The following is a 134,750-nucleotide window of genomic DNA, read 5'->3' as shown; positions in this document are numbered from 1 at the left end:
AGCAGTGGGTCTGGCACAGAAGATTAGGTCATGCTAGTTTGAGAAAGATTTCTCAGATTAACAAACTGGATCTTGTCAGAGGACTCCTTAATCTGAAATTCAAATCAGATGCTCTTTGTGAAGCATGTCAGAAGGGCAAGTTCTCCAAACCTGCATTCAAGTCCAAGAATGTTGTTTCTACCTCAAGGCCATTAGAACTCTTGCACATTGATCTGTTTGGCCCAGTCAAAACAGCATCTGTCAGAGGGAAGAAATATGGATTAGTCATCGTAGATGATTATAGCCGCTGGACGTGGGTAAAATTCTTGAAACACAAGGATGAGTCTCATTCAGTGTTCTTTGATTTCTGCATTCAGATTCAATCTGAAAAAGAGTGTAAAATCATAAAGGTCAGAAGTGATCATGGTGGTGAATTTGAGAACAGATCCTTTGAAGAATTCTTCAAAGAAAATGGTATTGCCCATGATTTCTCTTGTCCTAGAACTCCACAGCAAAATGGGGTTGTAGAACGAAAGAATAGGACTCTGCAAGAAATGGCCAGAACCATGATCAATGAAACCAATATGGCTAAGCATTTCTGGGCAGAAGCAATAAACACTGCATGCTATATTCAAAATAGAATCTCTATCAGACCTATTCTAAATAAGACTCCTTATGAATTGTGGAAGAATAAAAAGCCCAACATTTCATATTTCCATCCTTTTGGATGTGTATGCTTTATTCTGAACACTAAAGATCATCTTGGTAAGTTTGATTCCAAAGCACAAAAATGTTTCCTTCTTGGATATTCTGAACGCTCAAAAGGCTACAGAGTATACAATACTGAAACATTGATTGTGGAAGAATCAATCAATATCAGGTTTGATGATAAGCTTGGTTCTGAAAAACCAAAGCAGTTTGATAATTTTGCAGATTGGGATATTGATATATCAGAAGTTGTTGAGCCAAGAAGCAACGCATCAGAAGCAGAGCTTCTCAGAAGCAAAGAATCTGAAGATCAAGTATCAGCTTCTCTGGAGAATCTAAGCATTTCTGAAGAACCATCTGTCAGAAGATCATCCAGACTCATCTCTGATCATTCAGAAGATGTCATTCTTGGAAAGAAGGATGATCCAATCAGAACAAGAGCATTCCTTAAGAACAATGCAGACTGTCAATTAGGTCTTGTATCTTTGATCGAGCCAACTTCTGTTGATCATGCTCTAGAAGATCCAGACTGGATAATTGCTATGCAAGAAGAACTGAATCAGTTTACAAGGAATGATGTTTGGGATCTTGTTCCTAGACCAGATGGATTCAATATAATCGGTACAAAATGGGTCTTCAGAAACAAGCTCAGTGAGAAAGGTGAAGTGGTAAGGAACAAAGCCAGACTGGTGGCTCAGGGTTATAGTCAGCAAGAAGGGATTGACTATACAGAAACCTTTGCACCAGTGGCCAGGTTAGAATCTATTCGTCTATTAATTTCATTTGCCACTCAACATAACATCACTCTTTATCAGATGGATGTTAAGAGTGCCTTCTTAAATGGTTATATAGATGAAGAAGTTTATGTCCATCAACCTCCTGGTTTTGAAGACTCTATGTCTCCTAATCATGTTTTTAAATTAAAGAAATCGTTGTATGGATTGAAACAAGCTCCCAGAGCTTGGTATGAACGCTTAAGTTCTTTCCTTTTGGATAATGGTTTCACTAGAGGAAAAGTGGACACTACTCTCTTTTGTAAAACCTTTAAAAGGGATATTTTAATTTGTCAAATATATGTAGATGATATTATTTTTGGAACATCTAATGCTACACTTGGAAAGGAGTTTGCTGAGTCCATGCAGGCTGAGTTTGAAATGAGCATGATGGGAGAACTCAAGTATTTCCTTGGAATACAAATAAATCAAACATCAGAAGGAACGTATGTTCACCAAACCAAGTATGTGAAGGAACTTCTGAAGAAGTTTAATCTTCTAGACTGCAAAGAAGCCAAAACTCCTATGCATCCAACATGCATCCTAGGTAAGGATGAGGTAAGTAAGAAGGTAGATCAGAAGTTATACAGAGGTATGATTGGATCTCTTCTATATTTGACTGCTTCTAGACCTGACATTCTGTTCAGTGTTTGTTTGTGTGCTAGATTCCAATCAGATCCTAGAGAATCTCATTTAACTGCTGTTAAGAGAATTCTAAGGTATCTGAAAGGTACTACTAATGTTGGCTTAGTTTACAGAAAATCTAAAGAATACAACTTAGTAGGATTCTGCGATGCTGACTATGCTGGAGACAGAATTGAAAGAAAGAGTACTTCAGGAAGTTGCCAATTTCTTGGAAGTCATTTGATCTCCTGGTATAGCAAGAAGCAAGCAACTATTGCTCTATCAACAACAGAAGCAGAATATGTCGCTGCTGCTGGTTGCAGTACACAGATGCTCTGGATGAAGAGTCAGTTAGAAGATTATCAGATATATGAGAGTAACATTCCTATATTCTGTGATAATACTTCTGCTATATGTTTATCTAAGAATCCTATTCTTCATTCAAAGGCTAAACATATTGAGATTAAACATCATTTCATAAGGGACTATGTTCAGAAGGGTGTTATATCTTTAAACTTTGTGGATACAGACCATCAATGGGCTGATATCTTTACAAAACCCCTGGCTGAAGATAGGTTTAAGTTCATTCTGAAGAACATCAGTATGGATTTATGCCCAGAATGAGAAGATGAGAAGTTCTTACGTATGAGTATCTTCTGAAATGAATGTGATTTTTTTTTAATCAGAAGTTCTGATTGAAATCTTTTAGAAATTATGATTCGGTTATTACTAACGTTTCATTGTCTAAGTTGATTCAGAACCTCTTTTAAAGCAAAACAGCTGTAACGTTTTATCTCGGGATGGTAAACCTGTCGTTACTGTTCATGGATAAGCGCGCGTGCAGTTGAAGGGACGCCGACCATAGGTAACTGTGCTAGTCACCTCATTTGTCTTTATTATCTCTCCTTATGTCACGCAACATTAAATGCATTTCATCATTTGTTTCATTTTATTTTCTTTTAAATACTCTTCAAACGCTTCTCTTTCCCTCTTATATTTTCTCTATTACACTCTGTCTTTGTTTTCCTTCTCTATCTCTTTGCATTCCTCATCAAGTTTTTCTCTCTCTTCCGTTTTCTTCTCTTGCTCAAACAAAGTTTTTTCTTTCTTTTAAAAATCCTAGTTCAAACCTAGCGTTCATCTTGAATCCTTTGTCTGGATCTCTTAATCATGCTCTAAGCCTGTTGAAGATCTATGACTCAAAGGCGGCAGATCTCTGCATATCTCGGGATGGCTCTCCTAATACCTCTCAAGTCAGACCTCTTCTTTGATGTTGTTATCAACTTTCACCCAAAGACAGAAGACTTTCTTGAGTTATGGGAAGAGGTTAAGAATGATATTCTTAACTTCTATGTTAAGGGAAAGCCCCGTTTGCAACAGCAGTTCTCTGTCTGTGAACTGTCCCTCTCTTCCTCTTTGGTCTCTTGAATCTCTCCTACAGTGGAGGTTCTAGTCTGGAAGACAAGAAGACCACGGGGATTCTTGATGGGTTGACACAGAATGTGTCTTGCTAGGGTTTTGTTTTTAATTTTTGTAGTCATTTCCTCTTGGAATGATTTTTTATGTATTTGCTAGGAATGTTTCTCATCTTGTTAAACATAGGAACCTTTTGTAATATCTTTTGATTATCAATGAAAAGTTTCTTTGTTTTTTTTTTACATTCCAGTGATTTTATTTGTCGTTTTATTCATCTGAATCTTTTGAAATATTCTTTTTGATGTTATGACAAAAAGGGGGAGAAGATAAATGATAAATGATTTGATTAATCTATCAGTTGCTGGGTAAAGCTCCCACACATTTTCTAACAAGAACTGCAAGTTCTATATGGTTTAAGTGTTTTGCAGGTATAAAGAAGTGAAGAGAATCTTCAAAGCAAACACAAGAAGCAAAACCATAAGAAGTGTTATTCTCTAAAAAGAATAAACTCATGGAAACTGAAGCAAGCTGAGTGCTGTCAAGCTTCAGAAATCAGAAGCAAGAAAGAAGAATGAATCAGAAGCACTGATAATAGAATTTGATCCATATTTGTCTATTTGCTCTGACAAAATTCTATTTGATCTGATACATTATTTTAGCCTATATGGCTCTGATACATATCATGTGTTCTAATATACATTTTATGTTCTGACTCGTTCATGCTGACTTTTGTCGTTTAGTTTTTGTTCTGTAACATTTCAGGATGTAGAGATGCTCTGATGATGCTCTGGTACATTCAACAATGTTCTGATACAAATCTAGCATGAAGTGATGTTGGTAGAAATTCAAAGCTCTGAAGCTATCCGAGGGAAGCAGAAATCAGAAGCTGTGAATGTTCTAAAGATCCAGAAAACTCAAGTTCTGAAGCTGTCCTAAATGGAAGCAGAAATCAGAAGCTGTGAATGTTCTGAAGATCAAAGAAATTCAAGTTCTGAAGCTGTCCTAAATGGAAGCAGAAATCAGAAGCTGTGAATGTTCTGAAGATCAAAGAAATTCAAGTTCTGAAGCTGTCCTAGATGGAAGCAGGAATCAGAAGCTGTGAGTGTTCTAGGGATCTAAAGAAATTCTAGTTCTGAAGCTGTCCAATGGAAGCAGAAGTCAGAAGCTATGAATTCTCTGAAGACAGAAGCTTATGTGATCGTCTCTACCGAAATAATCAGGGAAGTCTTTTATTAAAGTTCTTCGAGTATTTATTTCAGGGGGAGATTATTTATCTCAGGGGGAGATTGTTAATCTCAGGGGGAGACATATTCATATGCTTATGCTATAGCTGTGTAATTTGTCTTTTGCCGTCTGCTCTTTCTGATCGCAAATTCATATCATTTATATATGTTTTTGTCATCATCAAAAAGGGGGAGATTGTTAGAACAAGATTTGTTCTGATCAATTATCTTAGTTTTGATGATAACAATAATATGAATTTTGCTTAAGATAATATGGTACTCTAATCCAATGCAATTTCCTTTTCAGGAAATATATAAAGAGTATGCATAATTCAGCGCTCAGAAGCTTTGTCTCAAAGGGTTCAGCATGCAACATCAGAACATGGTCTGGCAAGACATCAGAAGATGGTCGAAGCAGAATCAGAACATGGGTCTATGGAAGCATCAGAAGAACATGAGATCAGAAGCACTGAAGTTCTGATGGTATCACGCTCAGAAGCACTTCAAGGTCAGAAGATCAGAAGATGCTTTGCACCAAGCTGTTTGACTCTGATGATATTCAAACGTTGTATTCACAAACATCAGACCAGAAGGAAGTACAAGTGGCAAGCTACGCTGACTGACAAAAGGAACGTTAAAAGCTACTAAAGGCAACGTCAGTAGACACAGCGTGAACAAGGCTCGAGGTAGTTGACAAAAGCGTATAACATTAAATGCGATGCTGTACGGAACACGCAAAGCATTAAATGCACTCAACGGTCATCTTCTCCAACGCCTATAAATATGAAGTTCTGATGAGAAGCAAGGTTAACGATTCTGCACAAAACAACTCATATTAACTTGCTGAAACTCTGTTCTATTCAAAGCTCAGAATCTTCATCTTCATCAAAGCTCACTACATTGCTGTTGTAATATATTAGTGAGATTAAGCTTAAACGTTAAGAGAAATATCACAGTTTGTGATTATAGCTTTTAAGAAGCAATTGTAATACTCTTAGAATTGATTACATTAAGTTGTAAGGAACTAGAGTGATCGTGTGGATCAGAATACTCTAGGAAGTCTTAGAGGTTATCTAAGCAGGTTGTAACTAGAGTGATCGTGTGGATCAGAATACTCTAGAAAGTCTTAGAGGGTATCTAAGCAGTTGTTCCTGGAGTGATCAGTGTGTGATCAGAAGACTCTGGAAGACTTAGTTGCTGACTAAGTGGAGAACCATTGTAATCCGTGCGATTAGTGGATTAAATCCTCAGTTGAGGTAAATCATCTCTGCGGGGGTGGACTGGAGTAGTTTAGTTAACAACGAACCAGGATAAAAATAACTGTGCAATTTATTTTTATCTGTCAAGTTTTTAAAGCTACACTTATTCAAACCCCCCCTTTCTAAGTGTTTTTCTATCCTTCAATTCTCACGTTTGAACGTTTGAAATTTATTGGGCCAACAATTAATCAATGCAAAGCTGCCCCCAAATTCACTTCTTCATCATACTATAAAACCATACCTTCACTTCCTTGAACTCATCTACCATCCTCATAACAAACCTCTACCAAAATCCTCCATCAACTAATCCAAATCCAATTCAAATCCGCTCAACCATTCACCATACCTCTTTTTGTTGCAGGAAACCTCGCCACAACACCGCCAAACCCTCTTTTTGTTGCAGGAAACCTCGCCACAACACCGCCAATCGCATCTGCACAACAACTGTAAAATCACAAAAACACCATCAAGAAGATGGAGAAATTAGAAAGACGTACCTAAAATTTTTCCTTTTTGTTTCCTTAGATTTTCTTGTCTTATTTTAATTTTTGCATCAGCATCAAACCATGTAATTGTAACAGTAAAATTATATAATGGATTGGGGTTAGGGTTTCTGTGCGTTGAGGTAATTTCTTTATGTTTTGATTGTGTATCAGAGGAAATGGGCGCGCAGAGGATTTTTTTATAATGGTTATAAAGGCAAAAAAAAATTAATATTTATTTTATTATGTTCCAATTAATCTAATTTAACAATTATTTTATTGGAAATGGTTATCAACTTAATGGGAAATTTATAAAAATAAAATTGGATGGAAAATTTTAATTATTTGGAGGGAGAATATTTATAATATTTCCCTCTAATTTTTATCACGTAAAACAAACAAACCATTTTCAATGTATCATTTGGCATTCTATGAATTATGACAATATTTAAATATTAATGAATTGTTATTTAAAATAAGTTATAAAAATTAAAAGAATAATAATTAAAATAAGTGTAATATAACAAAAAGAAATTCTCTTTTTCTTTTTATCACATTTTCTTAATAAATTGCCACAAATAATTTAAAACGGATTGAATAATAAATAATTTTAATAGTTAATTTTAATATTGAAGAAGCATAAGATAATTATTTATTTAGTAAAATATTTTTCTATTATTTATTATTTACAATAAAAAATCATAAGATAATTTCATTTCAAATTTATTTAACTTATTAAAAAAAGTTCTTAAAGTGTGATTTGTTTTTAAATTTAAATTCCTGATTTTCAATTTAAATTCCATTAATAAGGAAACATTTAATAGAAAAAATGAATGGGGTTGAAAAATATCTATAATTTTCCACTCTAAGAACAATAATGAACGACAAAATAGAAAAAGTTAGAATTTAGAGAGTCATAAAATAAAATAATATTAGACTATAAGTTGAAATCAAATAATAACGATGAAGTCAATTTTATTTTTTTAATTTTAATAGTAGATAATAGAATGAAAAGCATAAAAATAAATCATTTTAGATTAAAAACAAATAATGCACTTATTTAAGAAAATATATTATTAATTTTAACGCTAATGTTGTATTAAATTTGACAATAGTAATTTTATAATTAGTATTAAACAAAAAATATATACTGATTAATAGAATCAAAAATATATGATACAAAAATATCTCATTTTATTTAATATAAACTAAATAATTTTTTTTACGATTGTTATGATACACACAAAAAAGACTAAAAAGATATTAATAATTATTTTATTAGCCTAATTGAGAAAAAATTTAAACGAAAATTTACCAGTAGATCTGAATTTAATTGTGTTACACTGACAGATTAGCCATAGATTTAATAAAATAAATATGATTTTAATAGTAAATTACTTTATTACCCTTATTACATATTATTATTTATAATAAAATATAGTTAAAAAATCAAACTCAAAGAGAAAAGATTTAAAAAATAACGTGGAGATTCTATGGTGCATGAGTTCTCTAAAATGGTAACATTTATAATAAAAGTTGATATAGTATTTGTTTTAAGATAATATGATGTATAGAAATCACAACCTTCTTATTAAAAAAACAAATGGATAATTATATATTTAATTTATTTAATTATTTTATTATGTATTAAATATTTATAAGAAAGATGAATAAATGTAAATGTATAATATATGAATTTTATTTGTTATTGTAAATTCATACTATATGAATCTTACGTACCTTTGTAAAAAAAATTCTTAATTTTAAAACTTGAGTCAATAAATAAAAATTATTTTTAATATTTGAAAAATTCTATTTCAAAAGTAAATATTTTTGGAAAATAAATGAATTATCAAATATTTTTTATTGAATGTTTGAAATGAGAGAAAATATTTTTATTATGTATACAATTTTTTTGAATCTTTTTATCTCGTGCCTCGCACGGAGACCACCTAAAGTCGTGAGTATACTAATCATTATATGGTTATTTTGAATTTCGTTATAGTCTTACTGACGAAATCAATCATATTAAATTTAAACCCGTGCCTCGCACGGGTATACACACTAGTTTATTTTAATATAAATTTTAGAGACTATTTATATATTATAATTAAATATTTAAAAGTTTATTGTATAATTAACTCATTTATCATCCAATTTTTGTTAGAAGCTCTTATTCGCATTAAAAAAAATTTGTTGTTAGAAACATCCAAAACTTCATATTTTTGAACTTGTCTCTAAAAGTCTTTTTCAATTTAGAGGCGAGTAAAAATCAGTGTCCATTTTTTTGGTTTGCCCTGAACCTTTAGAAAGTCGGGACCGGCCCTGTAAGTATCTAAGAAGATCGAAAAACACTAATCTCATGAGTTGTATGATTCATTATTTTTGAAAGACTATTTTTTCATGATCTCTTATAACAATCATTGAGTTATAATAGTCAAAACTACTTTCTTCCCGTAGTAAATTAGTGTGCTCGAATTAGATTAACAAATTATATACACAATACCATTAATTTTCTTGTAGTTTTGCATATATTGTTTGATATATTAATTTTAAATTGATGTTATTTATATTGTTTTTTAATTCCACAAATCATTTTTTTTTAGAATTTTTGAACTATTTCACTTTCGCAATACTTGAAATATACTCTCTCGGTATTAAAATAAGTACTCCCTCCGTCCCAAAATATAAGAGAAAAAAATGCATTTTTCTTGTCCCAAAATATAAGAGAAAAAATCATCTTTTATTTCTTTCAAGGTAAAATTAAATGCAAATTGCATTTAACTTACATTCTCTCTCATCATTTCTATAACCAACAACCAATTAGAATTTTTTTTACATCTTCCAAAGCCACTTTATTTCAAAAAAACCATAAATTAAATGAATGTGTTTTTACTTTTCTTAATAAACGTGATTTTATTTTTTTCTCTTATAATTTAGGACGGAGGGAGTAGTTTTTTAAGATTAAAAAATTGTCTTTTTCAATGCAACATTAATTAAATTTTACCAATTTTATTCCTAATTAATATTCTGCACATTATTTTAAGTCACTAAATTTTATTGTGCATTTATGACAAAATATATATGTAACCAATAATAATTAAGGACAATGGTTTAAAATTAGGGTAATGCTAACTTGTGCCCCAAGGGCACAAGTTAAGAGCTAGGTTTAGAAAAAGTTACTTGGAAATTGTGTATTTTTTCATTAAAAACTTATAATTAATGTTTTTTATTACTTTTTTCATTACAAACTTTCTATTTATGAGTTTCTTAACTTGTGCCCTTAGGACACACATTAGCATTACCCTATATATAAATATTAAAATCAAAACTTTACCTTAAAAAGACAAGTTTTTTATAAATCGGATACGCATTTATCTAAACAATATTTCTATGTATAGTTATATTTAATAATTTAACATTTCACATTAAAAAAGCACGCGTTTTATGAACAGTGACAGTTTAATTAACTCAATAATAATCACGCATATTACTATTAAAGGATACAGTTTCTTAATTAATCTTAATTTGTCTTTTGCTTAATTGAGACAAAAACACAGTGCACACGCGCGCACTCACGCGCACTCACTCTTACACTCATAAATTTCCATTACATTTTTTTTTCTGCTATATCATTATTTCATCATCTTCTTCTTCTGAAACTTGTGACATCAAATTAATACTTCAAGCTTTGAAATTCACAATGCTTTTACACCTCAAATTGCATTCTCTGAAATTCTCAGATTTGTAACTAAGTCGGTTTGTTCCTTTCATTTCTCTGAAATTGAATCCGAGCATTGCAAAGTTGGATTGTACTGTAATTTGAAAGTTTTAGGGTTTTGGATTTTGTAGAAATGGTTACTACTAGAAGTATTGTGATTCTGTTGCTTTGTATTACTGTTGTTACTCCGATTCTGCTTTACACTGATCGTCTTACAACCTTCAATTACTCCTCCGGTGTGTTTCTTTCTCGTCATTTTCTTGCTCAATTTTAGTTTCATATTTTTGCAATAACCTGAATTCTTTGTTTGTGTGTATTCTGCAGCTCAGCAGGAGTTTGTTGAAGATGTAACTACTTTTGTAAGTTTTTTGTTTGTTTGTATTTTTTTATATATTTTTGTGATTTTTCTTAGATTGAGATCTCTGAATTTGTTGAATTTCTCTTGTTAGGCTGTCGGTGGAGTAGGTTCTGGCCATTTGAATTTGCTACCTCAGGTGAAATTTCTTAGTTTTGTGAAGAAATTTATGTGGATAGTTGCATGTATTGATGAATTAAATTAAATTCTTAATGATTTCTTGTTGAAATTTATATGCATAGTTGCATTTATTGATGAATTAAATTGAATTCTTGATGATTTTTTGTTGAAATTTCTCAAATTATTAATAGGAGACTTCTACCATCGTTAAGGAACCGATTGGTGTTGTATATTCAGAGAACTTTTCAAACAGTAACAATTTGCTTCGAGGTATGTTCTCGGTTCTTCAGTTTGATTATTTTTGTTAGAAAGAGTAAAGAAACGATAAATGCAAACAATGAACAAACAATGAGCCATACTTAACAGTTGTTGCAGTTTATATTGCTGTCTATTCTAATTGTTTGATTGACCTAGATTTGTATTTTGTGAAATCAGGGGAACGTGTAGTATCCAGGGTATTGTCAGCTACGAATGAGGAAGGTCGAGTTAAAGGGGAAAACTCGATCAAACAGGTGACAGATGAGGAAGATGCTATTGATGCTGATGACAATGATGAGAAACTTACTAAATCATCTAATGCTTCTGATCAAGCATCTGAAGTTATAGTAAGTGACATATTTACCTCGTGTTTTGCTTGTGATTGTTACTTTTTGTTCATTAAGGGTATAAAACTTTCCTTAGGTTTCTGATCATGTTAAGGAAAATTATGCATGTCTATTTATAAGATTGGATGTGCATCATTTATCAAGTATAGTATTTAGTATACTTTGCTTTAATTGGTTTTCCTATTATGAGTGTAAAATCTGACAGTTTGTATTGATATCTGAAACACAATTCTTAATTCTGAAAGAACTGAGAACATCTGTTTGTGTTTAATATCCATAGTCAAGCCAAGTTGACGACTTAGTGTAACAGTAATCTAAATGTGAAGGTGTGTGTCGCCATGATGAATGCAGGGCTGAATGCATCTTTGTATGCACTTGTGACACAAAGTTACTTTATATAGGTACTATCATGGCAGAGTAAATACGAACGCAGGCATGTTGATTGGATTCAATCTTTCCTTCCGTCTCTTTCTTGTTTTAACTTTGATAAATATGTATTTTATATTGTCTCAAGTAAGAATTTGAGTTTGAAACAATTAGAAAGAATAGAAGTTATATCTAACTATCGATTAATAAATTTTATAGTTTCTTTTATTGGAACTCTATCTATGGTCATGGTTTTAGGACTGTACGTGTATAACTTCAGTCATTTCCTTCCATACATGGCTAGCTCCGTTAACATGGAAAAATAACAAATGAGTGTTGCCATCAACATTCATTTTTTTTCATACGTCTCTGAAAATTACATTAATGTAATGAAGAAAAACCAACCACAATACTGATGAAAAGTTTTTTCTATAAATTTGGTGCATCTTCTTTCAGCTTAATAAGCAAGGGAAACAGCTTATTGAATCTTCTAGCAAAGTAAACAATATCAAGCATAGTGACGAAACACCGCCTGATGCTCGGGTTCGGAAACTAAAGGATCAGCTCATCCAAGCTAAAGTTTTTCTTTCCCTTCAGGCAGTTAGGAACATTCCCCATCTCACTCGGGAGCTTCGGTTACGGGTAAAGGAAGTTTCACGAACAATTGGAGAGGCAAGCAAAGATTCCGACTTGCCAAGGAAGTAAGTGAGCTTTTATGAATGTATGTTGTTGTACATGTCACCAGGTTTTCCAATTTTGTTAGAGCTATTAAGTTAGTTATTTCATATTTAGCTTTATTCAAAAGTAGCATATAAATACGTTGAATAGTTCGGGTCTGTACTGATCTACATTTTATTCACAGTTTAAACTTATGCTTGTAATTCTACTAATGCAGTGCAAATGAGAGAATGAAGATAATGGAGCAATCATTGATGAAAGGAAGGCAAATTCAAGATGATTGTGGCACATCTGTGAAGAAGCTTAGGGCTATGCTCCACTCATCAGAGGACCAGCTTCGCGTGCACAAGAAACAGACCTTGTTTTTAACACAGTTGACAGCTAAAACACTGCCTAAAGGTCTCCATTGTCTTCCGTTACGCCTTACAACTGAATACTATAACTTGAACTCTTCTCAGCAACAATTCCCCAATCAAGAGAAGTTAGAAGATCCTGGACTATACCATTATGCAATATTCTCAGATAACATATTGGCAACTGCTGTTGTTGTGAATTCTACTGTTGCCCATGCTAAGGTAAGTTGTTTTCACGGGGAAATTTCCTGAGTTGTTTTTATTCGCCAGGATTATGAAACTGAACACCAAATAAAGTAATCTGCTATAGTATATTTTTGCAGTTAAATTACTATTCTTTAATGTTTTAACAAACTAATTTGTCATTTTATTTGTCCCTAGTGATGAATAAAAAATGAAAAGATAAAACTAATCCGTTACAAACAATATAATGGTGGTATTTTTCTTTCTGATGAGCATAAATGATAATGTAGTTTTAATAATTTTCAGGATTCCTCCAAACATGTTTTCCACATTGTAACTGATAGGCTCAATTATGCGGCAATGAGGATGTGGTTTTTGGCAAATCTACCTGGAAAGGCGACAGTTCAAGTTCAAAACATTGAAGATTTTGCATGGTTGAATTCGAGTTACAGTCCAGTTCTTAAGCAGTTAAATTCTCCTTCAATGATAGACTATTACTTTAAGGCTCACCGTGCTTCTTCTGATTCAAACCTCAAGTTTCGGAATCCTAAGTATTTATCTATGTTGAACCACCTCCGCTTCTACTTGCCTGAAATATTTCCGAACCTCAAGAAAGTGCTGTTTTTGGATGACGATGTAATTGTGCAGAAGGATCTTACTGGTCTTTGGTCAATAAACTTGAAGGGAAACGTAAATGGTGCTGTCGAAACTTGTACAGAAAGTTTTCATCGGTTTGATCGTTACCTCAACTTCTCAAATCCTCTTATTGCAAAGAATTTCGACCCTCGTGCTTGTGGATGGGCATATGGTATGAATGTTTTTGATCTAGTCGAATGGAAGAAACAAAACATCACAGAGGTGTACCATAACTGGCAGAAGCTGGTAAGCACACACTTCAGTTTATTTTTCAAAAACATCACAAAATTGAGTGAAATGCATACATATATTGTTAACTTGTCTCATTTCTTTCCAATTTTCATTGCTGTCTTTAATCTTAACGATTCTTCTTCTCTAATTAATCTGACTACAGAATCATAATAGACAACTATGGAAGTTAGGAACCCTGCCACCCGGTCTAATAACATTCTGGAAACGCACTTTCCCGCTGAACCGATCTTGGCACGTCTTGGGCCTTGGCTACAACCCCAATGTCAACCTAAAAGATATTGAAAGGGCTGCTGTGATACACTATAATGGAAACATTAAACCATGGCTTGAGATAAGCATTCCAAAATTTCGTGGTTATTGGTCGAAGTATGTCGATTATAATATTGTGTATTTGCGAGAATGCAACATCAATCAATAATTGGTCTCACAATACCATTAGTCGTCCAAGTTTCTTAGTATTAGCTATGGTCAACGCACCTTATATGTGCATTTCCATCTGTGTAAAGATTCCATTTTGTAGAGATTTATTTATTATTCTTTTAAAATCACTTATTTTTAGTTTTAGTGTTTCATGTATATGTTTTTGTGTATGAGTGCACATTCTCTTTTAAAACCATAATAATGAATGTCCTTTTAGCCTTAAAAACATTTTCATTTTCACACTATGCTTCATGAAGTGTACCCTTTCGTTTATTTAAGTGTAAATCTGTTATCAGATGAAATTTATTTTAATTGTCTCTTAGACCGACAGTATAGTACTGCATCTTAGTTTGTAGCAGGTGGTTGGTTGATATTGGAAGTAAGACAAGTGACTAAGAAACATTACTAGATAGAGAAAGATATTCATGGGGACTGGGAGGACTATCAACCATAGTAAATGTGTAAATCGAACTGGTTGGTTCACTTTTATAATCACGTGGTGGTGGAGCCATGTGTCATTTTCAAAAAACTTTATGTTGCGGGATTTCATTATAAATTTGGAAAATGCTTATCAGTAAGAAAGTGGAAAAATAAGAAATGCAAGAATAGATCACAACTATCTATTATCACCACAACTCCATGATTCCTATTAAAAAGGAAGTTAAATTTAAAATTAATTTAAAATTTACCATTAAAATAGTGACACATACTCATTCTTGCATTTCTTCATCAAATTGCTTCGTACTAAATAGCACTACTCTATAAATTTATAATAACTACGCAAATATTCGTGCGGGTTTGTGGCATATATTGGACCAGTTTGGATTTTTTCTCTATATTTTTGAAAATAGATTTTTCAAAACCATTTTTTAAAATATTACAATTTTTTTAATATTCGTTTTTTCTAAAATGAAACACTTATTTTGACATTCTATAACATAAAAAAACATTATTGAAGACCAAAATTTTGTCAAAATCGCAATTTTTTCAAAAAAGTTGTATTTCAAAAATGATTTTTATGAAAGTCTATTTGAAATAGCTTCAAAATTAAATGATTTTTTTGAAATTTTGATATCCAAATTTTTTTTCTCCATAAATAGCATAAATGATTTTTTTCCCTCAAATATTTTTTCAAAAAACTTATTTTTTTAAATTTTTTTAACGAATATTCAATTTAATTTTTTAATCTCTTATTCAGTGTTTCGGAAAAGCTCGTTAGCATTTTTCTAATTTTTTTTTTAAAATTTGAAGGGGATTTATTTTTTGTGATTCTGTTAGGGTTTTTCTCCTTGAATTGGTAGGACAAGGAAATCCTCCTTAGAATTTTAGAAGGGAAGTGAGATTTTAATTTAATTTTTTTGCTTTCATTTATGATATTGATCCCATTTTATAGCCATAGAGTATAAATCTAATGGCTGGTTACAAAAACGGATTCTACCAAATCTAGTAGTGGAGAATCTATGACAGCTAATAAAATCTAAATGTAAATTCTAACAACTTTTAGAATCTTCGTATTCTTTCTGTGGGAAATATCTTGGTTGTACTTAGACACAATCTTCTAACCTTTTGGGCTTGTGAATTTGTTCTCTTGAGTCTGTTTGTTATTGTTGTTTCGGGGCCTGAGTTGCTGCTAACATCCCCTGATGCATCCAAAATATCTTGTCCTCAAGGTGGTAAACAGAGTAGAGTCCCACAATCCCCAGATGGTGTCTTCTGGTGCTAAGCCAGACCATTTGACTAACGTGACTTTCACCGGGGGGTTTATTGAGTAATCAAGTTTTGTGCAAAGGATGGATAATGGTGTGATAATACGTGGTTATCTATTTAGAGAGGTTGTATATTGGTGGTTGATGGGATGGGACCATGGTGTAGTTTGAGGAGGAAGCAGTGAAAAATTGGATGATTTTGCAGTTGGGTGGGAGGTTAAGGCGGTAGGCAACTTTTCCAATTTTATGTAGGATTTTGAAGGGTCATAGAAATGCTTAGAGAGTTTGGTATATGAGGTATTGTTGGAACATTATGTCAATATTCCAAAATAGGGAGATGAATTGAAAAAGTTCCTAAGTCAAGTCCCACATTGTGTGTTAGTTGAAAAAATTTCTTAGACCCACGTCGCTTAGATTAGAAATCTAGGCTAGTTTACTTTATTATATAAGGAAGTCACTTGTTTCATTCCAAAACACACCAAAAACTTACTTTGAGTTTTTCCTTCCTCACTCTTATAACTCTGCGTCTTTCGAATTGTCAAAGCGCCAACTTCTTCCCCTTTCTTTCTACTCGTTGAATTTTTCGAGTACTTTCTTGAATTCTCCTTAGAGAATAATGTTAATTTCTCCTCATTTGAGTTGAGAAATTATCAAGTATAATTTTTTCTTGGATTCTCTTTAGAGAATTATTGAGATTTCTCTTGGTTTGAGAAATTACTACGACTGGTCGTTATACCAGATACTGAGATGGTATTTATACCATATTTGAATGGTCTTAGTACCATCTGAGGGTGTATTTATAGACCGATTATCTACTGTGCAAGTAGTAATTGTATAGTATAGAACTAGGTTGTTTTATCCTGGAGGCGTCGTGGTTATTAAGAGTTGCTTTGCATAATAACCATTGGGAAGGTTTGAGGTGTACGAAAGAACGAATATATTGTTCTAAAACTCTATTGAAAACCTCGGTTTGGCCATTAATTTCTGGGTGGTAATTCGTGCTCTTACGTAACTTGGTGCCGCCTAAGGAGAACAACTCGCGCCAGAATTTGCTGATAAATAGGGGATCTCTATCTGAGATGAGATTGTGAGGCATTCCATGTAGTTTGCAGTGGGATTCCTACAAGATAACAGATAATTTATGGAGGCTATAAAAGAGGCACATGTTTGGGGTTATGGTATTTTTTACGTAAGTTATTTGTGACTACGTTGCTTTAATCATCCATGAATAGACCATAACATGTTTGGAATAATACTTGGATGTACTTATCTGATGGAATTCTTTATGAACAATGTATGTTGACAAGCAATCCAGGTACTTTGTTTTTCATTGGATTTTTTGTTGTTATTCCTTTATTTAATTAATGTTTGGTTTAACTTTTACTTATTTTTCTAACATCGGTTTGATACTTACTGTTGAAAGTATTTTTGGGTAAATATTTTCGGTAATATATCGTATCCACAGGGATTGGTTAATATCACTGCCGTTCTATAGTTGTTTATTTTGAGTTAGGAAAATTGAGTTTGGTTTGTTTTATACTTCTAATATCAAAAACAAATAATAAAATAAAAGCAAGTAAAGGACTTTGTGTTAACAAGTAAAGAAAGATGTTGAGCCTTTAGGGTTCATCAACCTAATCCTATACAATTATCAATTAATTCACAATAGAACAATCCTTTGAATCATTATCTTCACTTATCCTCAAATAAGATTCCATGTCTGCAAATCAAATTAGATAAACTTTTACCGGTATGAGATTCGATCTCTCCAAATATCAATATCGATAATAGTAATTAAGAACGATAATTATGAAAACCCAATCACAATTCCATCTCTGCAAATTATAATTGAACCAATATAGTAACCTAGGGCAAAAGTAAAAATCCTCTCTTTCGATCGAAGATTCAACAATGATGTAAATTAAAACAAGGTTTCTTATTGATAATAAATTCAAACAATTGTTCACAGGAATTAATCAATGGTAATGTATATTCATAGGTTAACTACTACCTTAGACTCAACAAGAGGGATTTAGCTCTCCATAGACATGAAGAACACACAAGAATTAATAGAGGGATTCATCTTCATCAATGGAATGTCTTCAATTGGTAAAGAATTGGCCTTCAATTGTTGTTCTTGATTGCAAACTCAGAATGCTCTCCTAATTTCGCTCTTCCCAAAAGTTCTCTAACCACCCTTTTTCTCTTGGAAGCTAGGGCTTTTAAACAGAATTTTTGGGCTTTTAACGCCGAGGCCGCGGCGCGGCATCGGACTGGCGCGGCGCGCTTCAAAACAGAGACATTTTCGCGGCGCGCTCTAGGACTCTCGCGGCGCGCTCTTTGCAATTTCCATCCTTTTCTTCTGCCTTTGAGACTTCCAGCTCTCTTTCCTCCTCATGTTCTTCTCAAGCTTCAATTCAGCTCTAAACCTGCAACAATAACACCCACAAGTGATTCGATTTGCTTTACGCACGAACTAAACTTGTTCAGTTCAATTCTTAATAAAAACCTATGGATTTATCACAATTTGCATTAGTTTAGAGAAGAAATCACTTATATTAACACATGAATTTACCATTAATTTACTCCTGACAAACTCTCCCCAACTTAGAGTTTTGTTTGTCCCTAAACAAAATTACTTACCTCCAGCCAAGTTTACCGACAATCGCGCAACAAGTTTTTCAAAAAGTTTTTCTCAAGTGGTTCAATCTAGTAACTAAGTCAAATACTCCTCTTCTACCTGCAAACTCAGAATATACACATGAAACAAATTTTGAAAGCAAATTACCTCCAGAAGTTCAAGACACTACACAATTGTAATTGAATCAGCACTAATCACTCTCATCAAAAAGTATGATGAATAAAAGAGGGGTTAAACACTCATCCAAACAATTAAATCAACAAAGATCCATATCATACGTTCACCAAATTGTTAGCATCAAGTCTTGTGGAATCTGCGAATCAGAAGGTCTTTCTCGGGTTGTAATGTGGTTTAAGATTCAAAGAAAAGAAGATAGTCAAGGGTTGTTCCTAATCTAGGGAAGCATCCAAATCATAACTCATTCCTTCTTCTCTATAACTTTAATTCTCTCATCCGTTCATCTTTTTTCCATTCGTAGCTTGGTTTTTCTTTTTCACTTTTTTTTTTTCAACAATCGTTATATTCAAACGTTGTTACTTCTCTTTTTTTTTTCTTCAAGCTACGACTTTTTTATCTTTCACCGATTGCCATAAGTACTTACTCTTCTTTTGAATGTGACTCTCCCCAACTTGGAGATCAACCTGTATTCAGATTATATGAATGCTCCCCTACTTTCTAAAAAGGTCAAAGAGAAAACACATCACCTTATTTTATGGTTGATGGTCCAGAACAAAACTTTTTATTGAGATCAAAACTCACCAGGTATTTTCCTTGGTGCATATTATGATGCTTATCTTGACCTCAGGCTCAAAGAATGGTTAGCAAAGGATCACACTCTCACAGAAGAAAATAATTTTTACGGTGGAGTCGGCTAAAAGAACTCTCAAATTCAAACAATTGCCTAAATCACTTCCACAGATTTCCACAGACGATGCAACAACCGGTTTAGCATGATACGAACAAGTCAAAATAATTGATGGTCTCCTGCATATAGTAAACAATGGAAAGCTTTCCTCACAATGGTTAAGGCTAAGCTGATCCAATAAACAATGTACCATAAAGAACTTCTGACAGTATTTACTAACACCTTAAGTTTCATTGCACACATTAAGAGTTTGAGTTTGAAAATTCATACCTGCTTTGTTACTTATTGAAAAAGAAAGTGAAACTGAAAAAGTTTGAACATTCACTTCCTACCACTTTCATACATGTTGCTTCCTTGTTGATACTTCGCTTGAGATTCTCGTTTTGTTATGGGACTACTTACTCTAACTGGGAGTATATAATAAAAAAAAACAGAAAATTTGAACAATTCAAAAATAAATAGCTCCACCCCCCAAACTTGAACTAAACATTGACCTCAATGTTTCGTAACAAGTCCGAGAGGGTGACTTACAGAGAGTAACGCAATATTAATTGCTGCCTCCTAGCTTTCACCAGACGGGTTCCCTGATTATTTCCTGAAATAAAAGCTAACCAAAACAAAACATTAGAAGTGTGGGTTACCTCCCACAAAGTGCTTCGTTTAACGTCGCATGGCTCGACGGTTCATGCTTTCACGGAACTAAAAATTGTGCATGTTTTCGGTAAATATTTTTGGGTAAATATTTTCGGTAATATATCGTATCCACAGGGATTGGTTAATATCACTGCCGTTCTATAGTTGTTTATTTTGAGTTAGGAAAATTGAGTTTGGTTTGTTTTATACTTCTAATATCAAAAACAAATAATAAAATAAAAGCAAGTAAAGGACTTTGTGTTAACAAGTAAAGAAAGATGTTGAGCCTTTAGGGTTCATCAACCTAATCCTATACAATTATCAATTAATTCACAATAGAACAATCCTTTGAATCATTATCTTCACTTATCCTCAAATAAGATTCCATGTCTGCAAATCAAATTAGATAAACTTTTACCGGTATGAGATTCGATCTCTCCAAATATCAATATCGATAATAGTAATTAAGAACGATAATTATGAAAACCCAATCACAATTCCATCTCTGCAAATTATAATTGAACCAATATAGTAACCTAGGGCAAAAGTAAAAATCCTCTCTTTCGATCGAAGATTCAACAATGATGTAAATTAAAACAAGGTTTCTTATTGATAATAAATTCAAACAATTGTTCACAGGAATTAATCAATGGTAATGTATATTCATAGGTTAACTACTACCTTAGACTCAACAAGAGGGATTTAGCTCTCCATAGACATGAAGAACACACAAGAATTAATAGAGGGATTCATCTTCATCAATGGAATGTCTTCAATTGGTAAAGAATTGGCCTTCAATTGTTGTTCTTGATTGCAAACTCAGAATGCTCTCCTAATTTCGCTCTTCCCAAAAGTTCTCTAACCACCCTTTTTCTCTTGGAAGCTAGGGCTTTTAAACAGAATTTTTGGGCTTTTAACGCCGAGGCCGCGGCGCGGCATCGGACTGGCGCGGCGCGCTTCAAAACAGAGACATTTTCGCGGCGCGCTCTAGGACTCTCGCGGCGCGCTCTTTGCAATTTCCATCCTTTTCTTCTGCCTTTGAGACTTCCAGCTCTCTTTCCTCCTCATGTTCTTCTCAAGCTTCAATTCAGCTCTAAACCTGCAACAATAACACCCACAAGTGATTCGATTTGCTTTACGCACGAACTAAACTTGTTCAGTTCAATTCTTAATAAAAACCTATGGATTTATCACAATTTGCATTAGTTTAGAGAAGAAATCACTTATATTAACACATGAATTTACCATTAATTTACTCCTGACACTTACTGATAAAGAAAAACAACAACTGACGTTGATGGCTATTGAAACATTGTTAAAAATAATAAGTAAAGTTTGAAGGACTACAAGTCAATGCCATATCCAAAAGATTTTGTTCTTTCCTTTATAGGAAACTGACTTATTTATGAAGAGAGACAATATGATCCTCTTGCTCAAAAAGAGATTTATGTAAATTTATCGTCAACTCTTACAGGTGACATGTACTTTCTTTTATTTATATACTTTTTTAGTTAGAATTATATCATAATAACTCTATTTCACTGATGATATTTGTAGATGAGAAAAGAAACATTTTGATGAAGTCATGGAGGCTGTAGAAAAACAAAAGAGTGGGGTCTTTAAAGATTCCAATACCTACTTTGGAAAACTCCATTTGCAACATTGACAAAAGAGATAAACTTGCTGAGCTTTTAAAGTTGATAGATATGATCATATGGGATGAAGCTCATATGACTAACAAGTTTTGCTTTGAGGCTCTTGACAAGTATTTACAGGATATTATGAGTGGAAATACACATGATTCTAAAATCATTTTCAGAGGAAAGGTTATAATTTTTGGTGGTGCTTTCAAACAAATACTTTCCATTATACCGAGAGGTAGTAAATCATATATTATCCATGCAACAATCAATACTTCTTATATTTGAGATCATTGCAAAGTCCTCAAGCTTACCAAGAACATGCACTTGCAAAGTGGTGTAATTAAATGTACTGATGAAGAGATACACATTTTTTCTAAGTGGATATTAAAATTGGTGAGAAGATAATTCCCAATTATTAATTCTTTTGCAATGACAATTAACAAATCTTAGGGGAAATCTTTAGACCATATCGATTTATATTTGCCAAAAACTGTTTTTAGTCATGGTCAATTGTATAAATGAATTTCTCGAGTTAAGACTAAACAATGTCTTAAGATTCTTATTCATGACAAAGATAAACAAGTTATTAACGCTACCACTAATGTTGTTTTCAAGGGAGTATTCAAAACATTCCATAGGTATTTGTTTAAGTATTATTTTATGTCATATTTTGTTCTATACAATTAACACGTTGAATTGTTATCTAACACACCTCATTTTCATTACATGTCAAATGTTTGAGTTCATTTTTGGAGTTTCATTCCAATTTTGCTTCTTATTTTGGATCTTTAACTTTCTTTGTCAAGTTTAACACTATATTATGTGTAATGACATTGCAAACTTTTGTTATAATATTTTAAAGACTTAAATGCACTTTTGGTCCCTCTATTTTCAAGTTTCTTAAGTATTAGTCCTCCAATTTTAAAATTCAGCTTTTAAGTCCCTAACTTTATGTCACTTGGGATTTTCATGGCTCCTCTCCATCTGGCTGTCTCATTAATGACGTGACATGTGAACAGTTCAACCACATCAGATATTTTGGATTTTTTCTTTCAGAATTTAATTTTAAGTTTTAAAAATCATTTTTTATTATTGAAAAACATTTTTTAATAATCTAAAATTAACTTAAATAGCTTACTTGAAGAGTTAACCCTAATTCCTTTTTACTTTCATTCTCACAGTTACAATCTTACACATCCAACGAAGAATATCTCTCTGAAACCCTACGAAGAACAGCTCCCTGAAACCCAGCACGTTGGAATGACAAAGTCACATTGTGAGAAACGAAGAACATCTGAAGTCCTTAGAACGAGATTAAAAATGAGTAATAGACATCTGAAGTTTTGCCTAAGGTATGTTTTCTTGTCCCCTTTGGAATTTTTTGCTTAATGTGAACGAGAATCACTTATTTTATATTGCACTGTGTTACTTTGTACGTGTGGTCCATCATGTTTATTTGTGTTGTTTAGTTATGTTAAGTTTCTGTTGTGGCCCACCATGTTTATTTGTGTTTGTTTGTGGTCCTAGTGGCTGGTTTAACTTATTTTATTCATATTTCAATATTATTAATTCTCAGGTCAAGTCAAGAGACTAAAGTTAGGTTAAGAATCCATCATAGGGGTAGATTTGTAAGTGAATCTGTTAAGTTGTATGTTAGTGGATAGGTAACTGAGATGGATTGGAAGTGGGATGTTGATTTTATGTCATACATGAATCTGGAGGCATTAATTAAAAGTCAGGGTTATGTAGACATTAAGAATCTATGGTATTGGAATCCTATATTCAGATTCACACATGGTCTTAGGCCATTAAAAAATGATAAGAGAGTGCTTCAATTGCCAAAGATGTTGTAGGCCACAAGGTGATAGATATTTATGTTAAGCACAAAGTTTCTGCACCTCCTAAGATCGTGGATCCAAGTGAATTAGATAATATCATTGATGATGATGTAGAATGCAATGGTGTGAATGTGCCTAATTGTGAAGATGAGTTTGACCAACCTGAAGTGAATGAGCCTAACTATGAAGATGAGCTTGACCGACCTGAATTAAATGTGCCTAACTGTGAAGATGAGTTTGACCAACCTGAAGTGAATGAGCCTAACTATGAAGATGAGCTTGACCGACCTGAATTGAATGTGCCTAACTGTGAAGATGAGTTTGACCAACCTGAAGTGAATGAACCTAATTGTGAAGATGAGCTTGACCACCCTAAAGTGAATGAGCCTAACTGTGAAGATGAGCTAGACCACCTAAAGTGAATGAGCCTAACTGTGAAGATGTGCTTGACCAACCTGAAGTGAACGAGACTAACTATGAAGATGAGCTTAGTGAATATAATGACTGTTGTGAGGATAGTGAAGAATGTGAGGAGATGTATTGGACCAAAGTTTACCTCCTGAGACATTATGTGAGGTTTCTAGTGGAAACAATTTGCAACATGAAGATGTAGATTATGAAGATGAATATCATTTATACACACCCATTGGCAATGATGATGATGAAGATATAGCAAAGTTTCCGACTTATAAGAGTGGTGAGGGATGTGTCTTCAAATTAGCAATGATGTTTACAAACAAGGAAACAATAAGAGATGCAGTCAAAGAATATGGAATGGAAAATCAAATAAATATGTTCATCAAGAAGAAAGATGCAAAGAGGATTGCAGTTAGGTGTATGGGTGGTTTTAAGTTTTACCTAAAGATGAGGAGAGGAATGGGCAACAATTAGGGATGGGAATAGGCCTGGCCGGTCTACAGGGGCCTATAGCCTAGCCTATTTAAAGTCAGGCCAGGCTGAGCCTATTTAATAAAAAGGTCAGGCTTAGGCTATTAAAAAAAGCCTATGAAGCCTTATAGGTCGGTATATATATATATATATATATGCTTAAATAGTCGGTTGGTCCCTGTAAGTTGGCGCATTTTTTATTTTGTGCCTGTATCTTTTTTTTCTTGGGAATGATCCCTCAATGTTAAAATCTTTTTGGTTTTGGTCCCTAAAGTTAAAATCCGCAGGAAACCTGCAGATTTTAGTTTAAGGGACTAAATCCAAAAGAAATTCAATATTTAAGGACTTTATCCAGGAAGAAAAAGATACAGGGACGAAAACAAAAAACAAGCTAACTTACATAGAAAACTGACTATTTAAGCCATATATATATATATATATATATATATATATATATATGTGTGTGTGTGTGTGTGTGTGTGTGTGTGTGTTGTGTGTGTGTGTGTGTGTGTGTGTGTGTTGTGTGTGTGTGTGTGTGTGTGTGTGTTGTGTGTGTGTGTGTGTGTGTGTGTTGTGTGTGTGTGTGTGTGTGTGTGTGTGTGTGTGTGTGTGTGTGTGTTAGAACAAGATTTGTTCTGATCAATATTCTGTGTTTTGATGATAACATTATATATGAATTTTGTATAAGATAATGTGGTACTCTAATCCTTTGCATTTTCCATTTAAGGAAATATATAAACAGTGTGCACAAATCAGCGCTCAGAAGCAACTGACTCTGGAAGTTCTGGATGGCTTCATCAGAACATGCTTTGTCAAGACATCAGAAGATGATCGAGTAGAATCAGAACATGAAATGAAAGCATCAGAAGAACGAAGTCAGAAGCAGAAACACTGAAGTTCTGATTGGTATCACTCTCAAGCTCTTCAAAGTCAGAAGACAAGAAGATGCTCTGCACCAAGCTGTTGACTTTGATATTCAAACGTTGTTATCTACAAAATCTGAGTCCAGAAGAAAGTACAAGATGAAATCCTGAAACGTCCAATCTCTGACTGACAAAAGGAACGTTAGAAGCTACAAAAGGCAAAGTCAGGAAAAGCAGGAAAAGCAAGGCTCGAGGTAGTTGACAAAAGTGTGAAACATTAAATGCAGAGCTGTACTATTCACGCAAAGCATTAAATGCTCCCAACGGTCATTTCCTCTCAACGCCTATAAATAGAAGTTCTGATCAGAAGCAAAGTAGAACACTTGTGCATAATACTGAAACGCTGTCAAAATCAAATCTCACGAACTTCATCTTCAACCTCACAAACTCTTGTAATATTTAGTGAGTGTTAAGCTTAGAACTTAAGAGAAATATCACTGTTGTGATTACAGCTTTATTAGAAGCAATTTAAACTCTTGTAAACATTATTTTACATTGTTTGTATAAGGTTCCTAGAGTGATCAAGTTGCGATCTGTAGACTCTAGAAGACTCAGAAGGTTTCTAAGTGGATAACCATTGTAATCAGTTGGATTAGTGGATTAAATCCTCAGTTGAGGTATATCACTCTAAGGGGGTGGACTGGAGTAGTTTCGTTAACAACGAACCAGGATAAAAATAATTGTGTTCATTGTTTCTATCTTACAAGTTTTTGAAGTCACACTTATTCAAAACCCCCCCTTTCTAAGTGTTTTTCTATCCTTCAATTTGCATCAGAGCGCTGGTTCTAGGTGCAAGCACTTAACCGTGTTAGATAAAAGATTCAGGGAGAAAAACACAAAGTCAATATGGTTGAAACAACTTCATAAACTCCTACTCCTGAACAAAACAACAATGGTAATGGAAGCAATAGCTTTAATGTCTATAATAGACCACCAGTTTTTGATGGTGAAAACTTTGAGTACTGGTAAGATAGACTCGAAAGTTACTTTCTTTGTCAAGATGGTGACTTATGGGATCTAGTGCTGGATGGTTACACACATCCTGTGAATGCTCAAGGTGTCAAAGTGTCTAGACAAGCCATGAGTGATGCTCAAAAGAAAGACTTCAATGATCATCACAAGTCTAGAACTATATTGCTGAATGCTATTTCTCATGCTGAATATGAGAAAATAACAAACAGAGAAATTGCTCATGACATCTTTGAATCATTGAAGATGACTCATGAAGGTAATGCCCAAGTCAAGGAGACAAAGGCTCTTGCTTTAATCCATAAGTATGAAGCTTTCAAGATGGAGGAAGATGAAAACACTAAGGAGCTTCGAAGCACTGAGATAATTCAAAATATGTTGTGGCGTGCAGATACCAATCGAAAGTTAGCTAGACATTGTATGAAAGTATAACTTGATTTGTTTGATTTTCTTAGTTGTCTTGTCCACTTGTCCGTTTGTTGGGTCTGGATCTTTAGATCGGCTTGTGTAATCTTGACTTTTTGGAATGAAATTATTGTTTGCTCAAAAAAAATTCGAATGATGATAAAATATCTTATTATTAGATAAATAATTGTTAAAAATATGGTTAGAATCAAATGATTATTGAGTAAAATTTAAAATAGTTAGAACATTTTGAATAGGTGAATTCTTATTTGCCCAATTTAAAAAGTTGGGTAAGGTTACCCTTAATATAAAATATTCTAAAAATAACTAGTATAAAATATTTTAAAAATAACAAACAAATATATTATTTAATAAATAATTAAATATATAAAAGTTGAGATTATTCCTTTTGAATAATCTCATGACTTAGGGTCAGTTTGTTTCAGCTTTAAAAAAATGGATTTTTTCTTTGTATTTTTGAAAATAGATTTTCTAAAACCGTTTTTCAAAATATTACAAGTTTTTTTATATTCGTTTTTTCTAAAATGAAACACTAATTTTGACATCTTATAACATAAACATACATAATTGAAGACCAAGACTTAGTCAAAATCATAATTTTTTCAAAAAATTGTATTTCAAAAATGATTTTTATGAAAATCTATTTAAAATAGCTTCAAAATTAAGTGATTTTTTGAAATTTTGATATCCAAATTTTTTTCCCGTAAATAGATGAAATATCTAAAATCACATTTTAAGAATAACTATTCAAACAAAATTTTCATTTGAAGCTTTTATTAAAAGTTTCTTTGTAAAATTTTTTTTCCCAAAATTTGATAACACTATAAAAATCATTTTTAAAAAAAGCCAAAACAAACGGGCCCTTATTTGAGAGTTTAGAGAAATGATTTTATGGTTTACTCCTTGAATTTGTGATTACTTGGTTGGTCATATTCAAAGATAACAGTGTGCTATCTGTAATTTGCAACTCTTTCCGCAATGAACACCTTTGTTCTACAAAACAGTCACTCACTCTCACTATTTTCAAACTCACCACTTTCTATAACTCCTTCCTCGTTTCATCATCGCCTTCGATTTTCCATTCTCCCCAATCGCAAACCAATAACCAGAAGCGCCCTCAACTTCACCATGGCTCTCTCTGCAAAAAACCCAGGTGAAGAAATTAAAGCTATAGCTTCTTCAGGTTTTGAGCAAAAGAGAGTGGTAATACCCAATAAGCACGGTGAAAAACTAGTTGGCATATTGCATGATTCTGGAACCAAAGAGATTGTTATCTTATGCCACGGTTTCCGATCCTCTAAGGTTTGTTTCTTTCTTATATTCACCTTCAATTCAATCCCTTTCTGTTTGTTTTCAATTTCGTTGCTTAGGTTTTTTTATGTTCAGGAATCCAATAGCTTAGTTAATCTTGCTGCTGCATTGGAAAAAGCTGGAATCAGTTCTTTCCGCTTTGACTTTTCTGGAAATGGGTAACTTTACTTCACCCATCAATTATTTAGTGCAGTTTTACTTTAAAGTTTTTAAAAACGGTCGCGTCGCGGTACTTTCGTGATTTTGATCGCTACAGGTGTCGTGACACTGATTGTTGTCGTCGTAGTGTGAATTACCGGCAGTTTGTTCTTTATTCATAGGGAAAGTGATGGTTCCTTTCAGTATGGTTACTACCGGAGAGAGGCTGATGATTTACATGCTGTGACTCAACATTTTCGTGGATTAAACCGCCTGGTCACAGCAATTGTTGGGCATAGTAAAGGTATATTAGCTTGTTATCCTTGTCCAGGTATATTAGCGTGTTAGCTTGTTATCCGTCTGGTCACTGCAATATTTGAAGATTTCATTTTTCGGTTTTGGTGGTGATTTTGTAATCATTTATGAAATATGCTCATTTGTATAAGAAACATTGAATGATGATGCGGCGGTGTTGTTAAATAGCAGCAATAGTGCCATTGCATAGAGAAATTAGAACAAAACGATATTGTCTTGTAATATGCTATTTAGTACAAAAAGTACTGTGAATAAATATCGGAATATGTAAGATTGGTTCAATTCCTATGCTCCTACTCTATGTGAATGAGTGACTTGGTGGCCATTTTCTTTTCATTTGTAATTGGTGAAACATGACTTATTAGCGCAGCTTTTGCCTCTCACATTATATTTTTCAAGTCTGAATGCATACTTGTTGAACTATCATAAAGTTTATCTATATCATAATGTAGGAGCTGGAGTGGTGCTTCTCTATGCTTCAAAATATAATGACGTCAAAGCAGTTGTCAATATCTCTGGACGCTATGATCTGAAGACAGGAATTGAAGAACGCCTCGGAAAAGATTATTTGGAGAGAATTAAGGAGGATGGTTTCATTGACGTGAAGAGCCCAGGTAACCTATCTTTTAATCAGACATAAGTTTCAATTCGTGTTAGCAAGGGAGCATGATGTAGTAAATAGTTAACAAATTCAGTCTTTCTTGATCACTTGTTTTTGTACTTTGAACTTATTGTTGAAGCCTAATTGCTTCACGGTAATCGTGGCTTGATACTCTAAAATATGAAATTGGGGATTGTTCTATCCTATAACCAAAAGAGTGTGCTGCAATACTCTAATTTTGTCAAATTTCATTCTCTTAAATGTCCGTGAACAAAAGAAACCTAAAAAGAAGGGGACAGTGGAAATACAAAAATGGGGGAAATGATAAATCTAAGCAGCAGTTAACAACAATTGGGTTCGAAACTTGAAACTGGTGGAAACCATCATATATGATCTGGTACATGAATCATGACATGGCATTCTCTGTTTCTATAAGCGCACTAATTTTATTATTATACGATCATTATCTGTTGCAGGAAGTTCTGATTACCGTGTGACTCTGGAAAGTTTGCTGGATCGCTTAGATACAAATATGCATGAAGCATGCCTTCAGATTGATAAAGAATGCAGGTGAGAGAAAAATATTGTCTCGTCTCTTTTGCCTCTTTTCACAGTTTTTTTTCCTGAGAAAGTATATATACATAATTTGTGGAGGTCTTCTAAAGAACTATTATAAAGTGGATGATATCATTGTAGTATGATCTCAAATCATCCATAACATATATGACAGGGTCCTCACAGTTCATGGTTCTTCAGACACAATTATATCTGTTGAAGATGCATATCAGTTTGCTCAGATTCTACCAAACCACACATTACATATCATAGAAGGAGCTGATCATCCCTACACTAATCACCAAAATGAGCTAGCTTCGATTGTCGTCAACTTCATAAAATAAAAGAAACCTTGCACTGGAATAGGAATACTGGTAAGTGTCTCTACTATCAGCAGTTTATAAACTTATTGTTTGACATCGGTATTCCGAATGATATATCATTGTAATAGGTCTTGCAGTTCCGAGTCATTTGAAGTTGCTATCGGAAACAGATTTTTATCGGGGATATGCCGATGTTCTACATCATTTTTTAATGTTATAATTTTTGCTCATAAAATTAGTGAATTTTGCTTTGTACGAACTTGCGAGTTGTGATATCTCCGTCCATTGCTAAACAAAGCATGTGCTCCTATTGTACACTTATTAATAATACATTGAGTAGTTTACTAACCTTGTCACTAGAGTTCAAGAACCTAGCAAAGCTTTAAACAAAAATAACTTGCAAAGATTTAAGGACATAACTTTCAACTTCAAGCAGTTCTTAACAAATATCATTGCCTCAGCTTCTTGCTCAGGAAACTTGTCTAAGCTATGCTATGGTCCTGCCATGATTGACTTCATGATTCTTAAAAGTTTCAACATTATGGTGCATCCTCCAAGGGCCCTGAAGATCATGGAAATTATTTGGCATCCTCTTCCGTTGAACTGGCTTAAATGCAACATAGATGGTGCTGTCAGGGGTTGTCATGGGCAGCTTCTTGTGCTAGTGATGAGTTCATAGGCATAATGATTGCAATTGAGTGCGCTTATGAAAGCCATTGGCGATTTACTTGGATTGAGACGGATCCACTCTTGCTACCTTAGGCCTATAAGACACAAAGTTGAGTTCTTTTGCAAATTCATAACAGATGGCACAATTGTTTGGCCCTAGCTAATGGCATGATATATGTCAGCACACATTCATAGAGAAGGAAATTATTGTGGTGACAAATTTGCCTTCGGGGATTTGTCAGCCGATGATTTCACTTGTAGGATCACCATTAGACAACACTTAGTTAGAAATAAGTTAGATCTGTCTAACTTTAGATTTTGCTTTCCCTTTTGGTTCTATTGGTTAGGGTTTTAACACATTTACAAACGGCGTCATGAACTTAAGTGTGTGTGTAGGTAACATCATTCTAAAATGATTACATAAATATAATATCAGTTGCATCTTTTCTTATGATCCTTGAAACTCACTCAATATTCACCAGTGAACATCTCTCTAAGCTTGATTTTTTAGTTTCTGCAACATTTGTAGAGTAAGGAAGTGATAGTAAATCTTGTAACTCATTCTCAAACCGATTCAACATTGTCGGTGGTCTTTCTCTTTAGATTCAAAGCAAATGAGTAGTTACAAATGTAGTCACAACCTTAATTCAATTTTGTATGACATTATGAATCCTTAGAATTTTTGTTTTCTAACATAAAGTTTATATAGTATATAACACATAGAGGCTTGGCTTATTTGAAGTTAACTTGATACCATTATCGGTTGGACAATATTTTTTCACAACTTACATAAAAAATAAATAATGTACATAACTAGTCATTTGACTATACTTAAAATTCTTTTAATAATACTTGAACAAAATGTTAATATCAATTACTATTAGAAATCAGTAAACATATAGTTTGAATCTTCTAGAGCACTTTCTTTATATTTGCAGTATGTGATAATAAGAAATGAGAAATGAGAATTAGAAATGAAGAAAAATTCATTTTTATAATTAATTTACAGACTATGTATCATCAAGATATATGCATGAATTATGTTCATTAAATTATTTTAAGATATATGTTGGAATATATTATTTCTATTTGTATTATTTCCCTATTTGTATTATTTTCCTTTATTCTCCATTAAGGAAAGAATTAATATCATTATTGTATTACCATTATATATATCAACCACCATTATATATACCAGCCTAGAGCTGAGGAATAAAATACAACAGCTTTTTTACCATTCCTTTCAATATGGTATCAAGAGCTATGGGTTAGGGTTTATTGTAAAACTTCCACAACAGCTTCCGATTGACATACCCGTTTAATCCCTATGGCGAATCACGGCACGAATTGGCCCGCTCTAGGTTTTGCCTACACCGGATCCAATAATGGCGGTGGCGGTGGCGGTGGCCGCGGTGATGGCGGCGACCGCGGTAACGGTGGTGGCCGCGGAAATGGCAATGGTGGCGGAAACGGCGACGAAACATCGGGTGTCACAAACAATGGCAGTTATTTCAATATAGGCGACAATGACCAAGAGGGTTCCTCATACTCCCTCAAGGTCAATATTCCTAAGATGAATGGGAATAACTATAATGAATGGGCCCAGACAGTTCGCATGGTATTGGATAGCAAAGGGAAGTTGGGTTTTTTAACTGGAGCAGTAGCTGAACCGGCAGTAGGAGACCCTCTTTACCAACAATGGAAATCTGAAAACTCCTTGATTATTGCGTGGTTGGTAAGCTCTATGGAAACTGGAATAGGTAAGCCTTATATGTTTTTCCCTTCTGCAAAGGATGTATGGGAAGCTGTTAAGGAAACATACTCTGATATTCAAAACTCTTCCCAAATTTTTGGTTTAAAATCAAAGTTATGGCATGCGAAACAAGGGGACATGAATGTTACTGCTTATTACAATGAGTTGTTGACCCTTTGGCAAGAGTTGGATCTATGTTATGATGACAATTGGAGGTGTACAGAAGATAGTGTTTTGTTTCTCAAAAGACAAGAAAATGATCGTGTCTTCATGTTTCTCGCTGGGCTCAATAAAGACCTTGATGAGGTAAGAGGTAGAGTTTTAGGAAAAATACCATTGCCAACTCTTCGTGAAACTTTTGCAGAAATAAGAAGGGAGGAGGCACGACAAGGTATTATGATGGGCAAAACACCACGAAGCTCTGAATCTGAAGGCTCAGCTTTGGCTACTAGGAACCTTGACGAGGAAAAAAGGGTAGACAAAGTTCCTTGGTGTGACCACTGTAAGCGTGAATGGCATACGCGTGAAACCTGTTGGAAGCTCAAAGGGAAACCTCCTAACTGGAAGAAGAAAGGTGGTCGTGCATTTCAGGCTAGTAATTCTGATCAAGGGCAGCAAATTTCTTCACCGCAGCTTCCACTCACTACAAAACAACTAGACAGACTGTACAAACTTCTCGAGTCTCCAACTCCTTCTTGCTCTATAGCAACAAAAGGTAATTCTGCATTTATTAGTGTCAGTCCCAGTCATACTTGGATAGTAGATTCAGGTGCCTCTGATCACATGACAGGTGAATCTATTTTTTTCTCTTCATATAGTCCATGTGCAGGTAACCAAAAAATAAAAATTGCAGATGGCTCTTTTTCAGCCATTGCAGGTAAAGGGTCAGTTGTCTTGTCTCCAATGTTAACTCTGAAAAATGTCCTTCATGTTCCAAATTTATCATGTAATTTAATGTCCGTCAGTAAATTAGCCCAAGATATAAATTGTCAAACTAATTTTTTCCGATCTCACTGTGTCTTTCAGGATTTGAACTCGAGGAAGATGATTGGCAGTGCTAAGGAGAGTGGAGGACTCTACTACCTTGACATTGGATCTGCATCACAACTACCTTCAAAAACAATAAGTTCCTGTTTTGAGTCTTTTTCTGTTTTGAATAATATAGATGAAAACATTATGACATGGCATTTAAGATTAGGTCATCCTAGTTTTCGTTACTTAAAACACTTGTTTCCTAAGTTATTTCATAATAAGAACTTTTCTTCGTTTAAATGTGAAGCATGTGAGTTTGCAAAACATCATCGTTCCCAATTTTCAATACAGCCTTATAAACCATCAAAACCTTTTTCTATTATTCACAGTGATGTTTGGGGCCCTAACCGTACAAGTACACTCTCTCTCAAAAAATGGTTTATCACATTTATAGATGACCATACAAGAGTATGTTGGGTGTACTTGTTAAAGGGGAAATCAGATGTTTGTCAGGCTGTAAAGAATTTTTTTACAATGGTGCAGAATCAATTTCAAACAAATATCCAAGTCTTTAGAAGTGATAATGGCAAAGAATATTTTAACACTATCCTGGATGATTTTTTTCAAAAAAATGGGATTGTACATCAAAGTTCATGTCCTAATACTCCTCAACAAAATGGAGTTGCCGAAAGGAAAAATAGACATTTATTGGAGGTTGCTAGAGCTTTACTTTTCACAAATAAAGTACCAAAATATTTGTGGGGCGAAGCCGTTTTAACAGCTGCATATTTAATTAATAGAATGCCCTCCAAAGTTCTTAATTTTCAAACTCCGATTAATACTTTCAAAGAATGTTTTCCTAGTTCTCGTGTTCTAACTGATCTAACATTAAAAATCTTTGGTTGCACAGCTTTTGTTCATGAACATAAGAATGTTGGAAAACTTGAACCACGTGCTATAAAGTGTGTTTTTGTTGGATACTCCCCAACCCAAAAAGGATATAAATGTTTTGATCCAAAAACCAAAAAAATGTTTGTCACTATGGATGTTACATTTTTTGAAAATAAACCTTTTTTTGATGACACTCATCAAGGGGGGGATATAAAGGAAGACTTGTTTCAAATTGAGAACATGAGTTTTTTAAATAATTTATCTTTGCCTGTATCACAAAGTTCTGAGACTTATACTTCTGCACCAACAGAAAATGGCCATGATTCTTTATTTAATCCTACTCCTGTTATGAGTAACGATCCTTGCGAATCTGAGCCTACATTTTCTCATGTAGAAAACAATGAAATTCCTGAAAACGATGATAGTGATGATCTAATTGAAATGCCACAGAATAATGAGTCACTTCAGGAAAACAGATTTGAATTAGGAAACGGGATTTGGAAAGGGAAGGTTTTTGTAAAAAAGAACCACAAAGGAATGGATGAGTCCACATCTCCACACTGTCAGGAATCTGAACCGGGGAATGATCAACCTCCTAAGAATAGGAAAGGTAAGTCCATCTCTGTTTCTGAAAGTCGTATTTTGTATCCTGATATAGATGATCCTGTTGCCATTAGAAAACCTGTTAGATCGTGTACTAAACACCCCATGTCCAATTTTATATCATATTCAAATTTGTCTTCATCTCTGTCTGCCTTCACCTCAAAATTGTCTAGTGTAGAAATTCCAAAAAATGTACAGGTTGCTCTAGAAATTCCAAAGTGGAGGGAAGCTGTACTTGAGGAGATGAAAGCTCTAGAAAAGAACAAAACTTGGAGTGTTATGACACTACCGAATGACAAGAAGACAGTTGGATGCAAATGGGTGTTTACTGTGAAGTATAATTCAGATGGGTCCATTGAAAGGTACAAGGCTCGCTTGGTGGCTAAAGGATTTACTCAGACCTATGGTATAGACTACTCAGAGACATTTGCTCCTGTTGCAAAACTGAACACTGTAAGAATTCTTTTATCTCTTGCTGCTAACCTGGATTGGCCCCTACATCAGTTAGATGTTAAAAATGCCTTTCTTAATGGCGATCTAGAAGAAGAAGTATACATGGACATTCCTCCTGGCTTTGAAGACAAATTTGGATCAAATGTATGCAAATTAAATAATTCTTTGTATGGATTAAAACAGTCTCCTAGAGCTTGGTTTGAAAAATTCACTCAGTCCATGAAGAAACAAGGGTACATTCAAGGACAGGATGATCACACCTTATTCACAAAGTTCTCCCATGATGGGAAATTGGCTGCCCTGATTGTATATGTTGATGATATTGTCCTTACTGGAGACGATACAGTTGAAATGGCAAGAGTAAAAGAGAAATTAGCAGTAGACTTTGAAATCATGGACTTAGGATCCATGCGATATTTTCTTGGTATGGAGGTTGCTCGGTCAAAGAAGGGTATTGTGGTTTCACAGAAGAAATACATTCTAGACTTATTGAAAGAAACAGGAATGAGTGGATGTCGTCCTGCAGATACCCCTATGGATCCTAATGCTAAACTTTGGGGAGAAGGTAGTGTTCCTGTTGACACTGGAAGATATCAGAGGTTGGTTGGAAAACTGATTTATTTGTCACACACCCGACCTGATATTGCTTTCTCAGTTAGTGTAGTAAGTCAATTTATGCATTCTCCTTACGAGGAACATCTTGAGGCAGTCTACCGGATACTGAGATATTTGAAGGGAAAGCCTGGTAAAGGCTTACATTTTAAGAAAACTAGTGAAAGAAATGTGTCTATCTTCACGGATGCTGATTGGGCAGGCTCAGTCACTGATAGAAGATCAACCTCTGGATATTGTACTTATGTTTGGGGTAATCTTGTGACATGGAGGAGCAAGAAACAAGGAGTTGTAGCAAGAAGTAGTGCAGAAGCTGAGTTTAGAGCTATGTCTCAAGGTATTTGTGAAGGGTTATGGATCCTTAGAGTCCTAGAAGAACTTAAGATGAAAATTGAGCTTCCATTAAAATTATACTCTGACAGTAAAGCTGCCATTAGCATAGCTCATAACCCAATTCAGCATGACAGAACCAAACATATTGAGATTGATCGACACTTCATAAAAGAGAAGTTAGATGCTGGAATCATATGTCTCCCTTTTGTGACTTCAAATCAGCAAACTGCAGATATCCTTACCAAAAGTTTGGCAAGACCAACCTTTGAGCATTTGATTGACAAGTTGGGCATGATAGATATCTATGCACCAACTTGAGGGGGGGTGTTGGAATATATTATTTCTATTTGTATTATTTCCCTATTTGTATTATTTCCCTTTATTCTCCATTAAGGAAAGAATTAATATCATTATTGTATTACCATTATATATATATATCAGCCACCATTATATATACCAGTCTAGAGCTGAGGAATAAAATACAACAGCTTTTTTACCATTCCTTTCAATAATATATATATTTTCAAATACTAATGGTGAAATGTATGTTCGTATCTACTTTTGTACTATATTTTCAAGAAAAGTGAAGTAAATTTGTGGATTATGTGTTGGCTTAAAATTTTTTCAATGACTACAGTAGAATTTTACAAGGACAATTCAATAGCAATTTTGGTGATGATAGAATTCAAGATAATCATTGTAATTTAATGGTTAAGTTTTTCTTTATGAGTAGCCAATAAAAATCATTTCTTTTATTAAAGTTGAATTATGTCATTAAATTTCAAATGGAACTGGTTCTTTAATCGAAATTTTTATCTGATTTTATTAATTTATAAATTTAAACTAATTGAAAAATTTAAGTGAATCATTAACACCAAAAAGTTAAAATAAATGTTTTGAATTATATTATTTATTAATTAATTAATACACAATTTTGTTAAACTATTTTGTTAAAGGTACACAATTTAATACACAAAATGAATAACGAATTAGATTACTGTAAAATGTGATATAGTCGGTATGTGCACTTCAAGGCTAACAACAATTAATCATGATTATAATCATATTCTACGAAGTTAGTATACAATGGCGAGCCATCCTCTGCTAGGTGAAGTAAGGAAAAACATTCATCACAAAAATGACAAGGGTTTTCGGGTGCCCATTTGTCATCCACTGTGACCTTAGTAGCTCTGAATATTTTGCAAACTCTACATTTTTTAAAAAGCATCTTCAGTTGAAATGTGACTATTGGATAAACAGCTTGATTATGTACATCATCCGCATGAATGAACCTCATATCTCGTATTACTAAGGTATGGGTACAGTCACCCTGCACGCAGATACAGAATGCGCCTCGTTAAATATCTAATTTCTAACAATTATCAATTGACAATGTAAAGGCAACAACAACGGCAAAACAATAATCCCGGGAAAAATAAAAGAAAGTACCTGATGACAATAAAGGTATCCAGCACCAAGTCGAAAGCTTAAGTCACAAAAACGTGTCATGTGCATCTGAACAGATGCAAAACGAGGCACGTGTGATGCAGATGCTTCGCCAATGACTGCCTTTTGTTTTTGCTGCAATTTTCCATTTATAATACATTCCCATTTCTTTTGTGCCTCCTCCTTGGAATTTCGGAGCCAATCAATTATGGGTCTGGTCAAATCAATAGCAGATGGATCCCTCAAATCAGTGTAAAATACATCCTGCAAAGAACTAGTTTTCATCAAATTCAATGAAGAAATAATCATCTTGTCACAAGAGGAAGTATAGGTGCTTACCTCAATGAGAAAATAACCAGAAGGATCATGTTGTCCAGCTTTTTGCATAATCTGGTCCGTTGAGCAACAGATCTTGTCCTTCAGTACTGCTAAGGTCTGTCCACCAAGAACTAACAACTCTTGGATCTACCCAAAAGAAAAAAGAACAAAAACCCTACATGTTAATTTCGATGATAGTTATCCAAGATTCATTTTCAAAATTAAAACATTACTATAGTCATGTTGGCATGACATTGAATACCTTAACACCTTTTCGAACATTATGGTAAATCTCTACAAAGAGAACAACTTCTGGATTTTGCACAGGTATGTGTTCCTGAAGGCCCGCTGTGTTCACCTGGAAAACATTAAACCAGAACAAAGATAGGAAATATGAACATGAAAAGAAAAAAAAACGAGAGGGGAAATGCATACAACTTCAATACTGGTTTGAAAATATCAAACTATCAACAAGAATATTTATAAAATCCTGGAATTCACATTACCAATTTTGCATAAAACCAACCTAAGTTAGTAATCTGCCACATGGGATTTGCTCATGGATACAAAATGAATAAGTAAAGTGTATCACCAATAGAAGGAACCCTCAAATAATTCCTGATTTGATTTCTATTTCTTTTAGTGGTTTTAGTCTGTTCTAAACTTTTTCATTTTGAGATAAAATTCAAATAAAAAGCTGATCTAACTGAAATAGGTATGTCAACAAGCAATTTAGAAGGCATAGATAAAAAAGGCTGCAACTTTAATAATTGCTTAGCTTATCTAAACATAGGATACAGAAGTTAGAACAGAACAACTAAAAGCAATAATCAGATAGGAATTTCTGGCAACCTTTCGGGCAGAACTTGTGGACCTAAGAGACATCATCCTTTCAGTTCCTACTGACTTGTTGGTGAGTTCATCGATCTTGCAAAGAGGACTAAACCAAAGGACAAGAGACCTGAATTAGAACTTAGTATCTCACATATAAAATGGAATAATCACATTCACATAAATTTTTCAAAATACTAACTCAAATGAATGAAGTCTGACTTCCGCCTTGTCTGCTTCCTGCTTCTGTTTGATTCTTACAACCTCCTCCACCTTTTCTATACGATTACTCTGGACATTGATTAAATATAAGAAACATAACCCCCAAAAATTACAGGGATAGATATAGATATATTTATTAGATGACACAAATTTAATAAAGAACAAGCTTTAAGAATATTTCAATAGCTGAATAAATAGATCAGAGAGCACACATTCATCGTAAAGTCCAATGTGAAGTAACTTCTAAAAGTTAGCATTACATTATATGACTAACTATTGCTAACAGAAAACTTAGTCCAATTATAAGCAACGACAGTTAAAAAATAATTATCGGATGAGGACATACTTGACAAATAGCTTATACTGACTAGATCATATAAGCTGACAAAAGATTTAACATTTTAATTGGAACATATGAATAAAACTGAAACCAAATGGCTTAGTTTGTGCAAGAAAGATTTAGGTCTTTTCATAAACCAGGACAAGCTGTTAAACTTATATTTCAGATATAACAATTTTTAGGTTCTCGTTAATATAATAAATTCATGCCCCAGACGTGAAAGTGACAAGAGGAAGAACATATAAGCACCAAATGTTAACAGAGAAGCATTAACACTTTTAGAGAGTTAACATACATCAAGAATAGGATTATTTGTTCCACTACCCTTTCTCTTGAAGCGCTTCTTCTGACACCTGCAACCAAATCCAACAAGAATTTCTTTACTCAATCTTGATTATATTAATGAAGGTTATATGTTTTTACTCTATCTATTTTAGAGAGAACAATTTTTATATTCTCATTAATATAATAATAAGCATTTACACTAACAAACTAAGAAAAACTATATATAATTCTCTAACACGCCATAAAAGTTCACAGATAAATATAATCATTCATGACTATAATTCTAACTCATTCTCTATCATGTTCCAGAACTGAATTCAGCTAACACTAATACGAAACAAGGGAACAATACAATAATCAGCATATAAGAATAATGAGGAAAATAACTGACTCTGCATTAGGTTTTGTGAGGTATGTATAGCTAATAGCTTCTTTATTGTTTTGCTAAATCTATATTAGAGGACTCCCCTTGATTTCTATGGCTATACTATACCTGATTGTAGTATTTGTTGGGTGTATTGGGTGTTGCTATCTTATTAAGGTGGAGGTTTATAGCTAGTTTGTCAGGCTAGCATGAATGATTATAATTCAATCATATGACAATTAGCTTTCTTTCATCCCATTAAACACATACTTAGGAGCCTGTGGTTTCTTATCAACCAAAATCTTGACGTGGAAAGAAATACAAACTATCCTACAAAACTAGGTGCTTACACAGTCACCAATTAACAGAGGTTTCTGAGATCCATCATGTACCTTGTTAGTCACATATTCCAATGGAGTACATATAGCCAAAGATTCTAACAAACTATCCGCTCATCATAACAGAAGTTTTATTCATGAGGAAGTTATTTATAGAATGATGACGAGTGTTTATTTATTCATATCAATTAGCTTCTATAACTAGTATAATGGGACAATAAGGAATTGAATAACAAAACAAAAAATGCAAAGTCAAATGGCTTTAAGAATTGGTACGGCGGGCTCTGGTCTGTTGTTTGTGTAGGAGGATGTGTAGTAGTTTGCAATGGATTGGGTTTTACTGCAGGCGGGGAATCACATAATCACACATTCAGAAAACCAATAGCCTTTTGATCGGTAGAAATTAAAGTTTGATATTTAAAATTATAATATGAAAAACATGATACATTAGTATATACTATCATACTATTATATTGATTTTTTAAATTTTTTTAAAATATCAAATATATATCAAAATATAATTGTAATCATCCAAAGCCTTCCCCTCCAAAAACCAAATTGCAAACAGATCCCAAGTGTTTTTCAATGGTGTATTTCAAACTCTTTCCAATCAAAATTCATGCTGCAACAGGCATCACAGAAACTGCAATGACGCAATCGCAACACCCGCAACCCCAATTTAAAACCATGAGTACAACTATATATAATTCTCTAACACACAATAAAAATTCACAGATAAATATAACCATTCGTGACTATAATTCTAATTCATTCTCTATCATATTCCAGAATCAAATTCAGCTAACACAACTACCAAGCAAGGGACACATAAGAATAATGAGGAAAATAACTGACTCTGCATTAGGTTGATTCAATGGTGGATGATTTTCATTGTTCTCTTTATCCTGGAATACTTGTTTCAAAGCCATGTCCATCAAATCATCATCTGTATAAACTTTAAGATCATCAACCCTGTGAATAAATCGGTGAGCATAGAATAAAAGTTGCAGCATACAACAAAAGAGAGGAAGAACAAGAGTGCATTACATACGATAAATCATGAGAAGAATCTTGAGGTAACTCAGCTTCTAGACTCTGAAGTTCAGATTGAAGTGAATCCTGAAAAAGAGGAACCCTAGTGACAGAGGCAACCATATTTGAAACATAAATTGGTCCACCTCTTGCAACTGGAATTGAACATTCGAAATCATCTTCCATTGTTAATTATCGATGGATGATGATTCGGACTGAATTGTGGATCAAAACACCGATTCACTCCAATGCACCGACTCTGGTTTTTTTTTGTTGATATCGAGCAGTTCAACTAATGCGGCGGAGATTGTTTTCGAGTATACGGCTGTAGGATCTGATAGTAGCGGCGGATAGGAAGTGGCGGAGAAAACGGAGTTAGGTGGTGGCAGTGGAGTCGGCGGCGGCGGAGGAAGCCGGAGTTAGGTGGTGGTGGTGGTGGCGACTGGCGAAGGAGATTGTTGTTACTGAATTGAATTGTGTTATTTCTTAGACCCTGTTTGTTCCTCGTTAAAAATTCACTAATTTACATAGTTTTTAAAATATTTATAAAAAGAAAAAACATAAGCTACTTACTGTATTTGTTTATTATTTGAATTTTTTTATATATAATTAGAAAAGAAACTACTAAAAATAAAAATAAAAAGAACTTAAAGTATTGCACTCTCACTCTCTCAGTGTAAAATATTTTTGAAGAATAACGAGGATTGTGTTTGGTGTTGCATGGTACATATACACACCATACTAAGCCTGTAGGCTCCGATAACATGATAGCAAACAAGGATCATAACTTCCCTTTTTATCTAAGTTCTTTGATTTGGTGTAATACCCGGTATTATAATTGTCCAATTACCAATTCTAAATTAAATTGATATAAGTAATGGACAAGTATGATACACACTTTTGCTAATAGGTCTATCACATAAATCATGCCAATTAGTAAGAGTGAGGGCAATATTGACATTTCCCACTTAAATGAGATTAAGACTTGTTTGGTTTTTCTTCATGACCCTAACCATTTGAACAAAACCAGAATTTTGGAAAGAATAGAAGGAGAAGAAGGAAACGTGGAAAAGGGAGGAAGAGAGAAAAAGCTCCATTTTTGCATGCAATAGAATTTGTCCAAGCTCTACCTCCATCATCATCTCCATCTTGCTACAGCTTCATCATCATCTCCTTCATCTCTAAAGGTGAGTCCCTAGTTAGTAAACATGGGGTTTTTGCATGTGGGGTTCCAATTGGGGTTTAGGGATTATGAGTGAATCAATAATGCTAATCATGTTAACTCTGCTATAATCTCTGTCTACTGATGTTTCTAAATGTGTTTATGTGTTACAACTTCGTTTAGACTGTTATACAAGCATGGGGGAACATCTATAGGATGTTGGGACTGGTTTAGAACTCTTAAATGCAGAATTTTTGGGTCTGTCAGCGATGTAACCGGTTACATGGTTGATGTAACCGGTTACATGTGTGAAAAAGGGTGAAAAACGCAGTTTTACAGTGATGTAACCGGTTACATGATTCATGTAACCCGTTACATTGCTGTTTGGGCAGATTTTCCATAACTTCGAAAATTCATAACTTTTGCGTCGTAAGTCCGTTTTGCGCAAACTTTATATCGTTGGAAAGCTAGTAATACGTACTATTTGATAAGATAGGTCCCCAAACTAGAATATCAATTTATCATGAGGATTTGTGTCCTTTCGATTGTTATTAATTAATATGTTATGCATTGAATAGAATGCCTATTGCTACTATAAATAGTATATCCATGTGTGAAACTGTTATGCCATTATGTATGATACATGGAACCTGTGAACACCGTCGTTTTGGTTAAACGATTGGTTTGATTGTATTTGTAAGTATAAGAGTGCGCCTAAGAGGGGGGGTGAATTAGGTTTTCAAAAATTTAATCGGTTTTATGAGAATACTTCTAATAATTTTTGGTTAAGTGTTTGAAGGTTTTTTGTAAGGTTCTTTTCTTTTCTTTGGTAATGGTGATGAATGCAATAAAGTGCGGAAAAGTAAAGAACGCAACGATATATACTGGTTCCCCTCACAATCCGAGAGTACTCCAGTCCCCTTTCAAACACGAAAGAGATTTCACTATAGTTAGAATTATTGTACAAGCCTATGCTTACTATCTAACCTATAGGGTGATCAAAGGTTCTTAACACCTTTAAGATCAAATCAATACTAATGTGAGTGAAGAACAATCCTCTTCAAACACAACACTTACTTCCAACAATCCTGGATAGTAAGGAGATAATACTTTTGAATTTATACAAGAGATTTAGATGAAATTTGTATAGCACTATCAATCTTGGATTGATCTTCTTCTTCAAATAAACAATTCTAACAATGAATATAAATGTTCACAATGTATGCATGAGACTTTGAATAGATTTCTCAATGAAAATGTGTATGGAAAGTTTCACTTGAAAATGAGAATTTATGAACACTTGAGAATATTGAAAGATGAAGAATATGGTTTATGAATTGTTAATGAAGAAGGTGATTTTTGAATATGAAAGATGTGTAATATATAGTGTGTAAAACACCTCTTCAAAAGGTTATTATTCCATGAAACAATGCAATGTTTAAAAGATATAAAGACAATTTCGTTTGAGTGTAAAATGCAATGGAAAAACACACTGGTTCAGTAGGAACCGGTTCCTGCATAGGACAACCCGGTTCCTGCTGAACGTTACAGCAGAAATATTCAAATTTTGAACGTGGGAACCGGTTCCTGCATAGGGACAACCCGGTTCCCCATAGTAAACCACAGATTGCTGAAATTTGAGAATGCTGGGAACCGGTTCCCCCATAGGGACAACCCGGTTCCTAAAACCTTTATTTTGAATTTTAACTATGAAAAAGGTTTTAAATGAACTCTTTGATATATGAGACTTGTTCATGATTATGATATGCATGAGAGTATATTTTGTGAACAATTATATGTCAAAGTGAGTATTGTTTATACCTTTGCCATTTATTGCTTGATTCTTGAATCTTTGTTATTTCTTCAAGACTTTGAAATTGTGTGTTCTTTGCTTAAGACTTGAGATTCTTTTTGCACATCCTTTATGAAAGCTTGATGTCCATATTGTCTTCATCAAAACAAACTATGCTTGAGATGCTTTGCAATTACATTCTCCCCCTTTTTGATGATGACAACCAAGACTTGAAAACGTTTTTGAAGAGAGTTGTTTTGTGCTTTTGAAAAAGTGTTTGAATCAATGCAAGGCTCCCCCTATGTTAGAGACTCCCCCTAAATCCATGATTCCTTGATTTATGGTGATGAGTTTCATTTGATAATTTTAACAATGGCCTGCATTTTCTTTGAAACAAAACAACAACAATACAAGCATATCCTTCTCCCCCTTTGTTATTATCAAAAAGGATGGGGAAAAAGCGAGAAAAAAATATGTGAAATATAACACACACAATGTAAAGTACCAAAGGTTAACACACAAATGAAATACTAGAAACAATACGAAACGGAGTTTTTTACGGTTACAACATAAAACAGAAATAGTCCTAAACATCACAAACATGATTGGAACATTGTCTAGAACATAAATAAAAACTTAATAATAAAAAGAAAACATGACATAGAATTTAAAAGAAATAAATTAGTCACTTTCATCCATGTGTTCTTCATCATCATCATCATCTTGTTCATCTTCTTCTTCATCACTTCCTTCCTCTCCCTCATAATGAGCTAAGATACGCCTTTGAGTCCTTTGAATTTCCCGCATTTGTCTTCTTATAAGGTTATGCTCATAGTTATTCTCCCTCTTGTTGTTATCAATGGATGTTTGAATAGAACAAAGCTTGGCAAACATCATATCCATTGTGTATCCACCTTCGGGACGTTGAGGATCTTGTGGCACGGCTGGCTCAAAATCAACTTTGTAAACGAATCTACCTTCACGATCCGTAACTATTCCTGTATTTTTAAGAGCAGTAGCGGTGGTGATGGCACATTCTTGTTCATCCATATTTTTCTTTGGTTCTCGTTGGAGGAGAACACCAGCATTCCGAACAATATGAGAGATGGCCCTTGCATAAGGTAAGCCTCCTTTAAGGGAAGCCATAAGCTGCATGTGGCGCATAATTGAAAGCGCCCAATTGACTTCAATACCCCGCCTTAGAGCAAGCAAAACCATCAACTCGAACTCATTGACCCTGGAATGGTTAGAATTCTTTGGAAATAAAACATAAGCAATGATAAGATGGAGCATCCTATCACTCACCGATAAGCTTGAACCGAACATGTTAAATTTGATAGCAAGCTGTTGGCGAACTGACTCGCGTTGAGTTGGTCGGCACATATCCACAAAAACATCAATCTTACTATACGGTTGCCAATCCTCCGGTATGTTACCTTGAAGGAGCACTAAGCCTTGAGATGGAATTCCTAATACTCTTCCAAATTCCTCAACATCTAAGCATATTTCCTTATTTGAAACTTTTGACAATAATGTGAAATCATCAAATTCATCGGTCACTATCCTAAGATTGTGGTAAAACTCTCTAACCAAATCCGGATAATAATCACCATGGTCAAGCACAAAATTAGCTACCCCTGCATTAGCTAGTCTACCCGGAAAATTGAAGCTGTGATTAGGGAAATCGGGTAGTTTACCGTATTTTGCCGCAAGGAGTTTTCGACTCCGGATGTTGAATGTGAGTCTCCGACTCTTGACCGTTGGTTGAATCTCTTGAGGATCTTCACTTGTCTCTCCCATTTTGTTCTTTCCCTTTGCACTTCTTGAAACTTTGGGTGCCATTGTTGAAAGGAGTTGAAAGTTAGGGTTTGGGATTTTAGGATTTGGTGAGTGGAGAAGGATTTGAGTGAATTTTGTGAAAGAGTGGAGGATTATATAGTGTTTAGAGGTAGTGGGTAATTAAATTTGGAGAGTTATGGAGAGATAATGGAGCTTTGATTGGGGTTTGACTATGGAGGTGGAAGGGTGTTTGGAGAAGATGAAGATGAATGAATGTGAATAATGAAAGTAAAAGTGTGTGAATGAGAGTAAAAGAGAATAAATGTGTGGTGTGAAGTGGTATAATGTGTATTAAATAAAATAAGAAAAGAAAATAAAATAAGGAAGAGAAAGATTAACCACACAAACCTTTCACGTACAGCCAAAAAGGAATAGGTGAAATCTGGAAAAATGTACGTGGGAACCGGTTCGTCCCTACATGGGAACCGGTTCCTGAGACACAAAGAAAACACGCCTCTGGAAATTAGTATGGGGAACCGGTTCGTCCCTACATGGGAACCGGTTCCTGGAGTGAAAATTTCAAAAAACTTTTATTTTATGAAATATAAAGCATATATACCATATAAAATTATCAAGTCATAATAAATGAACATTTATAAAGCATTTTTTATCACATAAAATGTTAGAAACATGTACCTTTGATGTATGAACATATTTTAAACATCACCTTCGTCTAAAATTCCAAGCTCTCGTCGAATTTTGTAAAAAGATTCTTTTGGGAGAGGCTTGGTGAAGATATCCGCAAGTTGATTATGAGTATCTACAAAAGTGACTTCAACATCTCCTTTAAGCACATGATCGCGAAGAAAATGATGTCGAATGTCTATGTGTTTGGTTCTTGAATGCATGACTGGATTCTTTGTAATATTTATAGCACTTGTATTGTCGCATCGAAGAGGAATGCATCCGAGATCAAGTCCGTAGTCACGAAGTTGTTGCTTAAGCCAAAGAATTTGTGCACAACAACTACCCGCTGCTATGTATTCTGCTTCGGCCGTACTAAGAGCAACACATGCTTGCTTTTTACAAGCCCATGATACTAATGCATTTCCAAGAATATGACAAGTACCACTTGTGCTTTTACGATCAGTTTTACATCCTGCATAATCCGCGTCAGAATAACCAATTAAATTGCAAACACTACCTTTAGGATACCATAAGCCAACGTTGGTTGTTCCTTTGAGATACTTCATGATCCTTTTAACCGCCATAAGATGTGATTCCTTTGGATTTGCTTGGAAGCGAGCACAAAGACAAACACTAAACATTATGTCAGGACGGCTTGCCGTCAAATATAATAAAGAACCAATCATACCTCGATACTTAGTAATATCAATTGGAGTACCGGATTCATCTTGATCAACATATGTACCGGAGCCCATTGGAGTATTCATTGCTTTGCAATTATCCATATCAAACTTCTTTAATAGTTCTTTACAGTATTTGGATTGATTAATGAAGATTCCATCCTTGAGTTGCTTAATTTGTAGTCCAAGAAAGTAATTCATCTTTCCCATCATAGACATCTCGAATTCTCCTTGCATCATCAATGAGAATTCCTCACACATTTCTTTGTTAGTTGATCCAAAAATGATATCGTCAACATAGACTTGAACCAATAAAGTGTTACTCTTGATTTTCTTAATGAACAAAGTTTTATCAACCTTACCCTTTTCGAAACCCTTTTCACACAAAAAATTGCTAAGTCTATCATACCATGCTCTAGGTGCTTGCTTTAATCCATAAAGAGCCTTTCTCAACTTAAAGACATGTGAAGGATTCTTGAAGTCTTCAAATCCCGGGGGTTGTTTGACATAGACTTCTTCATTGATGTAGCCATTTAAGAATGCGCTCTTGACGTCCATTTGATAAAGCTGAAAATTTAATGAACATGCATAAGCAAGTAAAAGACGGATAGCTTCTAACCTTGCAACCGGAGCAAATGTTTCTTCAAAGTCGATTCCTTCTTCTTGATTGTAACCTTGGGCCACCAATCTTGCTTTGTTTCGAACAATTATACCATTCTCATCAAGTTTGTTCTTAAACACCCATCGAGTACCTATGATATGTTTATTACTTGGTCTAGGAACAAGTTCCCAAACTTGATTTCTTTCGAATTGATTTAATTCTTCTTGCATTGCATTTATCCATTGATCGTCTCCTAAGGCTTCATCAACTTTTGAAGGTTCAATTTGAGAAACAAAAGCCATGTGTAAGCAAGCATCTTTGAGATTTAATCTTGTTGCAACTCCTTGACTAATATCACCAATAACTTTATCAATAGGATGATCTCTATGAGTTCTCCATTCTTTTGGTAGATCATTGGTGTTTGATTCTTGTTGTACACTTTCTTGTTGAACACTTTCTTGTTGTACTTCCGGTGCCTTCTCAATTATATCATTTGAAAGTTCTTCCGGTGCCTTTACAATTGTATTATTTGAAGGTTCTTCCGGGGGTAAATCTAAAGGATCATCATCATCATCACAAACAACTTCTTCCTCAAGATTGTCTTTGTCATTGTTGAGAACAAAGCACTTGCATCCAAAAATGTGAAAGTGAGCAATGTTTGGCTTTCTTCCTTTGAAGAGTTCATATGGAGTCTTCTTTAAGATAGGTCTAATGATTACTCGATTTCCAACATAACATGCCGTACTAACCGCATCCGCCCAAAAATATTTAGGAAGATTTGCATCACTAAGCATTGTTCTTGCAAGTTCCACTAGAAACCTATTTTTCCTTTCAACTACTCCATTTTGTTGTGGAGTTCTTGGTGCTGAAAAATTATGAGAGATACCATGTTCTTCACAAAATTCTTCAAATGATGCATTTTGAAACTCTCCACCATGATCACTTCTTATGGATACAATCTTTAATGATTTCTCATTTTGGATTTGTTTTGCATACTTCTTAAAGGCTCTAAAAGCATCACTTTTCTGCACAAGAAACAAAGTCCAAGAATATCTAGAATAATCATCAACAATAACTAAAGCGTATACATTACCTCCGAAGCTTCTTGTCCTTGATGGACCAAATAAATCCATATGTAACAATTGAAGTGGTCTTGTTGTAGTCACCACATTCTTTGGTTTGAAAGATGATTTGGTTTGCTTTCCCTTTTGACAAGCATCACATAGTTTATCTTTGACAAACTTTATCTTAGGTAAGCCAATGACAAGATCATGTTTGGTTAACTTATTTAAATGATCCATATGAATATGGGCTGCTCTCTTATGCCATAACCATGATTCATTATTGTTTACCAAAAGACATTTTACTTTCAAAGATAAATCATTTAAAGAAATCATAAAAATGTTATTAATTCTTGTACCTTTGAGTTTTACCTCATTGGTGACTTCATCGATGATCAAACATTCTTCCTTAGTGAATTTGATCTTGAAGCCTTTGTCACAAAGTTGGCTAATGCTTAGAAGATTATGCTTTAGTCCTTCAACATAAAGAACATCTTCAATGGATGTGAAAGGTGGTGCACCAACTTTGCCTTTGCCAAGAATTCTTCCCTTATTGTTGTCTCCATAAGTGACAAAACCCTTGGCCTTTAACTTTAGATCTGAAAATTGGTTTAAGTCACCCGTCATATGCTTTGAACAACCACTATCTAGATACCATAGGTTTGAAGTGGTCTTCAAGCATACCTACAAAACAAATTAAGTTTTGTTAGGTACCCAAATGGCTTTGGGTCCATCATAGTTAGTTCCTTTCTTCACCCATACATAATGTCCACTAGGAACACTAAAGTTCCTTACATAACAAGCATTGGGTGTGTGACCAATAATACCACAATAAAAACAAGTAGGTTCGAAGTTACTTCTATATCTAGGAGGATAAGATTTCTTCTTAACAAAGTTCTTCCTTTTAGGATAATGTTGCATTACTTTAGGCTTGATCACTTTCTCTTGAATTGGTTGGTTACTAGCTTTGACAAAGATAGTCTTGTTGGATGTTGGTTTATCAAATTTAGAGAAACCAAGTCCGCTCTTATCATTGGAGTATCTTTGTGTGCTAAGAACATTTTCCAATCCAATTTGCCCTTTTTCATATCTTTCTAAAACACGTTTTAATTGGACAATTTGGAAAGAAAGTGATTCACAATTCTTGCATGCAACATTATCTTCTTGAACACTAATCATTTTTTCTTTATCATCTTTATGTTCTACTTCAATCATCTTAACCTTCTCTTCTAATGATGATATTATTTTCTTTTGAGATGAGATAGTTTTATAGAGAATTTTGCATTCTTTTAATAATTCTTCTATTGCACCTTGTGCACCATTATCAAAAAGAGAATCATCATAACTAACCTCGCCTTCTTCATCGTCGGAGTGGTGTGATGCCATTAGTGCTAGGTTTGCACTTTCGTCACTATCGGAGTCCGATGAGGAACTTACTTCATTATCTTCCCATGCTATGTAGGCCTTTTTATTTTTGAACTCCCTTTTGCCTTTGAATACATTCTTCTTCGAAAGCTTTGGACATTCCGGCTTTATGTGTCCTTGTTTCCCACATTCATAGCATGTAACTTCTTGTGATGAAGTGGATGCTTCTTTATCTTTATGCTTTGAGAATTTCTTTCTTTTGACATAGTTAGTATTATCAATATTATTTTTATTACCGAAAAATTTGCCTAACCTTTTTACAAGAAGCAAGAAGTTTTCATCTTCATCCGATGCATCTTTCATTTTGCCTTCTATTGAATCCACTTTTAATGCAATGCCTTTGGATTTCTTCTCTAAGTTCTCATGCTTTTCCAATCTTCCAAGTTCTGTCTCATATTCTTGAAGTTTTCCAAATAGTGTTGCGGAAGTAAGTTTTGATAAATTTTTCTTTTCGGATATCGCCGTCACTTTTGGTTGCCACTCCCTTGTCAAAGATCTGAGCACTTTAAGATTAAGTTCTTCGGTAGTAAGAGTCTTACCAAGTGCCTTCAAGTGATTTGTCAAATGTACGAATCGTTTTTGCAAATCGAGAATAGTTTCTCCGGGCTTCATTCTAAACAGTTCGTACTCTTGACTTAAAGTATTCAACCTTGATCTTTTAACTTCAGCGGTACCTTCATGAGTTTCTACAAGAGTATCCCAAATTTCCTTTGATGTTGTACATGTTGATATTCGGAAGAATTCATCCATACTAAGAGCACCATGAAGGAGACTGATCGCCTTTTTGTCAGCAAGAACCCTTTTTCTATCATTATCATCCCACGACGCTTTAGGTTTCTCCGATCCAACACCATTAACGACCGTTGTAGGAACATGAGGACCTTGTAGGACAGCCTCCCAAACTTCTTCTCCTTGTGCTTCTAGATGAGCCTTCATTTGGATTTTCCAAAAGTCAAAATATTCACCACAAAACAATGGAGGCTTGTTGTTAGAACCACCATCTTTGAAAACCGGTCTTTGATTTGCGGAAGCCATTCTGGATCTTTAGGAACAAGTTACCTATAACTTGCTCTGATGCCAAATGTAAGTATAAGAGTGCGCCTAAGAGGGGGGGTGAATTAGGTTTTCAAAAATTTAATCGGTTTTATGAGAATACTTCTAATAATTTTTGGTTAAGTGTTTGAAGGTTTTTTGTAAGGTTCTTTTCTTTTCTTTGGTAATGGTGATGAATGCAATAAAGTGCGGAAAAGTAAAGAACGCAACGATATATACTGGTTCCCCTCACAATCCGAGAGTACTCCAGTCCCCTTTCAAACACGAAAGAGATTTCACTATAGTTAGAATTATTGTACAAGCCTATGCTTACTATCTAACCTATAGGGTGATCAAAGGTTCTTAACACCTTTAAGATCAAATCAATACTAATGTGAGTGAAGAACAATCCTCTTCAAACACAACACTTACTTCCAACAATCCTGGATAGTAAGGAGATAATACTTTTGAATTTATACAAGAGATTTAGATGAAATTTGTATAGCACTATCAATCTTGGATTGATCTTCTTCTTCAAATAAACAATTCTAACAATGAATATAAATGTTCACAATGTATGCATGAGACTTTGAATAGATTTCTCAATGAAAATGTGTATGGAAAGTTTCACTTGAAAATGAGAATTTATGAACACTTGAGAATATTGAAAGATGAAGAATATGGTTTATGAATTGTTAATGAAGAAGGTGATTTTTGAATATGAAAGATGTGTAATATATAGTGTGTAAAACACCTCTTCAAAAGGTTATTATTCCATGAAACAATGCAATGTTTAAAAGATATAAAGACAATTTCGTTTGAGTGTAAAATGCAATGGAAAAACACACTGGTTCAGTAGGAACCGGTTCCTGCATAGGACAACCCGGTTCCTGCTGAACGTTACAGCAGAAATATTCAAATTTTGAACGTGGGAACCGGTTCCTGCATAGGGACAACCCGGTTCCCCATAGTAAACCACAGATTGCTGAAATTTGAGAATGCTGGGAACCGGTTCCCCCATAGGGACAACCCGGTTCCTAAAACCTTTATTTTGAATTTTAACTATGAAAAAGGTTTTAAATGAATTCTTTGATATATGAGACTTGTTCATGATTATGATATGCATGAGAGTATATTTTGTGAACAATTATATGTCAAAGTGAGTATTGTTTATACCTTTGCCATTTATTGCTTGATTCTTGAATCTTTGTTATTTCTTCAAGACTTTGAAATTGTGTGTTCTTTGCTTAAGACTTGAGATTCTTTTTGCACATCCTTTATGAAAGCTTGATGTCCATATTGTCTTCATCAAAACAAACTATGCTTGAGATGCTTTGCAATTACAGTATTGTTTGTGACTTGACATTACGTCGTATTTCGGTATGCTTGAATCGAAGTGGCCGGAAGGCTAGATTGGGACGTTGCTCCGACTATGTAGTCTATGAGCCCTCCCGGACCGTGTAGTCCAATGGAATAACCCGTTCATGTGTATTATTCGATATGGTGTACATCTGAGCTACCGTTGCAGTGTGCTCGTGAGTTTCCGTACGGGGTTTTACTCACTTGTGAAGGATAGAAAAACACTTAGAAAGGGGGGGATTGAATAAGTGTGACTTTAAATCTTGGACGATAAAAATAAATGCACAAATATTTTTATCCTGGTTCGCTGTTAACGAAGCTACTCCAGTCCACCCCCGCAGAGATGATTTACCTCAACTGAGGATTTAATCCACTAATCGCACGGATTACAATGGTTTTCCACTTAGCCGCAACTAAGTCTTCCAGAGTCTTCTGATCACAACTTGATCACTCCAGGAACAACTGCTTAGTTCACTCCTAAGACTTTTCTAGAGTCTACTGATCAACACGATCACTCTAGGCTTAGTTCACTCCTAAGACTTTCTGCTCAGCCAACTGCCAAGACTTCCTGCTCAGCCAACTGCCAAGACTTCCTGCTCAGCCAACTGCTAAGACTTCCTAGAGTATACTGATCAACTGATCACTCTAGTTCCTTACAACTTAATGTAATCTATTCAAGAGTTTACAAATGCTTCTTAAAAGCGATAATCACAACTGTGATATTTCTCTTACAGTTTAAGCTTAATCTCACTAAGATATTACAACAGCAATGTAGTGAGCTTTGATGAAGATGAAGATTCTGAGCTTTTGATTGAACAGCGTTTCAGCAAGTTAATTTGAATTGTATTGGTGCGAAATCGTTAACCTTGCTTCTCATCAGAACTTCATATTTATAGGCGTTGAGAAGATGACCGTTGAATGCATTTAATGCTTTGCGTGTTCCGTACAGCTTTGCATTTAATGTTATACGCTTTTGTCAACTACCTCGAGCCTTGTTCACGCTGTGTCTACTGACGTAGCCTTTAGTAGCTTTAACGTTCCTTTTGTCAGTCAGCGTAGTCTGCCACGTGTACTTCCTTCTGATCTGATGTTTGTGAATACGACGTTTGAATATCATCAGAGTCAAACAGCTTGGTGCAAAGCATCTTCTGATCTTCTGACCTTGAAGTGCTTCTGAGCGTGATACCATCTTCTGATCTTCAGTGCTTCTGATCTCATGTTCTTCTGATGCTTCCATAGACCCATGTTCTGATTCTGCTTCGACCATCTTCTGATGTCTTGCCAGACCATGTTCTGATGTTGCATGCTGAACCATTTGAGACACATCTTCTGAGCGCTGAATTATGCGTACTCTTTATATATTTCCTGAAAGGGAAATTGCATTGGATTAGAGTACCATATTATCTTAAGCAAAATTCATATTATTGTTATCATCAAAACTAAGATAATTGATAAGAACAAATCTTGTTCTAACAATCTCCCCCTTTTTGATGATGACAAAAACATATATAAATGATATGAATTTGCGATCAGAAAGAGTAGACGGCAAAAGACAAATTACACAGCTATAGCATAAGCATATGAATATGTCTCCCCCTGAGATTAACAATCTCCCCCTGAGATAAATAATCTCCCCCTGAAATAAATACTCGAAGAACTTTGATAAAAGACTTCCCTGATTATTTCGGTAGAGACGATCATATGAGCTTCTGTCTTCAGAGAATTCATAGCTTCTGACTTCTGCTTCCATTGGACAGCTTCAGAACTTGAATTTCTTTGATCTTCAGAACATTCACAGCTTCTGACTTCTGCTTCCATTCAGGACAGCTTCAGAACTTGAATTTCTTTGATCTTCAGAACATTCACAGCTTCTGACTTCTGCTTCCATTCAGGACAGCTTCAGAACTTGAATTACTGGATCTTTTAGAACATTCACATCTTCTGATTTCTGCTTCCCTCGGATAGCTTCAGAACTTTGAATGTCTACCAACATCACTTCATGCTAGATTTGTATCAGAACATTGTTGAATGTACCAGAGCATCATCTGAGCATCTCTACATCCTGAAATGTTACAGAACAAAAACTAAACGACAAAAGTCAGCATGAACGAGTTAGAACATAAAATGTATATTCAAATACATGATATGTATCAGAGCCAAATGTATCAGAGCATTTTAGGCTAAAAACGTGTATCAGAGCAAATAATGTATCAGAGCCATAACATTATATGTATCAGGGCAAATAGAATTTTGTCATAACAGGATAGACAATGATATTCAAATTCTATTATCAGTGCTTCTGATTCATTCTTCTTTCTTGCTTCTGATCTCTGAAGCTTGACAGCACTCAGCTTGCTTCAGTTTCCATGGTTTTGCTTCTAGTGTTTGCTTTGAAGATTCTCTTCATTTCTCTGTACCTGCAAAACACTTAAACCATATAGAACTTGCAGTTCTTGTTAGTGAATGTGTGGGAGCCTTTACCCAGCAACTGATAGATTTAATCAAATCATTTATCATTTATCTTTCTCCCCCTTTTTGTCATATCATCAAAAAAATAGAAAAGATTCAGATGAATAAAACAGAAACACATGGAGGAAGAAGATGATTTCATTAAGGTTCAACCAATGGGTACAAAAGTACAGGAAGAAAAGATCAGATGCACAGAAACAAAACAGATGCAAAGAAAAGAAAGAAACAACACAGACTCAATCTAAGATGGCCCTAGTCTTGACAAGATCTTGGCCAGCATCTGTTTAACATCGTTGTTGTGTCCTTCTTGCCTCTCAATGAAAGCATCATACTTCTCATTGAGTGAGCTTTGCTCATCCTGTCTCCTCTGAATCGCTTCTAGAGTCCTTGCAAGACGAGAAGGTTCATCAGAGGAAGCTTCACCGCTTTCAACCACAGGAATGACATGTTGATCTGCAGCTTCCATAGAAGTATCATTTGCTGGGATATCCTCAACAGGGTCTGATTTAGCAACATGATCTTCAGCATCTGCTTCTTGCATAGAAGCATCTCCATACTCTGCAGCAGGAATTTCCGAGTCTCCATTCTCTAGAGCCTGAAGAATGGCAGCTAAATTCCTGGGAGCAGAAGGACCTTCAACTACTGGTGGATCAACAACTTCTGGAATGACCAAGCTAGGGTCTTTCTTAGAAGGGTTTTCCCTCAGAAAGTCAAATAAGGTCTTGAAGTCTCCAAGCAGAACAGGATACTCAGGAATCCAGATAACCATGTCCCTGCATGGGTTTGCTTCCATTGCAGCAGCCAGTCTCAATACTTCCAATTCATCCACAAAGGGCTTCTCCTCAGCAGCAACACAATTTCTGAGAGGATGACAGTATTTACCATTATCTTCCTCCAGAAGGTAACCAGGGTAACCAGGGGCAGCAGCCACTAGTCTTTTCTGAACTCCCATTGCTTCTACTTGGAAATCCTTGCGAAATCTTCTCCAGAGATTTCTTGTAGAAACATCATCCAGACCATTTAGGAATGCATCCTTCAGAAGGTCTAGACTGCTAATCACCTCATGTCTGAAGAGTTCCAGGAATGTAGAAGGTTCAGGTTCAGGCGGATTGAAGGTGAATTTGTAGTCAGGATAGAGAAGACAGTAGGGTTGGGATTTTCTGGTAGGTAATGGATGGGATAAAGAAGGTGGAGGTGCGGTGGTTGAGGAGGAGGGAATATCTGAGAGAATGATTGATGAGGTTGGAGTGTCAGATGGAATGAATTTAGGAGAGGGTGGAGTATTTGTAAAGGGAATTGGTGAGGGGAAAATATCAGAAGGAGTTGGTGGAAGAATGCTCAACGGTGTGGGGTTTAGAATGGGAGAGGAGGAGGATGATGGAGAAGGATTTGGTAGAGTGAAGTTTACTTTTGGTTCAGATGGAGGTGATTGGAAAGATGGTTTAGGGACAGAAGGAGGTGGAGTAAGGACATTTCTGGAGATTTGTACAGAAGAAGAAGAAGAAGATCTGGTTCTGCGAAAGGAATCTCTGATCCTTTTATCTCTTCGTTCTTTAGAGTCCACCTTGTCAGGATCATAGATGACCCTCAACTTCTTGGCTCTTTCAGCCTCATCTTCTTCAGCCTTTCTTTTTAACCTTGCCTGTCGTTCCTTCTTATCCTTCTTCAGAATATCCTCTTTAGACGGAAGTACTCTGCCACGGATCCAAGCAGGATCAACATCTGATTGCTTCCTCACACAATCTTCCAAGTAAAACTTGACAACTTGATCAAGTTCTTTATGATACAAAGATATGAATCCTTTAACAGCAATTCTTCTTGTCAGAATGTCCGGAAAGCTTGTGCACATAACAGGTACATTCTTAATGACTTCCAGTCCAAACAGATCAACACCATTGAAGATGGGACCTTGAGTTACTCCAAGAAAATGCGAGGCATTACGATTTCTGATGGAGTCCACCACTTTGCTTTCAATCAGAATGTCTGAAATCATCCTTCCGAAAGGAATGGTTGTTCTTGGAATATGGGGATACTTCGCCCTTTCATCTTCTCTTGACTCAAAGATAGAGGTTTTCAGATTCTCAAAAAGAATATGGGAGATGTTGATCTCTATCTTTTTGCCAATGCAGGAGAGAGTATACTTGTGAGTCGGACTGATGTAGGAGGAGCAGCGCATCTTTTTTCTATGGTAAAGAGAACCCAGAATAATCTCAGCCCATACTTTGTAAAAAGGCTTTAAGTTGCCCGTGAAATGAGAGTCAGTTCCAATAACCGTAGAGATTTGTTTTTCAACTAAAGTCCAGTCAACTGTATGGGGTTGAAACTCAGACCAACCTTCTTCATCATCAAGATTGTACAGCTTTCTGATGAGTTTCTCAGTGATAGTCACTTCATGCCCTAGCACGAATGAGATGATGGCAGTTGGGGTAACTGTTGCATGTACCCAAAATTCCTTTACAAGTTCAGGATAAATTGGACCAACCAATCTATCAAGATATTTAGACCATCCTTGCTCAAAGATTCTTGCATCACACTGAAAGCCATTTGCTTTAAGGTTGTTGACGTCCACAGCCGATTCACATAGAACTTCCAGTTCTTTCGTGGGTATTAAGCAAGTTTTCAACGGAGCATCGTTTTTGCTTAAACGGTTCTGTGTGGAAGTGATACTATCTTTAGAGATTGATGAACGAGAGGATGGATTCATTATGATAATGCTTTGTGATCAAATCAAGAACTAGGGTTTGAAGAAAGATGCAACAAGGTGAATGCACAACAGAGAGAGAAAGAGAGAAAAAATGGGAATGAAGATGAAGCGGGTTATTTAAAAGATTTAAAAAGAAATCAATATGCATTTAATGAGAATTGACATTAGGAGAGAGAACACAGTAAATGAAATGATTTAATACAGTTACCTAGGTCGGCGTCTTTTCAACTGCACGCTTTGTACTAACCGTACAGATACGTGTTCACCATCAGATAATAGATGACAGCTGTATTAAGAATAGACTTTACGCCTTCAGATTCTGATCACTGCTTCTGAGTTGATCAAGTTTCTCTTCTGGAAATACTCCTTCTGAAGTGTGCTGATATAAGTCTGAATGATCTTCTGATCCATTACTTCTGATGTACACAGCTTCTGGAGATTTACTTCTTTGTTCTGCAGCTTCTGATAAGACAAACTGTATCTGCAGAAATTCTTAAGCTCTTTGTCTCATCAGAGACAAGTTTATCATCAAAACAGATGTTTATTGATTTGTCCACAATCAATGTTTCAATGTTGTATATTCTGTAGCAACAAGAATGAAACATCAATGCTATAGAGACAAACAAAAACAGCTGGTTCCAAGACTAATAAACTTTCTTTTCTGAAATCCTACAAACAAGGTTTCTTCAACAGATTTAAGAACCAGAACTTGAAAGACAATCTTTCTTCCCTTCAAGTGTTGAGACCAACTTGAATCCAGGTGTCATGTCATGTTGAATGTTGTCTTCTTTGTTATCAAGAGAATCTGCAAAAGAAATAAACTTTTTCTTTGGTACCCACATCTTCTTGGGTCCTTTCTTGTTAGATTTTCTCAAGTTCTGATTGAACTTGGGTTTGACATTGTAAGCAATAAGAGGAACAGCATGATAATTTTTAATGTGAGTTTCATGATATTTCCTAGGTTGTGTCACATGCTTCTTAGTGTGTGTAATGTGAAAACTTTGTGCATGTGAAGTGTGCCTAATATCATGAGAGTGGCCATACTTGAACTGATCATACAATGGCTTGTATGTGAGTTTCATTTCATCAACAGGTTCAAGTTTGTATGGGGTTTCACCCTCATAACCAATGCCAACTCTTTTGTTTCCAGATACAGCATATATCATAGAAGCTAGTTGACTTCTGCCAATACTTCTAGATAGGAACTTCCTGAAACTTAAATCATATTCCTTCAGAATATGATTTAGACTGGGAGTGGATTTTTCTGAATCAGAAGGAGATCCAACATTATTGGATAGTTTTAAAAGTTTTTCTTTTAATTCAGAATTCTCCAATTCAAGCCTCTTTGTTTCAAATTCAAATAGCTTTTTCAGCTTTTTGTATTTAATACAAATCTGAGACTTGGATTCCAGAAGTTCAGTTAATCCGGAAACTAACTCATCTCTAGTAAGTTCAGAAAATACCTCTTCAGAATCTGATTCTGATGTAGATTCTGATCCGTCATCTTCTGTCGCCATCAGCGCACAGTTGGCCTGCTCATCTTCTGAATCATCTTCTGACTCATCCCAGGTTGCCATAAGACCTTTCTTCTTATGAAACTTTTTCTTGGGACTTTCCTTCTGAAGATTTGGACATTCATTCTTGTAGTGTCCAGGCTCATTGCATTCATAGCACATGACCTTCTTCTTGTCAAATCTTCTTTCATCAGAAGATTCTCCACGTTCAAATTTCCTTGAACTTCTGAAGCCTCTGAACTTCCTTTGCTTGGTCTTCCAGAGTTGATTTAGCCTTCTGGAAATCATGGACAGTTCATCTTCTTCTTCAGATTCTGATTCTTCAGGATCTTCTTCTCTGGCCTGAAAAGCGTTAGTGCATTTCTTGATATTTGATTTTAATGCAATAGACTTACCTTTCTTTTGAGGCTCATTTGCGTCCAGCTCTATTTCATGACTTCTCAAGGCGCTGATAAGCTCTTCCAGAGAAACTTCATTCAGATTCTTTGCAATCTTGAATGCAGTCACCATAGGACCCCATCTTCTGGGTAAGCTTCTGATGATCTTCTTCACATGATCAGCCTTGGTGTATCCTTTGTCAAGAACTCTCAATCCAGCAGTAAGAGTTTGAAATCTCGAAAACATCTTTTCAATGTCTTCATCATCCTCCATCTTGAAGGCTTCATACTTCTGGATTAAGGCAAGAGCTTTTGTCTCCTTGACTTGAGCATTTCCTTCATGAGTCATTTTCAAGGACTCATATATGTCATAGGCCGTTTCCCTGTTAGATATCTTCTCATACTCAGCATGAGAGATAGCATTCAGCAAAACAGTTCTACATTTATGATGATTCCTGAAAAGCTTCTTTTGATCATCATTCATTTCTTGCCTTGACAGCTTTACGCCTCTGGCATTTACAGGATGTTTGTAACCATCCATCAGAAGATCCCATAGATCACCATCTAGACCCAGAAAGTAACTTTCCAGTTTATCTTTCCAGTATTCAAAGTTTTCACCATCAAATACCGGCGGTCTAGTATAACCATTGTTACCGTTGTATTGCTCAGCAGAGCCAGATGTAGATGCAGGTGTAGGTATAGTCCTTTCACTTTCATCAACCATCTTTTAAATGAAGCGTTTTTCTCTTCCTGAATCTTTTCTAAACACGGTTAAGTGCTTGCACCTTAGAACCGGCGCTCTGATGCCAATTGAAGGATAGAAAAACACTTAGAAAGGGGGGGATTGAATAAGTGTGACTTTAAATCTTGGACGATAAAAATAAATGCACAAATATTTTTATCCTGGTTCGCTGTTAACGAAGCTACTCCAGTCCACCCCCGCAGAGATGATTTACCTCAACTGAGGATTTAATCCACTAATCGCACGGATTACAATGGTTTTCCACTTAGCCGCAACTAAGTCTTCCAGAGTCTTCTGATCACAACTTGATCACTCCAGGAACAACTGCTTAGTTCACTCCTAAGACTTTTCTAGAGTCTACTGATCAACACGATCACTCTAGGCTTAGTTCACTCCTAAGACTTTCTGCTCAGCCAACTGCCAAGACTTCCTGCTCAGCCAACTGCCAAGACTTCCTGCTCAGCCAACTGCTAAGACTTCCTAGAGTATACTGATCAACTGATCACTCTAGTTCCTTACAACTTAATGTAATCTATTCAAGAGTTTACAAATGCTTCTTAAAAGCGATAATCACAACTGTGATATTTCTCTTACAGTTTAAGCTTAATCTCACTAAGATATTACAACAGCAATGTAGTGAGCTTTGATGAAGATGAAGATTCTGAGCTTTTGATTGAACAGCGTTTCAGCAAGTTAATTTGAATTGTATTGGTGCGAAATCGTTAACCTTGCTTCTCATCAGAACTTCATATTTATAGGCGTTGAGAAGATGACCGTTGAATGCATTTAATGCTTTGCGTGTTCCGTACAGCTTTGCATTTAATGTTATACGCTTTTGTCAACTACCTCGAGCCTTGTTCACGCTGTGTCTACTGACGTAGCCTTTAGTAGCTTTAACGTTCCTTTTGTCAGTCAGCGTAGTCTGCCACGTGTACTTCCTTCTGATCTGATGTTTGTGAATACGACGTTTGAATATCATCAGAGTCAAACAGCTTGGTGCAAAGCATCTTCTGATCTTCTGACCTTGAAGTGCTTCTGAGCGTGATACCATCTTCTGATCTTCAGTGCTTCTGATCTCATGTTCTTCTGATGCTTCCATAGACCCATGTTCTGATTCTGCTTCGACCATCTTCTGATGTCTTACCAGACCATGTTCTGATGTTGCATGCTGAACCATTTGAGACACATCTTCTGAGCGCTGAATTATGCGTACTCTTTATATATTTCCTGAAAGGGAAATTGCATTGGATTAGAGTACCATATTATCTTAAGCAAAATTCATATTATTGTTATCATCAAAACTAAGATAATTGATAAGAACAAATCTTGTTCTAACAACTTGGCGTTAACACACTTGCGTGCTCGGTATGGTGGGGTTATGCGGCTATGTAGGCTAATGCATAATGAGGTAACTCACCTCTAGTAAAGTCACATAGACTAATACTAGGCTTTCGCCCGATGGGCTCAGGCGTCAAGGTGGCGGTTTGTACTCGGCGTAACTCACTAGCGTGAAGAAGGTTAACGGAACAATGACGCCATTTAGGCAAAAGTCATCTCGCGGTCATTTAGACTCGTGCGAACCGTTTAACCGTCTTGCAGTGTGCTTGTGCAAGTCCCTTGACATATAGGCAGGAGGTTACTCATCGAGGATGCATTTATTCCATAATCTAGCCGAGGTTGTTACACTTCTGGATTCCCTGTGTATGGATGCAGGTTTGCATACTTGTTTGTTATACAATGTGTATTTGTTTTAGGCAAGTCCAATGGTGGACGAGTCACTTGTTTTCTCCGTACTTGTACCGGATGTGAGGATAACCCCGAATCAATGGTGGATTCGATTGTTGATGCATGTACCCTGTAGAACCGAGTGGACCCATAGGATAGGAGGACTCACTGAGATTTAGTAATCTCACCCCAATCAACTTATTTTTTTTCAGGTTCAGTTTAGTAGCGTTTGACAGATAGCAGGTTCGTATTGACGGCTTAAAGTGGTGATGGCTCGGAGACCTCGTCAGATCTCATTTTCCGCTGTGCAGATCCATTGAAGACACATGTGTTGTAATTCTTAGTAGAATTTCATGTTGTATTTTATATGGATCTCTCTATATCTATAGCTTTTGTACGTACTCAATATCAATTTTAACGTTTCATGCATAATATACTAGTCAGTTATGTATGGGGTGTTACAGTTGGTATCAGAGAATGTCGATTCTCGGCCGAGCCATGAGACATCACTAGCAATCCCTTTCCTCCTCACGTGTGTGCGTTGCTAGCCTGATTTTACTGAAATCTCATTCAGTTGTTGAACTTGATCAACTCATCGACTGGGTGTGAGATAGTAGAATTACGGCAGAGCCGCCACGAGGACTCGTAAACCTGTAAGTGTCGTGAACCCAAGTAGCAAGGATTAGTTGGGTGGTGAATTATATATGGAAGCTGGATTTATTGGACGACGTAAGTAGAAGGGATATTGGAGTCGTCAAGCTTAAGGAGAGCGTTTGACGCGGAGTAGTGATACCCAAACTAGGTGTGGGTCGGAACAGCTAGAACCCCCAGGATTTTGATTGGACGAAGTGAAATTTCTCTAAGTCTTGGTAATAGTAAGGTAAAATCCAGTGGGATTGAATATGAGCCTTGTAAGTGAGATTCTCCGAAGGTGTTGAGCTGGGAATTAGTAGGATTCAGTACTGACGATGCTGCCGGTGATAAATGTGACGGGTGAGCTGATAGGACAGAATGGCCTCTGGAAATGCGGACAGAAGAATTAGACTTTTCTGATGGTACGGACAGTAATTGGAGGGCGGAGTATTAGACCCTGATTCAACTTGACGTACCCTAAGCGAGAGTAGTTTCCTAGTGAAGGTTGGTAGAATGTATGAGTGTGATAGCTTACGATTGGATGAGGCTTGAATACCCGGTCGATAGAAGAGGATATGTATTTCTATTCTTATCATTTTATATTTAAGTTCTAGAACTACGCTAGATGGAATATGAAATGATGTAGAAGCGTGAAATGCAGTAACCTAAGTTCTTGTTAGTTGTTGTTCGTCTGACCTCGAGTGAAGCCATAGAACTACGCTTGGCGTTGGGCGTTCAGGCGAGTAAGAACTAAGATCTATCTGGAACGTCAGTAGGATGATCGCAGTTGAGTTGGTTGTTAGGAACCATAGTATTCCTATCTGGACTGAATTATCCTTGGAATCTCATGCACTGCATGGCAATCCGAAGTTGAACTTCAAATCTTTGTGCTTGGCGTTTTGGCTTTCTGAGTAAGTAAACCTTGGTGTGTAGCACTCTCAGGTTTTAGCATCCTGAGGAGTGTGATTCGAAGGACTTGAGGAACGGTGAGCCTATTGAAAGCCTGTTCAGACGCTTGTCGGTTGTGACTTTAGGATACGCGTGGAGATCATTATACGCCACTGAGGTAGGTTACCTAGATACATGGCCTCGGAGTTGGACCACCATGTTGGTACTACCAGACGGGTATAATGCCACAGTATCGCTATCGTGCACAAGATGCGTGAGTAATCCTTTTTCCGACATGTGTGGGACAAAGGTGATCTGAAGCTCAAGGTGGAATTCTGATTTGGCACTCGTGAGACACAGATCCAAACTCTCATAAGGTGTGTGGGATAAGGATCCATATGTCGTGCTCGATAGTAGAGGAATAACTAGACAGCCGATGGTGAAATGGATCAAGATCCAATACTATACTTATGGAGACCCTGAGTGATCGTGATCGCGTGAGTTAGTATCAGATTGTACCTTGGGGACGTTCTCGTTTCATGAAGTGTTAAGTTGGCAATTTTGCATGAGTGTCTAGAGTGGGACTCATGTGCGGTCATGATGTCCTGGTCAGCACATTAAGCGACTATCCTTTTAATATTGGCGACCAGTGATGGAATCGGTGAAGTGTACCTTGGAGTAGCTTGAGGTGTGATATTCTTGGAAGAGTGTATGTTGATGTTTTGAGTGAAGGGATGTCAATCTTGGTAACAAAGACGCTTTGATTTTGAGAAGTGCAGAGGAGTGTATAAGAGAGATATTCGAAGTGTAAAGTGCAATTTCTTGCATTGTGGCTGCACTCTGACTGTTAGAAGCCCTGCAATGAAGGATACAACCGAGGAAGTCAGTTTAGTGTCTGATTCAGAGGTGGAACAGAAATTAGATGACTGTGTGATTGGAGTGTGGCTATGGGAGGATTGTTATATCAGTAAGTCGCGCGAGTTATCAGAGGTGATACTACGCTAAGAGAATGAAGGTGTATGGTTGGGTAGAGGTTGTGTAAAATTGCTAGAGTTATCATGAGCTGCAGTACGTTTTTGAAGGGTTTATTATACCAGCTAAGCAACCAGGCTTGTTGGAAGGAAAAAAAAACATAGCAGTTGTACGCTGCGGAAATCACTGACAAGGACGAACCCCTAAGTCAGTGGGTATTTGGGTTTCAATGTCCTGAGATCGAAACGTGTGCCTAAATTGTGGTAGATGAACTAATATGGAATGGCAGAGTAAGTAGAAACTTGATTCTGGAGAGTACGCAACATCGAGGAGTAGTTGATGATGGATGTATGTAAAGCTCTAGAACATGTTGTAATTGGACGGTTGTAGATAAGGAACTGCTGTATAGTAATGAAACTAAGTGGATCATGGACGTAACGTGACTCGAAGGGTTTTAAGAAGTGTGTGATTGATCGAGATCAGAGTAGCGCAACGGATAAAGGAAGGACCAGATGGGTCTAGGATAAGAATGGACGGTCTACTCGTAGGATTTTATTTTGGGATAGAAGTATCTTCCTAAGAGAAACTTGACGAAGCAGCGTTTCGTTTATGTCAGTCTCTCTCGGAGATCCACCATAATCTCGAGAGGTGTTGTCAATGGGCCGGATTGGGAAGAGACCTTGTGGATGACATGGGATTCGATGTTCGTAGATCATCAGTTGAGCTTGTGAGCATCAAGGGTTGGATAGAGCATCGTGACCGTTGAAATGCTGAAAGCAAGTGAAGGATTGCAATTAGCGTAAGTTCCTTGTGGCTATGTATTATGCAGGACGAGTGTGCAGGAAGACGTGGGCAGTGTTTGCAGGTTAACTGTTGAATTTCACTTTTCATCAGTGGAATCTTGTGTGAGGTGGTGGAATAACAAGGTTGTAGTTGCAGAGTGTTTCACCTTGTGGATGGTAATGACGGTTGTTACGGATAATACCGAAACGAGAATCGAAGTAAGAAGCCTTAGTTGCATACGCAAAGGGGAACTTGGAACGAGTCGTCGTAAGCATCAGGGAGTTGGAAGTTAAGACCAAGGGAATTGGCAGTCATCTTAACGTCATTGAATCGACTAATTTAGGAGGTAATCCGACGTTTCATTGTGGAGAGCAACATGGTAGCGAGGATTCATGAACAGGAAGCGATTCGAAGAGTTGGGGAAGAATTAGTAATGTGTGTTGAGCAAGGATAAGTTCAGCGAAGATTGAAACTAAGGACGCCCGACAGGAATAGAGTATTACGGCTTTCGAAGGCATGGAAGTCCAGTGTAGGTCAGCGGAAATTAAGGGTATTAGAAGATCTTTCTCAGGGTTATTGAGATGAAGTTCCATAGGGGATGCGTTGGGTGAGTACTAAGGTTTCCGGTCAGGAATGTTAAGACGAAGCATCTGAATAGACGTATTGTGTGAGGATTAGGGTTTCTGACCATAAACAGTTGAATGCAAGTGTCTGCGGAGTAAGGAGATACCTATCGTGAAGGTGATGTGGGATGAGACGCGTCCTGAGGAAGCTACGTGGGAGCTTGAGTCAGAGATGCGAGAATCCTATCCTCACTTGTTTTGGTAAGTTTCTGAATTCGAGGACGAATTCTATTTAAGGGGGGAGAATGTAATACCCGGTATTATAATTGTCCAATTACCAATTCTAAATTAAATTGATATAAGTAATGGACAAGTATGATACACACTTTTGCTAATAGGTCTATCACATAAATCATGCCAATTAGTAAGAGTGAGGGCAATATTGACATTTCCCACTTAAATGAGATTAAGACTTGTTTGGTTTTTCTTCATGACCCTAACCATTTGAACAAAACCAGAATTTTGGAAAGAATAGAAGGAGAAGAAGGAAACGTGGAAAAGGGAGGAAGAGAGAAAAAACTCCATTTTTGCATGCAATAGAATCTGTCCAAGCTCTACCTCCATCATCATCTCCATCTTGCTACAGCTTCATCATCATCTCCTTCATCTCTAAAGGTGAGTCCCTAGTTAGTAAACATGGGGGTTTTGCATGTGGGGTTCCAATTGGGGTTTAGGGATTATGAGTGAATCAATAATGCTAATCATGTTAACTCTGCTATAATCTCTGTCTACTGATGTTTCTAAATGTGTTTATGTGTTACAACTTCGTTTAGACTGTTATACAAGCATGGGGGAACATCTATAGGATGTTGGGACTGGTTTAGAACTCTTAAATGCAGAATTTTTGGGTCTGTCAGCGATGTAACCGGTTACATGGTTGATGTAACCGGTTACATGTGTGAAAAAGGGTGAAAAACGAAGTTTTACAGTGATGTAACCGGTTACATGATTCATGTAACCCGTTACATTGCTGTTTGGGCAGATTTTCCATAACTTCGAAAATTCATAACTTTTGCGTCGTAAGTCCGTTTTGCGCAAACTTTATATCGTTGGAAAGTTAGTAATACGTACTATTTGATAAGATAGGTCCCCAAACTAGAATATCAATTTATCATGAGGATTTGTGTCCTTTCGATTGTTATTAATTAATATGTTATGCATTGAATAGAATGCCTATTGCTACTATAAATAGTATATCCATGTGTGAAACTGTTATGCCATTATGTATGATACATGGAACCTATGAACACCGTCGTTTTGGTTAAACGATTGGTTTGATTGTATTGTTTGTGACTTGACATTACGTCATATTTCAGTATGCTTGAATCGAAGTGGCCGGAAGGCTAGATTGGGACGTTGCTCCGACTATGTAGTCTATGAGCCCTCCCGGACCGTGTAGTCCAATGGAATAACCCGTTCATGTGTATTGTTCGATATGGTGTGCATCTGAGCTACCGTTGCAGTGTGCTCGTGAGTTTCCGTACGGGGTTTTACTCACTTGGCGTTAACACACTTGCGTGCTCGGTATGGTGGGGTTATGCGGCTATGTAGGCTAATGCATAATGAGGTAACTCACCTCTAGTAAAGTCACATAGACTAATACTAGGCTTTCGCCCGATGGGCTCAGGCGTCAAGGTGGCGGTTTGTACTCGGCGTAACTTACTAGCGTGAAGAAGGTTAACGGAACAATGACGCCATTTAGGCAAAAGTCATCTCGCGGTCATTTAGACTCGTGCGAACCGTTTAACTGTCTTGCAGTGTGCTTGTACAAGTCCCTTGACATATAGGCAGGAGGTTACTCATCGAGGATGCATTTATTCCATAATCTAGCCAAGGTTGTTACACTTTTGGATTCCCCGTGTATGGATGCGGGTTTGCATACTTGTTTGTTATACAATGTGTATTTGTTTTAGGCAAGTCCAATGGTGGACGAGTCACTTGTTTTCTCCGTACTTGTACCGGATGTGAGGATAACCTCGAATCAATGGTGGATTCGGTTGTTGATGCATGTACCCCGTAGAACCGAGTGCACCCATAGGATAGGAGGACTCACTGAGATTTAGTAATCTCACCCCAATCAACTTATTTTTTTTCAGGTCCAGTTTAGTAGCGTTTGACAGATAGCAGGTTCGGATTGACGGCTTAAAGTGGTGATGGCTCGGAGACCTCGTCAGATCTCATTTTCCGCTGTGCAGATCCATTGAAGACACATGTGTTGTAATTCTTAGTAGAATTTCATGTTGTATTTTATATGGATCTCTCTATATCTATAGCTTTTGTATGTACTCAATATTAATTTTAACGTTTCATGCATAATATACTAGTCAGTTATGTATGGGGTGTTACATTTGGCATCAAGAATATGTTTGTTGCATAGTGATCCGAACATGTATTTCACTCAGGAACCGAAAAACTTTAGAAACCAAAGTTATTAGTGTACAGAGGTAGCATACAATCCAAGAGAAAAAATGAAATTGATAGAACGAACTATGGATTAAAGTTATGATGTTATTTAAATGATTGAGTAATTAAGTGTATCATCCACACACACCATGCATTAGTAGTAACATCAACACTAAGTCATTTACTGGAGTAACAAGATAACTCATTAACAAAATCAGCTACACTTCAAACTAACTCATTTAACCAACAAGATTCATTACAAAATCAACACAGCAAAACTTAATGTAAAAACATAAACCGGATAATAAGTTAAGGGCCATTGTGAACTCAATACAAGTTCAAATGAGCAAAAACACATAGCAAAACCACAAAGTGGAAGTATCATTAGGTTTGTCAAGAAAAAAATGAGTTGGTACTTGAGGGCCAGGGAAGGCCCATGGATTTGGAACTAGGACAAAGGAATGTGTTTCCTCTTTCTCTCTTAGTACACTTGTCCTCTCATTAATGAAGTCATATATTTAGCAATTCCTAAAATGAGTCAGTCAACAATCATAGCAGTGAAAACAAAGCCAACCAGAAACCAATATTCTTCAATTCCTAAAATAAAATAAAACTAAAATCTACTACTACACTAGTCACAACCTACACACAAATTTGATATTGTTAACAATTAGATCGGCTATTTGAAGATTATGATATGATACAAATGAGGTCAAGATGACTTGTTTCTTCGATGGACGGACCCTTTTAGAAGGCAAAGCCGCAAGCGTCTACTGAGAGCCTCCAGCTTCTCAAATCTGTCACTCCTTGGTTTCTTCGCAACTGTTTCGGCTTTATTCTTCTTCTTTTTATCCTTCTTGTGCGTCTTTTCATCTTCTTTTGGATCAGATAACTTCTCTTTCATGCTTCGCAAAGGTGTTGCAAACACCTTCACCGTATTCTGACACGACAAATAATTTACTGTCACTTTTGAGAATTGTTTTCAATATACATATGCTGCTAGTAAGGAATAAATAAAGCCTAGAGAGAGACCTGAGAGTGTATATCATCAGCACTTAGATCGGCAAAAGATTCTGGATCACTGCCTCCTAAAGAAGAACATCTTCCCCAACTTTCTCTAGTCGAGCTTGTATATGAGCAACAATCATCAATCTGGCCATTTAGCTTACCCTATAAAATCATTCATGGTATAGTTCAAGTAAAGGAATATCCTAAATGGACCATTTATTAATTTCAGAGACGGTTATATAAAGATGACCTGCACATTAGCGGCTTCATCATGGACAATTCCATCAATTTTATTCGTAGTATCTTCTTCAAACAAAGGCTCCTGTGTTACAAGCAATGGATAAACTAAACAGAACAAGGTGTTTTGAAGAAAATAATGGAGACAAAAGGTTAAGGCACCCTACTGCATCAGCCAGTGGAGCTGCTTCTGAAAGAAGTTCGGTAACTGGTTTTGTTGCAGATATTGTTGGAAATGCAGAAGATGAACTTGCAGCATCAGTAGTTGCAGACCGCAAACTAGAGAGAATCTCATATAATACGCTCTAGCATGAAAAGAAAAAAGTAAAAGAGCAAATTAGTTTCTGTAGTATCATTTATATTTCAAGACAATGAAATATAAATGCTAAATACCTCATCCACACCGGAACCGAGTTTCAAATCCCCCAAATCATAATATTTCTCGAGCTTTTCAGCAATAGAAACTTGAGGAGGACGGAGGACATTGTAGAAGAAAATGGAAACTGAATCATAAAAGAATTGTGGTCGGGAGGAGTTGTGATCGCCATCAAATTTTATGATATTTTTATCGCCCTACGAATTCATTAACAGAAGTTAGGTATTTTGGCTATCAAAGAGAGAAAAATGTAAACTGCTTTTAGAAAGTATCAAGCTCAAATATTTTGTAAAATTAATACCGCGTATGACTCGGAGATGAGATCAGAGTGGTGTGGCTGAATGAATTTGTCATCACTTGCATGTCCAAATAAAACGGGAATGAATGTCTTCGGTGCAACCTGTAGGCTTTAAAAGTGTTAATTTAAGATAAAAATGGACTTGAAAAGATATTCGCTTATCTAGAAAAATAAAAGCCTATCATGCTCAATTTTCATCGTAACAACAATAAATGATCAATCAAAGTTTACATAATTGCGTTCATAATTTTTTTTACTTTAAAAAAGATAAACAATTAATACTTACCAGAACACAGTTCAGTTTCATAATATCAAACTTTGCCTTCTTCTCAATAACCCGCCGCATGTATTGTACAGCCATTTTAACCTAATTGGGGAGAAAATGCAGCCAAATATCTGACTCAATAAATGTACTAGACAATGTTATTAAACAATTTCCTAATAAAAAGAAGAACCATAACTATAACAAGAAAACCTAGATCAAAAACAGAATCTTAATCAAAATTAATTCTAGTCTTCAATCCTAGGGTTTCCTGCTACTTTACTTTTCCATCTTAACAAAAAGGAAATTACTAAGTTAAGACTCGCAGATGCACCAAGTCTTAGAAGCTAGAGCCTAGAACAAATTAACCTCTTCCAGGTTCCAGCAACAACTTATGAAAAAAGTTTACAGATTACAAGTACAAATAAACAGCATATTAAGATGCGGTTAAAACAATGAAGCGCCAATTTTTTAAGAAAGGGAGTTAGCATACACATACAAAGAGGGAGAGGGAGAGGGAGGGAGAGATTACGGTGAACTTTGGAAGTCGGATTTTATAAACATCGACGAGCTCCATCATGAGATTATATAAGTTTGAAAAGGCGCTATCCAATACCATTCCAGCAATAGAAGGGTCTTCAGCTCCATAAAGAAGGCTACACCACATCAAAGCAAAGTGAATACTCCATTACATTCAAAATCACCCATTGAGGACCTTTGTGTCAAGTACCAAAACAGCATCAATTGTTTTAAAAAATATAAAAATTCATTGGACGATGTAATACCTAGTAACTGCGCCCATTGATCGTCCCCATAAACCTATACGTGATATTTGCTTGTTGCTTCTCAAATGCGACACCACAATCTTCAGATCATCTTTCTACCACACAAAGGAATGGTCAAAAAAAGTCTAAAAGTTTCTTTCGCAAAAAATAGTATCAGTAACATTCAACTTGACAACATTACAATCTTCAAGCCAACCAAGGCTAACATAGTCCCATCAGACAAGCTTGACCCCGAGAAGACAAGGGTGAAAACAGTAATATTTAGTTTAATTAATTAAACAAATGAACACATTCATAAGGTTGTAACTTACTTCATGCCAACCAAGGCTAACATAGTCTCCATCGGATAAGCCTGACCCTGAGAAGTCAAGGGTAAAAACAGTAATATTTGATGGAAGAAGAATAACAGCAGCTTCATTCGCATCTGCCCTACATCCACTGCATCATTGAACACATATCACATGGGAACAGCTACGTCATTTTGATAAGTTAATGCTAGAAAAGTAATATTTACAATCATAACTAGAATCAATAGCAGTGAACATAAATGTGACATATACCTGTTTCCATGGCAATATACAACACAAGGAAGAGAAGTATCTTCAGGAAATGGAGAAGGGAGATAATGACTACACTTCAATGTATAGCCTCTAGCATTCTTGAGCTGCACAATTAAAGAAAATAGATAATCTAGTAGTATTTACGTAAACAGTTGGAACTGTGATGTAACTTCTACATATAGACGAGACAATAATCGCAATAGCCTATGAAATAAATAGTCCATACTTGCCTCAATATCCTGCCTTTGGTACGTTCTACCAGCGAGGGAGAATTCTTTTTCCCACAGATACTGATCCGGGTTATAGTCCGCCCTGAGAATGTAGCAAAGTAAACACACCATAACTATAACTCAATTTGCCAAAAATAATAACAACATGATCAAGTGTTTTTTTTCCCTTAATGCTCAACCACTAACATGACATGGTCATTAAAATCGAATATGACTTTTCTACATGTAAACATGTATGGGAGCTAAATGCTAGGCATAAATTTGATAGCTTACTTGATTAGTACCTACCAAGCTACCAACCAAGGAAACAAAAACTAATAATACCTCGGCGGCCTAATAACGAAATTGATGAATTGCTCAATCATCTTGTTTCTCTACATGTATCTCATAGCAACTTCGCGTCATGAGATGAGCTTAAAATTACAGTGAACAACTAACTCTCTGAAAACCAAAAACTCAAAATCCTCCAATCTCCACCATCTTCACAACTCAAAGCTTCTTATAAAACCCCAATTCAAATACCAGACAAATATTTAAGAAGCTCAACACAAGTTATGCTATCAATATCCAATTCCTGTGAAAAACAACACTAATTAGTACCCCAAAAAAAAATTTCACAAGAAGCTGGTCCCAAATCCTAATTAAGAATTTAAAAGAAAACCCAAAAGCACTTCCAGATCCAAATACCCATAAAAGTACTTAAAGATAAGGAAAAACAAAAATTGAAAGCATAAAGTAGTGTTTAAACCCTTTCTAGTTGTAGTACTATAACTGCAGCAAGGAAGCAACTTTATCAAATGTCAACAACAAAAATAACAAAAAAATCAAACTTGGGTCATTGGGTATACGTAAATTGTTCAAAATGTAAAAGAAAGAGAATAATCAAGTGAAACAAAAATGTAATAAGATCCCAAATGAAAACTACAACATTGATGCATTTTTTGTATGATTTTGAGAACAATAAAGAATGAAGAAGGTGGGAAAGGGAGAAAAGGAAAGAACTTTACCGAAATGAAAAGGTGGGTCTGGAAGGAAATAATAAAGATAAGCGAAGCTGAGAAGTGTGGTTGGTTAGAGAGAGAAAGAAGAGAGAGAGAGGAATGAAATGAAAAGAAGGTTATTGTTGTTTGTTGTTGTTATGTGATTGTTTTTCAGTAGAGAGAGATTGACAGGTAGAAGAATTGAATTCAACAAATGAAAGAAAGATTATATTGTATCAAGTCAAGTTATGGTGAAAAGCAGAAACAGCTCAGCCAGCTGTATTTTTATTTTCTATTCAGTTTTACTACTTTTCATTAGTTTATTGGCTTAATGTTTTCTTTTTAAAATTATTGATTGGCTTAAAGTATTCTTATGTTAAGTATATTTTAATTTTCTATGTTCAAGTTCAATTTTCTAGGAAAATTTATATTTTAGACTAGTAAGTCAACTAATAGAGTATGTTGTTCATAAATAAAATTGAATTAATTCGATGTCTAGTGGTAATTGATGTTGATGTTAAAATCGGTTGATGTCAAAAGTGATCCTTGAACTAGATTAGATGATTTCGTGGAGATAGGATATTGGTGGTAAATATTAAGGGTAGACAAGTTATTACCATCCGATGATAATCAATTGATCTAATGCATCATTTTTGCTTTCGGTCGGATTTAAACGATTTTTAGGTTCGATTGGATCATTGTTTTAGGTATACTAGGATTGAATCAATTCGGTTAGGATGATTATTTAAGGCCCTTCAGAAATCAAATCTGACCCAACTTAATTATTAAATTAAATATTTATATTACTAATTAACTTAGGGCTACCCTAAAAATCTAAATTTTTTTCGTTGTTCTCTCACTCTAAGTCTCCCTCTTATAGAAAACCTTAATACACTTCTTTCTCGCTTTCTCTCTTGCCCTCGTCACCGCTTCCTCAACCATCATTGTTACCTCTTATTTGTCTCACTTTCATCTTCATCTCTCTTCGTTGCTTCACACAATCCACTCATCTTCATCTCAGTCTCACTTCATATAATTTGCATGTGTTGTTTTGTTCTATGTTTTCCTTTATTCTCATTAAGTTGATATGATGCTACTAAAGGTGATTCTACCGCTTTATATGTGTTTTAAAAAAGTTGATATAGTGTTTGAGTTTTGTGAATGAAAATATTAAATCCTTTAGGTTTATGATTATTAATCTTTTATGTATATTTATTTTTGAAGTTTGATTTTGAGTTTAAGATTAATGAATTGTAAGATTTTTATATCTCTTAAAGTAATTTAGGGTTAGAGTAATTTGTGTCAACTCTATCTTTTGAATACTAAAACGGGTTGATCTTTTATGTATTTGTTCAATATTTTGAGGTTTTTTTTAATAATTTTATGACCTGGGCCATTTATTTTATGAAAGGTTAATGCTGTATGTATTGTTGGGATATTGTTGGAAGTGTTTTGTGATTTTTTTTATATTTTATTGGATTCTATGAATGGTAGAAGTTAAAATAATTCAATTGGAGAAAACATCAACAGATCACAAGCATGCACATTTAATCTCCTAATATCAATGGTTTCAAATTTAGATGTCTCTGGATATACTATAATAATCTTTGCTATAGCTGAATATCTCTAATGTTATTTTTTAAATGAAATATAATAATAGTCTTAAATTAAAAAAAAAAAAAAAAAGTCAATAGCCTAATTTTTTGAATTGAAACTTAGTGAAAAATAATTTAATTTTAAATATTAATATGAGTTAAAGAATAGAAATCAATGATTTAAGTTGGGCCATAATTTTAAACTTACCCAGTAATGGAAATAATCATACCTATAAAAAAAAATTTAAAAAAATTGTTTGCTTTTAAATTTGGGCATGAAATTCGAAATGGCCCAATTAAAGTTGCCTAGCCGAGAAAACCGAATAAGTATACCAAACTGACTTGAATCGGAACTGAGAAAATCGACAACCCAAACGACTGAAATTGGGTTCATTGTTTCTATACTAAAATTGATTCATTCATTGGTTTGGGTCCGAACCCATATCATTGTCCACCCCTAATAAAAAAAAATTGAATTATAAATTTAATATGTTTATATACTTTAATTTGTTAAAATATAGTTAAATATGTTGTGAGTTTTATGTACTTATATTTTGAGTGTGAAGTTTTTTTAAAATATTTTTTGTCAGATGATATGAAATTTTCGTGTCAAATTTATTATTAATTAATCAATATTTATCTTGAATTATGAGAGAGTTAAACATATGTTTTGTTTACAAAATACTAGGGAGGAGGGATCTAAATAGTAGTATAACATAATTTTTTTAATATTTTACATTATTTTTTAATTACGTATAATGTTTTTAATGTCGTATAACGTGTAACTTATATTTTTATTTGGAAAAGAAACAATAGAAAAGAAACAATAACACATGTATTAACTTAATTAATCGTTACAATATTGCTCGTTCCATAAACATGGGTGTCTTGGAAATCAAAAGTGTTAGAGATGCCAACACTTCTCTTATGGAAAGATTGTTTGGAACATGCTTCAAGAATCTGACGTGTATGTTTTTGGTGCCCAGATACTTTCCCACATTGTCATTGCATGCTTTCCCACCTGAAATTTAATAGTCAAATCCAAAAATATTCTCAAAGATGGTTTTGTTTGAAGGAATGGTTTTCGATTTTCATTCTTCAGAGACCTTCTTTGATCATCTTGTTATCATTGTCCCTTTTGTTCATATTTGCGATCGGCCTCTTTGATGTTTACTAAAATAATCCACCTCAACCTATCTCTTGTCCATTGAGTTTTGTCCAAATGTTACTTCTGAAGCTATGAACATTAATTTCTACTTTAACAACAACTTTGAAGACGTTTTTATTTGGTCAGGTCATGTTAATGGTAACTACACAATAAAAAAGTGTTTACACGTGGTTTTTTAGAGAAAATGTATGAGTCGTGTATCGCAACATTTCTTTTGATCATTCTTGGTCTTAGATATGGAAGCTCTGCCTCCTGAAAAAAAACAATTTTTTGTTTTAATAGCCTCGCCCAACTTTCTCCCCCACTCTCTCACTAATGCATCACTATGATTTGAGACTTCGTCTTTATGTATTTGTTATGGTTTGGATGATAAATCCTTTATGCACATTGTACAATATTGTCGAGATTCTAAAAATCGTTGGCAGATATTAGATTTCAATAGGTATGTCAGACATTCACCTCAATCATTTTACAACTAGAGTTTGGTGGACTAGGAGAAATAGAAATTCTAAACATTGTTCAGGAATTATTCCACTATTTTTGTCAAATAGCTTAGTGACTGAATTTTCACTCAAGGAAAAGGTATTCTTGGTGAATTTACAATGTCACCCCTTTTCAAAACAAGTTTCCTCACTAAAACATAAGAACTTTCTCTAAGTAGAAAAACATTTTAGAGAGATTAAGGAGTGTGAGATAGCTTACATGTTTGATGTGAAAAAGTAAAGGCATATACCTCTATTTATAGGCCAAAGGTTGGTACAAGAAAGGAACAATTCAGTAATAAAACAATCAATTGGGTTCTTATCCAAATCATTTAGATGACCTTAATAATCGATTATAAATACCCATTTTGGAAATATTTGATAGAGGACGATTATCCTTCATTAAGACATAGTTAGAATCGACTATGGACAAAGTTTTTTCTTATCAAATCAATTGGAAATATGCTTCAATTGACTGGACAGTTCAAAAGGCATATTCAAATTATTCTAACAGTTCCTAACTCATGTATATAGGCTCCAAATATTTATAGGTTATTTTCTTTGAGAAATATATAATTTTTAAAAAAGTTTTAGTGAGTGTGTGATTTAGCCATAATACTTGAAGATTTTTATGCCCTTGTGCTTTTCTAAAAGACTTATTACTGAAACACGGTGAGACGAGCATTCACACTTTCTCTCTTTCACACTTTGGATTTTTTTTTATTCCATTCACTTGCTCATTTGACTCAAACCATGCATTATCCTTGTGTTTTTTATAAAACCTTTTATCAACACTTTTCATGTAACGAATTTCATAATCATTTTGTGATTTTTTGTAAAATCAATTTTCTCTCGTTTTGAAAAATTCAAAACCCCTGCATTAGAATTTCTTTCATCTTCAACCTTAGTTTTGTCTTTAGATCTTGAAAATGAGAGACATGTGATTGATTGGGGGAGACGCTGACTTGAAACTAATCTTTTTTGAAGATTTGGTAAAGATTTTCAAGTTGTTGCAAGATTGAGGAGTTGCCATTGGTGCTGAAAATCCAGTGTGAAAAGAAGGAGGTTCTTCTCTCCAGATTGCCTTAGTAGTGACAGTGGGAAAGACTACAGATAAGGCAAAGTTCTTCTTAGATCTTCAGAAAATTCACCGCTCAACGAATCAGTAGGATCAAATGGTTGATTGATATAGACAAAGGCTCCGAGAAGAATTGGTGACATTGAAAGATTCTTGAAGTGCTAATCGAGTAAAGATTGCGCAGAAGAGTTTGGCGTGAAACTGTATACAAGTCAACATACATATTGAAGTTTTATTTTCTTCAACATTAATGTGGATTAGTAATTGTATGAACTATTGGCATATTTGTCAAAATAAAAGGAAATATGCAGGTTTTGATGGGAAGCTATTGAAGAATGCATGTAGATTCACGCGAAGATGACAAAGTCAAAGCACTATAAATCCTGGTATCTTCTCTCTCTTGTACTTTTGTATTTAAATTTTGTATTATATTGCATGCATGGGTTTTATTTTCTTAGAGTAGTGTGTCGTTTATTCAATTGATAGCGATTTATTGCTTAAGATTAGGTTTTGTTGGAAATGGCACCTAATCGAGCTTTCGTGGTGATTAAAAATTGAGAAACTTGTTGAGTTTAGAATTCGCACATTGAATCATTACATAATCACTTCTCTTGAAACAATATCTTTTCGAGCATAACTCTCACATTTTCGCTCTAAACATTTATGCGCCCAACTATGAAATCCTCCGATAATTCATTTTTGAAAAATCGTTGAATTTTTTTAAAATTTTATTTAGCCTTCTCTAGAGTGTTTTCTTACTCCATATTCTTACCCCACATCACTTTCGTGAACTAGTTGATATACTCTCAGAGGCTTTCTTTCTTCTTTTGGTGAATTTCATTGAGGACAATAATTGTTTTTTATTATCATTTCCAAATTATGAATTATGATGTGAATTAATCACACAATTTCCTCTAGAAATTGATGGAACCACTCTCTAGGGTCTTGAACTACGTCATAACGGCCCCTTTGAGAGTTATAGGCCCAAGGAAAACTGTGTTTTGGAAATATGGAGTCCCCTCTTACGTTGTGATGCGTCGTAACCAATAATCGCGTTAGGCGTGAAGGTTGTTGTGACTCATGACAAAGATTTTTTGTTGATTTTCTTTTATACGTGAGAGTTTCTCATTTAGAAGGTGTGTTTTAGGTTGTTGTACTATGTTATAAATGCTTGTTATGACTTTGTTCTCTCCTTGTATCGCGCCTATGACTTAGAATTTTTAAAGGTTCTGAGGCGCTTCTAGCTCAAGTGCTTGCGTTCATGGTGGAGGTTGTTTCAATGTTTGACATTGGGGTAGTATCTGAAAAGGCTAGAACGATAATATGATATGGATTTTTCCTTGACCAACTAGTAGAGGAATACGAATATGGGGATATAAGGTGGTCGACAATGTTACTAGAATTGGACCGCCACCAGCGGAAGGAGGATGATCTTTATGAGTGGATACTAGGACTGATACAAAGACGCTAGTTGCATGAACAATGTTGCGATGAGTGGAAAATTGGGTTGATTTGGGAGCTATCATGATTAATTGAGAGAATTCCCAGAGATCAATTGGTTAAGAAGAACGGTTGTGGGGACACAACAGAGGAGATAAAAGGAGTCCAACATAGATTTTCATGAGAATCAATAAACAATTTTCATTGACGGTGCCACTATTTTGGTACAAAACAAGAGGTGAGTGATATGCTGATGAATGTCGCCTTAGACGTTCTCTGGTACGATGATAAGAGTCTCTAGTAGATGAAGAAAGAGGTGTACCTGCTAGGTTAGCACTCCAACGCCTAATTTAGTGAGTTCAAAAAAACTTAACTTGCAAGAAAGAATGATATTGCACCTGATTGTGATGCGTAATTACGCTTATAAAAGGACGGTGGTTAAAACCACTCCTATTGAGCGCGACTGGAACGCGAGAGTTTGTTAGATTGAATCTAACGACGAAGATGAGGTCGTGGCTTGGCTCTAGTGTGCGGACCCACAACGAGGGTTTTTCTTTGTTAATCCTTAAATGAGAGTATTTTAGAGTGAACCCTTCAATGGTTCAAAATGCAATTTTTAAAATTAAGATATGATTTCCCGATTATTTAGAAGACCTTCACTAATATTAACATATAGTACAAGATATATGATGAGACAAGGCTAATGAAAAATGACAAATTAGCAACAGAGGTAGAGATTTGTTAAGTTTGCAAAATTGAATAGATAAAACGTGAATATGTATATATTTGGTCCCATTTGTGTCATGGAATGAACATTATTGCTAATCCTAATGCAAATCTATTTGGTCGCTAGCCTGGAAATTAAAAGAAAAAAAACTATCTATGATTTGTATAAGTTATAGTCGCTGACTAGACTTGTGATGATGGTCTTTCATCTAGACCTAAATAACCAAAACGGACTGGGCATCAAACGTTTGATTGGAACAAAACCATCTACTTCATCATGCTGTGAACTGCACCCATTAATCATCTCATCAATCACCTCTCTTCCTTCACATATGATTTTAACATCACATCTTTCTTCTACACTTTTTAACACCATCTCTGCAGTAGAATTTTGCTTTCTTGACACATGTTTTCTAATCATCCAAATAGTAAAAACATTTAGTAAAAATATAATATTACTAATGATTAACTTTGTGTCACACATGAGTTTCAGGCATAACATAATACCTTAGATTAGATTGTGCAGTTCCAATCACCAATTTTCTTATATTTAGATTCTTAACAAGCTCTACAACCGCTTCACCAACGTTGTCACCCTCAATAAGCAAAATCTCCACCTTAACTTTTGACTCAGTACACAAGTCAATGAACTTCTGAATGAGTTTTTTTCTCTTGCTTTTCACTTGGGTCAAGTAGATGTTAACATGTTCTTGATTCACACGACTCCTCGGAATTTTTCCCACTGTTATTAATCTTTCAATTACTAAACCATATATCATCACAAAAAAAAACAAGTAAAAAATAATTGAAATACTTACATGGAGTTGGAATTCGCTTGACTTGAGGAAAAACATGTATAAGAGAAACAATAGTAGAATTAGGGTTCACTAAGTGCTTTAAGGTCCATGAAAGTGCTTCCATGCTTGAACCATTTTCTCCAATTGCCACATAAACAACATCAGAATCAGATAACTTATGGTTTTGGATATCAAGAGAGAACACAGTACTGCTTTCATAATCTTCTTCTTCTTTTATTGAATCCAATGGTTCTTCCTTCTTCAGATTTATCTCAAACAATTCATCATCATCTTCTTCTATTTCGATATCGAAACTGCAATCAAACACTTGGTTTTTCTTGAACCCAATCAAACCGCAACCACATCTTATGCCGATGTCTTCATCGTAGTAGTGCAAGCAATCATCATCACCATCAATATCACGATTCAGCGGCATCTTATATAATAGTTTGTTAATTCAAAACTTCATCACTATTGTTTATTTGTTTAATTGAGATTTTAGATTAAAAATCGAAGGCTGTAAGGTTGATTTAAGTGTAAATATGTTGCTATGATGTTGTGCAACGTTTTGTTCTAAATATCTTTTCCGGGAAGATTCCGAGTCAACTCAAATATTTAATTTTGTTTGACAATATAACTCAAATATTTAATTGCTACTATATAATTTGATAGGTACTATAAATGCTTGATGTAAAATTAATGTGTGACTCACGCCTTGATTCATACTCCACATTATTTGACTAATTAATGAAATACTTTTCTAATTTGTGTCCTTGTTTGTATTCACCTATATATATATATATATATATATATATATATATATATATATATATATATATATATATATATATATATATATATATATATATATATATATATATATATATATATATAAAAGTTAAGGTGCGTTTTGGACCATCATCCTAGGACACCACATAAGAGCATGGCCTATCTTCCGTTGTGGCTGTTGATATACATCTAAACAATCGTATGCAGACTACGTCAGACAAATGTGGGACAATTTTATTCATCTTCTTTATATAAGAGTACTGAGTCTTTATTTAAGAGTAATTCTCAGTCACACCTAAATACACTTTTAGTCATACAATGCAAGACTGTCGTTACTAGTAGTGATAGATGTGGTAACAAGAAGAAGATAAAGGGAAAATAAAAGAAGAAGAAAAAGATAGAGGAAAATTAAAAGATGAAAAAATGTGCCAGGTAATAATTTACCTTACCCTCATAAGCCAATAAAAAAAAAGGCAATATACGAGCTTACTTGAGATCTTTAAAAAACTATAAATAAACATCCCATTTTTAGAAGCCTAGAACAGATGCCTACATATATAAAATTCATGAAAGAGATATCCAACAAAAAGTTAAAATACAACGATGAAGATACAATTTAGTTGGAAGCTAGTTGTAGTGTTATGATTCAATGTACACTGCCCCCAAAAAAGAAGCTGACCCAAGAAGAGTAACATTATCTGTCAAGATAGAAAATGTTAGTGTGAGAAAATCACTTATTGACTTGGGATATAGCATCAATCTTAAGCCCTTATTAATTGTCAAAAAAATTGGTGACCTTGAACTGAGAAAGACAAAAATGACTTTGCAGATCGCATGCAAGCTCGTAAAACACCCCTCAGGTTTTGTGGAAGATGCACTGTTAAAAATATAAAAGTTCTTATTCCCAGTTGATTTGGTAACCATGGATATTGAAGAAAATGATGAAGTCTATCTAATCTCGGGAAGACCATTCATGAAAACAACACGAATGATGATTGTCGTCAATGGGCAAATGAAGGTCAAAGTGCAAGACAAATAGCTAAGTTTTAATCATTTTGATTCAATGAAACATTCTACAGATAAAGGAATTTGCTTTCAAATAGATGCCATAGAGGAAGCCATAAGAGAGATTGAAAAACAACCTCATAGCCCTTGTTCTTTCAAAGAAGCATTAACAAACACTTACTAAATGCTAGGTGAAAAAGAAGAACAATAGGTTAAAGATAAGTTGAAAGCGCTGGATACTCTAAGTGAAATTCCTCCCAATGAATCCCAAATTTACAAGTTAGGATAAACATTCAAGCCATATGGTAATAAACCAGGAGTAAACATTACCATCATATTAAATAATTAGCCACCCACTTTCCCTTGAATAAGAAATAAATTAGTTCAAATTCTCAAAAGAAATAAATTAACTGATTTAAAGGGAATTAGTCCATCACATTGTATGCATAAAATCATGTTGAAAGAAAACTTCAAACCTATATTTCAATCTCAAAGACGTCTGAACCCCAATATGAAATAAGTGGTTAGGAAAGAAGTAGTCAAGCTAATTGAAGCAGGAATAATATATCCAATTTCAAATAGCACATGAGTAAGTCATCAGGTGGAGAATATGTAGACTACAAAAGGCTTAATCAAGCCACTCGAAAAGATAAATTTCCATGACCTTTTATAGACCAAATGTTGGAAACATTAGTTGAGCAAGCTTTATATTGTTTCCTAGATGGATACTTTGGTCAAATTATGAATCCTAAAATATCTCACATCTTTGCTGGTTCGGTTATTGAGGCTAGGCTCCCCCACATTATTAATCAGTTGGGGTTTAAGATTCAGCGTCTTCTATTTCCTTATTTAGGGATTCCTATCTTTAAGGGTAAACCTAAATCTAGGCACCTTAGACTTATCCTTGATAAAGTTAAGTCTATGTTGGCCAAGTGGAAGGATTCTCTTCATAAATTCATTGATAGAATTCAAATGGTTAAATCCTCAATTGTTTTAATGCTTGTTCACAAACTTCATTATCTATGTTTGGCCTTAGTATTTGATTAAATATTTAGAAAGAAACATTAAGAATTTCATTTGGTCTGAAGATATCAGTAAGACTGAGCTTGTTATTGTGGCTTGAGCTAAGGTGTGCAAACCTCTTGAGCAGAGCAGTTTAGGTCTTAGGTTCCTTTAATCCCTCAATGGAGCTTTCAACATGAAATTATGTCGAGATCTTTTGAATTCTTCTGACAATAGGCTATCTTGTTAAAGGCCACAATGATTAGATATGGAATCCCTATAAAATACCATATTGCTTCTTCTATTTGGAGTAGTATTAAAATTTAGATTGACTGTGTTACTTTTAATACTAGAATTGTTTTGGGGAATGGTTGCAACACTAATTTTTTGTTGGATTCTAGGTTTGGCCCCCTTGTGAATCTCATTCAAGATCAGGATGTTATTAATACTAACACTATAGTTTCTGATTTCTTACATAACGGTTCGTGGAATTTTCCTTTTCATATAACCAACATGATTTCTAATTTGTTTTTGATTGCTGATCAGGTTACTATTCCTCTGGATAACACTGCAGATAGCAAAGTTTGGATTTATTTTGGCTCTGGTGATTTGACTCTGAAAAATGCTTACATCATCAAGGATGATATAACTTCTCCTCTTTTGTGGCCAAAGCAGATTTGAAATATTTATATTCCCTTTCAAAGGCATTATATGGAGGCTTTTTCTTAATCATTTTCCAATTGACGATAATACTTTGTTGCGTGGCTGCCAAATCCCTTTGATGTGCAGCCTTTGTAATTCTCATTAGGAATCAATGGAGCATCTCTTTTTTTCTGTCCTTTTGCTTTGCATTTATGGCACTAGTTTTTCACTATGATGAAAATTCCTCTTATATCTAACATCTTAAGTATTCTGGATATATGCGACAAGAATTGGAGTCCTCAAGCCAAAGTCATTATTCACATTATCAATGGCATTTGGATGGCCCATAATCATGTCAGATTCATCAATGACGTTAGGCATTGGAAGAAAACACTCAATAAAACTCTTATTGAGGTTTTCATCATAAGAAACATTACTACGAAGATAACTAGCTCCTCAATTTATGAGTTCACTATCAACAAGGCCTTCAATGTCAAGTTACATGCGTCGAAGGCTCCGAAAATCTTTAAAGTTATTTGGAAGCACCCTGAGGAGCGTTGGTTGAACTGCAATACAGATGACTCTTTCTCCATTATTTCAGCTTCATGTGGCGGTTTGTTCAAAAACTCTTTGGGTGATTTTGTTTTCGACTTTGCAGAAAATCTTGATTGTACTTAGGATAAGGGAATCAATGTGCGGATTTGTTAGCATCTTTGACTATCAATTCTACTTTGCCTTTGCTTTAGGATAAGCCTCTGGAGACCCTGATTCCTTTAGTTGTTCATAACAAATTGAGGTTTCCTCATTATAGTTTTGTTAATCTCTAAGAGGGTTTTAATCTAATCCGCTTATTTTGTTTCCTTTTCCTTCTTTGAATATATGGTTCTTTTTATATATAAAAAAACAACAATAATATACAATATCTTTAATTAAAACAAAATACTTTATTTTCAAATAATTATTTAATATCAAAATTCTTTTAAAAACTCAAAATACAAGAACTTTGATGGTTCTGAAAAAACTTAAAGTGCTCTTGCTGACTCTACAAGCTGCCATGTCGCCTATTTAACTTTTCAAACCATCTTTTAAAATCTATACATCTCATCTTTTTGTTGCCATCTCCAACCATGTTATGTATATGACTTTATCAATTTTACACTCTTCTTTCTCTCTCTCTCTTCTACTTTCTCTTCTTCTCACTTCTCTCTGAAACCTATCTTCTATGACTTTTTTCTTTTGAATTACTTACTACATCATCTTCTTTATAAGTTCATTCATCATCTGTGAAGAATTTTTTTTACAAACCTTTGTTTATTTTTCTTTTTTACAAAATAACGTCTGATTACACCCTTCTCTCTCTCTCTCTCTCTCTCTCTCTCTCTCTCTCTCTCTCTCTCTCTCTCTCTCTTTCTCTCTCTCTCTCTCTCTCTCTCTCTCTCTCTCTCTCTCCCCTCTCTCTCTTCTTCTCACTTCTCTCTGAAACCTATCTTCTGTGACTTTTTTCTTTTGGATTACTTACTACATCATCTTCTTTATAAGTTCATTCATCATCAGTGAAGAGTTTTTTTTTTACAAACCTTTGTTTATTTTTCTATTTTACAAAATAACGTCTAACATCATAAGCCTTCTTCTTCATGTTTTTTTTTTATATTTGAAGTTCGTGATTTATGCTTAATTATCCTAATATGTAACTTTCAACCAATTTTTTCGATCCGTACTTTTCTCTATCATTTTTTTATCCGTATTCCAGATTTGTAATTTTCTCTATAATTTTTTTATATGTATTTCAGATTTGTAATTTTCTCTATAAATTTATAAACGTGTTTTGAATTTCTATTTTTATTTCTAATCAACACTTTTATCTATTATTTTTTTATATTAAATAATTTGAGATTTAGGGTTCATTTTTTAAAAAAAATTGAGTGAGCAAATTTGGGTATTTGAATCTGAATACGTGATTATGTTTAGTAGGCTCATGAAGATGGATGATAAGATGAGAAAATGGATGATGATGAATATTTTCAGCGTCAAAGAAAGTGACGATGATAATGGAATGGTTTAGATTGAGAGAGAGGAAGACTGAATCTCTATTTCAATATTATATTATATTTTATTTTATTTTATTTTGGTACAAATATAATTTAAGTTTGCTTTTCTCTTTTTTTGTTTTCCCAGTTTTTCAAGTTTGATATCTGATTTTCTAACTTTATTCGTTGTCAACAACAACAAAGGTTTTGTTTATTAACCTTTCCATGTTTGTGTTTAAAGTTGTTGCATTTTTATTCATTTTTTCTCATACAATCTAAAAAGGAAAACTTTTAGATCTTTCATTCATCAACAAACAAAAATTACAGATTACTTCTACCATTTTTTTTCTTCATCCATTCAGTAACTTTACATGTTTTTTTCAAGGTTATTAAAGTCTGAGTTACAATTTTTTTTATTGATTTCTTCCTATCTATATGTCGATTATTATTCGGTGTTATGTTGGTTTGATGAAGTTTGAGTTATAATTTATTTTTATGTATCCACCTATTTCAGATATGTTGAACCTTCAAGTCCGATACCAATCTCCGTCATCTCCAATTTTATGGTAACAACTAGAACCCTAAAAATATGGTCTATTTTATTTTGATTTTTTTTCTTTTTTATTCAAGGTCTGATTTTATCCATCCGTTTCTTTTGTATTATAATGTTTTGACCGGGACTTTTTGTTTGATAATGTTAACAATATTCAATGTTTTTTATCTTTAAAATCACTCAATTTGCTTTTGGTATAATCACATAAATGCTTTATGTTTTCCATTCATTGTTATGTTTCTCATGTTTTGCACTGTTTGAATTATCTCTGAAACTCGGACCTGGATCCTCTCCAGCAATTTCTCTCCTTTTTATGTTCTGCCAAAATCTCCACCATTCATTTATTTGAAGATAAATGTTAATTTTTATTATTTCATTTCAAAATTATTTAGTCCATTGGATCAAGGGCAACATGGATGGCTGAATGGATTTCGCAGGAGAGGATCCATTTCGGTGAAAATATAATACCTGTCCATTCATAAATTGCAGTAATTAATGAACGATTGCAGCTACCAGAGGACATCATTACTCCTGCAATGCATGTCAATTTATAATTTTTTTTTAAAGAAAAATGATTATTATTATAATCAAACACATTTACAAACCAAGCGACCCATAGGGTCCAGCTGAAAATATTCACAAAGACCAAATCCACACCTTACTCTACTATCATTTGAGCTATCCTTTTCATATACTTGGGGTATATCCATATTTTATTAACAATTAGCTCAATAATCTTTTGAGCTGTATTACTATCCTTATACTGTTGTTGAAACACATGACCATTCCGTTTCTTCCAAATTTCACACACTGTCTCCGCAATGGCGACTTTAACGATGTTGCTTCTCCAATTCCTGCTTTTGCACACTTTGGTCAGCCAAACAAGCTCCTGATCCCACCTCTGTGCCTTGTGCTTCATGTTGAGCCAGCTGAGCACCTTCTCCCAAATCTCCTTAGTTTCCCTGCATTCAAATAACAGATGTTGTATAGTTTCAGGACAGTCACAGAACACACATTTGAGGTCAGTTTGCACACCAAACTTCTCAAGTCTTGTTTTGGTTGCTAGTCGTTTATGGCATGCCAGCCACATAGTGAAAATAGCCCTAGGCCTTGCATAGTTTTTTATCATCAAACCTCGCCACTCAACCTTAGGATGTTTTTCCAGAAAATCTAAATACAGTTTTTTCATTTTGAATCCTCCTTGCTCATTCAATTTCTTCCACTGCTCAAGCTGAGCCACCTCAGTTCTCATCTTGAAAATGCTTCTTAGTATCCAGGATCCATTATCTTTGATGTCCACCTGCATCACATCCTCACTTTTTATATAATATTTGTGAATCCACTGCACCCACAGTGAGTCCTCTTTGCTAGCCAGCTTCCACAGTAGCTTCGTGAGACAAGTTTTGTTCCAAGCTTCAAGGTTAATCACATCCAACCCTCCATTGCTTTTTGGTCCACACACTCTGTCCCAGGCAATTGGAGATTTCCTCGTGATTTCTCCCTTTCCTGTCCACAGGAATGACCTACACATGGCTTCCAATTTCTTTGTCACCATTTTTGGTATAGGCAAGCAGCTCATCCAATAACTAGCAAAACCAAACACAACACTTTTCAGTAATTGCACTCTCCCAGCAAAACTCAAAAGCTTTGTACTCCAATGCTTCATCCTATCACCAATTCTCTCAGCTATTACCATACAGTGATTGTTTGAAAGTTTTCTGCTTTGTAGGGGAATCCCCAAGTATCTAAATGGCAGCTGCCCTCTACTGAACCCAGTGATTTGCTCAATAGTCTGTTTATCCTCTTCCTTCATTCCCCCACAGTATATTTTGCACTTAGTTGGGTTAACAGTCAGACCCGTGGATCTTGAGAATTCATTGAATTTGTCCATCATCTGTTGGATAGAAACATCATCTCCCCTGGCAAACATTAATAAGTCATTTGCAAAGCTCAGATCCACCAGATGCATTTTATCACACTTTGTATGGTATCTGAATCCTGCCTGGCTTTTCAAATCCTCCACCTTCCTGTGCAAATTCCATGATAACCACAAAAAGCATAGGAGATATAGGATCTCCCTGCCTCAGCCCTCTAGCAGCTTTGATGCTCTTAGTTATCCTCCCATTTATGTTGAATTGGTATGTCACAGTGGTTACTGCTTGCATCACCCATTTGACAAATCTTCTAGGGAAACCTGTTTCAATCATTATAGTTTGCATTGCTAACCAATCCACAGAGTCATATGCTTTTCTTATGTCCATTTGCACCATACATCTTGGACTGCCTCCCTTTCTACTGTATCCTCTAATCAGTTCATATGCCATAAGTACATGATCCTGGATTTTTTGGCCAGGCACAAAGGCTGCTTGACTCTTACTGATAATGCTTCTTAGAACTCCACTCATCCTGTTTGCCATGATCTTAGATATCAACTTATACACTGTGGTACAACAAGATATAGGTCTGAATTCCTTAATGTTGTTTGCCTTGTCATGCTTGGGTATAAGAGTGACAAGGGTCTTGTTAAATTAGCTATCCATTCTACCTTCTTCAAAGAATAGCCTCACAGCCTCTATTATATCATTCTTTATAACCTGCCAAGACTTCTTGAAAAAACTGGCTCCATATCCATCTATCCCTGGTGCTTTAAGATCACCAATGCTCTTTAGAGCTTTTTCAATCTCACTGACCTGGACAGGACTACTAAGCATGGCTCTTTGCTCCCTATTTAACTGTTTACCTCTCCTCATAGCACCAGTATCTACACCCTCCAAGTTGGTAGCAGCAGTTCCCATGAGACTGGTATAGAACTCTAACACCTCAGTTTCCATAGCCTCTTGGGTTTCACATATCCCTCCATCCTCCTTCACAAGTCTGGTTATCATCTTCTGTTTGTTTTTGCTTCTTATGGAAGAATGAAAGAAAGAGTTGTTTCCATCTCCCATTCTAATCCACTCCACTTTAGCTTTTTGTCTCAACACCTCTTCCTCTAAATCACTAAGCTTTAGGAGATCCTCAGAACATTTTCTTTCCTAATTAATCAACTCCTTATTCATTTTGTCTTGCCTCACCATATTTTGTACCTCATTCAGCTCATCTCTTTTCTTCTCAAGCTGGCTCTTAATGCTTAATAGGGGCCTGTTTAGCTGTTTGATAATTGGCTGAAGTCTCATCAATTTCTTCCAGAGTCTATGCCCTTTATCCCCTCTAACCTGCTATTGCCAGATTCTTGTGACCTCCTCATTATAACCTGCCATGCATGTCACAGCATTTATGAATTTGAATCCTGTTTTTGGTCTTTTCAACATGTCATCTCCTTTTATACAAACCACAACATGGTCAGACACCCCAGGTTCCAACATATGCACAGTCTTATCCAGGTTATTTTGAATCCATTCCATGTTACCAATTACTATATCAATACATGAATAGATAGGGCCCTCAGTATGTTTATTAAACCAGGTGAATCTCTCTCCTTTGCTCTCAATTTAAAACAAACCTTCATTCTCCATCATATCTCTTAGGTCCTTGAATTCCTGATCCTGAACTGCTTTGCCACCCATTCTATCCTGCATGCCCAGAAGATTGTTAAAATCTCCCATTGCAATCCAAGGACCCTGCTGATTCTTGCTTATATTTCCCATATCTTTCCATAACTCTTTCCTTCTATCAAGCTTATTAAAAGCATAAATTGCAGTAATCCAATGCACAAAACCTCCATCAATATTGTACACACCACAATGCATCATCTGATTAGTCATGGATTCCAATTGAACTTTTATTCTGCTCTCATCCCACATAACCCAAATCCTACCATTCTCATGCTTACTATAATTGTCTATAATTTTCCATCTAGTCCCCATGCTTTTCCTGCACCTTTCACCTTTATCTTATTTAACCCTTGTTTCAAGTAAGATTGCAATACTATGCTGCAGCTTCAAGAGACGGGAGTTAATCTCTTTTTGCTTAGCTGTTTTATTTAACCCCCTAACATTCCATGACAATATCATAAGTCCCTTATGGGGTGCACCTTAGGGTCATCCCACTCTCCCAAAGTGCTAAATCCATTATTGCTAAAAATTTGCCTTATTCTATCGACTTGTTTAGGATTCGTACCTTTATCTCTGAGACCTTTTAGTACTTCAATCCATTCTCCTTCATCATCTGGTTTGTCTACTATCCCACCTTGCCTTTGTGGATTTTGCTCAGTTGCAGCTTCTTTGCTCTGCTCAGTTGTAACTGCTTTGCTTGCACTGGTACTCATATGCATAGGCTGCTCAATGCTTTGCTGGCCTGTTTCTGGCTTCTCATACTCTTTCTTTTGCTGCCATACTTTCACATGGGGTTTTCTTTCCCTTTCACACACATGTCCCACCTTTTAACATCGTTCACAAAACTGAGGCCTCCATTCATATTCCACTTTTTTTTTCCTTTTCTTCCCATCATAGTTTACAATTATTTCTTCACACAGCTTTTGAGTTACATCAACTTCCACTAGGATTCTTGCATATGTTACTCTTAGCTTAGCTGCTGTGCATTCATCCGTGAACATAGGGGTTCCTATGATGCTGCCAATCTTTCTCAGACTCCTCTCTCCCCACATGTGTAGAGGAAGCTGGGGGAGCTTCACCCAAATTGGAACCGTTCGTAACATGTCCCTCTCCATAGAGAAATCCGGTCTCCAATCCATGAGCACCATAGGCATATTCCTGATCGTATATGGACCCTTCATCATTACCTCTTCTCTGTCTGCTTCCGTCTTGAACTTCAGGATGAAGTAACCTTCATCATTATAGAACATTTCAGGTAGCTTCACAAAATTCCATTCCTTCTCCATGTAGTTCTTTATTGCGTTCATGCTCAGATTTCCCCCCAATTGCATACATGATGAGTGTTGTGTCCCAAAATCGGATTTCAGTCGCAACATCTTCTTCTTCGATAATCGCCTCCGCCACTCCCTCAACTATCTTGGGTGCTGCATATGTGATTGCTTTCCCATTTGCCGTTTTCCGGTTCCCCTGTATCTCATCCACCCACAATTTGTGCTCCTGACTCACCGGCTCAGCCTTCTTTGCGCCATTTTTAGGGTTTAGGTTAAGCCCTAAAATCTCCTCTTCACTCTCCCAATTCTCTGCCACTCCCGCATTGTCCTTCTTCGCATCACTCGATTCGCCCTCTATCACACAAGCCACATCCTTTTCCGCCTCATTTTCGCCATGATTCACTGTCTCTGGTGACCGAGAGACCTTTTTCGGTCGTCCCCGTTTCCTCGACGTCGTCATGGGAAAAACCTCATGTCAATTTATAAATTGCAGTAACCAATGAACATTGCAGCTACCAAAGGACATTATTACTCTTACAATATTTTATCTTTTAGTACTTAAATAATTTTTTTAATTTTATATGCATTATGTATTAAATTGTATAACTAATAATTGTAAATGTTCTTTTTATTACATTCAAAGAATTATATGGAAACTATAAAAAAAATATAATTTTTATTGCATATTTATAATTAATATTTATATATAGCAAATAAGAAAATTATTTAATAATTAATAATTTTTTTTAATTATCATAAAAATTGTAATCATGCCAAACCAAAAAAAAAAAAGTTAATTATGTCATAATTAAGAACATGAGCATATTTTAAACGGTAATTAAGCTATATTTATGAGAAGAGTAAAGAAAATTAATCATTTTTAATGCATATTTATAAATGAATCATATTCAAAGCATTTACAATATTGAAATTAATCATTTTAAATGCATATTTATGAATGAATCATATATTCAAAGCATTTACAATATTGAAATGACAATTTTTTTATGATCAATATTTAAAATAGTTTTCTAAATTTATATTAATATATAGCAAATAAGAAAATTATTAAATAATTATTAAATATGTTTTTAATGATTATATAAATGGTAAATATGCAAAACCAATAAAAAATATTAAATATGCCATAATTTCTAATTAGGAAAATGGAGATATTTTAAATGGTAATTAAGCTATATTTGTGAGAAGAATAAATAAATTAATCATTTTAAATGCATATTTATAAATGAATGATATTCAAAGCATTTTTCAATTTTTTATAATATAACAACTTAAAAAAACCTCCTAAAAATATACCTTGAATAATTGTATTTTATAACTTCTTTCATCATTCACTTAAAAAAATTAAACATAAAAAATATATTTTCACTATTAATAAACTAAAAAATAGTTTTATACCTCCTAATAAATTAAAAAAAAAAAACAATATGTGTCATTGATCAAAGTACATAAAGAAAATTTTGACATTGACACTAGGAATGACAATTTGACTCATACTTTATGGATACTCACAAATCATAATAAGTAGGATAAAAATCCGCAAAATAGGTACATGGAAAAAACCTCATGTCAATTTATAAATCCGCAAATTGTGCCCATTTCCAACCCTAATTAACACATACATAAAATTATGATTTCAATTGTTTAACATATATTCACAAAAAAAATAATCATCAAATTAATTATATAATTATTACTCTAAATTTTTAGTTTATATCTCAATATTTATTTAATATTCTTTAATAATCTTTAAATATGTTTTAAATAATATAGCCTATAATTTTATATATATATATATATATATATATATATATATATATAATTTAAATATCCAAATACGAAGATTCTGCAATAGGTGGTATAAGGCGAGGGTGTGATATACTCTGAAACCACTCCAAGTAACCATCCTCGCACTGTGAAAGATGTTGTACCAAAAATGCGTTAGCTCTAATCTCACGAGCAGAGCTGATGATGTGGCTCTGAAACCATTTGTCAATCCCACCAGCTAGAGCCTCAGGTAGTGTACGAGGGATGCCCTGGACAAAACCAAACTGTCGCAAACAACTTTTAAAAAAGTGTCTAGTCACACGGTTCTCCCACCTCATATGCCCTAAATACCTGCATCGTCAAATGGGCGATGGGGACAGTGCACCGGGTATGGTGTCCAGACGACATCATCTACTATCAACGCTTCAAGCATCCCCGTGTACTCCATTACACCACCACGAACCACCTGCTTGCCCTTCCATCTCCTCGCCAGTGGAGCACTCGCTAGGAGACATTGTAGTCTCCTATCACAAATGCGGGGGAAACGCTCGTATATCCAACACTGAAGAAATAAAAAATGATTAATATGACATCCAACAAATAGGCTCAAGTAACAAAGTAAAAAAAATTAGTATACTTGTAATAGGCTCAAGTAACCAGCTAGTTGTCTGGTCTCAGGCAGGGGGCAACTACAAGTGTCGTGTATACCATAGTCAACACCGCCACTCCCTAGGCCCAATTTGGAGATTCTAGGCTACTGAACAACCAAAGGTAACGAACATCTATACAAACACCAGACTTGTCTGCAAAGAGAGTACATGCCATTAGATGTAGTATGAACGCTATAACGGCAACCTGATACCTCTCTGCCGCCACAAGCTCATCGTACCTCTTCCTCAGCCAAGACATCTGAAGGTGCAAGCCTCTGTTAAAAACAAACTCCTTAAGCACCACAACCTCGTCAATATCCAGATCCTCTACAACCTGTACCAACGCCGTCCCTGGGTTAATATGAGGACTAGTGAAGAGTGTACCAACGATGGGAATATGAAACAACGATGAGACATCATCTAATATGATAGTCATCTCCCCAAATGGAAGATGAAAAGATGATGTCTTAAGGTGCCACTGCTTAACAAAATATGACAGGAAGGAGGTGTCGGGCATGGTAAGTGAGCACTCAGCAAACTCCAGCGGGTTAAAGTCGATAACAATACGCCTGACCTGCTTAGGCATCTCCCTCTCTTGGAAGTTCTTCAACTTTGAGCCATGGGATGCGACCTTTAGCGTCAGACGCTCCTATAAACAACAAAATTAAAAAAATAATCAATAAACTTTCATATAGTCAATCGAGCCATATTAATAATTTGCAATAAAAAAATAACATATATACCTCGTCCTGCCATATACGGAATGTGACATGGTCAACATATCTTGTGAGCACGGACGTGTAAACTGATGGCTCTGTAGACGTATGTGTCGTGGCATCTGTATCAGCAGGAGACACCTTATCAACCGCCGCATGAGCCTCCTCAATAACCATCTGTACAATGGGTATCTGCTCCTCCATACTAAATACCTCCTCCACCAAAGTGGGCACCACCATAACTACCTCCTCCATAGCTGGTACCTCTGCAGCTGGCTCCTCTACAGCAAGTACACACACAACTGGCTCATCCACAGGTACCTGCTTAGCCACAAACACGAGTACAAATGCCTCCTCTGTATTAGCAACTCTAGTAGTCTGACGTCGATGTGCGCGGGCGGAACTGCGCCTGCTCAGCCAACTGTTTTCGGTGAGAATCGGTCAAAGGAAGTCTTCCAGCCCATTGTCGGGAAGCCTCAGCCTCAGGCTCATCGCTCCGGGCCTGAGCACCCGCTCTATCAACAAGCCTGCCCGCAACAGAATCGTCTCTATCCCTGGTCCTCACTAAAACAAACAAATAAGGCAAAAAAAAATTGTTAAAAAATGAATTATCATAAATTCTGAAATTTTCAGTATTTTTCAAAAAAATATGATCTACCGAAAATTCTAAAATTTTAGTTTTCTTAAAAAAAAAAAACTGAACTACCGAAAATTTCAAAGTTTCTGGTACAAAAATCTCTAAAAAGTACCAGAAATTTTGAATTTTCCGATAAAAAATACCAGAAGTTTTTGAAATTTCTGTGAATTTCTACCCAAAATTTTGCAAAATACTAAAAACTTACTGTTTTCCGAAATTTCCGGTATCGCCTTTGGAATTTAAAATTTTCAATAATTACCTAGAAATTTAGTGAATCGGAGAATTTTTTTAGTTTAAGTATTTTAGTTTTTCCATATGTTTTGGGAGTTGTCAGGTAAAACTTTGAGAGTGACTGATTAATTTCTCGTAAACCTTTTTTTTGTCGATAGCAAAGTTATGTCAATAAAGTTTTTACTATAATTTATCAAGCAGGTACAATGTAATTAAAATTAAATTAAAAAAATGAAATCTACCAATTGACTTCATGATTATTATAGTTTGAATACAACCATAGGTTAAGGGTCCGTTTATTTTGTTTTTATTTTAAATGATTTTTATAGTGTGACATAATTTTGTGATTTTTTTTTACAAATAAACTTTTTATAAAAACTTTAAATAAAAATTTTGTTTGAATAATTATTCTTAAAATGTGATTTTAGGTGTTTCATTTATTTATGGAAAAAAATTTGGATATCAAAATTTCAAAAAATTACTTAATTTTGAAGCTATTTCAAATAGATTTTCATAAAAATTATTTTCGAAATACCATTTTTTAAAAAAATTACGATTTTGACTACGTTTTGATCTTCAATAATGTTTGTTTATGTTATAGGATGTCAAAAGTAATGTTTTAATTTAAAAAAAACGAATATAAAAAAACTTATAAATATTTTAAAAAACGGATTTGTAAAATCTATTTTCAAAAATATAAAAAAAATCTATTTTCTTAAAGTTGAAATAAACTGACCCTAAATCAGCGCATATGTTGAAAGCAAATTTTTTTTTTTTTTTGAGAAATGTTGAAAGCAATTTTATGACTTGGTAAGCAAATTTAAAAAGGATTTAATTGGAATTTTCATGATAAAGAAAACCGAATTGCGAGGGATTTTTTTATTTTTTAAATAGTTCTCTTTTTCGTGTTGAAGAAGAAGAAAAGCGCGCGCTTCAACCGTTTCTTTATTCTTCCATACCAAAGAAAGAAAGTCTTTTCATTCTTGAATCATTTTCTCGTCATCTCTCTCTAGGGTTTCCTATTTCTTTCTTCTCCGATGGAACCTGATCCCAATAGCTCCGGCACCGGCGCCAATGCTAGTGGCACCGCCAAAAGCAACACCATAACGAAGAAGAAAGTCAAAAACGAAGATATGGTACGTCGAAACACATGCATTTCGTATTGTAGTTTGTTCTTTTACTCATTGAACGGTTCAATTTCTGTTATATGCATGGAAAATTAATCGGTTGCTTTTTGAGTCAACATATGCAGTCAGATGAGGATTTGGCTTTGAAGCAGCAATTAGAGTTGTATGTTGAGAGGATTCAGGATTCTGACCCTGAGTTGCAGAAGGTTGCTCTTCAAAGCATGAGGTAAACCTGATTTTATTCTTGATCCGAGTTGGAATTTGATCTGAAACTGAAATGTATGGTTCATTGGTTTGTAATGTAGGCTAGAAATTATAACTTCAACCAGCTCCATGACTTCAGTTCCCATGCCGATAAAATTTCTCCGCCCTCATTATGCCACTCTTAAGGCTTTTTATGAAACAATGGCTGAATCAGTTTCGAAGGTATTGTCGCCACTGTGATTGGTGTTTTTCTTTCATTGTGTGTGGTATTTTATTGTGTTTTTGTTTCATTGCAGAAGTACTTAGCTGACATTTTGTCAGTTTTGGCTCTCACCATGTCTGCTGAAGGAGAACGAGTGAGTTTGCTGTTTTAGGGGATTTTCTTGATTAAAACTTGGTGATGCACCTTCATTCAAAGCCCATTTCTGATCTTCCATATACTTACTTTTCTCATCACATTCACATTATCACTTATTACATATTTTCTCATCTCATTCACATTATTACTCTCTTCACAACACCTACCATACTCCACCCAGTTGAGTGAGATGATTTTTATTTTCCTTTAAATTCTTTCCAACGTATTTTCAACTGTCGAGTTTTTGGTAAATTGATTTTTGCCTACGGCTTTCTCAGGAAAGCCTGAAATACAGATTATTTGGTACAGAGGGTGATATAGGCTCATGGGGCCATGAGTACGTTCGGTGAGTGCACAACCGGGGTAGTTAGAATTTTGGTAATTGGAACATGGCAGAAAAGATGTTAATTATTTCAGCCATCTTATTTATGTTTTATCTCATTGTCAGAAATTTGGCCGGGGAAATTGCACAGGAGTACGTGCAAAGACAGGTTGGCCTTCTGGCTAATTTAAACATTTTTTTCTTCTTTTCCTTACTGATCAGTTTGACGATTGAATTTTTTTGTGGTGCTTCTACAGAGCTACGAGGCCCCAATGGATGAATTAATAGAACTTGTTCGACAAATAGTTGCTTTTCATATGAATGTAGGAAATACAAAACACATTGTTCTCAACTATACAGAAAATGATGAGTTAGATGATGGCTGTTAAGTTTTGATAACTTTTGAGTTGACTAATTTGTAATTGTTGCAGTACAACTCTGAGCCTGAAGCTGTTGACCTTTTAATGGAGGTAACATGTAAGATCCTTTTTTAGTTTGTTACCCAACTACTTCAGATGATGAACTGAATGTTGTTTTCATGTAACTGATGTTCAATATTAGGTTGAGGACCTTGACATGTTGAATGAATATGTAAACAAAACAAATTTTAAGAGGACTTGCCTGTATCTCACCAGTTCAGCTAGGTAAGTGCAAACAGACCTCAATTATGCAGGTTTTAAAAGAAATCAGAGTTCAGAACAATTATAGAGAAAGAGAAAAGAATGGTTATTTTCACTAATAAACATTTTATCTTGTGATTTGAAGATTTTGTATTTGTTTCACAATCCCACATAATTTTTAACATCCAGTTTCTACAGTGTACTTATTATTTATTTCCAAATTGTTGTAAATTGATAGTTTAATAATTTCAAAATTAACTGATGCGGGTTATCCTCTTGGACTTTTCCAAGGTCAAAGTGATAAAATGGTTCGGTTGTTTATGAACAAGAATTTTTGTTGGCCAAGCAAGACCAGAAGTTGGACCTTTTAATACTTTTATGGCTGATGTTTGAGGATGGTAGTGGCAGAGTAGACTGAAATGATAAGTTTGTATTGTCATTGGCATGATTCTGAAGCTTTTAAAATTTTGAAATTTGATTGGATAGAGTTTGTGCGGTAATGGGTTATGAATAGTTTGCACTTTTCTTTAAGAGGAAACTTTTTTAGTTTATAAATCAGGTGTTGCAGTCTTAGGCTTTTAATTTTTGTCTTGTTTGAACTTCGGTAAGTTGACTCCCTCTCTCTTCTCTGACTTACAAGCAGTATCTTATTTTTTATTTATTTTGTATTTATAGATACCTTCCTGAACCGAATGACATGAAAGTTATGGACCTTGCATATTCAATTTATTTGAAGTTTGAAGAATATCCAAATGCTCTTCGAATTGCATTGTTCATGGATAAGCTGCAGGTGTGACACTGGAATTTTATCAGTCTGTCTTTAAAGTATTTCTTTAACTGTGGTATGTGATTCTTTTAAAATCTTGTTTTTTTGTCAATTTACGTGGCCTTAAGAAAATTAATTTCTATATTTTGTTCCGTAAATGCTTGTGGTTTGGAACTGATGAGTTGCAGTATTGTTGATAGTATGCGAGGAAAGTGTTTACTTCTTGCAATGATGTGCATCAAAAGAAGCAATTCTGTTACATTATTGCACGTCATGTAAGTCCTGGATTCTGTGCTAGTGCTCTAAATGTTTCTCTGAGTGATAATAGGTGTATTGTTACTCATCAGTTGTTTAACTGTGGAGTGGAGCTATGTGCTAGTCTCTTTAGCTTTATGTTGGCAAGTGACAAAGCTAGAGGGAATCAAAGGGACTGAGAAGAAGATTTCACTATCAGCTTTATTGAGACTCTCTTTTGATGATTTTTGTGATGTGTGTAGGGAATTGCTTTTATGCTTGAGACAGAAATGGCTGGAAATGAAGTCGACAGAAAAATGTTGCAGGATATCTTATACAATTCTAAGTTAAGTGAAGGATATCTAGCTCTTGCTCGTGATCTTGAAGTCATGGAGGCCAAGTCCCCTAGGGAAATATACAAGGTGTGACAGTGATAATAAATTTAATCCCGCCTCAATGAATCCCGGTAAATGTGTAGTTTTTAGTTTTTACATCTAATGCTCAGAGATTAGAATTGTAAATAATTAAATTATGATCCAATTTGATGAAAGGGCGTGTAAATAAATCATGCTCTTTTTATTTGAGATACAACTATTAGTTTTGCTGCTTGCATATGTTTGCTTTTAATTCTAAGATTTTTTATTAGTAGTTGTATGTGATTGTTGAACAATTGGTTCTGATTTTTTATACATGTGTTGAACTTGGTGCCCATATTTTAAAAGCCAAAAATTAATCTGCAATGCAAGTATGTGTGAAGTTGTTTTCAGAAGCTACTATTTTTAACTGCCCAAACATTGCTTAAGCAGCAATTTTGAGTTTTTATTTTGAAAGACTCGTATAATTATTTTTTTTAAATGCATCTTAAATTATGTCAAATTTTTCTTATTCAGAAAAAGCAGAAACAAACAAATCTTTAATGCCGTGCTACAAATTTGCTTTGTTTCCTATTTTACAAGTGAACTTTTGTTTTTAGTATCCAATTGGAATTATAATTTCTGATGTGCTGGATAACTTAATGTATGTGTTGGTTATAATTGATTTAAAATAGCACTATTTGAATTTTGAAGAAATCAAGTTTTGTTGTTTCGATGTTCATGTTGTTCTTTCCTTGGTGGAACTAGCGTCTTGTTTGGAAAAAATAAATGGAAGAGAAAAAGGAAAGAAACACAAGGAACCCAAAAAGTCTTCATTTGTTTTGTTTTAGTAAACCTTCTCAAACAGGGTGCTTCTTGTAACATTGCTTTATAGTGCCTGCAGTTGTATTACTAATCAGGCAGTTGTATGCAACCTGCTGCAAGAAGTCTGTTTAGGCTGACATTTGAATCTGTGAATGTGTTCATGTTGCAAGTTATCAGGAAATAGTTCTAGCTATGCTATATGCTATTTTCGGTTCAAGGGTCGATTTTTAATTTTTTTGAACCTTATGTTTTAATCTGCTTGATTTCTCCAGCCTCACTTGCTTGATGGACACGCAAATACTAGTGCAGAAGTTGATTTAGCCAGTCAGAATCTTGCTGCTACTTTTGTTACTGCATTTGTAAATGCTGGCTTTCGTCAGGTACAATGAACCATAAATTTCAAGATTGTGTTGTGGGTTGCCAATCTCTTGTATTGCTTCTATAATCTACTTTCCTTCCTTTTCCATTATTGTTGTGCAGGCCAAGTTAATGACTATTACATCAGATGCTCCAGGGAGCTCTTTTGAAGACTGGCTTTTCGTACACGAGGAACACGGGAGGATTAGTGCTGTAGCATGCCTGGTATATATTTTCTCACCGAGTCTTCATTACTAGTTTATGGATCATATGAATTCCATTTGTGATACTTATTATCCATGTGATAGCAGGGTATGATTTCACTCTGGGATGTTGACTCTGGTCAGACACAACTTGACCAGTGCTTTGACAGGAAAGATGTGTATGCCTTTGCTGGTGCATTATTGGGAGTTGGTATTGTCAATTGTAACATAAAAAATGATTGTGACCCGGTTAGTTCTTTTTATACTTTCTTTTGTGTAATATGATATGCATTTTTTAGTTCCTGTATTAGACCGTATTTGATTCCATTTTAGGCTATCACACGCCTAGTAGACTACACAGTTAAAGAAGAACACTCCTTGACCAGGATTGGCGCGATTATGGGATTGGGAATTGCATATGCAGGTTCCAAAAATGAGCAGGTTATCTGGTTATCTACATTTCTTTACAAATCTTGTTTCAGTTATACTGCTTGTTGAGATACATGTGAGTTTTAATTGCAAATTTATAACATTTTGCTTTATTCTTGCTTCTTCAGCTACGACACCTATTGACAAATATTCTCATTGATGATGAAAAGTCAATTTCTGTGACTGCTTTCACTGCAATTTCATTGGGCTTGATTTATGTGGGTTCTTGCAATGAGAAAGTTGCTGAAACACTCATATCTGTACTTATGGCCCGGATTGAAGCAGAGTTGGAACAGCCTCTTACAAGACTTTTACCTCTTGGCCTTGGTCTTCTTTATCTTGGAAAAAAGGTTAATAGATGTTGAGCAGTGTCAGTTGTTTTTTTCTTCCCTCCTCTTGTCTTATCAAATTAGTGTAATGGGCAATGGTTCATCAAAGGTCTCACCACGTTAACGGTCTAGAGAAGGGACAGAGTCTATTGTAGGTAGCTTTATCTTGCATTTGCAAAGGATCCATAATCTATCTTATTTAATTTCTGTAAACATTTGATAGTTAGGAGGGGTTTCGCTATTTAGTTAGGTTTTTTTTATAAGAACTATTAGGTTAGGTTAAAGTCCCTCTGGTGTAGCATTCACTCTTCATATTGTGTTTTGTAACAATAGGAAAGTATGGAGGCAACTGCTAAACTTTCAAAGAATCTTGATGTAAAAATGAGAAAGTATTGGGACACGACACTGCTATCCTGTGCCTATGCTGGAACTGGGAATGTTCTCAAGGTACAATCTTATAGATAATCAGCAGTTTTTTGAGGAGAATTCTAATGCATTGTGCTTATAGTTTCTGGTGCTTCTTTCATGCAGATACAAAAACTTTTGGGTCAATGTTCACAACATCTTGAAGAAGACGAAGTGGACCCAGGTCCTCCTGCAGTGCTCGGAATTGCTATGGTAGCAATGGCTGAAGAAATAGGTCTTGAGATGGCAATTCGATCATTGGAACATCTTCTACAGTACAGAGAGCAGAATATTCGCCAAGCAGTTCCTCTGGCACTTGCTCTACTGTGTATATCAAATCCAAAAGTAAAATGAATTGGCATCACTTTACTTTATCAACTTGGTAGTGCTATTATTTAACTGTGAAACTGCTTATGACCTTGCTCCCATTAGTTGGTCAAAGTAAACATGTGTTATATGCATGGACAGCGTTTCATCTGGTTACTCTTGCTAACCCTTAACTCGATCATCACAGGTCAATGTTATGGATACCTTAAGCAGACTTAGCCATGATACTGATTTAGAAGTAGCAATGGTAAGATGGTATAACCACTTCATTCATTATTGGTCTTTCCCCCGACTCTTATTTTGAAGTATAAAAGCATTTTGTATGCTACAGGCAGCAGTTATCTCCTTAGGTCTAATAGGTGCTGGAACCAACAATGCTCGAATTGCTGGCATTCTTCGCAATCTTTCACAACATTACTGCAACAATACCAACCTTCTATTTTGTGTATGCTTCATCTAGTTGTCTGTATTTTCTAATTTTGGGTATTTGGATAGCCATTGATTTTTAGTCTCTACAGGTGCGGATTGCCCAAGGTCTTGTACATATGGGAAAGGGCTTATTAACGCTTAATCCATATCATTCTGATCGCTTTTTACTATCACCGTAAGTGAATCCTTATTTTCCCATCTCCCTTTGTCTTCGATTGAATGTTGTGTTGGAAGGTTGCCAGCCAACTGAGAAAGTGGTTAGAATGAAATGTACTGCTTTACTGTAATAATTTCTAATGGACGTTATCTTCCTTTCATTTTTACAGGACAGCACTTGCAGGTCTAGTTATCATGTTGTATGCATGCCTCGATGTGAAAACTGCATTGCTTAGAAAATATCACTATGTTCTCTACTTCCTTGTTTTAGCAATGCAGGTTTGTTCAGTGATTCGCTCCTTATCCCTCTCCTACATTTTAAGACAACCTAAACAGTATTTTGTTGCAACAGCCGAGAATGTTGTTGACTGTGGATGAGAACTTGAATCTTCTATCGGTGCCTGTTCGAGTTGGTCAAGCAGTGGGCGTTGAACAGGCTGGTCGTCCCAAGATAATCACTGGTTTTCGGACCCAATCCACCCCTATTCTCCTGGCTGTCGGGGATATGGCAGAGCTAGCTACAGAAAAGTAATACATCAATGCTTTGAAATTTTATAAAAGTCTGTCTTTCTAATACTAACAAATGCTTTTTATGCAGATATATACCTCTATCACCAATTCTTGAAGGTGTGGTAATTTTGAAGAATAATCCGGACTTTGTGGAAGAGTTAAGACCATAAGGATGTTTTTTTTTGTTTTTGTAGAATTGATATTTGAAGTGATGATTAGTTGTAAATTTTTAGGCAAACCGCAAATTGAAAGATTATGTTATCCCCTCTGGCCTGGGCTGGCAATGCAATTCAACTGTCCATATAAGAAATTTGTCCTTTGAAAACATGGTCAACATCATACGATATAGTACTATAGTCAAAATCCTAACTCTAAAAGTTATTAAGCAAATACACCTTGAAACCAAAAAGAAAATCACACTGCAATATGTTTATGAATAATAATGAGTTTAATTATCATGCATCCCTTAAAATTTAGAGTTGTCAAATTAGTCACTCATATGTATGATTTTAAAAATAATTATAATTAGAAAAATGTTAACGAGTGACTAATTTTTATAATGTATGAGTGACTAATTTAACAACCCTATAAATTTTAAGGGATGCACGACAATTCTTTTTTTTTTCAATTCATTAAATACAATTATTTTAAAAAAATATATCTTTTATTTTTTAAATTTTTTAATTATTTTAATTTGTAATATATTATTTAAAAAATAACATACCTTTAAAAAATTTAATTATTTCAATTTGTAGTACATTATTTAAAAAATAACATACCTTTAAAAATATATCTTTAATTCTTTAAAAATTTTAATATTTTAATTTGTAGAACATTATTTAAAAGGTATGTTATTTTTTAAAAAATGTACTACAAATTAAAATAATTAAAATTTTTAAAGAATAAAAGATATAATTTTTTCTAAATACTTGAATTGAAATGTACTTAATGAATTGAAATGTATTTAATGAATTGAAAGTTGAAATAATTTATTTATTTAAAAAAATTAATTTTAAATCTTTAAAGAGTGTCTTTAGAATACTCGTTAGTATGACCTTATAATTAAAGATAAATATTTTTAATAATTATATTTAATTAAGGGTTAAAAATGTTTTTGGTCCCTATAAAATTATTAAATTTTATTTTTGGTTCCTATTAAAAAAATGACAAACTGATATGTATTTTTGAATGATTATTTTACTGACACGTTTATAATGTTATAAAAAGTTCCTCGAAAAAAAAAACTCAATTTGATTTCTAAATCAAGATTTGCATTAATTTTATCATTATCTTTTGAAATTAAAAAAATTTATATTTAATTCTTATTTTAATTTTTTATAATTTAGTAAAGAAACATTTAATAGTATTCTAAACACGTGAGGATCAAATGAGAGTCGTATCCGACTTTGTATTCGTCCCGTAAGTGGGGGAGAGTTGTAACACCTCAATCTAGAATTATGTTGTTTATAATATTTATTTAGGAATATTATATAAATATTGTGTTTATTTGATTATTGATGAAGATGTAAGACTTGAGTTAGAACTTAGAAAATATATTAGAATAATTAAATAGTTGTTTTTTGTTGTTAGTAATTAAAATAATTGAGGAAAATAGAATAAATTAGATGTGTAGAGATTTTAAGGATAATGTGGTCATTTGGAGAGTAAGTGAGGGCATACGAGGAAAAGCTTAATTGAGATAATATTCCTTAATAATAAAAAAGGGAAATAAGGAAAAGAGAGACCATTTTAATCGCACGTGAAATATTGGGAGAACGTGAGAAATAGGCTAAGGCCAGGGGTGGAGCCAGGATCAAAATTCAGGGGATTCCCATAATGTACGAAAAATTAATGACAAGAAATATGATAATATTACTTAATAAAAATGTACTGGTATTTCAATTACAACTCAAAAATAGAAAAAATTCTAGTATAATCGTAAATTCATTCTTCTCTTGTTCATTCCTTGGAAACGCTTGATGATATCCATATCATCGATTGTATTTAACACCTTTTTCTCCACAAATGTCACTAAGCAATCATTTAGCCATGGATTAGCCATTCTACTTCTCAACTCATTCTTAACATATTTCATCCCCGAGAACCGCTTAACACTTGCAATAGCCAACGGTAAGGACAAAGCTAGTTTGACAAGTGTGTACACAAACTTAAATGTCTTATGCTTCTTTGTTTGAAAAAGAGTCCTACAAAGTTCTGAGATGCCAGTCAAATTGGAAAAGTGATCGTCCATCTTGACACTCTCAATATAAGTCTCCAACTCATTAGACAATTCCTTATCTGTAAGATCCTCAAAGTAATTTGGGTAATATCTTTCCAATCTCACAAGTGATTTAACGTCAAATGATTCAAATGAATAACAAGGACTCAAGCAAGCAACACAATTGATCAACTCAGTATTTTCAACTGTAAACCGATCTTTCAACTCTTTCAATACCACATATATGACATGTAAGAAGCAATCATTCTTGAAATAATAAAAATTTGTAACAAAGGAGCAAGTCGTTTGGATTTCTTATCTTTCACATATCGAGACTCCATGTCAGGCACATCAATTTCAAGTAGGAGTGGCAAAACGGGCCCGACCCACGGGGAAAGCCTGTTTGGCCCGCATTTTTTCGCGAGGTGGGGCAAGGTTTTAGGCCTACTCTCTTTAATGTACCCGCCCCATTTATTTGTGGGCATGAACTTTTTCATACAATTTTACTATTTTTAGGCCTAAAAGGTTCAATGCCCGCAGGCTTTCCCGCCCCGCCCTCACTTTTTTGCAGGGCGGGGAAAGTTTTAGAACCGCACTCTCCAATATGCCCGCCCGCCCCGTTTTTTGCAGACTTTTGCGGGGCGGGCCTAAACGGGGCGAGCATGCCCGTTTTCCACCCTTAATTTCAACATTACCACAAAATCCAACTAACTTTACAATTCAAAACATACAAGTTATAATTATAATTACAAACATACAATTATAATTATTGTACATGTAAAAGTTTTACAGTAAAATATAAAACAAACATATAGCATACAAGGTTTGGACTTTGGATTCAATATAAAGAATTTTCATCGTAGATAAAAAGAATCAAGAATGGAAGTTGTTATTTACATAATTTTCTTCACAAATCAATCACAAAATTGCATAAAGTAAAGTTTCAATTGGGTTGAATTTGAAGCTGTAAATGACATCACCATTATCACATAGTTTCAATGGATTAAACTAAGTTGAATTGAAAATTTGATAAATTAAGAATAGAGAAACTTACAGGGAGAGAGATGTTGATGCAGCTGCTACTTAGATTGGGAGTGTTGTTGTTTTGTTAAACCTAAAATAACAAAGTGTAGTAACAAAAAGGGTTAAAAGAGGGGAGGATAAATTAGTAAAAAAAAAATAAAAAATGAAGGGTATTCCAGGGAATACCCAATACCCCTCTGTCTCTGCCCCTGGCTAGGGTAAAGAAGAAAGGAATAGGAAGAGCAAACCACTATTAGAGCTTGAAGAGATCCTTGCTAGAGAAATTAAGGTAAGGATGAGTAATTGCTTTCGATTATGATTGGTATGAGGGAAGGGTAGATGTAAGTTTTGATTCTATTTGATTGATGTTGTATGTTGTGGTATATTTGTTGATGAATGATGGTTTATATACCATAATCCGAATTATAATCGTATATGTTAGTATGTGTTGTTTGAGGTTTGTATCATATTGATTTTGATGCGATTTGGATGACTATGGTAGAAAATTGAGTATTGAGAAGGCATGCACTGTAGCGAATCGCACCTGGGGGTTGTTGGAATCACAAAATTCGTCAGGCGACCTCCTGGAGAGCTCTGGGCAAAAATTTCGCTAGGAAATTCGTCGGACTAATTTAAAAAAATTGTTGGGCGAGGTCGGGGCGAGCGTTCTGGTAGTATGTACTGAAAGTGTCGTAACTTGAGTTCCGTAACTGTGTTTGACGCACCGTTTGAAGCATTGGAAAGCTAACGCATAGAGCTATAACATCAAAGTAATATGACATGTTTGGGTATTATTTCTATGCTTATTTTGTTGATGAAATTGTTGGTTTATGTGTTTGGTCTATGAAATTGATACATTGTTGTAATAATGTTACGTGATATTGATGTTGTCATGTTTGTTGAGGTGTTTAGTTGTTGAATTTAATGTTGCTGTTAGTAATAGTAATATTCATGAATGATGTATGTTAATATTACTATAATGATGTTATTGAAATGAATTGTGTTGATGATGTGATGTTGATATTGATGATGACATTGTGATGATGTCTTAATGATGTTGCATGTCCAAATATATACATGATATGTTAATGATGGTTATGTTGTTAATAGCACACTTGACTAGCCGAGGTCGAACATGTGTATGTTGTTGCATGCTGAGAGTCCATGTATCCATGGTGTCGAAACTTCAGTTCTAATTATGATGTGGCCTTGTTTCCATGGTGGTGGTTCGAGTGCGAGTAGCTAATTTCCTATGATGGGGAATTAGTGAAGTGTTTCCTGCGGTGACAGTAACGATTTTTGTGATGTGCTTCGGTTCAAGAGTGAACCAGACCCTATGGTAGGGATCATGTATCCATGGTGGTGGAACAAGGAGTGAAATGAACCTGTGTGTTCATAAATTTGTACCACATGCATTGAGTCAATGATGTTGTATAGCATTATATATGGCATTGCATAATTTTGACGATGATATGTGATTTGGTGATACATGTGTTTGTTATGTGTGAGCCTTGTGATGGAATTTGTGTATGAGTTACTTGTGACGTTTGGCGTGTGAGTTTATGACGTATTCTATGTTGTTGACTTGTAGCTTATAACTCTTACAAATCTAATCTTTTTTTATATCTTTTATAATTGATTATGATTACTCATCCCTTCTGTTTAAATGTTGCCTCTACGTGGGTAACATGTAGATACTCAAGAGTAGCATCCGTTGAAGTAAGCAGAAGCTAGTAGCGAAGACATTTCCTTTGTTATCGTTTTATTTAGTGGTTTATGCTCTAATCATGTAACATCGGGTTGGGATTGACGTTTGACTTGCCTAAACTATGATGTTGTTTATTTTGGAGACAATTTGTCGAACTATGTTTATTTTCTTTCGAGTTAAATGTTTTAAGAATCAAAGTGGATTTTATTTTATAATGAAGATTACATGAAGATATTCTGTCGCGACGTTGTTTTTAAATGAACGTTGATGTCGTATAATCATGAATGTGTATTGTTTGAGAAGATGAATCTTAAATTGTGTAATTCGTGTTACGGAGCATGAACATTTATGTTGTGTTTATGAACTGTGACACTCTTGTGTGACTTGTTTTAATTAATTTATTCGTAAACTATACGTGGGATTAGAAAGGTGTTACATCCACCACCATTTCCTTGTATAAGGGGGTTCATGAGTTTTACCTACTAAATACTCTCAAGTATTAATGAAAACTCTCAAGACCTGCTAACTACTGGCTCCAAATTTTCCCTTTGCCTAAGAAGATCATTGCTCATGTGGAGAGTCTTTATAGGAGTTTTCTCTGGACAAGTCAAGAGGTAGCGAGTCGTAAAGCTCCTATATCCTGGGAGCATATATGTGACCTTGTGGCTGCAGGTGGGCTAAATGTAATTGCTCTTGGGGTTTAGAATCGGGCAACCCTTGGGAAAATGATATGGAACCTTAGTAATAAGAAGGATCGCTTATGGATCAATTGGATACATCATTATTATATGAAGATAGCATATATCAATAATTACATGCCCAGGCAAACTACATCGTGGACTATCAAAGCTATGTTCAAACACAAGTTTACAATCCTCAACTCTATAGCATGGTAGAATTTTGTAGGAACTGGGATATACAAGACCAACATCATGTATCAGGAATTGAGAGGGGTCAAACCTAGTGTGCCGTGGAAGAATTTGATCAGGGGGGAACTTGGCTAGACCTTGTACCATATTCTTGCTTTGGATGACTTGTCAAAGTCGCTTGCATATAAAAGATAGACTCACAAGATTCAGAACACTGGCTGATGGAAAATGCATTTACTGTGGAGAGCCTGAATCTTGTGCTCACTTGTTTTTTGCTTGCATGATTTCTAGCAGAATTTGGAAGCAAATGTTGGAGTGCCAGCATTTGGACCATGACCCGCAGGATTGGGATGTTGAGATCCATTGGATTATTGATCATACGAAGGGGAATTGCTCTCATGCAAAAATGTTGAAGATTTGTGTTGCTGAGATAGTTTATCATGTTTGGATTATTAGAAATAGGAAAGTCTTCCAAAGTAATGGTGAGGATTTGAACATTCAAGAAGAGATCAAGGACATGATTATAGGGAGAGTTCAAAATGATAGGAAATTATGGGCTTATTGTAATAGTTTATAGTTTCTCTTAAGCTGTTTGTTTTTTATGTCATCTTGAGGCTTGGATCTTAGGATCAGCTTATTTTAAACTGTTTTTTGGAATATATATTTTCATTATTTGCTCCAAAAAAAAAAAAAAACTCTCAGGACCAAGTTTTGGGGAGAGGAGTATGACATTTTATTTTTAATCGAACCTCTATAAACTATTGGTGTTCTTCTTTTTTCCTAAACTCTTTACTTTTTGCACTTTAATTTATTGTTTATATACTTTCCGCTGCTTAGACTTAGAAAATATTTTAAACTCTGATTCATCTGTACAAAAGTTTTTCAACCTTGTTTTTCCAAGTTACACAATTCACCCCTCCTCTTATTATGTATGAAGTCTCAAGTCCAGCATTATACTCTCAACTTCTCATAAGCATTATACTCTCAACTTCTCATAGTTATTTCAATAACATATAATTATCTCACTAATATGAGTCATATTCAACACATTATTATCTCTCATCAAACCACCAAATCGAGCAGCCTCTCGATTTTCGGACCGAGTGTGGAAACTAAACACGTGGGAAAATTAAACACTGAGATTGAATCACCAATATACCCACTTGTGAATGGTAAGAGCCATACTACCCTGACTTAAAATATAAACACTTTGTGGGTGTGGGTGTGGGTGGGGGTGGGGGGAATTGTCTAAATATAAATTTCATTAGGAATCACTAGATATATTTATTATTGTTTCTAGATATACTTCTAATTGATATTAAGTGTTTTGGAAAACAAGAAGTCAAATTTAAACATATCTCTATAGAAAAGAGTATTTTAGGAGCATCAATATACAAAATAGAAAATACACTACATATTTGTCTTATTACATGTGAAAATCACAGGCGAGGCTTAGAGAAAGAAATCGGTGCAGTAAATTGCACATGGCAACATTATGGTTACAGAGTATAGTATATTGTTACAAATTCAACCAAATGCTGAATGAGTTGGTCCTGGTGCAATTTCTTCAACCCAACATCGGGTCGCATTTCTGTTATTCATCAACTGAAAATTACTAATTGTGCCAAAAAAATAACCAAACTAATAAGAACCAGCGTAATGTAGATTATAGACACATGCTTTAGAGGTCACTTACTAGTCCCAAATTATTGACTCAGCTAGCCTACAGCGTCTGGCTGATTCTCTGGCAAAGCCTCCCGGAATGCTGGAATATCATAATATGTCTCATGTAATCTCGAGAGAATAGGGAACTCATTCTGCTTGGACAAATGAGGGAAAAGTGAGTCATCTGATGAATTTGGGCAATGCAGTTTAACACATGACAGAAGATTTCGCTATAGAAAATAACAAGTTCCACAATGACTGGTTTTTTCATATTTAATTCCCTCTTATTAATGCATCCTCTTTCTGATTGAGGGGTCAGTTTTATCTTTGAAATGTTGATTGCATGTTCACTAACAGCCAACAAGTGGTAAAAACAAGAAAGTTATGCATTTTTGCTAAATTTTGTAATCAAACAGATCAAAACTAAGACTAAGATTAACTCATCTTACATATTCAAACTACAAGTTTATTTGAAGAACCCAATGAAAATAGACTTTGTTGGGTAAAACAAGGAAATAGCCTATAAGCTATCTTATAGCAAAAGTTAATAGTTGATAGCAGATAAACTAGTTGAGAGAGAATAAGGATAAAATTAAGGTAATAAGCATAAAACTAAGAGGAAAAATGACAAATTATAAAATATAAACTATTTGAAGTAACTTACCAAAAAAACACTATAAGCCGGTAAAAAAAAACTATAAGATCCGGGAATGAAATTATTGTCAAACAAGTCTATTTTTGTCATATGAGCTTATAAGCTAGAAGCTCAAAATGTAGTATTGTCAATCAAGTCCAAAATCAATGAGCCTAAATCAACTAAAAGCTCAAGCAAATAGGCAATGACCAAAAACCTTTGCACAACAGCCAATATTTGTTGGGAGTGTGGACAAAAGACAACGCTAATAGGGAAGACGGTGAGTGGAGATATATCCTTGATCAAAGAAGCTATAGTAATGGCCCCAGAGAGCAATGCAAACCATATGTTTCATTATAACCTCTTATTCCCTCACAACATATAAACAAGATCATAGAATATTACCATGTCAATGTTGAATTTATTAGTTGCAGCATGTATCTGAGGTGCTAAAAATACATCCGCCTGCAAATGATAATGAACATGTTAGGTTTTACACAATTAAGCTGAAAATACATTCCAAAAAAGATGCATATCTAGTGCTTGTTCCTACAGCTAACCCTATTAATTTTCCAAAATTTGTGATCATTAATGTTGGAGTTGAATTGCATTATATTCTAAAATATCAGAGGATAAAAGCATTTATTGAATTATACATCAGAAATCAGACATTCAAATAGTTGATATTGCTAGCCAAGATTTTTGGGCTACTGGACCCTTTTGAAAGGATTTATTTACTCATTTTATTAGTTTCAAACAAATAAACTCCGCTGATTTCCAACATACCATAGAAACTTGGTCACCAGTAGCATACCTCCCAGTGTGTTCTTTCAATAGCTTTTCAAGTGCTGAAACACATTGTAGATTATAGATTAGATTAAGCCAACAACACGCTGAAATTAGCATCTAGTAAGGAAATCTATATCTAGTAATGAGGGACATAACATAAGCAGAATATTTCTTATCAAAGTGAATATTTTCTTCAACGATTAACACTAGCTATGCCTTTGACCAATCAAATGAGCCACACTATTTTGTTAGGTTCAAATCAGTTGATTTTCAAAACAGTTGAGGTCTTTATGGAGATTGATATCAACTATCAGCAATACAACGGGTTGATATAATCTCACGAACTAACGACTTAGGGATGACTTAGAAGATTGAATGCCATCATATGTTCCTTATTTTGGTTTCTCTTCTTATTTTCAAGTAGTCCAAATGTCAAAATAATGTAGTGCTCTCATCCCATCAACAACTATTTCCAAGTTCATACTTCCACTGTAATAGCAAAATTTTGTATGCGTTCTATTATGAATAAAACAAAATCTCCATTGTAGAAACATGAATAAGGATAAAGGGTAGTATGATTCAAAGTATTGGGACAAAATTAATGACGACCACCCCATTTCTATGCCATTTTAGATGAAAAATCTCTGTTTTTGGACGAAAAGGATCTCTGAAGTTAAAATTGAGAAAGTAAATATTCTTAATGATCCGTTATCATAGACAACAAGCTACTAGTATATTATTCAGAGTAAACTATTTAACTTTGAATAAATACATGACATTAACTACTATGAAATTATATCTTTTGCTACAATTATTATAAATCCCTCTCTAGAGCAATTGGTGAGCAAATTAGCGTAATTTCACCTGTGAAGCCTTTTCTAATTACACTCTGGACCCATGGAAGTGTTTCATCCGGGCCAACATTTGTCTCGATGTACTTCTGCAATAAATAGGAAAGCAAAACAGCAATGAACTTATCATGAGCACTCTAAATCCACAAAACGGTTACTTGATCCATTTTCCCCTTTCAAAAAACAACAAACAGCCTAAAATGTGAAGAAAAATGAGGTGAAAAACATACTACCAGAAGGTTTAAGTTTTGAAGAGGTTGAATTGACGAAGAAACAATACTAACAGCCTGTGAATCAAATCATTAGAAGGGAATTCAGTCACGGCTTAATTAAATTTAAGGAAGAAATAAATAACCTAGAACATGAATTACAACAGAAGAATGAAATTGTAATTTGAATATAAAATCCATATTAGTTTAATTGTACCTGGAAATTGATTGCTCTTTTGTGAATATCAGTAGGAAGCAAAGGATGTTGAGGATACTTGTCCTCCAAATACTGTGTGTATGCATAGATAGAAATCATGAAAATGAAGACATTAATTAAAGAAACGTTTGAAGATTTGGAAAATTGAAAGAAAAGACTGAAACTAACTAACCATGATAATGGCGAAAGAGTCGAAAATAACAGCAGAACCATCAACGAGAACGGGAACAAAACCAACAGGGTTGAGTTGGAGAAACTCTGAGGATTTGAAAATGAAATTGAAATTAATTGATAACAATGGTAAAAAAGATGATGAGGAAAAGAGAAAAACGAACCAGGGTGAGATTGTTCTCCCTTCAAGAGATTAACTGGTTTGTAATCATATTTGAGACCTAAATGAATGAAATAGTGTTAATAATATCTTTAATTGGTAATAAATAAATAAATAAATACCTTTGAGGTTGAGAGCAATTCGGGCACGGAAGGAACATGAACTTCTCCAATATCCATAAAGAGTGAGATTAGTATTATTCTCTACGCTTGCGCTTGCCTTGTTCGAATCAACGAAACACAATGAATTATGAAGTAAGAGTATATAATAGACCGATGATAAAGAAGATGCATACCATTGAGTGCTACGGTGCCGTGCTTAAACTTTCAACTTTGAAGCAGAATAGAATAGATGATAATACCGAGTGAGTAGGTGTTTTGTCATGCTCAAGTCTATGTTTTATATAAAAGATCTCAGATCAAATTTTCAAACCGTACACGATACCTTTTGTATTTTACTATTTTCTTTATTTCTTTTTGTTTTTCATGTCATCCATTTTCACGTTTTACTATCATTAAATTGAATTTTTTTTTTTTTTTGGTTTTCAAGTGTAATTTTTCTCTCTTTTAGAAATAATGGGATTTGTTTAGGTATTCATATTAAACCATCTCCAGCGAATGGTTTGTTGATAGTTTTCAAGCTAGCAAACTAAATTAAGAGGAAAGTGACAGTTGGAATTAGCCAAGCTGTCAATCCGTTTCTTTACTATGCAACGATAATAATAAACGATATTTGTAATTTTTTTTCATGTTTCAAAATAAATATTTTTAAAAGATCTCAGATCAAATTTTTTCAAACCGTACACGAAATTATAATATTGTAATAATTAAACTAATTATATTGTAATAAAATAATTATTACAATATTTATTATTTTTTCATTACTATACTCTTATTTATTAACTTTTAAGTTTTTTAACAATTCTAATAACTATAATAAATATGAGTATTCTAATAAATAATATTTGTCGGTGTGAGTATCTAGATGAATCGGTTTAGGGTCTTGACTATGTCTTATCGATTCTCACAAGGAAATGTTACAAAAAAGTCACATATATTTTAAATAATTCATTAAATAAAGAAATAATTAACTTTAAAACAAAAAAACTCTTAAATCCAAAACTATCCAAAATTTAAAAATTTAAATTTTTAGTTTTACCATATATATTTTTTAGATTCCTTCAAAAGATTAAAAAAAACATTCAACAACTTAAGATGTATTGTGTTATCATTCAAAATATAAATATATTAAACCAAATAGAATTATTCAATTATTAAATTTTGTGAACTCAGAGTAAATAATAAAATTGCTAAAATAAATTTTAAATTCAATATTTATTACATCTAAATAATTGATATTAATACAAGCATATATAAATTTATGTCACAAATAAAAGTTCATATTTTTCTTAAAATTATTCTATCCTTATTTTAGGATTCTAAATTATCAATCGTGATAACCGTAAATGATATATAAAAAAAAAAAATGTATTTTTTGAGATCCCTTAGAAAAATACAATTAATTTTCAATAAAGAAATATGTATTTGACTTATGTCTCAATATCTAAATATAGGTGCAATTTTTTAAAAGTTAAACCAAATATGATGATTAAATTATAAAACCTAGTGAACTCAGATAAAATAATAGAATCGTCAAAATAAATCTTAAATTCAATTTTTAAATTTATGCCACAAATAAAATACTGTGAATTTTTTTTAAATTATTCTATTTTTCTTATTTTATGATTTTTAAATATCAATCAGGATGACTGTAATGTAATATCAAAATAAATTTAATATAGTTTAGCCAAATATAGGGTGAAAGTTCGTATCCGCCACAATTTCACTTATTCACTTTTAAAAAGTAAATTTTTAGTCAATAGACTATTTGACCAACAAATAAAATTAAAAATGAATTTTAGTATAATAGAATTAAATAATTTTTTTTCATAATATATATTTGTTTCAAAAATATAAACAAATTTATATTTGAATTAAAATATTCAAATTTATAATATCAAATTGTTAACAACAACTAGTATAATTATCCAAATATGTCAAGAAATTTAGTTCTTTATTTGATCATGGTTACAAAACATATTTTGGTCATCAATTAGAGAGAGAAAAAAAACCAAAAAGTATATTAACGTTAAAATTTTTGAAAAGAAATAAATGCGATCATTATTTTCAAGAAAGAATAGTCAAAAGTGAATAGAATAATATAAAATTGACATGAATTAAACATAATATATGAATGCCACACTTTTAACTTTATACACTGAAATAAAATAAACTATTCAATTTGTTAAAAAATAATAGTTGTTAAAGAGATAAAATCATATTCCAACAAAATATAAAATAATCTGACCCCTATATTTTAGTTTTATCCATTTGATCACACAATTGACCGATACCAAAAGCGGTTATAGGTTTGATAGCCGCTGTGAGAGCAAGTTCAGCCATTTGTTCGGAAAAGACTTCTCTAATTGCCGCCTTCATCTCCATAGCAGTCATAGTTGTTAGCTTCTTAGATCGAACAATACTTGAAGATTCATGCGTAAGTTTCAACATCACATTATTTAATATATTGTTTACCACGTCAATGGATTCAATAGAGATTGAAAGATCAGGATGCATCTTTTTAAAAAGATGATAGATGTAGGTTTTGAAATTCAACATTTTAATATAACTCTTTTTATGGAAAACTTTTCACGAATGTAGAATGGTTGAATTGATAGTAGTTAGAGGGATGAAAAGAGTAATAAGAGAGTTACAAACTGAACATAAATCTAAATAGTCTATTTGTATGTTGATTTCTAAGAAAATAAATAAAGATATTCTAAAATAATAAACACAATAGATTTGAAACATGTATTAACATATATAATTAATCTTTTATTTGAAATTCTAAAATTAGCCAAAATATTTGTTTTACAATAAATGAAATTAATTGATCTTTTTAAAGAAATACTACTATAATAATTTATATACCAAAAATATTATTCATTTATTTCTATCAAAATATTATTCATTTATTTTGTGTCGCTGTGAGTATCGAGATGACTCGTTTAAGGGTGTTAAGTCTTAACAATGCCATATCGATCCTCACAAGGAAATGTTACAAAAAAGTCACATATATTTTAAATAAAGAAATAATTAACTTTAAAACAAAAAAGACTCTTAAATCTCAAACTATCCAAATTTAAAAATTTAAATGGTTAGTTTTAACATATAATATATATATATATATATATATATATATATATATATATATATATATATATATATATATATATAGGGGACGACTCAAGTGAGAACACTTGGTTACTATGAGAAATGAGAACAATGAATCACGACCATTAAATTTTGATATTGTTGATTTTAATGAACTGGATTGGTTTCTCTTTCTATGTTGATTTAAAATAAAATTAAGGATCATAGAAAGAGAAACCAATTCAGTCCATTAAAATCAACAAAATCAAAATTTAATGGTCGTGATTCATTGTTCTAATTTTTCATAATAACCAAGTGTTCTCACTTGAGTCGTCCCCTATATATATATATATATATATATATATATATATATATATATATATATATATATATATATATATATATATATATATATATATATATATATATATATATATATATATATATATATATATATATGTCATATCATATGAGAATGCCATATTTATATGAGAATGTAAGAATGAATCTGAACGATTGGATTTTAAAATAAATGTTGGAGATTATGAGTGAATCTTTTTTTTCTCTCTCCTACATCATTTATTTTAATAATGGAAGAGAGAGAAAAAAATATTCACACAAAATCTCTACCATTTATTTTAAAATCTAATACTTAGGATTCATTCTCACATTCTCATATAAAAAAGCCATTCTCATATGATATATATATATATATATATATATATATATATATATATATATATATATATATATATATATATATATATATATATATATATATATATATATATATATATATATATATATATGAGAAAAGGGGTGATGCACTGATTTTTACACTGTCAACCAATCACCACCCATGTATCCAATTAAAACATTTTTTTATTTAAAAAAAACTTAATGACATGGCATATTTATAATTTTCTATTGGATGACAGTGTAAAATTATTTTACACTGTCAGTGCACTACCTTTTAACTCTAAATATATATAGGGAGCGTATCCGGTGAGAACTGATATCTTTTATGAGAAACGAGAACTATCAATATCAACCATCTGATTTAATTAACGCTTAAGATTTAATAATTCCATACAAAGAGCACCTTATTGAATCTTTTCTATTATATTTTTTTTTTGGAGTAAATAGGATATATATAAATTCCAAAAAACAGTTTGGGTACAGGCTGATCCCAAGGGATCCAAGCATCAACAAGACAAAGCCTAGATTACAAAACTAGGACTAACTAAGGGTTTCCACAAACAATTTAAATTTGCTATGCTGAATCACCCTCCCTCTAATTCTATCCAAGACATCCTTGCAAACCAAGGCCTCCTCATTAGGAGCCTGAAAAGCTCTTCTATTTCTCTTAAGCCAAATGTAATACACCACTTCTGCAATGCACATCTTGAGAAGTTTGGCTAGATGACTGTTACCTTTTGTATGCTCAATAATCCACTGCAACTCAGTATGCCAACCTTGCGGGTTATGATTTAACTTCATCCAAGATAACACCTGTTGCCAAAGAGCTCTGGTAGTGTCACACAGAAAAAACAGATGCTCGCTAGTCTCCTTTTCGGCACAGAAGAGACATTTCCCATCGGTGCTAGTACCAAATTTTTGGAGGCGATCCTTCGTGTGTAGACGATTTTGGCACGACATCCAGAAGATAAACACAGCACGCGGGCTAGCCAAATTACCACTGTTTCTCCAAGGGACTGCAAGCCTAGCACCACGCAATTCAAGATACATCTCCCTCGTTATGTATTTGCCAGTACCTGCAAATCTATGCCACGCAGCAGAATTACATAACCTGTCTCTGTACTTGAACATTGCCTTGATAATCCATGAGGCAGTCATCTTGGGAACAAAAGTCATGGCATCAACATTTTTCAGATAGAAGTGATGAACCCAACTAATCCACATTCTATCCTTTTTGGTATGCAGATTCCAAAGCAATTTCCCTATCGAGGCCCGATTCCAGATTCCTAAATCAGTGATGTTCATACCACCTGCAGCAATTGGATCACAAATATGGTCCCAAGAAATGGGAGCTCTATTGCTGATACTATCTTGTCCTGTCCATAGAAAACTACGGCAGAGGCTCTCAACATGTTTTAAGATCTTTTTTGGAAGAGGAAAGATTTGTAGCCAGTAACTAGCAATAGAGGTAATTACACTCTTAATCAATTGAATCCTACCAGCATAGGATAACAATCTGGTACTCCAATGTTTGAACCTACATAGCATTTTCTCAATTAAAGGTTGGAAGTTCAGAACTGTGAGCTTTTTGTTGTCAAGGGGTACGCCTAAGTATTTGAAAGGCATAGCCCCCATTTGGAATCCAGTTTCCTGTTGCAACTGTTCTTGGCAGTTAACATCTACACCTCCAAAATAGATTTTGCTCTTAGCTGCACTCATATGAAGTCCTGTGGCCTTGGAGAAATTACTGACTTTCTCCATGATGAGTCTAATAGACTTAGTGTCAGCCCTGGAAAACAATAAAATATCATCAGCAAAGCACACATTCACAATTGACATTTTGGCACATTTAGGGTGGAAATTAAAATCTGGATCATCTTTCAATTCCTGCAGAACTCGGTGCATATACTCCATAACTAGGACAAAGAGTAAGGGAGATATTGGGTCCCCTTGTCTCAATCCTCTCCTTGCTTTGATGCTCATACTAGGCTCCCCATTGATAGAGAATTTGTAAGAAACCGTTGACACACAAGCCATAATCCAGATGACAAATTTATGGGGAATCCCAAGTGAATACATGATTTGTTCAAGGGCCTTCCATTCGACAGTATCATACGCTTTCTGTATGTCCATTTGGATCATACAACGCGGGGACACATACTTTCTACCATAGCCTCTCACCAATTCCTGTGCTAACATGATATTGTCGTGGATGATTCTACCCGGGATAAAAGCTGATTGATTCTCATTAACAATGGAATTAATGACCCTCCCAAGTCTCTTAGTTAGGATTTTCGACACAATCTTATAGAATGTACTGCAGCAGGAAATAGGGCGCCAATCCTTGATAGTTTGAGCATGATCAAATTTTGGAATCAAAGTAATCAGGGAACAGTTCAGTGGCTTGTGCATATAATTGGACATGAAAAATTCCTGTATAGCTGCAATTGTATCATTCTTCACTATGTGCCAAGTGCTCTTGAAGAAGTATGCATTGAAACCATCTAATCCAGGAGCTTTGGTGTTACCTATACCATCAAGAGCCTTCCATATCTCCCCCTCAGAAATTGGAGCAATCAGGCTGAGTCCATCCTCCCTGGTAAGAATTGGGCCCTTTAGGATACAAGGAATATTGATACCAGCCAAGTTATCAGAAGCAGTGCCCACTAATGCGGTATAAAAAGCTAAGACTTCATTGGTGATGTCCTCCTTAGAACTAAGAATTTCACCAGTAGACGAAGTGAGGGAGTGCATAGCTTTCTGTTTATTCTTTTCTATTATATTTAATATTTAAAATTTTCATAAATATAAAATCTTTCCAAAAATATTTTTCAATATGATATTTAATTTTACCATTAACATATAAATTTAAATTTTTTACAAGATATCTCGTATAATGTTTTTTAAACTCTCGTGATCCTTTATAACTTCTTCAAAAAGAAATCATATATTTATTGTTATGGAACTCTGTTATTATTTATTTTACTAAAATATACAAGTCTAAAATATATAATTTTTTTTCAATTATTAATCGTTGTATTGTTAAGGAGTTCGAAATATTATTATTTACAAAAAAAATCATATTCTATATTTTTGTTAATTGTTAAGAATTTTTTTTGATATTTTAATTTGGATTATTTATTTCTTACTAAATTTTTTTTTCAAATTTTACCATTGTGATTATTTTAAATAAAATTTATTTTTATTATTATAATATTTTAATAATTGTTGCCTCTTTTGAATATTGACGAACTAGAAATTTTAGTCTTATTTTTTATTTAATTTTTTTATATGTTATCATTCTTGCAAGTAGCATATTGAAAATTATTTTCATTCTTTCAAGAATAATAATTTTATATCGAAACAAAAGGAATAAATAGTAAGATTAAAAATTATAATTTATTAATAGTTAAGAATCTGAGGAGCGATGATATTAAATAGTAAGATTAAAAATTATAATTTATTAATATATATATATATATATATATATATATATATATATATATATATATATATATATATATATATATATATATATTAGATTCTTTCAAAAGATTAAAAAAATAATTAACAACTTAAGATGTATTTTGCTTATCTTTCAGAATCTAAATATATGTACAATATTTTAAATATTAAACCAAATATAATTGTTCAATTATTAAATTTTTGAACTTAGAGTAAATAATATAATTGCTAAAATAAATTTTAAATTTAATATTTGTTACATCTAAATAATTGACATTAATACAAACATCTAGAAATTTATGTCATAAATAAAAGTTAATATTTTTCTTAAAATTAATGTATTCTTATTTTATGATTCTAAATTATCAATCGTGATAACAGTTAATGTAATATAAAAAAAATGTATTTTTTGAGATCTCTCCGAAAAATACAATTAATTTTCAATAAAAAAATATTAAAAAAAATGTATTTTTTGAGATCTCTCAGAAAAATACAATTAGTTTTCAATAAAGAAATGAATTTAATTGGAATACACTGACGGTGTAAAGAAGTTTTACACCATCAGTGAATCACAACCGTTCATTTATTGGAAGTGTTTGACTTTTATTTTAATTTTTTTAAAAGTAATATAATTGAGTGGTTATGATGTATTGATGGTGTAAAAAGTTCTACACTAACAGTGCATAGCAATTAAACTCTAAAGAAATATGTATTTGACTTATCCTCACTATCTAAATATAGGTGCAATTTTTTAATAAAGTTTCTCATCCAATCCTATATGTCTCTTATACACCACGTAAAATATAGTGAAATTTGGGATTTTCCTAATTAATTGAAAAAATCCCAAATTAAGTTACAAATTAATTGAGAAAATCCTAAATTAATTTCTCAATTAATTGAGAAAATCTCAAAATTAATTAAGTTCATGAAATCTTTATCTATGGAACATTCTGATTTTCCCAATTAATTAGAAAAATCCCACGTTTCATTATGTTTTAAGTGCTTCTGGAGACGCAGCTTCGGAAGCATGACGACAATTTTGTCAATTCGGTGGTGCGTGAGAGATGTATGGGGTATGTTAAGAAATTCTCATTTTTAAAAGTTAAACTAAATATGATGATTAAATTATTAAACCTAGTGAATTCAAATTAAATAATAGAATCATCAAAATAAATGTTACATTCAATTTTTTATATCCAAATAATTGACATTAATATATACATTTATAAATATTCTATTTTTCTTATTTTATGATTTTTAAATATCAATCAAGATGACTGCATTTTAAAGCTTATAAATCCATTCCAATTCATTTCTAAACAACTCCAAGCATCATATAGAATCCCAAACAAATTCCAAATGTAGTATGATCCAAGGTATACATTATCATCATGGAAACATATTTCTATCATTCAATCAAGCATGCAATATGTTTATCTCAATCTAAACCCTTGACATGCATTTTTCCCAAATCCTACCCAAGGTTTCTATTTAATGGAACTCGCCTTGCATCAATGGAGGTATAATTGATAGCCATGTTGCACTTGAGCTTCCATTTTGATCAAAGTTTCACTTCCAACAAGGTCAAACCCGTAGCCCCATTTCACACATTTTCAGCAAGGATCATTCAACTTCAATCGCGTTTTTCTCCTACATCCAGAACATCTAGGTCACAAAATCTATATGCAAATTCAATGGAATTTTGTGAGCTTTCCGAAAAGTTCCTAATCGATTTAATCGGAGTTAAGAGTGAGAAGTTATGACCTGATTAGTGTGAGCTGCTCTTGGAGTACAAAAATGGAGATAATGACATGAGTTCTTTCTCCTACTTGCCTCAATAACTCCCTCTTCTTTCTTTCTTTCATAAAATTCTATTATGAATAATATAATGTCCATACCAACTAGCTTTAGGTTCATGCAACAAAGATTAAAGTCTATTTTGTCCTCAAACTAAATGGTATTCACAATATTGCCCTTTGGTTAGTTTCTCACCAATTTCTTTCCATCCCAACTAACCTTTTCTTAATTTAGAATTAATCCATAATTCCTTCTTAGCATTTCATATATATGTATATGTAATCATGCTTAGGCAAATAGGGATGTTACATTCCCCCCCTCCCGTTTATATAGAATTCGCCCTCGAATTCTTACTATCACCACAAAACAATTCTTGGCGTCTCCTTCCAACGAGGGGATGAAAAGCCCTAACATTCCTGCTCTAGATAGTATCACGACTCTGCTTTAGCGTCGTTTCTTCTAAGGAAACGTGATCTACCAAAACACTTGTGCGATACTATTCATGATCAGAAGCCCTAATCTTAATGCAATATATCTATTTTGGTACTCTGTCTTGACGTACTTGGAAAGCGACCCTTCTGAGGTTCCCAAACTTTACTGTTCCGCATTGAGTCTTTATAGCTTCGGAATTCCTAGAAATCCATTTTGGTTGGATACTCTTCATTCTCAATGTTGCCAAGCTCATCCTTGATCAACACATGCCATGGATTTTCTCTTCCTTTCCCGGGCTTCATGAATTACTGCCATTCTAAGAAAATCATACTACGATCTCCTTCTCCAAAGATGACGTCTCGGATTTACTTCCGCACTAGTCTACATGAAGTCATCCAAATGATTTCCAAATCCCTTAGTCTTAACTCCTAATTCCCTGATGCTTAGGATGGTCTGTTCCAAGTTTACCTTTACTTATGTAACTAAGGCTTCTTACTTCGTTCCTTTCTTCAGTCTTAGGCAAAATAACTACCACCACAATCCACAAGGGCGTACAATTCTGCAACTACATTCTCGATGTTCAACAACTTCACACAAATTCCTGTTAATGAAAGGTGGACTCTAATAGGCAACCCACAACGATCGTCTAAGTCTTCATGCTCACTCACAATGCACCAAACATAGCCACAATGAGTCCACGTCAGATAAATTATTTAATTGTCCTCATCATTTAAGTGGTCACGACATCCTGTCTAACCCTTGATGCCTACAAGCTCAACTGTTGGCCCACGAATATCTGATCACACGCCAACCGCGGGGTCTCTTCTAAGTCGGTCCATCAATAGTGCCTCTCAAGATTATGGCGGATCCTTGAGAGAGACGGAGATGGACGGAACATTGCTTCGACGAGTTTCTCTTAGCAAAGCTTCCATTCAAATACCATCATGCAAGTAGTCTGCCAACACCTACTGCAGGCTTATCTAGTTCTTCTCACATCTGTTGCGCTACTCTGATCTCAACGAGTCACGCACTTCTTGAAATCCTTTGAATCGCGCTACGTTCATAATCCAATTACCATGCTTAATTCTTAATAGCAACGGTTCCTTCCAAGTATTCTTCTAATTATGGTACGTGCTAGAATCCCAAACACACTCATCGACAACTACTCCTCGAGATCGAGCAATCCCAAAATCAAGTTACCAACTACTCCATCAGACAAGGAACATCTATAATGCAGAAACTAAAATTCTCACGTGGTTTCGATTACCCAAGGTCTCCTCATAAGCGTAGCATTAGAATCTAATCCATCTTATTGTCACCCGCTCGCATAATCCTCAATCATCGTGCACGACATATGGATCCTTATGCCACCTACCTTATGAGAATTCGGGTTCGCGTATCACGAATACCAATCTGAATCCTACCTTGAGTTCCAGGTTAACATTGTCCCACATCTGTCAGGAAAACGGCTCACGTGCCTCGTGATTGATAGTGATATTGCGGTGTCATACCTATCTGGTAGTACTAACATGGTGGTCCAGCTCCGAGGCCATGCACTCAAGTAACCTACCCAGTAGCGTATAATAATCTCCACCCGTATCCTATAGCCACGACCGACAATAACTAGACAGGTCCCCATTGAGATCATCGCTCCTCAGATCCTTCTAGTTACACTCCTTAGGATGCTAAAACTTAAGAGTATCACACGCTTAAGGTTTACTTCCTCTGAACACAACAAGTTGAATCTAACTTGAAAAGAATCCAGTTCAAGTTCCTATGCCAGGTGTGCACTCGGTCACACAGGGCACACTCGAAAGATTACCAAAGATGACTCCCACCATATAGGAATACCATGGTTACAACAATAATCACTTACTGCAGTCATCCTACCGACGTTGTAGATAACCACTAGTTTAATTCACCTTAGTACCCAACACCTAGCGTAGTTCTACGACATCTCTCGGTATTAGATGAATCACAACTAGCAGGGAATATGGATTACTACATTCTGAATATCCATCCATTTAGCTGCCACCTAGTGTAGTTCTAGGATTCACGCATTTCAGAATAACAAGGAGGTGCAGTAGTTCCTTCCACCAAAACAGGTGCCCAAGACTTTCCCAAATGAAGATCACCACTTCCACTCGTTCTACCAATACTTAAATATGTAGCTTCTCATATCTCAAGGTACACCAGATCGAGTCGGAGTGTAACACATTGTCCATTCGAGTACCTCCTAGGCTAGATTAATTAGAAAGATCCAATATCTCTGTCCAAACTCTCAAAGATCTTTCATCTGATCACTTCTCTATCCATGTCCGCTACTGGTAGCCTGATATCGAGTAACAAATTCCTAATAGCTCCAAGCTCATCTCCATCACGGAATTCTCTTACTTCATTCCTACTCAGGTGCTTTATGGGCTTCCTTCATTGCTACAGGGATACAGAGAGAGTTCACTCCGTCCAATCGAAATCTTAGAACTTCCAGACGTCTTAGACCCTATCATGATAGTTGAGTCATCAACAATTTCGTGTCAAATGCTCCTCTTACGCCTGAAAAATCCCAACATTCCCTCATATGTGTGTGTTACTATCCTGATTTCTAATATCATAGTATTCAGTCATTGAGCCTGATCACCTTACTCACTGTATATGTGATGGATAGGATCACGGTGGAGCCCCCACAAGGATGTGTAAGGTTTGAAGTGTAACACCTCATATTTTCCCTTAATTAAATTAAATTGAAATTAAATTATTTATTGGAATTATTTAGAATTTTATTGGATTTATTGGAGAATTTGAGAAGAGGATGTTGTTGGGCCAGTGTTGTAGTTAGTAAAGAAAGGGTGTTAATTGTTGAGCCTTTTACTAAAGTTGGTCTATTTTTCATAAAAGAAGGAAAATAGAGGAAATTGGAAAAATAGAAGAGAAAGAGCATTTTTGAAGAAAAGAGAAGAACGTGAAAGAGCTGAAGAGCATAAGAAGGGGAAGAACCAAACCAAACTCTAAGGTAAGGGGAGACTCTTCCGATTAATCTCTTTTATCGATTCATGAGTAGTAGGATTGATTTGTATGTTGTTTGATTCGATTGGGATATGTTAGATTTTGGGGATTTTTGGGGTTTTGGGAAGATTTGATGAATTAGAATGATGGTGATTGCATATGGTGTTAATTTGCTTATCAAACATGTTAGTGTTGTGTTATAACATGTAATTTGATGCGGTTGGTGTATTGAAATCAATTTGGTATGGATTGGGTTGAATTAGAAATGCTTAGATGTTGTCAAAATTGTGTTTTTGGGACTGCAGGTACGAAGTAACCGGTTACCTGGGGGTGGTAACCGATTACTTGAGGTTACATCAACGAAGAAGTGTTGTTCGTTGTGAACTAACCGGTTACTTGAGGTGAGGTAACCAGTTACCACTGTTGGATTTTGTGTTATTGTTGCTGTCTGAGAGGCAATAATCGGTTACTTGGTTTGAGGTAACCGGTTACCACTGTTACGAATAAAATTCAAGGTTACTCCGCCAGGCAGTAACCGGTTACTTGAAGTGATGTAACCAGTTACCGCTATGTGTTTTTGAAAAATAATTATTTTCTAAAATTCGTATCTTTCAAACCGTAAATCCGTTTTGAGCGTCGTTTTGTGCGTTGGAAAGAAAATTTGATTTTCTACATAATAAATCAGTTTAATAAGCAGTAACTCGATTTTATTTTGGAAATCTCATTTAATTCCTTATGGTGTGTTTTATACATTGTGTGCAGAATTGTTGAAATGTGACAATGTGGTGATGTTGTATTATTCGACGTGAATATGTATAATGTAATTGTTTGATTTGTATTGAAGCATGGATACATTATACTTGACGTTGTTTCTGGTGAGTTATGTTGTGATGATGTTGTTCATCTTAATCGGTATTGTTTTCGGTGAAGCTACACATTGTGTGCATATGATGTTGAGTATGACATTGTGGTAATATGGTGATGATGTGTTGTGACAACATGTTTATAATGAAATGTTGTGCTCGGTGCAAATTATATAATGTAATTGTTTGGATTATGTTGATGTGTGAATACATTATCCATGATTGTTGTTCGGTGTTGAAATATGATAAAGATCATTCATATTGTATGGTGTTGGTGATTAGCATGCGATAGGTGATGCATGCAAACATAATCATAATGGTGGTTGTATCCCGATGTAGATGGATCAGCGGTAGCTAATTCCCATTGTGTGGAATTAGTGAGTGGAGGTAGTCGTATCCTTAACGATGGTGGATCCGTGAGATGGGTTAATCCCATGGATTGGTACCACATGCATGTAGTTGCATTGCATTAGGATGTATGCATGGTTATAACATGAATGGAAGATGTCCAATGTTGTAATGTGGTGTGATTTGTTTAATTGGTGTGTTTGATGTATTATTTGTGGAATACCGAATATATTCAATTGGGTGAATAATATGCATGATATCTTGTTATTTGTGAATTTATAACATTGATTAATTGCAAATGAGACTCACCCTTACTGTTGATATTTTTCAGATTGAGGCGTAGCGGCTTGTGCTTGGTGAAGATAACTCGTAGAGTTACTTCGTTTAGTTCGGTTGTGTCGGTGCCATGCTCTGGTCTTGTAACACCGGGGAACGTTTGTTTTAGAGTTATTTTAATAAACTCTTATTTTATTGGTTTGGATAATTTTAGTTGATGAAGATGGTGAATTTGGTGATGATGATAGATGTTTACATTATCCCATTTTGAGATTTTATTCCGCTGTGATAAAAATGTTTAGTTGAAATATGTGATTATGTTTGTTTGGCTGACTGGGCGAAGGGAATCTTGCTGACTGGGCTTGGAATCTTGCTGACTGGGCATGGTTTTGGAAAGCTTGCAAAATTACAAATAATAAAACTTGCAAAACCTGGGTTTCGAACCCAGGTCACTAAAGTTACAAACTTGCAAGCTTACCACCAAACCATGCATACTTTGTTGTTTATAATGGCAAAACAGTTCTATATAATAATACACCATTCTTTTTCAATATGTAAATTAAAAAAGCTGTACATATTAATTATAAAGCTGTATTATTTAATAATTATATAATTATAAAAAGCTGTTATTAAAAAAACTGTATTATTTAATAATTATATAATATATTAACGTTTTTATAAAATGTTATTATAAAAAGCTGTAAATAATTATATAATATATTTAATAATTATAAAAAGCTGTAAATAATTATATAATATAAAATGTTATATAATATATTTAATAATTATATAATTATAAAATGTTATTATAAAAAGCTGTAAATAAAAACGTTAATAAATTTTTTTATTATAATATATTTAATAATTATATAATATATTTAATAATTATAAAAAGCTGTAAATAATTATATAATATAAAATGTTATATAATATATTTAATAATTATATAATTATAAAATGTTATTATAAAAAGCTGTAAATAAAAACGTTAATAAAATTATATAAATGTATTTAAAATATTTTAACGTTTTTTTATATAATTATATAAATGTATTTTAAATATTTTAATGTTTTTTTAATAATTATATAATTATATAAACAAAATGCTAATTAAAATTATTTAAAAAATATAATTATATAAAATACATTTAAATATTTTAATAACTATTTAAATATTTTAATATCTATTTTAATTGCCCAGTTTTTTTAAAATGTTAAAAAAATTATAAAACATTTTTATTAACGTTTTTATTTATATTTTTATTTTAAAATAATATTAAAATAATATGTACAGCTTTTTAAAGTTATTATAAAATAATATTAATATTTGTAAAATGTTAAAAAGTTAATATTTATAAAATGTTAAAAATATTTATTTACGTTTTTATAAAATGTTAAAAAGTTTTTGTATGTACAGCTTTTTTTTATTAAATCTATATATTTTTATTAATATTTTAACGTTTTTTAACATTTTTATTTTATTATATTATAAGCGTTTTTATTTTTTTTATATATATATATATAACATTAAAATGTTAATAAACATTAATATGTTAGTTTATAAAAAAAGTCTAAATTTTAAGGTTTTAATTGTAAGTAAAAGTATAAAAAACGTGAATGGCTCAATGGTTGGAGGTTCACCCCATATGCTTTAAGACCTGGGTTCGAATCCCAGGTTTTGCAAATCAATTAATTGGGATTTTTGCAACCTATCCACACCACCTAAGCAAACAATGAAGATTCTGTGCCACCTCAACAGATTCAGCGCCAACTCACCACACCCAGTCAGCCAAACAGGTGATAGGGGGTTCCTGGAAACAGAATCTTGTTTTCTATAATTGGGATTTTTGCAACCTATCCACACCACCTAAGCAAACAATGAAGATTCTGTGCCACCTCAACAGATTCAGCGCCAACTCACCACACCCAGTCAGCCAAACAGGTGATAGGGGGTTCCTGGAAACAGAATCTTGTTTTCTAAGGGGCGAAGGCTAAATTTTTTTTTAATAAGGGGGAAAACCGAATCTCGCTTATTTGGCAGGGGGGTGAACACTATTTAACCCATTATTTTATGATTCCGCGAGGTTTAGAAGGGTGTTACATGAAGCAACTTGAGCTGGAGTAGTCGATGTCGGTTAAGTTGACGGAATTGTCTTGAAACTTGTGTATTTTTTATTCAATATATAACTTTTTAATAAATAATGAGTGTTTTTCAATAGATAGTTACTAATTTTAGTTGCCTTAACATGTGCAATATTACAAACCCTTTTCAAAACAGTTTTTAAAAATTAATTTATGAAACTGTTTTTAAAAATAGAAAATCAAAACTCAATCAAACAGGTTCTTAGTGGTTTTTTTTATAATCACAAATTCTACATAGACGAATTAAATAATATATTTTCTATAAATAATTTATAATATTATTCATAAATAAATTTGAATATAAAAACAATAAAAAAAAATTTTTAATGTCTATTATTCTAAAAAATTATAATTTTGAATCATTTGGTACACCATTGAATAAATTCAACAGTATTTAGTTTTAAAATTTCTAAATCAATGAGGTGCTCTTAAACCGTCTCAGATATAATCTCAATTGTTTCATTAACATTGAATCAGTTCAACCCCACTCAACCCGATCCAATCGTCTTATTAATTCCCAGCTTCCCCTTTCTTCTCCTTCTAAACTCTAGATTTTTACTACCAACTTCATTCCTCTTATGTTTCCATAGAATCCAAGGTCTTCAAGAAGAAAGCGAAATGGATTATTCAAATTTGCTAGAACAAGGCAGGGGCGGAGCCAAGGCCCAACTAGTTTGGGCAGGCGCCCGGGCTCAACTCCTATTTTTTTTGTACTCTCCTCAATTTAATAGTCAATTTTTAGACAAAATTAAGGATAAAATTAGTAAAAATAAGGTGTGAAAATTAAAACAGATGAATAATCAATGGTGTAAAGTTTTTACTCAGACTATCTAAAATTCCTGGCTCCGCCACTGGAACAAGAGATAGGTGAGTGAGAAACATTTTCATTTACAAAGAGATGGTCAGACTTGGAAGCTAAAAAAAGGATTGATGGACAACTGTTTTTGCAGGGTTAGGAGATTGGTCAACATCCAAGTAAGTTGGATTAATGAAAAAACTTAGGGATTGATTGGGCTAGAAAATTTGGGTTTCTCTGAACATATTGTTGCACAAATTATGGCAAACAAAGTGGTTTTTCCTTTGGCTTTAGCTGGCCAAAACCATTGTTCCTTAGTTAATCCCTGAACCGCCAACTAAATCAACCATGCGTGTTACAAGAAAGAGCTGCCTGGGCCCGCATAGTAAAAGGTGGCTTTTCCGGTCAGCTTCCCTTCCAATTCGTTTTGGTTTGAAAAATGATTTCTTAGCATCTTCAAAATGCAATCATCTCTGAATTTTTTTTTTAATTTTTAATGGGATCCATTAAATTACGTTACTTAGAAACAATTTATTCAATTTTAATTTCTAAAAATTTATATTAAATCTCATAATTTATTTCATATATTAATCTTTTAGTTATATTAAATTTTAATATTAATTTAAATTATTTAAAATAATGTTAATATAAAATAAAATTAATAAATATTGTGAAATGAAGATCAATGAGATAAAATTAATAAATATTGTGAAATGAAGATCAATGAGACAAAATTATCAAGTTAAAATTTTGAAGATAAAAATTAGTGTAAAATTAAGAGAAAATATGAAATTATGAGAAAAAATTAAAATGAAATTGTAAAATAAAAATTATAAAATTAAATTGAATGTAAAATTAAGGATAAATGTGAAATTGTAATATTTTTAAAAGACAATTTAAAGGAAAAAATATTTTTATATAAGAAACGTAACTCTTTTAATTAATTAATTAAAACAAATACTATTATTTTATTTTATGAAAAAATAGTCAAAATTAAGTTGCTTCATCATGCAACGGTTGCTGCACTTATTAAAATTACTTTACTTTGCCGCTGCAATAGTGAATGAATGTATTTTTTTCAATGAAAAAAATTTAAATACAATTTTTTAAGTGTGGCTCTTATTATTTTCTATTGAAAATATGATAACTGTATTTAAATATTATTTAGAGAGTAAAAATTGTTGATGAATTTTCAATAATTTAAATGTTGTCATCGGTTACTGCGAGGAGGTAACCAGTTATAGAGTCGGAAAAAAAGTGCTTTTGGTACCTGATAAGCTATTCTGGAGTTGATGTAACCGATTACCGTAAAGTGGTAACTGATTACACCTGGGATATTTTATTTTTATTTTTGTTTATGCTCCAGTGATAATCGGTTACAACTTTTGTGGAGCCGGTTACCAGCCCAAGTTTTGGACTTTTAGGCAATTTTATGGCTTATCTTGGGTCTCAATTTATTGTGTAAATACTCTCATATAATGTAAGAGTTGGCTAATGGTTGTATTAGTTGATTAATGCAATTTAGATACTCACCATCAATTATTGTTTCTCTCTAATTTCTCTTCATCTATCATTATATTCTTCTCCACAAACACCAAAAACCTCCATTGATTTACAAAGTTTAATTGTATGTTATTACATTTGACATCAAGAGCTCTAGTTCTAATCCATAATTCACTATAAAAACATGAACATTGTTTCCAATGATAGAGTTTTCACAAATCTATCAAAACCGCCACAGAAGTTCATAATCATGGTCTGTTGCAATTGCAACAACCACAGAAATTGAAAAAACATCCAATGTTATTCAAAACCCGCCAAAAAATCACCTTTAACAGCTTTGTAACCAGTAGATATCTTATCAGTGAGGTCGATAATCTGGCTCAATTCAGAAACCTTGGTTGTTGTAGTGGCGGAAACGCGGTGTGACTCATCAAAGTGTTTGGCCTTAGATAATGCATCCTTACTGAGAATATACCCCTTTGGTAGCATGACCTTGCCAACTTATTGACTGCTTCTCCAGCAGAGGAAACAAATTGACTGATATGGAGTGTCTGAAATTGTTTATATAAAAACATTGAATGTCAAACCATGACCAAAAATCTGAAATCATTAGCAAGGTAGAAAAATCAGTTAAAATACATACAGTTGAATAACTATATTCCTCATGATTACGGTAAGGTGTGTTCCAAAAATCAAATTCGTCTGCATAGTGTCCCTAGCGTGTTATGCATACACGTTGATCTAAAATAGTAGCAACAACAAAAATCATATAACTTCGTACATGAATCGCACAATCTTTTACATCTAACCACACTAATTGTTGTTGTAAAAATATGGTTCACAATATTGTTACCTGTTATATGCTACTCCACTTTGAAATTTACTTTTACAATAACTTGCAAGGATAAATTAGAAGCCCTCCACTTTAGTAGTTGTTCCACTGCTCTTAGTCCCGCTGCAAACCAAGGATATCTGTCCAAAATACAAGATTCACAGAAAGTAGAAACACATAATTACATATCAGCCCCAATTTGAGATTGAATAGAATCTTTGTTGTACTCAATGTTGTTCAGCTTCAAGCAAAGATAAAGTAACACATAACAATAGCATTCAACATCATAAACTAATTATTTCATGCCCACCTGCAAATTAAGTGCCAGGTTGGTGATTGTTTTTCCAATTTGAAGTTGCATCACATTCACTTGCACATACTGCTGAGCCATGTTGAACCTATAGCCAAGTCAGAGTTAGAAGATGCACTAAATGCTTCACCATTAACTGTATCAAAGAGAGGGGAATGGTTAGAATGCACTAAGAATTATCAAGATTCACAATTCATCATTAGGGTTTGTGTAAGGAATCAAAAGATAGGGATTTAATTCGATCATGTTTGCAAGATCAATAATAATCATAGGCCCAAATATCTCTACTATAAATCAAAAAAGCAAGTTTGGTTCACAATAGAGATAAAAGAGAATGATTGTTGACTTAGTAAAATAACATCACAGTCAAATATCATAGTTCACACCAGATCAGTTGAAAAGACCAAAACAAATTTCTATTAGGCTTGCTAAGAATAAACCCTAAACTATGTTAGGATATAACAATTAATGCACAGTTTCCAAGGCATAGATCACTGTTCAGAAACCATAGCCGCAGACAAAGAACAGAAAACCCTAATAAACTTTTGTTGTTCATCTTCCAAAATCTTTCAGGAAATCGTTAGAAAAAGAAGAAAAACCACTTTTCACCCAAAATCGGCCACAGAGAAACAAACAATGAAACCCTAAGATTTTCATTCATCATTTTCCATAAACCCTTCAGAAATTGTTGCAAAAAGAAGAACTGTTCACACAAACACACAACCATAGCCACAAAGATCATAATCAAACCCTAAATTTTATCGTCATTTTCCAAATACATAAAACCCTTCAGAAATTTTTGTAGAAGAAGAAAAAAAGACAACAAATCCGTAGATCAAAAAACACAAAGAAAAAAATCAAAAAAATCTCACCAAAGTTCTGGAACTATAACATCATCTTCATATCCTTCAACACATCA

At 34.3% G+C, this 134,750-nt stretch overlaps 9 protein-coding genes and 1 pseudogene across 16 annotated transcripts; 4 read left to right on the top strand and 6 right to left on the bottom strand.

Moving 5' to 3' along the window:
* The first annotated feature begins 10,053 nt into the window (after nt 1-10,053).
* LOC131626237 (probable galacturonosyltransferase 4) lies at nt 10,054-14,379 on the top strand. 2 transcript variants are annotated; one of them, XM_058897079.1, is made up of 10 exons: nt 10,054-10,223; nt 10,317-10,421; nt 10,510-10,544; nt 10,635-10,679; nt 10,852-10,930; nt 11,096-11,265; nt 12,088-12,332; nt 12,527-12,884; nt 13,152-13,727; nt 13,876-14,379. In XM_058897079.1, the coding sequence occupies exons 2-10, from the start codon at nt 10,319-10,321 to the stop codon at nt 14,149-14,151; spliced, it is 1,887 nt and encodes a 628-aa protein (XP_058753062.1). In that variant the 5' UTR covers nt 10,054-10,223; nt 10,317-10,318; the 3' UTR covers nt 14,152-14,379. The 2 variants fall into 2 exon arrangements, with proteins under 2 accessions (XP_058753062.1, XP_058753059.1); XM_058897076.1 differs by having other exon boundaries at nt 10,300-10,421.
* Nucleotides 14,380-27,601: 13,222 nt separating this feature from the next.
* Nucleotides 27,602-30,289, top strand: LOC131626227 (uncharacterized; annotated as a pseudogene).
* Nucleotides 30,290-31,924: 1,635 nt separating this feature from the next.
* LOC131645231 (uncharacterized) lies at nt 31,925-33,383 on the top strand. The gene is made up of 3 exons (XM_058915907.1): nt 31,925-33,065; nt 33,180-33,234; nt 33,377-33,383. The coding sequence occupies exons 1-3, from the start codon at nt 31,925-31,927 to the stop codon at nt 33,381-33,383; spliced, it is 1,203 nt and encodes a 400-aa protein (XP_058771890.1).
* A 3,836-nt stretch (nt 33,384-37,219) lies between these two features.
* LOC131626199 (snRNA-activating protein complex subunit) lies at nt 37,220-41,914 on the bottom strand. Of its 5 annotated transcripts, none has more exons than XM_058897033.1 (9): nt 41,410-41,914; nt 41,214-41,330; nt 39,667-39,724; nt 39,012-39,100; nt 38,831-38,918; nt 38,241-38,336; nt 38,000-38,125; nt 37,664-37,924; nt 37,220-37,544 (listed from the first exon to the last, which is right to left on the bottom strand). In XM_058897033.1, exons 1-9 carry the CDS (start codon nt 41,574-41,576, stop codon nt 37,260-37,262), a joined length of 1,287 nt encoding a protein of 428 aa, XP_058753016.1. In that variant the 5' UTR covers nt 41,577-41,914; the 3' UTR covers nt 37,220-37,259. The 5 variants fall into 5 exon arrangements, with proteins under 5 accessions (XP_058753016.1, XP_058753019.1, XP_058753023.1 ...); XM_058897036.1 differs by having other exon boundaries at nt 41,406-41,552; XM_058897040.1 differs by having other exon boundaries at nt 41,214-41,313; nt 41,410-41,552.
* A 27,383-nt stretch (nt 41,915-69,297) lies between these two features.
* Nucleotides 69,298-73,750, bottom strand: LOC131626170 (uncharacterized). 2 transcript variants are annotated; one of them, XM_058897002.1, is made up of 14 exons: nt 73,565-73,750; nt 72,882-73,131; nt 72,558-72,639; nt 72,328-72,431; nt 72,079-72,205; nt 71,768-71,862; nt 71,515-71,638; nt 71,007-71,087; nt 70,724-70,822; nt 70,440-70,619; nt 70,214-70,351; nt 70,060-70,131; nt 69,834-69,971; nt 69,298-69,741 (listed from the first exon to the last, which is right to left on the bottom strand). In XM_058897002.1, the coding sequence occupies exons 2-14, from the start codon at nt 72,920-72,922 to the stop codon at nt 69,514-69,516; spliced, it is 1,509 nt and encodes a 502-aa protein (XP_058752985.1). In that variant the 5' UTR covers nt 72,923-73,131; nt 73,565-73,750; the 3' UTR covers nt 69,298-69,513. The 2 variants fall into 2 exon arrangements, with proteins under 2 accessions (XP_058752985.1, XP_058752993.1); XM_058897010.1 differs by lacking the exon at nt 73,565-73,750 and adding an exon at nt 73,306-73,500.
* A 6,214-nt stretch (nt 73,751-79,964) lies between these two features.
* LOC131599361 (U-box domain-containing protein 35-like) lies at nt 79,965-81,403 on the bottom strand. Its single transcript, XM_058871748.1, has 3 exons — nt 80,845-81,403; nt 80,534-80,768; nt 79,965-80,439 (listed from the first exon to the last, which is right to left on the bottom strand). Exons 1-3 carry the CDS (start codon nt 81,257-81,259, stop codon nt 80,232-80,234), a joined length of 858 nt encoding a protein of 285 aa, XP_058727731.1. The 5' UTR covers nt 81,260-81,403; the 3' UTR covers nt 79,965-80,231.
* A 6,096-nt stretch (nt 81,404-87,499) lies between these two features.
* LOC131645230 (uncharacterized) lies at nt 87,500-88,771 on the bottom strand. Its single transcript, XM_058915906.1, has one exon. The coding sequence runs from the start codon at nt 88,769-88,771 to the stop codon at nt 87,500-87,502; it is 1,272 nt and encodes a 423-aa protein (XP_058771889.1).
* A 7,884-nt stretch (nt 88,772-96,655) lies between these two features.
* On the top strand, nt 96,656-103,964 carry LOC131626160 (26S proteasome non-ATPase regulatory subunit 2 homolog A-like). The gene is made up of 25 exons (XM_058896996.1): nt 96,656-96,821; nt 96,938-97,038; nt 97,118-97,238; nt 97,313-97,372; nt 97,653-97,720; nt 97,823-97,865; nt 97,954-98,019; nt 98,128-98,166; nt 98,258-98,340; nt 98,992-99,106; nt 99,283-99,357; nt 99,580-99,738; nt 100,767-100,874; nt 100,975-101,076; nt 101,163-101,303; nt 101,388-101,495; nt 101,612-101,833; nt 102,146-102,259; nt 102,344-102,562; nt 102,732-102,791; nt 102,876-102,989; nt 103,063-103,148; nt 103,300-103,408; nt 103,482-103,657; nt 103,728-103,964. The coding sequence occupies exons 1-25, from the start codon at nt 96,723-96,725 to the stop codon at nt 103,807-103,809; spliced, it is 2,670 nt and encodes an 889-aa protein (XP_058752979.1). The 5' UTR covers nt 96,656-96,722; the 3' UTR covers nt 103,810-103,964.
* A 1,602-nt stretch (nt 103,965-105,566) lies between these two features.
* On the bottom strand, nt 105,567-106,328 carry LOC131645229 (uncharacterized). Its single transcript, XM_058915904.1, has 2 exons — nt 106,320-106,328; nt 105,567-106,124 (listed from the first exon to the last, which is right to left on the bottom strand). The coding sequence occupies exons 1-2, from the start codon at nt 106,326-106,328 to the stop codon at nt 105,567-105,569; spliced, it is 567 nt and encodes a 188-aa protein (XP_058771887.1).
* Nucleotides 106,329-110,799: 4,471 nt separating this feature from the next.
* On the bottom strand, nt 110,800-114,598 carry LOC131626146 (glutathione S-transferase zeta class-like). 2 transcript variants are annotated; one of them, XM_058896984.1, is made up of 11 exons: nt 114,449-114,598; nt 114,276-114,372; nt 114,158-114,214; nt 113,995-114,080; nt 113,823-113,894; nt 113,630-113,683; nt 113,410-113,485; nt 112,543-112,604; nt 112,162-112,221; nt 111,154-111,274; nt 110,800-111,062 (listed from the first exon to the last, which is right to left on the bottom strand). In XM_058896984.1, exons 1-10 carry the CDS (start codon nt 114,449-114,451, stop codon nt 111,176-111,178), a joined length of 666 nt encoding a protein of 221 aa, XP_058752967.1. In that variant the 5' UTR covers nt 114,452-114,598; the 3' UTR covers nt 110,800-111,062; nt 111,154-111,175. The 2 variants fall into 2 exon arrangements, with proteins under 2 accessions (XP_058752967.1, XP_058752960.1); XM_058896977.1 differs by having other exon boundaries at nt 110,800-111,048; nt 114,449-114,597.
* Between the last annotated feature and the right edge of the window lie 20,152 nt (nt 114,599-134,750).

Source organism: Vicia villosa, linkage group LG1, assembly GCF_029867415.1.
Source record: "Vicia villosa cultivar HV-30 ecotype Madison, WI linkage group LG1, Vvil1.0, whole genome shotgun sequence".
NCBI lineage: Eukaryota > Viridiplantae > Streptophyta > Magnoliopsida > Fabales > Fabaceae > Vicia > Vicia villosa.
Note: the sequence above shows the minus strand (reverse complement) of the source record. Positions and strands in the feature narration are given on the sequence as shown.

What these genes read in the sequence shown, in the direction of transcription:
- LOC131626237 (XM_058897079.1), top strand. Translation starts at nt 10,319, where the DNA reads ATGGTTACTACTAGAAGTATTGTGATTCTGTTGCTTTGTATTACTGTT. An exon ending in AACCTTCAATTACTCCTCCG is followed by an intron (nt 10,422 to 10,509) that starts GTGTGTTTCTTT and finishes TGTATTCTGCAG; the next exon opens with CTCAGCAGGAGTTTGTTGAA. An exon ending in ATCAAGCATCTGAAGTTATA is followed by an intron (nt 11,266 to 12,087) that starts GTAAGTGACATA and finishes ATCTTCTTTCAG; the next exon opens with CTTAATAAGCAAGGGAAACA.
- LOC131645231 (XM_058915907.1), top strand. Translation starts at nt 31,925, where the DNA reads ATGGCGAATCACGGCACGAATTGGCCCGCTCTAGGTTTTGCCTACACC. An exon ending in TTGCTCTATAGCAACAAAAG is followed by an intron (nt 33,066 to 33,179) that starts GTAATTCTGCAT and finishes GTCCATGTGCAG; the next exon opens with GTAACCAAAAAATAAAAATT.
- LOC131626199 (XM_058897033.1), bottom strand. Translation starts at nt 41,576, where the DNA reads ATGGAAGATGATTTCGAATGTTCAATTCCAGTTGCAAGAGGTGGACCA. An exon ending in GATTCTTCTCATGATTTATC is followed by an intron (nt 41,331 to 41,409) that starts GTATGTAATGCA and finishes ATTTATTCACAG; the next exon opens with GGTTGATGATCTTAAAGTTT. An exon ending in GATACCTTTATTGTCATCAG is followed by an intron (nt 37,545 to 37,663) that starts GTACTTTCTTTT and finishes ATCTGCGTGCAG; the next exon opens with GGTGACTGTACCCATACCTT.
- LOC131626170 (XM_058897002.1), bottom strand. Translation starts at nt 72,922, where the DNA reads ATGATTGAGCAATTCATCAATTTCGTTATTAGGCCGCCGAG. An exon ending in TTCGTTATTAGGCCGCCGAG is followed by an intron (nt 72,640 to 72,881) that starts GTATTATTAGTT and finishes CTACATTCTCAG; the next exon opens with GGCGGACTATAACCCGGATC. An exon ending in ATGAAGCCGCTAATGTGCAG is followed by an intron (nt 69,972 to 70,059) that starts GTCATCTTTATA and finishes ATGATTTTATAG; the next exon opens with GGTAAGCTAAATGGCCAGAT.
- LOC131599361 (XM_058871748.1), bottom strand. Translation starts at nt 81,259, where the DNA reads ATGCCGCTGAATCGTGATATTGATGGTGATGATGATTGCTTGCACTAC. An exon ending in CAAGCGAATTCCAACTCCAT is followed by an intron (nt 80,769 to 80,844) that starts GTAAGTATTTCA and finishes GATTAATAACAG; the next exon opens with TGGGAAAAATTCCGAGGAGT. An exon ending in ACTGCACAATCTAATCTAAG is followed by an intron (nt 80,440 to 80,533) that starts GTATTATGTTAT and finishes TTGGATGATTAG; the next exon opens with AAAACATGTGTCAAGAAAGC.
- LOC131645230 (XM_058915906.1), bottom strand. Translation starts at nt 88,771, where the DNA reads ATGTTTGCCAGGGGAGATGATGTTTCTATCCAACAGATGATGGACAAA.
- LOC131626160 (XM_058896996.1), top strand. Translation starts at nt 96,723, where the DNA reads ATGGAACCTGATCCCAATAGCTCCGGCACCGGCGCCAATGCTAGTGGC. An exon ending in AGGAGTACGTGCAAAGACAG is followed by an intron (nt 97,866 to 97,953) that starts GTTGGCCTTCTG and finishes GTGCTTCTACAG; the next exon opens with AGCTACGAGGCCCCAATGGA. An exon ending in CCCCTAGGGAAATATACAAG is followed by an intron (nt 99,739 to 100,766) that starts GTGTGACAGTGA and finishes TGATTTCTCCAG; the next exon opens with CCTCACTTGCTTGATGGACA.
- LOC131626146 (XM_058896984.1), bottom strand. An exon ending in AATTGCTCTCAACCTCAAAG is followed by an intron (nt 114,215 to 114,275) that starts GTATTTATTTAT and finishes TCATTCATTTAG; the next exon opens with GTCTCAAATATGATTACAAA. An exon ending in TTCAAAACTTAAACCTTCTG is followed by an intron (nt 113,486 to 113,629) that starts GTAGTATGTTTT and finishes TATTTATTGCAG; the next exon opens with AAGTACATCGAGACAAATGT.